This window comes from Chelonia mydas, chromosome 21, assembly GCF_015237465.2.
Source record: "Chelonia mydas isolate rCheMyd1 chromosome 21, rCheMyd1.pri.v2, whole genome shotgun sequence".
In the NCBI taxonomy this organism is placed as follows: domain Eukaryota; kingdom Metazoa; phylum Chordata; order Testudines; family Cheloniidae; genus Chelonia; species Chelonia mydas.
In genome coordinates this window covers 17,283,658-17,400,500 of record NC_051261.2, presented here as the reverse complement: position 1 = coordinate 17,400,500, position 116,843 = coordinate 17,283,658, and the positions used below count along the sequence as shown (strand labels likewise).

At 50.6% G+C, this 116,843-nt stretch overlaps 2 protein-coding genes across 3 annotated transcripts; both read right to left on the bottom strand.

The window, feature by feature from the left end:
• Nucleotides 1-3,080: 3,080 nt before the first annotated feature.
• GNAI3 (G protein subunit alpha i3) lies at nucleotides 3,081-49,723 on the bottom strand. Its single transcript, XM_037884869.2, has 9 exons — nucleotides 49,359-49,723; nucleotides 19,731-19,773; nucleotides 19,472-19,613; nucleotides 17,158-17,315; nucleotides 9,614-9,742; nucleotides 6,182-6,311; nucleotides 5,433-5,586; nucleotides 4,356-4,554; nucleotides 3,081-4,250 (listed from the first exon to the last, which is right to left on the bottom strand). The coding sequence occupies exons 1-8, from the start codon at nucleotides 49,474-49,476 to the stop codon at nucleotides 4,364-4,366; spliced, it is 1,065 nt and encodes a 354-aa protein (XP_037740797.1). The 5' UTR covers nucleotides 49,477-49,723; the 3' UTR covers nucleotides 3,081-4,250; nucleotides 4,356-4,363.
• Nucleotides 49,724-58,344: 8,621 nt separating this feature from the next.
• Nucleotides 58,345-69,155, bottom strand: GPR61 (G protein-coupled receptor 61). Of its 2 annotated transcripts, none has more exons than XM_043533723.1 (3): nucleotides 68,561-69,155; nucleotides 60,672-62,709; nucleotides 58,345-59,262 (listed from the first exon to the last, which is right to left on the bottom strand). In XM_043533723.1, exon 2 carries the CDS (start codon nucleotides 62,295-62,297, stop codon nucleotides 60,951-60,953), a length of 1,347 nt encoding a protein of 448 aa, XP_043389658.1. In that variant the 5' UTR covers nucleotides 62,298-62,709; nucleotides 68,561-69,155; the 3' UTR covers nucleotides 58,345-59,262; nucleotides 60,672-60,950. The 2 variants fall into 2 exon arrangements, with proteins under 2 accessions (XP_043389658.1, XP_007067604.1); XM_007067542.3 differs by lacking the exon at nucleotides 68,561-69,155 and adding an exon at nucleotides 68,139-68,482 and having other exon boundaries at nucleotides 58,376-59,262.
• Nucleotides 69,156-116,843: the final 47,688 nt, after the last annotated feature.

The following is a 116,843-nucleotide window of genomic DNA, read 5'->3' as shown; positions in this document are numbered from 1 at the left end:
TTTTTAGCTGAATCTAGTATGCCAAAGTGGGCTAGAGGGTCCAGGAGATGAGTTATGCACAGTGTTCTGCTTTAGACAGCCTTTTAGCTAGCCACCATGCTGCTTTTAAACAAACACTAATGTTATTTTCAGTTTATGATGTACGTTTGTACCAACTGCCCAGAAAATCTCTGAAGCATTCTCTGTCCACCCCCTGCCTCCAAAACAACATCCACCCAGCATCCTCCAACAGTTTCCTGGGGAGCAAAATGAGCAATCTTGGAGCTTTCACTCTCCATGCACATGAACAGGAAAGCAGGGAAATTAAAGGCAGCCAGCCAGCTTCTCTGCAGGCACAAAGTAGCTTGCAGAAGGGCAGAGGGACAAAAACCACTTTGATTTCACCTCCGCATTGTTCGCTGCAAAACAAAACAACTTTCCAATCAGAGCACACAGCAGTCGGTGAATACAGGCACACCCACTTTAAGCATAAAGGAAGATATTGTGTGATGACAGTAGCTTGGAAGGTTTATCGCTGTATTGGGGTTACAAACACCAATGAATACAGCTCTTATAGCAGTGGTTGATTAGATAGAGAATAATTGTTGTAAACTTTACTACCACCATTGTATTTTCACACTTTGTTTGCTACTGTCTGAGCCAGATTCTCATTTAGATCAAGGCACGTTTATACAGCTCTGGTGTTCACGTAAAACAGAATCTGGCCCTCAATATTGATATTCTGCAGACATTTATGCATTGCATTTTGATTCTCTTAAAATGGCCTCCTAATTTTAAAGTTGTAAAAGTATTTAACTTTCTTTTCTCTCCCCTGCCACCTCCCTCAAGAAAAGAAAATGACTTCTACTTAGCATCACTGTTCTGAGGAGCAGAGCCAGAGGACTAAGCAAAAATTACTAAGAGTCCACACTCTAAGACCTGCCCAGCACATGGCTGCACGCCTCCAAGAACAAGCCAACTTACTGCAGCCCAGTAATTTCCAGGGTAATTTCCTCATTTTTAATAAAATAGTTTCTCTGCAGTCTGTGTGCACTTTAAAACTGCTGCTTAAAAGAGATCCAATGTGATCTGAACCCAAAGAGCAAGTAGTCTTCAGGACACCAAATGGATAACTGATACTGATGTTTCACATCTCTGCACAGCTGCATGTAAAAAATGTATTATGAACCAAAATGGAAGAGGTGAAAGCAATGCTTTGTGGAATCCTAGAGAAAACCACCCCTCAACTATATTTTGTGGAAATCATCAAAAAAATCCGTAAGTGGTGTGGACTGAAAGGTATTGCTGAAAGCAGACAATGGAATGGATTTAATTAACTCAAACGTAACGAATCCCTCTTTCCTCATGTTTTAGAAACTAACCAATTTACCAGTTGTAAATAAGCCCCCAAGAATTATGTGAAATTTTCAAACCTTCCATTGGACAAATTAACATGTGCAGTTCCCTGCAACTGGTGCAATTTGTCCCTACAGCCTTAAGCAGCTGATTGACTATTTCTAGTATCCAACTTTCTCTCTGTATTAGATAGCCTGGAAGGCTGATGAGTCTAGACCTGTTCTCTCTATCCATACAGTGTAGGAGTACTGATCCCAGCTCACAGGGTACCTGCGGCTGCTGAGACTTTTGCACATGCTGTCTCATTGATGCCTACTGTAGAAGATCACAGGACAGTAAGAGACAGCATTGTATTTATTAGAGTTTGGCAAACATTTCACATCTAGAAGGGGGGAGGGGAGAACAGGTCAGATATGAAGAGGAAATGGTTACTTGAAAAGATTCTCATTCTGCTATTTAGAGCTGTATCTGCTCTCATTTGTAAATAAGTCTATGCTATTACTGTGTAGACAAGAAGGTTTCTTGTATCTTAATGTTTACTGCAGAGAATCACTTACATGGCTTCAACTAAAGTGTAGTAAAACCAAAATAAAGAAATGTGCATGGAATGGCTGGCTGTCATTTATTCTGGGCTAGCTGGTTTTAAAATGATGATTTCTCAGAGCATAAGTTCTTGATTCTGAAAACATGAACCACAGTAGAGCTCAGAGGCCGCAGCTGATTTACGTTCTCCATACTGGCCCTTGTCTTGTAGCAGCTGCACACACACACCCCTCCCACTGCAACCAACAAGAGCGCCATGTGCACAGTGGCCACAGAGTCAAGCCAAGTGACAGTCTGGCCACGCTGTGGAACTTCCAGTCACTGCTGCCTTGGCTGGTTGTGTGGGTGCCATTTACAGTCAAGTTCCCCCCTGACCCCACTTTACCTTTAATAGTCTGAGGCTGCAAAGTGCTGAGCACCCTTGGTCTCACTGAAAGAAACAAAGAAATAAGCATTTATAGGCACAGCCCCTTGCAGGATCAGGCCCTAACTCAACAGTTCCTTCAGGTGGCACAATGTTGGCGTACGATGTCACTGGAGGGGTCAGCATGAATGTATGTTTTAAGAATGGAGTGAGCTACTCCTGGCATCACTGTGAAGCTGTAGTGAATCCTACAAGGTCTGGTTAAAAGGAAAGTATGAGATATACACTGACAGTTGAAGGGGATTTCCCCATCAAAACAAGTCATTTACAACAACTACTGAATGCTGCCACTTATTAGGGATGTTATGCAAGGCACAGAGTATGGGGTAATGATAACTTGGACCAGCTGAGGTTCTTCCCCAAGGAGTTTCAAGTGCTAGCAGGGTAGTGGTGCCATACTTCCAGGCAAACATTCAAGCTGGCATGTATCCACCAATTGTTGACTGGCGTTGGGCATTATTTTTTCCATTGCATTCAAGTGAGGAATTAGGACTCTAGCTAGAGACTTGCCATCAACCCGTACATGTGATGAGTGACATGGGATGTCTGCTGATCTCAATCCAGGCCCAAGCTGCTGGCAGCGGAAGACAGCACTGTGCAAGACACCAGTCGGTCTAGAGTTCCTGCAGTCAAGAGTTAGTAGATCTCCGCTTAGTCCCACCCTATTCGCTGCTAGCTGCGCATCTCATTCTTGCAAACAGACAGATGTGGACAGAGCACATAATACGGGAGCACATTTCCAGAAATAGCTGGAATAAACTAGAGAAAAAGGCTAAACTGTTTACTCACCATTTTAATACTGCCAACTACAACAGGTTGAAACCGTACACATGACAAATTGAGAAAAGTCTCATAATGCAATGGTCTCAGCAAAGGAATGTACTGACTTGTTAAGAACATTACTACAGTAAAAACAAATGGCAAACAGGAATTTGGCACCACATTTACAAAGTAAAGGCATGCTGTCAATACAGTTTAGAAATCTCTGAACATAAAAGGCCATGGTAAAATGCAAAACAAGGGGCATCTTTTACAAGGTTCACCACTGCTTTAGACCAAGAAAAAAAACAAACATACAAGGATCTAAGTGGTTGATTTAGTAGCTTTGTAGCAGCATGTATGCTCCATCTAGTTTGGAATTTAGCAATTTGTCCCTTCAGATGGAAGCATTCCTAGGTAGATTTTCACCCAAGAAGCCGTCTTTAAAGCTTACTACCCCAGTACAAATCTCAGTAATCTGGTGACCAGCATAGCCCAGGTAAACCCCAACCACAAGTTAAGATGTGTTATCCTGCTGCAGAAACCTCCACTCCCTCTTTTAAAAGCCTTATGGTATTTGTAGCAGGATGGTAACAAATTACACATCAGAAGCAGCTGAAGCTAAAGTCATAAGAGATCTTTTAAATAGCTGCAGAAATATTAAACTGACCATACCAAGCATTAAAAACAAAGAGTTCCTACTAAGAGGAATACTTTCTGCATGATCTGGTCACATCATGTGCATAGTTAAAGTGATTTTTTGTTTTGTTTTTTTAAAACAAGATTCATTGGCAAATAAAGAAATAAAATTTAGTAAAGTTATATATAGTTTTCTTGATGGAAAAACCTTAAAAACAGACTAGTGGTGGCTTGTTAATCAAAGAAAGAGAAAAGCTACATACTGAAGTTCTGGAATCCAGCACCTCAATTTCACAACAGCTGTACACGTTTGAGATTATGCAATCTGAATGCTGCCTAGATGATCAAATCACACTTAACAGTTGTTCCATTTTGAGATCTTTAACTTCAACATCCCATATCAATTAAAAAGGTCCCTAATACAGAAGATTGTGCTAAGGAATGCAAGAATTTTGCATGCTGTTTTCATTCCCCTGGTCCTGTTCATGCTTGCAGCTGTCCATGAGGCAGCAAAGAAAGTTTGCTTCTCAAAACGCCACGTCTTTAAAAACTGAAAGAAGAACAAGTGTTAGCAAAAGCACATTGCAACCCCACATTGAGTTGTCAGTGTAAATATATTACTAGAACTCAGAGCAGTTAGATAGCTCATTGTTACCTTCCTTCTTAATAGAGTCCACATTCCTTCAGGTTGTTTTTAATGATAACATCTGTAACAGCATCAAACACAAACTGCACGTTCTTTGTGTCAGTGGCACAGGTGAAGTGGGTGTAGATCTCCTTGGTGTCTTTTCTTCGGTTCAGATCTTCAAACTGACACTGAATATATGCAGCTGCCTCCTCGTATGTATTAGAGCCTGCAAAATAGGACACCTGACTTTACCCAGCAGCTTGCAGAAGAGAGCTTGATTCAAATCTTTCAAGCAGAAGTTAAGCTTCTTGCAACCATATGCTTTAGCAAGCTACAGTCTTACCATTAGCCCCTTCGGTACAATGGTCACTAGTACTTAATACCTGTACAGCTTCACCCACTAGATTAAACTACTAAATTGAAGTAGGGGATGAAACAAATGACAGGCATGAATGGAGGCCCCATCATTTGGGCTATGACTAGACATAACCCCAAGAGGATCACACTAGAGGGCAGATGTGGGTCTGACCTTTAAAAGACTAGGCATAGAGGGATAGATTCAGGAGAATGACCTGCCTGCACACCATTTTAAACAGGGAGGTGGCTGCAAAGGGTACTCTAGTGGAGGAAATGGGGACTTTCGTTGCTAGGGCAAATGAGTGCTTTAGCATTCACCCAGATTCCTTTTATAGTGTCTCCAGAATTTCCATTGAGCTGAAACACAGTTATCCTTACACCACCAGTGAGATGCATCGGGACCTAGCTTTGAGAAGCACATGAACAGGCCAGACATCTGTTCTATCCATACTCCAAGTCATATGAAAATGTGGACAAGGGTTCCACATGGAGCCAAAGCTTCTGAGAAGAGAGAACCAGTGCTGATCATGCCCAGGTGGGCTAGCCCTTCTGACCACCTTTAAATCATTAGACATGTACTGTCCCAGCACAAGACAGAGCCCTCCCCTTGCCCGTGTACGAAGTCCAGACGACGGGAATGACAAGGAAAGACAGGCTCAAGTGAGCTTGGATTTCCTGAGAGTTTTAACTGCCTGGCTCTGGGAGGCACCTTCACTCTAATTCTTCATTTCTGTTAGCCCAGCTCACCTGTGTACTCTGGGTAGCAGATTGTTAATGGGCTCCTCTTAATCTTTTCCTCAAACAGGTCTTTCTTGTTCAGGAAGAGAATGATTGAGGTGTCTGTAAACCATTTGTTGTTACAAATGCTGTCAAACAGTTTCATACTCTCATGCATTCGGTTCTGAAAAGTAATTAAAAGAACAATGCATCATTCCAGGGGTAAATTGGGAGGAGGGTTTTTTCTTTGATGAGCTTTAGAACAAAGCTACTAGTGTTCAAAATGTGAAGCGTCACTGCTGTGCAACCACACAAATGTTAGTGGTGCTGCGTCAGACAGAGGTCAGGTAATTCTGCACTGTGCTTGACCCTGATCAGAGGTCTGTCCAGGAAAGATTGAAACTCCCCATGTCTTAATTTTCCTCAGCATTTCCCCACCCCATAATTTCTCTGAGATTGTCAGGGAGGCACGGGTTCTGAAGAAAGCGTGCATTTGTAGTGGTTGTCACTTCCTGCAGTGTTTGTTATTATGTGCTCTTGTAGAGGAATAGGCTAGAGGCTGCTCTTGAGAAGCCCATTCCCTGCACAGTGCTATTGCCAGATGACTTAGGGGAGAGATTGCTTTCTATCACTATCTCAAACACAGTTAATACTAACACAGAACAAGTTATGGTTAGAGTCCCATAAAACCTGGATACGAAGTATGTAGGGCAGCTTGAAGCTAACTTCCACCTCAATCCCCTGGCTGCAGCCAGGTGTTAGTAACAACAGTGACATACCATTTCTTCATCTTCTGCAAGGACAAGGTCATAATCACTGAGGGCTACGCAAAATATGATTGCTGTCACGCCTTCAAAGCAGTGGATCCATTTCTTTCGTTCTGATCGCTGGCCACCAACATCGAACATCCTGGAAGAGTGAAGGGAAAGTGGCTCAGATGTCGTGCAGCACTCACCTTCCTACTCACAGGAAATGGAGAAGAACTTTTCAAAGCACTTTCAGCAAGCAGATTGCAAGGGAAATGCAGAGATACACAAAGCCTTTCCATCAATAAGACCAGAAACTCAAATCCTCCAATTTAGGGGATTTTAATTATTTTTTCTAATTAAAACTCAAGTTTTAATTTAAAATATGAAGATTCTATGCCTCCCAGTTGGAAATAACCCTCAAGGGCTTGTTTGCAACAGTATCTCGAATGGAAATAATAGGGCCTGCTGCTTCACCTTGGCACTCTTCCTTGTTTGTTATCTCACATTCCCAGCAGCAGTAACCCATTGGCTTCACTGGATGCAAAGCACTCGCTCTGCATAAGTCAGTTCTTCCAATTACCTGTGCTTGGTTCTCTGAGGTAACATGATCTGTACCTACTGGGATGCTGATGGAACTTTTAAGAAGTTGGGTGTTGCAGCAGTTTAATATATAATTAATGAGCTACAGGGATTTGAAGGTTTGGGGCAAAAAATTCCTAAATTTTGCTGGAAGATTTCTGGCTATAAAACAAAGATATGGAAGTTTATTGGAAAGTTACAATGCACTCTGAAGAGAGGCAGTATTCCCTGCTGGTTTCTGACTGACCGCAATCATTAATTAAATCGGGTCAGATACAAATCAATATCCAAGAGGTACAAAACCAAAATCCAAGTTGACAATCATCAGAGCAAACAGGCAGTCAGACACCCAAAGAGAGGAACTATTCAGTGTGTGCCAAAAGGAACACAATTTAATGATTCTGATCAAAAGGGCCAGAATTGTGGCTCCATGCTTTTATTCAAAACACGCTGTCCCAATGGACCACACTAGGAAAGGGGGAATTTTGTATAAAGATACAGGTTAGTTTGTAAAGCTCTCCATTACTTTTGCTGTTATTGCAAAGATATCTGAAAAAAGAACAGTGCCTCTCAACCCCACTTCTCCAAGCTGATCCTGAATTCACAGTCATGCCTTTAGAACATCTCAGCCCAGTAGGGAAGTGCAGTCCCAGATTCAACATTGTGACTTCATTGCAGTATGAAAGGAAGATACATTAGGTTGCAAGAGAGAAAACTGCTGCTTTGTCTTTAAAAATCTATTTAAGCATTTCCCTAAGCAGGCCCATCCCTTTGAAACGAGATGCCTTGTGTCTCACTTTCTATGGATGCCCAGTTAGCCTAAGCAGGCTTTATTAGCCCTGTATAAGCCAGTCTCCTAAAGGGAGGTATGAATGCTCAGCCTTAATGATCTAATTAAAAAAACCTATTTAGCAATATAACACTTATCTCTACCCAAACCCACATGATCTGAAATTGCCTCTTAGCCAAATCTTGGCTGGGCCCTTCTACCCTCATCATGTATCTACTCTCACTTCTATATCCCATTCATATGGATACACAGAGGGATATAGCCGTGCTTGTAGGCCCCAACAGGAGTCTGGGTAAGGGTTGCAGTGCCTTAGACATCTGTTTCTGTTGCACAGCAGATAGCTGGAAACTTTTCCTATCTTCCCTATTCACAGAAATGTTTATTTTAACTCTGTCTTCTACGTTGAGCTCAGTGTCCCAGGAGTCAGAGCACTGCACAGCACAGCAATGTTAATCCCAGTACACAGTGAGGAAGACAAGTTTCCCCCGAGCTCACCAATAGCCATAAAAATAGCTCTGATGCAAACTACGCAAGCATTTTCTGTTCACAAGTCTCAGGTTAGACAGCTCAGAAGCCAAGCTGCCACTGTATCCTCAAGAAGTGTGCAATGAGTAGGACTTCATACACAAATGTTTAGATTTTTCCTATGTCCCTTTCAAACCTGGTTACACAAAAGGATCAAAATCATAGCTGGCAAATTAATGCTTATTTAAAGACCTTATGTAACTGAAACTTGACGACAGCATTCCTGACAGGGAAGAGAACCTGGCCCATAATACAAATGCAGCAGCTTCCTATGACAATGTTACACAGCACTAACGTCCACCACATAGGATTCTAGCTCATGTGTCAGTGAACACGCTCAGAGTCCAAAGCAAGGGTTAACTAGAAGAGTAAGCAGGAAGCTGGGGAAGCCTGTGCTAACCCCACCTATCCCCCGTACAACAGCTTGTATAGAGGATAAAGAGGGAACTCTGATTTATCATACTTAAAGGGACACTGTCAAGGTTAGGCTCAGTATCTGTACCCCTTCAAAGGGTTTTACTTGTATTACAATAGAGGGCAAGTCCCAGCCCCTGGACTCTTGCACAATAAAGGCAGCCATTTTTGCCACACTTATGCATGCTAGGATATGATTTATGAGGAGAGGCTGAGGGAACTGGGATTATTTAGTCTCCAGAAGGAAAGAATGAGGTGGGATTTGATAGCTGCTTTCAACTACCTGAAAGGGGGTTCCAAAGACAAAGGGGGTTCCAAAGATCTAGACTGTTCTCACTGGTAGCAGATGACAGAACAAGGAGCAATGGTCTCAAGTTGCAGCAGGGGAGATTTAGGTTGGATGTTAGGAAATACTTCTTCACTAGGAGGGTGGAGAAGCACTGGAATGGGTTACCTAGGGAGGTGGTGGAATCTCCTTGCTTAGAGGTTTTTAAGGTCAGGCTTGACAAAGCCCTGGCTGGGATGATTTAGTTGGGGTTGGTCCTGCTTTGAGCAGGGGGTTGGATTAGATGACCTCCTGAAGCCCCTTCCAACCCTGATATTCTATTCTATGCCCCCTGCTGCTTTGCAGCAGGGTTAGTCAGCACTATAATATTTCGAGTTTTGCTAACAATGCCATGCAGGCCAGTCAGAGCCAAATTAATTTCAGCTCCCTTAGGAACACAGGAAAACAATGCACTGCAAATGACAAGAGACCAAGGCTATAGGGAAGGGCACTTATCTTATCAAATGAAGGGATTAAATGCAAACTAAAACCAGTAGCCAGTGTCCTTTTAGTAGTTTTTGATCCTGTAAACAAGCATTCAGTACCTGTGTTTGCGATTCCAACAGAAAAGCAGCTGAAAAGAACAAAAGAATGTAAATAAAAAAGTCAGAGGTACCCCAAGTGAGCAATTTCAGGAAGAACAGAGTAATTAATGACAAGGGAGTATAGTCACAATTTACTTGAAAGTGCTGAATAAGAACAAGGCTCCACAATATGTGCATGAGGGAAAACTGGATACCAATCACCAAGCACCGCAGCACTCAGTAGAAGAAAGCAGTGCAATCTGCAGGGAGGAATGACATCCTGCAGCAGCCTGCACCATACTCACTTGAAGTACAGGTCCTTGAAGGTGAAGTGAGTTTCCACAATGCCTGTAGTCTTCACTCTGGTCCGCAGAACATCTTGCTGAGTTGGAATGTAGGTCTGCTGGGATATTCTATCCAAGTCATTTAGGTAACTAAACCAAAGACAATCCAAGACATGCTTTTTTTAGTCTGCGTCCTTGCTATGAATCTTTTATAAACCGCAGAAGAAAATCATGGTGAAGTGCATTAGTTCTGTTAGCACAGCCCAGACCTCCAACATATACCTGTATTCTAGAGTTTCCTATAGCCATGTACTATCCAGGCTAACACAGCAGTCAGTCAGTAACAGATGGTGCTCAGCTAGTCAAACGCAAGCTGGGCTATAGAATAAGAGTGTGGAAGACAGAGCAGAAAAATGATCATCGAATTCCCTCTGTAATTAATACCTTTTGCTAAAGAAATTCACCTGGAGGTCTCCAAAGACAAACACTAACGTACCAGAAGAGAAGTGAATAAAGCCCAGGTTTCTGCTCATTGTAAAGGGTAAAAGGCAGAAAGTGGCAGAACAGTAAACCACGTTCATAGCCCTGTCCAAAGCATGACAAATCCAGCCATCCACTCAGGCAAAAGCAAGCAGGAATCTTTCCCTGACAACTTGGGAACCCCTACCCACCAATGTCTGGAGAACAAACTCTCAATCTCTAGCTTTTATGGGGCAAAAATACTTGTCATCTGACCTGATACACTGCTGCCTTCCTGGGCCTCCAGGCCCTCTGAGACCAGAATTCTGAACTGCCCAAGGCCCAACTCTTCGCTCCAGCACCCCGCCCATATAGCTGGGCTATGCACCTCAGAGGCTGCTGGGAGGAATCCTTTCCCCTCTGCAGCATCACAGCCACTCTGCAGCAGCGTATCCACTGAGACCACCTTCAACTCCCAGCTTCATACAAACATCCCCTTTAGAGCTCCAAGGCATGTAATGGGTTCATCTCTTCTAGTCTGGACCCACAAATCATGCTCCTGCCTTTCATCCATTTCAGAGCAGGTGTTAACCACAAGCTCCTCTACTCTCAGGATGCCAAAGATAATCTATAACAACTGTAGGTTTTGAACTGGCAGGCTTTAGCCTTTGCCCCCACTTCTAGCCCTGCCAGTTCTCTGACTCTTGGTAGACACATTGTATGGCTATACCCTTCCAATGGATAATTTGTCATGGGTTGGTTCTACACAGTCCTTCTTTCCACTCACTAGCATAACAGACAAGTTGCCAACTAATTCAAAGAGTAAACTTCTCAACCGTCTACAAGATACCCTATTCTGTGCCCTGGCATATTTTTAATGAGCTTTTAGAAAAACTATATAACTGCACTTGGTGTAGGTAGTGTTACCTGTACTAGTCTTATGATAAAAGTATATTTCTGTTAGGAAATAAAGATCCTTGGAATTTCTAGTCCTGATTAGCCTAACACCACAGGAAAATGCAACTGCTCTAGTCAGACACACCAGAACACAGCTAATTTAGCAACAAAGCACTAATGGAAAAGCAGCTACACAAACCAGACAGCAAAGCCAAATGAATTAAGTAACAGCACTGGCAATAAGTATTAAACTCTAAACAAGCTGTGTCCTGTTGGTAGAAGAATGCAAGTGCTACCTCAAGAGCTGGCACTGTAACAGCTTGGCTTTGATAACAAGCATGTGACTAACTAGTGAATTATTTAAACAGATGCTCTGCTTCCTCCATTCGCACACTTGTAATCTACTCACTACATTGTCAGGATTCAGCACAAGACCTACGAAAGCAAAACTGGTTCAGTTCTCTCATCAGCTCTTTCCACAGCAGATGGAGGAGATAAATAACTTCAGTCAATATCTACAACCAAATGAACTGAGAAATCCCACACACATGCTTACAACACAAAGCTACTTTAGTCCGGTAAGCACCTTGTTTCCATTAGTGTTTGGAGTGTGACTCTTACAACAAACCTGGCCCAACCGATTGGAGAGAGAATCTAGAAAATAATATATAAAGAGTCCATGAAAGACCTTAACCAAGTCATTCCAAAAGGTGGAAATGAACAACGCTACAGGCCAATAATCATCTGACCCTCCCTGGTCAGAAGAAATGCCTTTTAAAATGATCAGAACACTGGCAGCATCAAAAGGAACCTCCTGACACCAGGAAGTAAGCCTTCGCTCTTCAGTTTTCCCCATACGCACGTAGGCCTTGTAGATCTGCGACAAAAGCTCCCTCATCACACTTCCTTATCCGTCATGACTTGACAGATGTGGTTTGCTCTGTGGGAAGTGGCTGCAGCCACACCCGTACAGCACTGTCCTGCAAAGAAGTGCTTTCTACACGGGGAAGCTGCAGAATCCTAGTCAGTTACAAGCTGCTACTAGATCTGTGCGCGCACAGCTTCTGTATAACACGACCCGTAAAAGACGTCAGCCTGAAAAAAAGCAGAAAGGCAAGAAGAGAAAGTGGGGGACAAGAGAATGATGCAGAGACCACACTAGGAGACTTAATATTAATAATCCAGTTTTCCCACTACTATGTGGATAGACGTTAAGACAAACTAAGACAAGACAAATTTATCTACCATTCAAAGAACAGATGTGTTTATCCTAATATGAGAGTCTTCCTATATCCTACCTGGTTTTACAATGTTCCCTTCCCGGCTGAGCGCCGCCCAGGGCTTTCCCTCACCTTCTTAGATAATTTTTTCACTATTTTTGACACAAACATTTGCTCCCTACACCACATCCTCTCTAGTGGAGGAAGCTTGTTTTCATGCTTCAACTATCGCCTGTAAAAGTGGAAATCCTAAAATTAAGATTTCAGCTACAGAGGGGGTGACATTTTCATAATTAAGCCCAGGACTTGGCTGACCATTGAGGTTTCCCAGGAGAACCCATAGTAGTTTTGGGGCAGCTCCCCAATGCTCGCATGTCCAGAGATTTATACCTCCAACTTGAAATCAAATAAAATCTGGCAGCTTCAGGTTACTCTGAATCCAAAACTCAGGAGGAACCTCGCAGTACAAAGCAGAACATTGATTTCCCACAGCTGCTCAGGAGACAGGCAGATTTTGGCAGATGTCGTCAATGAGTTGGACAGGATTCAGCTGGTGGCTACAATAGGCTCTCCCTCCTCCACATGTTCACATGAGCACCAGGGTGGTATTTTCCTAACAATGCAATCATGTTTCCTTTAACTACTGGGAAGAACGGTTACTAGACCAAACAGCTAAAAGCTCTAAAAGATTCATACAAAGCATTTATTATGGAAGAGGCTGTAGGATACTGAGTAGTCACAACTTGAGCTAAGGGAGGAGTTGTCACTAACATCTCTAGGGAAAAGCAGAGAACACAGACGACTGCCTTGTGACTCCATACTGAGGAGAGGGTATAAGAGGGCATGAAATCCCCATGACAGTATTCAGATAGTTCTGTATTTAGGACCACTGAACTACAAGCTTTCTGGAAAGGCTGTACCAAAAGGCCAACACCCATAAGATACGAGAACCAGGGAGGTACAGTATCTTCTAGGGCCTGACTAGAAGTTCTTCACAGGAGTCCTAGCTATTGCTCTAGTTATAGCTCCTCTGACTCTCAACCAAAGAATATCCATTCATCCCTTCCTATGCGGTTCTCGGGAGCCAGTCCTTCCTGAACTGAAGATGTCAGGGAAAACAGCCCCATGACAAAGTTCTGATGACCCAGGCATTGAGATAGGAGATTGAATTCCCGGGATGCAGAAATAGGCTGTGCCTTCCCTGCTGTGGTTAGCTGAAGTTAGGGAGGTGTTGTGGCTAGGTAAAGGTAGAAATAGATGCACCAAACTGAACACAACCTCCAGCATCCCCAACGAAGGGAAGGGCAGATTTTAATTAGTTTTGTCAAACTGAATATGTCCCTTCAACTATCAGGCCCAGCTGGGAAGGGAGAGGAGCTGCAGGAGGGAGGAAGGGTTCCTGAAGTAGGCTATGCAGCAGGGGGAAGGAAGGGAAGGCGTGTTTTTTCAGCACCAGGGGGAAAGCCCCTGGGAGCTGGGTGGAGGATCTGCTTTTGTTTCACCTACATTTTATGTATGAAGAATAAAACTGCTTGAAAAAAAGATTTGGATGTGGCAGCGAGTCCTTCCTAGGAAGGTCAGGTGCACGAGTGAGGGGAAGCCGAGGCAGTGAATAGCCTGGCACCCGACCAGGTAAGGTGCTGTTGCTTCAATGGGCCTTTACACAATACAAAGTCCATTGTACATGAAGCACAACAGCACAAATGGCAAGACAGGAACGTGGAATTACCAACCACCTCTGAAAAGTCTGGGTTAAGTGATTTGTTGAGCACCACATAGGAACTCTGGCACGGAGGGGATACAATCCAGTTCCCCAGGGCAGCATTCGACTGCTTTACGCAGGAGCCCATCCTTTCTCTTTCTGCAATCCCCTGCCTCATTCACTACACATCTTCCAACTTCTGCAACCACTGAAGCAGAGAGCATTACAGACAACACCCACCTTTTGCTGGACAGATTCATCCTGTGAACTGAATGAGGCTGAAGTGTAGAAAATAATGGCATGTGATCACATAATTAGATTGCACCATAATGCATATGCACAATGAGACTGGATTAAGTTTGCACAGGTAATCTTAATTCCAGCATTTCCCAATTTTGGGGTGATTAACTTTGCAACATTAGCATTCATTTCTTGTAATTTTTCTGTGTAACTTCCTAGGGTTTTTTGTTGTTTTTTTTTTTTTAATGAAAACAAAAATTCCATCATCATGTGGGATCATACGGACACCCATAGAGGTCATCAGCGAGGTTGGAACCATTAGATCCACTTCTGACACTTGAGAGCTGGACTAAATTGCCATCCACTAAGATGACGAGCACTAGAAAAGGATGGAAAGCTGCCATTTAGAGGGCTTCCAGATATTTACTGATAGCAGATGAATGGTGAGACTCAGGAACCTTAGGTTCCAATCCAGGCTCTGGAGGGGAGTGTGCTCCAGTGGGCACAGACTCTTCAGCTAGTTTCCTCTCCTCGCACCCCATCCTGGCCCTGTCCTCTAGTTCTGTCTCTTCCCCTCTCCAGCCAATCCCACTACTCCCCACACCTCAGCTCCACAGCCAATATGTCTCCCCCTTCTGCCCCCCCGCCCATCTCCCTACCCAGACTTCTTGTCTACTCCCAAAGTAGTCATCACCCTCCCAGCTCCTTGTCCCTCTCTTTGCCCAGACAATCCCAGTTGACCCCTAGCAACCTGGCTCCTCATCAGATCAGTGTCATCCCCTTTCCCCCAACACCCACACACACTTCTTCCCCTGACCTCTCAGTTCCAGTCACTTCTAATCACCCCCCCTCTTGGCGACTCAATCTCAGTGTCTCCCCCGTCCCGACCCCAACATACCGACTTAGTCCCCTTGCCTTTATCATCTGTCTTTCCCTTCACTCTAATTCCAAGTCCACATCCACCCCATCTTTGTCCCAAACTACTTCCCTGCCATCCCACCCCCAACAAATCTAGCTCTAGCCTTTAAATCAGGCAGCTTCCTCCATGGTACGCTGACCCTGAAGAGGAGGTCAATGAGAGCACAGGAGAGAGAGAGGCGCTCCCTGCTCACAGGACCAAAACATGATCCCCAGCAGCCCAAAACTGCAACTGCAGGGAAACTTCTACTCAGCATGGACAGAATCTTCAGGGAATTTGGCTGCTAAAAAGGAGTCTAGTGAGCATGTGCAAACTGCAATTTTTCGAAGGTTTATAATTTGGTGGATTTTTGACGGATTTTCACAGGGCTGGCAAAAGCCACATCCCTGACACAAAGGCCAGAGCCCTGCCAAATTTCAAGTCCCTGCAAAAAGCAGGGGGGCAGTAGAGCTGTCATAACCATACAGCTAAGGGTAGCCTAGAATTCCTCCTTACCTTTAAGGGGTTAAGAAGCTCAAATAACCTGGTTGGCACCTGACCAAAAGGACCAATGGGGAAAGAAGATACTTTCAAATCTTGGGCGGGGGAAGGTTGTGTGTGTGTGTGTTCTCTTGGGAAGCAGAGAAGCATCAGGTCAGAAAACTCCTTCTCCTATAAACCATCCTAAAAGTCTCTCATATTTCAAAAATTGAGAGTAAAAGCCAGGCAAAGCGTGTTAGATTATCTTTTTTCTGCTTGTGAATTTTTCCTTTGCTGGAGGGAGGTTTATTCCTGTTTTTTGTAACTTTGAAACTAAGCCTAGAGGAAGTTCTGCTGTGTTTTTGAATCGTTTTTTACCCTGTAAAGTTATTTTCCATCTTGATTTTACAGAGGTGATTTTTAAATAAAATCCTTTTAAGAACCCAACTGATTTCTCTAATGTCCTAACACCCAGGGGTTTGGGTCTGTGATCACGTTGTAACCAATTGGTTAGGATATTATTCTCAAGCCTCCCCAGGAAAGGAGGTCTAAGGGCTTGGGGGGATATTTTGGGGGAATAAGAACTCCAAGTGGCCCTTTCCCTGATTCTTTGTTAAATCACTTGGTGGTGGCAGCATACCCTCCAAGGGCAAAGAATTTGTGCCTTGGGGAAGTTTAACCTAAACTGGTAGAAATAAGCTTAGGGGGTCTTTCATGCGGGTCCCCACATCTGTACCCTAGAGTTCAGAGTGGGGAGGGAACCCTGACAAGAGCTTTCCAAAGAAAAGGTCACCAAAAATTCCAGACACCCGGCATGGAAAACAAACCCAAACAACTAAAGTTTGGCAAAGTTGTAAGCAACCGAAAACAGGTTCTCATAATGGGAAGCATCAAGTCTGCCAGCCCGGGCTAAAATACATAACCACCGCTTTTGCCTGAAATTGTTTCCCATCTGGTGCACCACCAGAAGAAACCTGGTGAAAATTAGTAAAATGAAGAACGGCAAGAAAACGGATTTTCCTATACTGGTTTTAGGACCTCACAGTTAAACGTTGTTCATTACATATTTGGTAGCTTAATTATGAGTCTAGTTTCCAGGAAATATTAATCCTTACATTAATACTGAGGAGACCTCAAGTCACCTTCCAGAGAAGCTACAACTTGTCTCACTACACTGACATTTACAAACAGACAGTTACTTTTACACTGGGAAGGCAGATCAACAAGTTAATTTATTAATGACATTAGAAACACAAATAAGTTTTTCATGTGATAAGGGGAAGACCGCAATAAATTCTATAATGGAGGCAGTTGATCCCTTTCCTTTTCATTACAAGATCTACTTTGATCAGCTAAAGCATGGAGTCACAGAATCATCGACACGTAGGACTGAAGAGCCCTCAATAGAGCAGGTGACTGGACTAGATGACCTGAGGCAGGACTAAGTATTTAGAGCCAATCCCCTCCTGTCTTAGGATATCCCATTTTGCCAATCTACCCAGCTTAGGTAAACACTTCCTGAAGCGTGACTTGTACTCCCATTAAACGCTTTCTGACTGTCCTTTAAAGGAGCACCTAGGCACTTGACATACCCATTGCTCTGACCACAACACAGTCGTAAGTGGCGTGCTCGCTACACAAAACACTGGGGGCAGTAACGGTCTCTTACTAGGATGCAGAGTCATTAAGTTGATACTCTCTTGATCTGCTGAAGCAGGCCTGGACCCCGGCATCTCGCCATAATCGTTTAATCACTCCAGCTAGCTCAGGAGTCATCACTCCTTCCTCAGCACTTCCAGCCAACACAAACAACTGACGGGCATCGTCCTGCAGGAAGAGGGTGAAAGGAAGATTCAGTCATACTCCATAGTTAACACCACTACAAGCTAAAATGAGCCTTAACCACCACTTAAACCACAAATGCCTGCAGTGGCACCAGTGATAGGTTCCTGACTGGCATAGCTAGATTCCTCTCCCCAGTCTATCTACCCACTATGTTAAATCAATATTCCTCCTTCATCCAGAAACACACGGACCGAGCAAGAAGCAAACTGCTCAAGAGCATCTGGTTTCAGGCAAGCAGGTTGCATTAATCAGAGGGAGGTGGTGGTCACCTGTGGCATCAGCACACCCATAGTACCACAAACCCTCTCTTTGTAGAGGGGGATCATAGTTCCAACTTAACAGGCAATGTTTAGCTGTTCTAATGAGGTACATGGGGCAATATGAACCTTCAGCATTATATCTTGTGCATGGCGCATCTCCTCAGAAGTGCTGCTGGCTTTCAAAAGAATACCTGTTCTGTACAACAAGCTACTAAAGGAATTAAAGCTTTTCCTGTCTAAAACTACAATTTACAGTTTATTTACAGTTTATTTGGTGCAGGGAAAAATCCACACCAAAAGGAGATACTGGGTGATTAAAGGTTTTAGAGCTTTGAAGAACTGCCATCTCCCATAAGGACTGTCAAAAGAAAGGGGAATTCCAATTTCTTAATGGGAACATTTCACAGGGAGGAAGGATCAGGACCACTCAGGATTCCAGTGTTTGTTTGCATTAGATTACATGAAACACTTGTCAGAAAATTTAATATAGGCTCTCGCTTTTCAATAGGGAAATTATCAGCCAGATTTGCAACTGAGAAATAGGCTGATCTACTCTGAGGTTTCTGTGATGATGCAACTTGTGTCAGCTCTATTTAAGGGGTAATGTTGCAAGGCCCTTTTACTCTCCCAGCAAGTCCACCAACTTGAAGAGCCTGTCTGCTCCTGATACTTACTTTCTCCTGAAATCAGTCCTCAGAATGCTGCTGCAGGGCATGGAAATAATGAACAACCAAGGTAGCCTGTAGGGTAATGCCCAGGTGCCACCTCTAAGGGTATGTCACTGCAGAGTTAGCCCAACTGATCAGTATCTGGCCTGAGTTTATGCAACCACACTGCAAAACCCTACCTGAGTTACTGAGCCTTCACTGGTGCTGCACTCCTCTGCCTCTCGCTAGGACAGCTGGGGGCACATCCCAGGGCTCTATGGCTGCAGTACACTGAGCTGCTCTAGCATTCGCTCTCAGTAAGTTGTGGGAGGAACTGCCTGTCCTTCTGGGCACACAGTCCTCTACTGCCTTTGCACAATTCTCCTATCAGCACGTGAGTGGCTTTAGCCTGGATCACCCCTGCAAAATGGGCAGCTATAGTGAAAATACCAGCTATAGTGAAAGCAGAACCAGGGCTCTAACCTCACTACCAGCCATGCCAGCTAGCCCAGGTTGAAAGCACAACTGGACTCAGGAGAGAGGCTTGTGTTTGTGGACAGGGACATCCTGGGGGGCTTAATCCCACAATTACACTATTTACTTCCTGCTCTTTTGTATTTGTGCCACCTTTTCAAGTGTCTCCTGGGAATTTCCCTCCTTTGGTCTTATTGCTTTCCCCACCCACAAAAATCAAGAAAGAATGAAGAAATGCCAGGAAGTTTGCTAGATGGGGGGGGACTCCGAGAGGGGAAATGTTAATGATATCACAGAGGAGGAAACCATATGATTTGGAAAGGAGAAAGTCAAAGAGTTATCCTTGTGATGCTCTTAATCATTTTTAAATTGTGAAAAAACTCACTAGCATCTGATTTAGATTAAAAATGTAAAGGGGCGTAACTTTCTGAAGTATGACTGAACACTGACGCAGGAGACCAAGTATTTTAAATTAATCCGTAACAGTCTTGTTAAAAATGTAGCAACTTGATCTGCATCCAAGTATTTTGTATTAGAAAGAAGTTCAAAAGCTGTCAAGGGCTCCTTTCTGTATCTACAATAAGATACTCCAGGCAGAGTGTTACTAATACTTTACAGATTTTCAGATGTACTCCACTACTGCTATCTTGTGGCTTAAAAATATTTCCACCACATGTTCCACGGACTGAACTTCAGATCTTCATTAACATAATCTACATTACAGAAGCAAGCTAAAGGAAACGAGTGAAATACTCACTGCTCTGGCAACTTCCCCAAAGTCTATCTTTAGCCTCCCCATGGCTCTTATTATTGCAATGATGGACTGAATAGTATTGCTGTAGACAACCACTTTATACTGTTTGCATTCTTCCTCTGAATAGCCATCTTCATGGATGATCCTGGAACAAAAACAAGCCAAAATCACAAGCTAAACCAGGAGGACAATGCCGATTTCTTATTCAGTCTAATACAGAAATGCAATTTATACCAATTTAAATATCTGGGCTTCTACTTACTTCATCTGCTTCACAATGGTGCTTTTACCAGACTCTCCTGCACCTGAAAAGTACAAATAAACTCATGTTAGTTTTAATTTGAAGTTAAAACTAAGAGCCAAAGTGAGATGTAGCCCCACATCTAGATGTTGACTGGGATTGAAGTAAAGAACTTAATTGTGCAAACTCATCAGTTAAAGATCTCCACATCAGCTATTCCCCACAGTGACCCACCTCTGACAGTGGCTCCCTAGAGAGACCAGGCACCAGTACACAATGCTCAGTTTGTATTCTCAGTTTATGAATGCTGACAACCAAGTGATCATTTAATCACAGAACAAGGAAGATTATACTTCTGAATTTCCAAAGTTCTGACTACTCATTGATTCTATCTTCCAAGCAGATAGGACTGTAAAATGGGGGGAAGGGGCCGAAGGTACTTCAGTTTGTACACCGGCCGATCCATCACCTCTTCCTGCAATAGTACACTAATGATCTCCCAAGGCAACGTTCCCATTACGCACATGAATCTGAAGGATACAGAGTAGTGTAAGTAACAGGCATTAACACTTTTAACTGCTAAGATACCATTCAGCCAATGATCTCAAAACACTTTTGTGACGAAGCAGGACTGCTCTTAATGTTTCCTCTGAATATTGTGGGGGTGCCGCAGTTTCCCCTAGGCAGTTCTTAAGTATCTAGGTGGTGGGATAAGGGTGTTTGATCACTGCAGAGCCCTAGAGGGCAGGTGTGTGCAGGGGTCTGGACACAGAGAATGGCCAACACCCTGTTTCCTGGCAACTGATGGCCTGGGCCCCTCCCCCCTGCAAGGCGAGAGCTAAAGGATTGGAGAACAAAGGGATCAGGTGACCTCCTGGCCCCGGAAAGGGGAAAGCCCAGAGGAGTGGGGGCTGGAGAGTTTCAGTTTGGGGCTGGCTGAGGACGAGGAGTGAAGTGCAGACGTGGTTGTCTGGCTCACTGTCTCCCAGAATGGACCCAGCTGAGGGGCCCTGTTCTCTGCACCTACAAGCTCTGTGTTAGACCATGTGCCTGTCGTCTAATAAACCTCTGTTTTACTGGCTGGCTGAGAGTCCCGTCTGACTGTGAAGTTGGGGTGCAGGACCCTCTGGCTTCCCCAGGACCCTGCCTGGGTGGACTCACTGTGGGAAACCGCACAGAGGGGCAGAAGATGCTGAATGCTCCGAGGTCAGACCCAGGAAGGTGGAAGCTGTGTGAGCTGTGTGTCCTGCAGACAGTCTGCTCACAGAAAAGAGACTTCCCCAGAGTCCTGACTGGCTTCATAGGGAGCAGTTCCAGAGCAGCGCCCAGGGACTCCATGACAACTTTATAAATAGTAAGCCGCACAACCACCTAGCGAGGTAGATCGCTATCTTACTATTTTAAATGACGAGAAAGCCTAGGACAGAGGTTAAGTGATGACCTAGGTGTCTCACCGAATTGGCAGCAGAGAATTTACTCCTAGGCTCCTGCTCTAGCCATCTAACTATTAGTCAATACTGTTTCCCATGTGCAAATGGCACCCCAAGGAAGTTCAAGATTTGCAGTATGGCAAATATATCTGCACCTTCCCATTATATACAGAACATGAGACAGCAAAGTTTGAAATGTTTGTATTCTCTTTCATTTCGCACGCCAGTCTGGGCCATATGTTTCCAGCAGCGTGATCTTCTGTGGTTCAGAAGCCAATATAAACAAGACGACTGTACTCTGACTTCAGTACACTTGGTCTTGAGGATAATTCCTAGCAGTGCAGGTGGGAGAGAACAGAAAAAGACCACTGCACCAAGGGAAAGAAGATGGCAAACAGCCACAGTAATAGTCCAACATGCTAACCTGCATTTACATTTTGTCTAATCTTAAAACCAACACCTAGGTTCCCTTTGTTTGCGAGTTCTGAATCGTCAAAATGATGGATTATAAACAAGATGTGATAGAAACCCAGCCTAGTGACAAGTTCCAGCATCCCCATCTTCTGCCCCAGCGGCCTGTCTTCCTGGAAGTGGAAGAGTCTACTGGAGCCCTCATCCAGATTCTATTCTGCAGCAGTTTATGGAAACCTAACCTAAAATAGCAGTAACACTATGTTTGTTGTAATTATAGGATAGGACTGAACTAAAGAATTCCTTACATGTCAGATCATAATCTTGTTTTGCCTAAAGCAGTCTCAAGCAAGGAAGGCTTTTCCCCATTTTAGGGCAGCAGTCTGGGAAACTTTTAGGACAGAAGGTTCCAAAGATGAGAAGTGAAAGTTTGCATCAAGACGATCTTCTTGGCTAGATACCAGACCTCCCAGCTGTACCATTTTGCGCACACCCCTCCTCAAGAATTTGTCTTCACATGGAATCATTTTGCTGATTACAGTGGGGTGAAGCCCCACCTTGCCAGAAGTTCACAGACCCAGACCAGAGTCATCTTAACTATTTGCCTCTAGAATGCAGCACTTTTAGCCCTAGTCTACACTACGGGGTTAGGTCGAATTTAGCCGCATTAGGTTGATTTTAAAATGACTACATCTACACAACCAACCCTGTTCCGCCGACCTAAAGGGCTCTTAAAATTGACTTCTGTACTCCACCCTGGCAAGGGGAGTAGCGCTAAAATCGACCTTCCTGGGTCGAATTTGGGGTAGTGCAGACGCAATTTGATGGTGGCTCCTGGAGGCCAATATCCCAGAGTGCTCCAATGAGACCGCTCTGGACAGCGCTTTGAACTCCGAAGCACTAGCCAGGTACACTGGAAAAGCCCCGGGAAATTTTGAATCTCATTTCCTGTTGGTCAGTGTGGCACGCTCAGCGGCACAGGTGACCATGCAGTCCCCCCAGAATCGCAAACAAGCTCTAGCATGGACCAAAAGGGAGACAGTGGAGCTGATCACTGTATGGGGGAGAAGAACTGTGCGGGCCGAACTCCAATCAAAAAGAAGAAATGCTAATATATATGCCAAAATCGTACAGGGCATGGTGGAGACAGGCTATAACAGGGACACACAGCACTGCCACATGAAAGTTAAGGAGCTCAGGCAAGCCTATCAAAAGACAAAGGAGGCAAACGGTCGCTCTGTGTATGAGCCCCATACAAGCTGCTTCTATGATCAGCTGCATGGCATTCTGGGGCGGGGGGGGACCCTACCACTACCCCACCACTGTCCGTGGACACTTGCAAAGGAGGGAGTCTTACGCAACAGGGAGGAGGAAGAGGAGGAGGAGAATCCGCAGCAGGCAAGCGGTGAATCCGTTCTCCCCAGCAGCCAGGACCTTTTCATCATCTGGTCTCCCATGTTTAAGAAGGATGAATTCAAACTGGAACAGGTACAGAGAAGGGCTACTAGGATGATCTGAGGAATGGAAAACTTGTCTTATGAAGGGAGACTCAAGGAGCTTGACTTGTTTAGCCTAACTAAAAGAAGGTTGAGGGGAGATAGGATTGCTCTCTATAAATATATCAGAGGGATAAATACCGGAGAGGGAGAGGAATTATTTAAGCTCAGTACCAATGTGGACATAAGAACAAATGGATATAAACTGGCCATCGGGACGTTTAGACTTGAAATTAGATGAAGGTTTCTAACCATCAGAGGAGTGAAGTTTTAGAATAGCCTTCCAAGGGAAGCAGTGGGGGCAAAAGATCTATCTGGCTTTAAGATTAAACTTGATAAGTTTATGGAGGAGATGGTATGATGGGATAACATGATTTTGGTAATTGATTGATCTTTAAATATTCATGGTAAATAGGCCTAATGGCCTGTGATGGGATGCTAGATGGGGTGGGATCTGAGTTACTACAGAAAATTCTTTCCTGGGAATCTGGCTGGTGAATCTTGCCCATATGCTCAGGGTTCAGCCGATCGTCATATTTGGGGTCGGGAAGGAATTTTCCTCCAGGGCAGATTGGAAGAGGCCCTGGAGGTTTTTCACCTTCCTCTGTAGCATGGGGCACGGGTCACTTGCTGGAGGATTCTCTGCTCCTTGAAGTCTTTAAACCACAATTTGAGGACTTCAATAGCTCAGACATAGGTGAGAGATTTTTCACAGGAGTGGGTGGGTGAGATTCTGTGGCCTGCATCGTGCAGGAGGTCGGACTAGATGATCATAATGGTCCCTTCTGACCTTAGTATCTATGAATCACCCTGGAGCCAATACCCTCCCGAGGTGGGATCCCTGACCCTGAAGCCGGAGAAGGCACCTCTGGTGAATGCACATTTGTGACTACAGTACAGGGTTTAAAAGCAATAGCGTTTAATGTTTCATTTGCCCGGAAGAATTGGGATGCATTCGCGGACAGTACAGCTACTGGAAAAGTCTGTTAACATGTCTGGGGATGGAGCGCGAATCCTCCAGGGACATCTCCATGAAGCTCTCCTGGAGGTAGTCTGAAAGCCTTTGCAGAAGGTTTCTGGGGAGGGCTGCTTTATTTCGTCCTCTACGGTAGGACACTTTACCACGCCAAGCCAGTAGCAAGTAGTCTGGAATCACTGCAGCACAAAGTATGGCAGCAAATAGGCCTGGGTTTTGGTTGCATTCAAGCAACATTCTGTCTTTATCTTTCTGTTTTAGCCTAAGGAGAGTGACATCATTCATGGTCACCTGGTTGAAATAGGGGAATTTTTGTAAGGGAACAGTAAAAGGACCCCATTCATGCTGGGTTGTTTGTGCTTGGCTAAAAGGGATCATCCCGGAGAATAGCCACGCGGTGGGGTGGGGGAGGGGTGTGCTGCACATCCACTCAAAAACCGCAGCCCCTCCTTTTAAATGTGAAACCCAACCGGCATTGCTTGCTATGGGAAAGGATGGTGCTGCAGTTCGAAACCATTCCCACATGATATGAAGGCGTAAGAAGCCAACCCTGCATACCAAAAAGCTTACCATGGCTGCCTGGAAACCGAATTCTGTTGCCCAGCCGTTTTTCTACGTGTCACCATACAGGCAGACGCTCAATATAAAAGGCAAAATGCGACCTTGTACCTAAAGCACATGTGCTGTCTGCTGTGAATTACTTGATTCAATGTGAAAGTCTCCCTTTTGTTCTCAGAAAGGTATCATCTTAAATTTTACACTCCCTTTTTATCTCCCCCCAGGTGCAAATCTATCTATGCTCCCCCTATCATCTCCATCCCTGAGGTTATCGCAGATTAGAAGGCGAAAAAAACCGCACTTGCGATGACATGTTTTCCGAGCTCATGCAGTCCTCCTGCACTGAGAGGGCACACCTGAATGCATGGAGGCATTCAGTGGCAGAGACCAGGAAAGCATTAAGCGAGCGCGAAGAGCGGAGACAGGAGGCGATGCTGAGGCTAATGGGGGAGCAAACTGACATGATGAAGCGTCTGTTGGAGTTGCAGGAAAGCCAACAAGCGCACAGACCCCCAGCTGCATCCATTGTATAACCACTTGCCCTCTTCCCCAAGTTCCATATCCTCCTCACACAGACGCCCAAGAACACACGGGGGAGGCTCCGGGCACCCAGCCACTCCAGAGGATGGCCCAAGCAACAGAAGGCTGTCATTCAAACAGTTTTGATTTGTAGTGTGGCTACAATAAGCAATGTGGCCTTGTCTTTCCTTCCTCCTGCAACCCACCCCACCCAGGCTACCTTGTCAGTTCTCGCTTTTTTTTTTTTTTTAAATTAAGAAAGAAAGAATGAATGCATGGTTTCAAAACAATAGTTACTTTATTTCCTTTGCCAGCTGTGATCGAAGGGGGAAGGGTGGTTGGCTTACAGGGAACTAAAATCAACAAAGCGGGTGGGTTTGCAGCAAGGAGAAACACACGACTGTCACACTGTAGCCTGGCCAGTCATGAAACTGGTTTTCAAAGTCTCTCTGATGCGCAGCACACATAGCTGTGCTCTTCTAATCGCCCTGGTGTCTGGCTGCTTAAAATCGGCTGTCAGGCGATTTGCCTCAACCTCCCACCCCGCCATAAATGTCTCCCCCTTACTCTCACAGATATTATGGAGCACATAGGAAGCTGCAACAACAATGGGAATGTTGGTTGAGCTGAAGTCTAACCTAGTCAGCAAACAGCGCCAGTGAGCTTTTAAAACTCCAAAGGAAAATTCTACCACCATTCTGCACTTGCTCAGCCTATAGTTGAACTGCTCCTTACTACTGTCCAGGCTGCTTGTGTATGGCTTCATGAGCCATGGGAGCAAGGGGTAGGCTGGGTCCTCAAGGATAACTATTGGCATTTCAACATCCTCAACAGTAATTTTCTGGTCTGGGAAGTAAGTCCTTTCTTGCAACTGCTCGAAGAGCCCTGAGTTCCTAAAGATGCGAGTGTCATGCACCTTTCCCGGCCATCCCACATTGATGTCAGTGAAATGTCCCTTGTGATCCACCAGTGCTTGCAGCACCACTGAGAAGTACCCCTTGCGGTTTACGTACTGGTTGGCAAGGTGGTCCGGTGCCAAGATAGGGATATGCGTTCCGTCTATCACCCCACCACAATTAGGAAATCCCACTGCAGCAAAGCCATCCAGTATGACCTGCACATTTCCCAGAGTCACTACCCTTGATAGCAGATCATCAGTGATTACATTGGCTATTTGGATCACAGCAGTCCCCACAGTAGACTTCCCCACTCCAAACTGATTCCCGACTGACCGGTAGCAGTCGGACGTTGCAAGCTTTCACAGGGCTATCAACTGTCAGGACAGCTCTCATCTTGGTATTCCTGCACTTCAGGGCGGGAGAAGGCAACTCACAAAGTTCAAGGAAAGTGGCCTTACGCATGCGAAAGTTTCGCAGCCACTGTGAATCATCCCATACCTGCAACACTATCCGGTCCCACCAGTCTGGGCTTGTTTGCCGGTCCCAGAATCGGTGTTCCACTGTATCAACCAGCCCCACTGCCGCCATGATGTCCTAATTGCCACAGCCTGTGCTTTCAGGAACGTCTGTGTCCATGTCCTCATCCTGGCGTCTTTAAGCCCGGTTCTGCACATACTCCAGGATAATGCGCGAGATGTTTACGATGCTCACAACAGCAGTGGTGAGCAGAGCGGGCTCCATGCTTGCCATGGTATGGTGCCTGCATGGGTAACCCAGGAAAAAAGGCTTTCACAGAGGGAGGGGTGACTGACGACATGTAGCCAAAACCACCCGTGACAATGTTTTTGCCCCATCAGGCATTGGAAGCTTAACCCAGAATTCCAATGGACTGCGGAAACTGTGAGATAGCTACCCACAGTGCACTGCTCTGTAAGTCGATCCTAGCCATGGTATTGAGGACGAACTCCAGTGACTTAATGCGCTTAGTGGGGTCATACACAATCGACTGTATAAAATCGATTTCTAAAAATCGACTTCTATAAAAACAACCTAATTTCATAGTGTAGACATACCCTTAGATACTTTGCTTTTCATTCTGGAGCATCCCACAGTGTTTTACAAGTAGGGTGACCAGATGTCCCAGTTTTATAGGTACAGTCCTTATATTTGGGGGGTTGTTTTATATAGGTGCCTATTACCCCCGAGCACCGACCAGATTTTTCACACTTGCTGTCTGGTCACCCTATTTACAAGTGACATATGCACCCTGCTGAAAGGCAGCCCCCTGGAAAGTGGAGGTGGTAACCAACTCTCAGAGCAAAGGGCACAGAAGTGGAGTGGCAGGTATGTTTTAGACAAACATTCTGGAGCAAACGCTACTCTTCAGTAAAGAGTGCCAAGGGTTCTAATATTCACTAAGAGCAAAGAGGACATCAGTTTAAGGTCTCATCTAAAAGAAGCTCTCACTAAACTGTAGAATTTGATTATGCACAGAAGGCTGAAGAGAAGCATTCCTAGGTTTGGACTTGTGGCTCATGGGATTCTAAGTATTTTAAGACTGATTATTATATGACCCGACCTCCTGTTCACTTCTAGCATGAGTATGCCAGAGCATCTGGTCTCTAGAATCTTGGTAATTATGTCAAGTGAAATCTGGGCTTTGGTATATGTTCTTGTCACTATCGATATAGCAGAAGCTTCTAATGCCTCCTCTGGGAGGCATGTCCTCCAGAATAAAGTTCCAAAAATCTTTTGCTAGATTCAAATAGAGATAAGGAGGACAGCCATTGATAGAGAAACTGCTGTATTCAAGTTTAGTTATTACATCCTTAAGATGTCAGGAAACCTGAACTCCCAGAGAGAACCATGAACAAGGTTTGAAAGTCACTCTGTACATTCCGTCTGTTCATGGTCCTTGATGTCACATGCTGCCAGAGAAACCAGGATATGTGCAGCTTGGACTTCTGAAGATTAGAGAGTTGACTTTGTTATAACAACTTCTGTATAATAGATAAAAATTACTTTGTATTAATATTACAGGTGTGTTTCAACTTTGCTGAACTTTTTCCAGTTCCTTTATCATTCCGAACAGTTGTTTAAACCAGGATAAAACGTTGGGCTAGCATGGAAGAGAACTAAGAGTACTTCATGAGAACGTTAAGTCTCAAGGTACAAATGGTGATTAGTTAGAGAGAAATGGAAAGAGCAAACATACAACTATCTGATTTTCTAAACTTACGCAATAGCCAAATACAAGCAGCTATTCATTAGTTATGGAAATATTGTGCAAACTTGAACAGGGAAAACAGCTGTCACCCTGGAAGCAGGATAACAAGACAATAACTATGCCAGAAATTGAATGGGACGATACCTGCAGTCTTTCTAGATGATAAATAGATATATTTTTTTCTGCCATGTGTGCCCTTGGCAACAGGACAAACTGAAATTTATCCCTGGATTCAACCGCTTTATTAAAGTCTACCATAGGCAATACAATAGCAATTCACTACAAAATTATGTTTCTCATTATCTGCCAGGGTAACTTTATACTCAAGTTTATATTCCCCAATTGTAGTTTAGATTGTTTTGGACTGAACAAGTTGTCCTAGTATTGCTGGAAAACCCTGGGTGGCTGAACACAGTAGGTACAGACCAGCGTCTCCATGCCTCAGTGTATTTGACAGTAGGTTGATTCAGTGCCTAAGGCTTCAATTAATGGTGTATAAAATTATCAAGAGAAAGAATGGCTCGAGGTTAAGGCACTGAGCTTCCAGAGATCTAGTTCAATCTGCAGCTCTGCTACACAGCTCGTGTGTCCATGGGCAAGTTGCTTCATCTCTGTGCCTCAGCTGCCCACCTGAAAAATGGGCATACCACTTCCTTTTCCCACTCTTCGGGTGACTAGTTTATCTAGATTATAAACTCCTGGGGCCCATCTATTGCTTTGCACTTACAGAGTGCCTTGCACAACAGAGCCTCTAGGCACCTCTAATACAAAACCACAGCCTTAATCCATAATTAATTCCAAGGCAGCATGGGTAGTGCACTCAGAATCAATTAGTCATTAGTCGAGGGGAGCGGGGGGGGAATGCTGACTTAGCCCTGGTCTACAACACAGGGTTAGGTCGAATTTAGCCGTGTTAGGCTGATTTAAAATGAATACATCTACACAACCAATGCTGTTCTGACAAGGTAAAAGGCTCTTAAAATAGACTTTTTGTACTCCTCCCCGGCGAGGGGAGTGACGCTAAAAATCAATCTTGCTGGGTCGAATTTAGGATAGTGCAGATGCAAATAGAAAGTACTGGCCTCTGGGAGCTATCCCAGAGTGCTCCAATGAGACCGCTCTGGACAGCGCTTTGAACTTTAATGCACTAGCCAGGTACACCGGAAAAGCCCTGGGAAATTTTGAATCTCATTTCCTGTTGGTCAGTGTGGCGAGCTCAGCAACACAGGTGACCATGTAGTCCCCCCAGAATCGCAAACGAGCTCCAGCATGGACCAAAAGGGAGACAATGGATCTGATCGCTGTATGGGGAGAACTGTGCAGGCCGAACTCCAATCAAAAAGAAGAAATGCTAATATATATGCCAAAATCACACAGGGCATGGTGGAGACAGGCTATAACAGGGACACACAGCAGTGCTGCATGAAAGTTAAGGAGCTCAGGCAAGCCTATCAAAAGACAAAGGAGGCAAACGGTCGCTCCGGGTATGAGCCCCATACAAGCTGCTTCTATGATCAGCTGCATAGCATTCTAGGAGGCGACCCTACCACTACCCCACCACTGTCCGTGGACACTTGCAAGGGGTGAGTCTCACACAACAGGGAGGAGGATTTTGTGGATGAGGAAGAGGAGGAGACGACTGTGCAGCAGGCAAGCGGTGAATCCATTCTCCCCAGCAGCCAGGACCTTTTCACCACCCTGGAGCCAATACCCATGTTGATGTCGGTGAAACGACCATTGAGAGGTACCCCTTGCAGTTTACATACTGATTGGCAAGGTGGTCCGGTGCCAAGATAGGGATATGCGTTCCGTCTACCACCCCACCACAGTTAGGGAACCCCATTGCAGCAAAGCCATCCAGTATGGCCTGCACATTTCCCAGAGTCATTACCCTTGATAGCAGATCATCAGTGATTGCATTGGCTATTTGGATCACAGCAGTCCCCACAGTAGACTTCCCCACTCCAAATTGATTCCCGACTGACTGGTAGCAGTCAAGCGTCGCAAGCTTCCACAGGGCTATCCCCACTCGCTTCTCAACTGTCAGGGCAGCTCTCATCTTGGTATTCCTGCACTTCAGGGCGGGAGAAAGCAACTCACAAAGTTCAAGGAAAGTGGCCTTACGCATGCGAAAGTTTCGCAGCCACTGTGAATCATCCCATACCTGCAACACTATGCAGTCCCACAGGTCTGGGCTTGTTTGCCAGGCCCAGAATCGGTGTTCCACTGTATCAACCAGCCCCACTGCCACCATGATGTCCTAATTGCCACAGCCTGTGCTTTCAGGAATGTCTGTGTCCATGTCCTCATCACAATCGTCCTTGTGCTGGCGTCTCTTAGCCCGGTTCTGCACATACTCCAGGATAATGCGCGAGGTGTTTACAATGCTCACAACAGCAGTGGTGAGCAGAGCGGGCTCCATGCTTGCCGTGGTATGGTGTCTGCATGGGTAACCCAGAAAAAAGGCACAAAACGATTGTCTGCCATTGCTTTCACGGAGGGAGGGAGAGGCGACTGATGACATGTACCCAAAAGCACCCGCGACAATATTTTTGCCCCATCAGGCATTGGGAGCTTAACCCAGAAATCCAATAGGCAGTGGAGACTGCGGGAACAGTGCACCGCTCTGTAAGTCAATGCTAGCCAAGGTATTGAGGACTTAATGCGCTTAATGGGGACACACACAACCGACTGTATAAAATCAATTTCTAAAAATCGACTTCTATAAAATAGACCTAATTTCATCATGTAGACATACCCTTAGATGTATTTCATCAAGAGCAGCTCTGTGCTGTTGAGGCAAAGTGCCAGCAATGAGTTTTCAGCTGTTCTGTCTTTGACCCAACCCAAGGCTAGAAGTAATGAAACGCAGTTCAATATTTTAAACAGTATTTCATGTAACTCAGCCTCATTCACCACTTACACATCAAATACGGAGGTACTTCCGGTTCAGTCTCAGACAGTATAGGATATCTATCTGGATCCTGCTGCTAAGGCAAACAATAGAAACAGAAAGAGGACTTTACACCAGGTCTCAAAGCTAGTTTCTGTTCTCCAAGACTATGAGCAGATATCTGCCACAAAAGAAGATACTGCAAGACAGAAAAGCAATGAGGCTAATGAAACACTCAAAAACTTCAGCTTTCCCAGATGACTTTAGTAATGCTATTTTAAGAATCAATGTGATTTTTCCTTACAAAAATATCTTCCATTTAGTAAGCTAGCTCTCTTGTTCTCTTCCCTCTGTATTTCACTTGCCAAAATGGCTGCCCATCATTTCTGAGCTGTGTGCATTTCAACAGAGATGACATCAGGAATGTCTATCACTCTGAGAACTTTGCTGTGCTCTTCTTCCACTGCTTCTCATGCTTTCAATAAAGAAAAATATTTAAGGTTAGGCCTAAGAATTTATGGTTCCAATATTCTGTATATTCCCTTTCTGAATTTCCACACTGGGCGCAGGGGGACACACAAATTCATTTTATTTTGACAGTGATCCTCTAAATTCCCCTTACAAACAGAGGGGATATTTGAAGAATAGCTTTAATGTATTTTGAGCAGCATTGTATACAGTTTTGTAAACAAACAGACTATCCCCACCACAAAAAGCTCTGGCGGCAGGAATTCTCATGCAGACTACTTTCAGGTGCATTCTCAAATGACATTTCCCATTGCTGTGTTTGCTATTGAAGTTTCCTCAAATTATCTTAAAGCTAATCTATTTCTGCAGCACAGTCAATGCTGAATGTGTGATAGCATAATTTTATGACACTGTCAGTGAAATAACAGGTATCAATAACTTCACTATAGGGCCAAGATAGGCTATAAGGATATTCTAATTTTAAAAAAATGTATATTTCCTTTTGTTTAAATCTTCCCCTCTCATCGCAAGTCAGCCCGCACTGTATCTCAAAGGGGGCGGGGGGGGAGAGAAGTGGTCCTCAAACTATCAGATGAGAGAGCATCTCATTATCTGATTCCTTCTAAAAAGGTAGAAATTTAAATAGAAAAAGTAGTTAGAGAAAACATTTTAGGCCACCTGGTCCTCTCCTCCTTCTCACATTTCAATTTTCCTTCTTTTTCCAGATCACTTACAAGCGGACCCAATTCTGTACCAAGACTGTCCCAACCAACTCAATAATTTGATGTTTAATCACTATCCTTTATTTACTGCTTTCAGCCAGCTTCAGTTATTATGATGTATATTCTGTTTAAACATGATTTGAAAACTTAACCCTAAAGTTCAAGACAACCACCTCTAGATTACTAAGTAGGAATTTAAATACAACAGAAAAAACTTTTCCACTGTGATTTCTCTTGCCAAATATCAGTTTTCCGAGTAGGCTAGTATGATTTGATAACATTACATCTGATGTTCTTGTGGGTCCTGCATGTATCCTCTTACTTAGGGATCAGAGACAGATCCCGAACAGAGGTAAAAATTATAAAGCTTTTAAAAGCTTATAGCTCAGGAAATGAGTCTGTATTTTACTGGGCTCAAAAATAATTGGAATTCAGAAGCATTATTTAGACATTTTCACGAGCAAAAATGTAAGTGAGGCTGTTCCTTTTGCTTTGATTAGAACAGCTACCCACAAGATCACATTTCAGCATGAGAAATCTAAGCTGACTCTGGTTAACCAATTTCAGAGCAGGGACATTATAATTACGTGGAGAACAGAAGTCTCAATTCCCTTCTTCAAAATTAGCAGTATGAGGACAATGAACCACAGGGCTCTGTTTGCATACATGCAAAAGTGCAAAGAAGAGATGACTGAAAATGAGACAGAACTCAAATTACCAAGCAATGTGAAAAAAGCCACCATAGCAATAGGTTCACACCAAAGGGTAGCTTGTTTAGAACCAGTGTCCTCACTGCTAGGTTATCAGGTAATCGGGAAGCCCGTGAGAATTGCTTTAGCTCCCTGTGGAAACCAGGCCAAAATCCCAGGTGCTCCCACAGGCAGAAATCCACTCCACCCCTATCCACAAAAAACCCAAGAGCCTGCACCAAGGTCTTTAAAGGGATATTTCATACATGGTCAACTATTAGAATTTGTATTGTAGGGTTTCTTTCACCATTATTCTGTAATTTATTTAAGATCCCACAGGGTATGTCTATACTGCAATTAAAAACCCATGGCTGTCCCATGCCAGCTGACTCAGGCAGGCTCATGGAGCTCAGGCTAAGAGACCGTTTAATTGCGGTGTAGATGTCCAGGTTCTTGGACCCTGTGAAGTAGGAGGGTCCCAGACCACTGGCTTCAGCCCAAGCCTGAACAGCTACACTGCAATTAAACAGGCCCACAGCTTGAGCCAGCAGGCACGGACCAGGTGCAGGTATCTAATAGCAGGGTAGATATACCTATAGAGGCTAAACAAAAGCCCAGGCACAGAACTCCCATTGGCTTCAGTGGGGAGCACTGTACACTGCAGCTTTGTGATGAGCTCCACATTAGTAATGTCAGTGAGTGCATTTATGCAAAGGGGACATTATCAACCATTCACTTCCTTAAAGGAAGCCAGATGCCTTCCTGAAACAAAGAAAAATCCAAACCTCACAAGAAGTCAAATTGATCAGTTAACTGGGAAGCGACAGCCAATCAGTAAACTGCCAAGAAACAGCTTTGGATAGCAATTAGATCATTGGGTGTTTCAATATTCTGGGTACAGAAAATTAAAGGAATGCAATAGTAAAAAAAAAATTTGAAGCCACCCCATTGTCCTGGACCAGAAATTAAATATGCCTTTTAGATACTGGCACTTTTTACCCAGTAAACATCATTATTGTTTTGGAAGCAGTGACCAATCATTAGTCTAAAGTCCTTGTTTGGGAACCAACTCAAGACTGCATTAACCTGGGCTGCGAAAGGGAGTGGGAAAAGCTGTACAGGGTTGGAAAATTTCTACAGAGAAATCTGGTCCTTGTTGAGACCACTTCCTCCTAGAAACTGCAAAGACACCTGGAATACCGGGGGGGGGGAAGGCGGGCACCATGACGGCCAAGCAAGGGATCTTAGGAGGTCTCTAAATTCTATAGGAGTCCGAGCACAGTTTCTACCGCAGCAACAGTCCATATTGGGTTTATAATCTCTGCAGGACTCCTGTGGCCAAACTTTGCAAAGTGCGCCAGACCATTCCAGAAAGGGACAGACGCTGCAACCTTTGGAAAATTTGGTGAAGTTCACTGAAAGTTGACAAAATGTTCATAGGTTCCTATTTCCACCATGAATAAACTTTTGCATGAATAATCCTATGCATTCCATTTCATCAAGGGCTCCTAAATAAATCTGAAATGTCAAGGCCTAGTTGTATTGGAGTTAAGAGGTCAAGTGCTAGACTTTTTAAAAAGTTCATGGCACCATTTTTCCTCTAAGGTCCATAGGTGAGAAACAGCTTATTTTATTTGCCTCAAATTTTGTCAAATTCCCCTGCTTTGATCACAGGCCACACGCATGATCTGAAATGCACAATCTTTCTTCTGGTATGCTAAGGGAGACCAAAGTCAGCCTTATATTTCTGTAACAAGATTTCCAATAACTCTGAAGAGTAATGTGTCTTTCTACAGTATCTGAAGAAAAGTTATGACTGTGGAGTGGGAGTGATAAGTCAAGTCATCAGACCCAAAGGGATGTTATCTCCCTTTCTCATCCCTTATTCGATGTTTCTCCCTAGCAAGTGAACTTGAATACTTCCCTTCACACACAAAGGCTTACTCTTTCTAGTACATTACTTTCCTGTTTAAGCCCCCAAAATACTTGAAGGTTTAGAAGCAGCATTCTTTTCTCTAAATCAATGACAGCGTTTAGAATCAGTGTGACTTGCTATAAACTCTTCCATGACAGAACTAGAAACCATGTGCTACTTAAGGACTGCTGCTAAAGCAGACAAGGTCAAGGGAAGAGGAAGTGAGGCCATCAGGAGGAGAGCAAAGCAGGTCAGATAGCCAGACCTACTGTCAATTAGCCCTGGTCTACAATAGGAGTGGAGGTCGAATTTAGCAGCATTAAATCGATTTAACCCTGCACCCATCCACACAACGAAGCCCTTTTTTCCCCGACTTAAAGGGCTCTTAAAATAGATTTCCTTACTCCACCCCTGAAAAGGGGATTAGCGCTGAAATCGGCCTTGCCGGGTCGAATTTGGGGTACTATGGATGCAATTAGATGGTATTGGCCTCCAGGAGCTATCCCAGAGTGCTCCATTGTGACCACTCTGGACAGCACTCTCAACTCAGATGCACTGGCCAGGTAGACAGGAAAAGGCCTGCGAACTTTTGAATTTCATTTCCTGTTTGGCCAGCGTGGCAAGCTGCAGGGGAGTGCAGAGCTCATCAGTAGAGGTGACCACCATGACGGAGTCCCAGAATCGCAAAAGAGCTCCAGCATGGAGCTAACGGGAGTTACGGGATCTGATCGCTGTATGGGGAGAGGAATCCATGCTATCAGAACTCCGTTCCAGTTTTCGAAATGCCAAAACATTTGTCAAAATCTCCCAGTGCATGAAGGACAGAGGCCATAACAGGGACCCGAAGCAGTGCCGCGTGAAACTTAAGGAGCGGAGGCAAGCCTACCAGAAAACCAGAGAGGCAAACGGTCGCTCCAGGTCAGAGCCCCAAACATGCCACTTCTATGATGAGCTGCATGCCATTCTAGGGGGTTCAGCCACCACTACCCCAGCTATGTTGTCTGACTCCTTCAATGGAGATGGAGGCAACACAGAAGCAGGTTTTGGGGACAAGGAAGATGATGATGACGAGGTTGTAGATAGCTCACAGCAAGCAAGTGGAGAAACTGATTTTCCTGACAGCCAGGAACTGTTTCTCACCCTGGACCTGGAGCCAGTACCCCCCGAACCCATCCAAGGCTGCCTCCTGGACCCGCCAGGCAGAGAAGGGACCTCTGGTGAGTGTACCCTTTTAAAATAATATACATGGTTTAAAAGCAAGCATATTTAATGATTAATTTGCCCTGGCATTCGCGGCTCTCCTGGATGTACTCCCAAAGTCTTTGCAAAAGGTTTCTGGGGAGGGCAGCCTTATTCCGTCCACCATGGTAGGATACTTTACCACACCAGGCCAGTAGCACGTACTCGGGAATCATTGTAGAACAAAGCATTGCAGTGTATGTTTGCTGGCATTCAAACAACATCCGTTCTTTATCTGTCTGTTATCCTCAGGAGAGTGATATTCATGCTCACCTGGTTGAAATAGGATGCTTTTCTTAAGGGGACATTCAGAGGTGCCAGTTCCTGCTGGGCTGTTTGCCTGTGGCTGAAAAGAAATGTTCCCCGCTGTTAGCCATGGGGAGGGGAGAGGAGCTAGCCACGCGGTGGGGGGAGGTAAAATGCGACCTTGGAATGAAAGCACACGTGCTATGTATGTTAACAGCAAGGTTTACCGTGAAAGAGTGTACCCATTGTTCTATAAAATGTGTCTTAAAATACCACTGTCCCTTTTTTTCCCCCTCCACCAATTGCATGTGTTTCAAGGACCACAGGATCCTCTCCTTCCCAGAGGCTAGTGAAGATTAGAAGGCGAAAAAAAACGCACTCGCGATGAAATGTTCTCTGAGCTCATGCAGTCCTCCCCCACTGACAGAGCACAGACGAATGCGTGGAGGCAGACAATGTCAGAGTGCAGGAAAGCACAAAATGACTGGGAGGAGAGGTGGCGGGCTGAAGAGAGTAAGTAGTGGGCTGAAGAGAGGGCTGAAGCTGAAAGGTGGCAGCAGCATGATGAGAGGAGGCAGGATTCAGTGCTGAGGCTTCTGGAGGATCAATATGCTCCAGCATATGGTTGCGTTGCAGGAAAGGCAGCAGGAGCACGGACTGCCGCTACGGCCCCTGTGTAACCAACCACCCTCCTCCCCAAGTTCCATAGCCTCCTCACCCAGACGCCCAAGAACGCAGTGGGGGGGGGCCCCCTCCGGCCACCCAGCCACTCCACCCCAGAGGATTGCCCAAGCAACAGAAGGCTGGCATTCAATAAGTTTTAAACTTTTGAAGTGCTGTGTGGCCTTGTCCTTCCCTCCTCCACCACCCCTCCTAGTGCTTCTCTCCTCCACCACCCCTCCCAGGCTACCTTGGCAGTTATCCCCCTATTTGTGTGATGAATTAATAAAGAATGCATGAATGTGAAGCAACGATGACTTTATTGCCTCTGCAAGCGGTAATCGAAGGGAGGAGGGGAGGATGGTTAGCTTACAGGGAAGAAGAGTGAACCAAGGGGCGGGGGGGTTTCATCAAGGAGAAAAACAGAACTTTCACACTGTAGCCTGGCCAGTCATGAAACTGGTTTTCAAAGCTTCTCTGATGCACCCCGCGCCCTCCTGTGCTCTTCTAACCACCCTGGCGTCTGGCTGCGCGTAACCAGCGGCCAGGCGATTTGCCTCAACCTCCCACCCCACCATAAACGTCTCCCCCTTACACTCACAGATATTGTGGAGCGCACAGCAAGCAGTAATAACAATGGGAATATTCGCAAAAAGAAAAGGAGTACTTGTGGCACCTTAGAGACTAACCAATTTATTTGAGCATGAGCTTTCGTGAGCTACAGCTCACTTCATCGGATGGGAATATTGGTTTCGCTGAGGTCTAACTGAGTCAGTAAACTGCGCCAGCGCACTTTTAAATGTCCAAATGCACATTCTACCACCATTCTGCACTTGCTCAGCCTGTAGTTGAACTGCTCCTGACTACTTTCCAGGCTGCCAGTGTACGGCTTCATGAGCCATGGAATTAAGGTGTAGGCTGGGTCCCCAAGGAGAACTATAGGCATTTCAACATCCCCAACGGTTATTTTCTGGTCTGGGAAGTAAGTTCCTTCTTGCAACTGCTCGAAGAGCCCCGAGTTCCTAAAGATGCGAGCGTCATGTACCTTTCCTGGTCACCCCACGTTGATGTTGGTGAAACGTCCCTTGTGATCCACCAGTGCTTGCAGCACTATCGAAAAGTACCCCTTGCGATTTATGTACTCGCCAATTTGGTGCTCCGGTGCCAAGATAGGGATATGGGTTCCGTCTATGCCCCACCACAGTTAGGGAATCCCATTGCAGCAAAGCCATCCACTATGAGCTGCACATTTCCCTGAGTCACCACTCTTGAAATCAGCAGATCTTTGATTGCATTGGCTACTTGCATCACAGCAGCCACCACAGTAGATTTGCCCACTCCAAATTGATTCCTGACTGACCGGTAGCTGTCTGGCGTTGCAAGCTTCCACAGGGCTATCCCCACTCGCTTCTCAACTGTGAAGGCTGCTCTCATCTTGGTATTCTTGCACCTCAGGGCAGGAGAAAACAAGTCACAAAGATCCATGAAAGTGCCCTTACACATGTGAAAGTTTCGCAGCCACCAGGAATTGTCCCAAACCTGCAACACTATGCGGTCCCACCAGTCTGTGCTTGTTTCCCGGGCACAGAATCAGCGTTCCACCGCATGAACCTGCCCCATTAGCACCATGATGCCCACACTGCCTGGGCCCGTGCTTTGAGAGAAGTCTGTGTCCATGTCCTCATCACTCTCGTCACCACGCTGACGTCACCTACTCGCCCAGTTTCGCTTTGCCAGGTTCTGGTACAGCATATACTGCTGGATAATGCGCATGGTGTTTAATGTGCTCCTAATTGCCAAAGGGAGCACGCTCAGATCAATCGTTGCCGTGGTATGGCATCTGCACAGAAAAAAGGCGCGGAACAATTTTCTGCCGTTGCTCTGACGGAGGGAGGGGCAACTGACGACATGGCTTACAGGGAATTAAAATAAACAAAGGCGGTGGCTTTACATCAAGGAGAAACAAAAACTGTCACACAGAATGGCCCCCTCAAGGATTGAACTCAAAACCCTGGGTTTAGCAGGCCAATGCTCAACCCACTAAGCTATCCCTCCCTCTGGTATTTCAGGCAGGACTGAATCTCCATTAAAGTTTTCAAGGTGCCCCGACAGACCTCACCAAAACGATTGTCAGCCGTTGATTTCATGGAGGGAGGGAGGTGGGAGCAAATGAATACAAAACAAATCTGGTCTATTTCTTATTTTGATCCACTCCGTCTATCTTTTAGATCTTTGGCTGGCAGCAGACGGTGCAGTAGGACTGCTAGCCATCCTCATCTCCTGCTTGCCCGGCAGAAGATGGTGCAATAGGACTAAAGAGAATGACCTGGTCGAATCACTCCTAATTTAGTCCCTGCGCCCATGTCTGCCCAGGCACTCCTGACTGACCTTACCAAGGCGGCCAGGAGCACCTCAGACACGATGACGATGGTTTTCAGGCCTATTGCACCGTCTGCTGCCACAAGGCAATGGGTTGCTGCTGCTATGTAGCAATGCAATACCGCGTCTGCCAGCACCCAGGAGACATACGGTGATAGTGAGCTGAGCGGGCTCCATGGTTGCTGTGGTATGGCATCTGCACAGATAAGTCAGGAAAAAAAGGTGCGAAACGATTGTCTGCCGTTGCTTTCACTGAGTGATGGAGGGCCTGACGACATGTACCCAGAACCACCCACAACAAAGTTTTTTGCCCCATCAGGCATTGGGATCTCAACCCAGAATTCCAATGGGCAGCGGAGACTGCAGGAACTGTGGGACAGCTACCCACAGTGCAACACTCCGGAAGTCGACGCTAGCCTCAGTACTGTGGAAGCACTCCGCCGAGTTAATGCACTTAACGCACTCAGAGGATTGTGTGGGGGGACACAATAGACTATATAAAAACGATATCTAAAAACCGACTTCTATAAATTCGACCTAATTTCGTAGTGTAGACACACCCTTAGAAAAAGGGCTAATCAGATAGTTTGACACAGTGGCCAACACCCATGCTGCTCCATTAAAAGCTGAGGTTGTTATGAAGGAAGGAAGTTAATCACAATATAACAGGATGCATTCATCACACCAACATATCTCTAAGTCAGATAGCATCTTAAGTCAGAAGCCAAAGGCAAAAATATTACATCCACCTCATGTGGCATAACAAGACACCAACTCCTCTTCTGTAAAAGTGTTAGGTTAAAAGATGGCCCAATGCAAACAGTTTGTGCATCTCCCCTATTACTAACTATTAAAGCAGATAATCATGTGCATTTATTTCTGCAGGAAACAGATTTTTCAAAGATAGGAAATTAAATACAATAATTTAAGTTCATATAACACTGATTGAAAATTCACAGCAGCAAAGTAATTAGAGTGAATATTAGGCACAGAAGTTAGATATAGCAATATAGTATTAGGTCATCCAATCCATCTTAATTTTAATTGCACAAACCAGGTTATGGAACCATTACACTGTACATGTATCGAAGACATTAAAGTTAACATTCAAAATACTGTTACTTTGGGGCATTTAAAATGTTCATGGCACTGTTGTATTAACCTACTTTTTACTTAAGGGACTGAATGTGTAACAACTGCCTCAAGGCTTTTGAAATTATACTTGAGAGGGTGCCCTGTAGGAAAACTGGGAAGTACTTGGCATAGTTATTGTGTATTATATTTGAGCGCAATGGTCATGCCTGCCAATCAAAAAAACCCAAATAAACTAAATAGAACAAGAGCAAATCTGTCCAGGCCAGCATAAAAACAGGCTAGAAACTTATTTAAGAGTTCCATATAATACTATTTCACAAATGAGGTCATTTTAAGGCAGGATGGTCAATGAGAAGAAGAAAAATGCTGAATTCAACGATATAGATAAAGTTTACACTTTATACGTGGTGAAAAATATTACAACTTGTGACCTTTCATAATGTTTAAGTAAAATCCACAGAAGCCTTTCAAAAAAGGCGACAGACATATCAGGACATTACAGATTAGGAAACTTGATTTAGCAATTAGAAAATACAAGGGTGGACTAGAGAACCTACTCTCTAACTAAAGGTCAGGCAAAGAAATATTGGTATATGGAATTAACATTATAAATAGATTTTTAGATAAACTGCAGAAGAGGAAACTAATTATTTTGGGGTGGGGGGGTGTCTAAACAAGATGTATTATCCCTAATTCAAATCTAACAGTCTTCTGTGGAACTGCTTTAACCAGTTCTCGGAACTGGATCAGAACTGTCCATCTCCAGATTCAGCTATAAAAGCACTAAAAGTTGTAGCCTAGAGGTTTCAACATGGTTACGGGAATAAGTAAGGTCTTAGCTCCATTACAACTTGTTGGCCATGTTGTAATGGGGTTAAGGAACAACTGTGTTGTAACCAGTTCAGCTTTACAGTTAGACAGGATCTCCGATGCAGACAGTCTTCCATGATTCTCAGAGGATCTTATTATACTCTGAAGTTCTGCAACATAGTAAAGTTGCTTATTCCCTTTATAGCCTATGAGCATATCAGCAAAAACAGGATATTTGATTATGCTGGAAGGCTCTCTGCATTCAAAAACTATGTGCAATAATATTCAAATTGCAGCATTCATCACTGAAGCAGTATGAACTTGTTACTAACCATCACTAGCAACACACCATAATGATTAGGTATGGGCAGCAAGAAGATTGAATCCAACAGATAGTAGTAGAAAATAGATAAAACTTGATTTATAGCAGAATTGTTAGTTTCCACATGAATATTGACAATGGAGCACATCTTCAGCACACAAAATTAATCCCAAATGTAAAGAATGGCCTTCACAAACCTGACAGATTGCTCAAAGCCTTATTACTCAAGTGCGTGGGATTTCAGGGCCTGATCCACAGAGTTTGCTCTAATTCCAGCCATCAGTGGCCAACTGGCACAAGCTCCACCAGTTCAAATACTAGCTGTACCCATCTATACTAGGGGCTTGCACGAGCACAGTTACGTCCCTGGTCGATAACAGAGCAAATCCATAAGCTCGCAAAATCTCAGCAGGGTCTCATTTCCTCTCCAGAGAAAGATTTTTTTAATACAACTAAAGCATTAGAGACCACTTCTACGTATCTTGAACTATGCATAGTACCACCATCATCCTTGCCTTTTTGTTTTGTAGTTGTTTTTGCAGCACTTCACACTGCAGCCTTGGGAGCATTTAAAGCTAATTAAACCCATGTTACCAACATGGAGCACAAGACACCTATTGATAATAGTCATGAAAAGCACTAAACATATTGTTTGACAAAAGAGCAAACAAACATCTCCCAGGTAAACTGCTTTAGCTGCCTCTTTCTCACCTACACAGGTTTACATCAAGCCCTGCTGTCATACTTAAAAGTGCAGGAGAATGAAAGGGACTAAAATGTTGTAGCATTCCCTAGTCATTCTTTTAGTTGGAAGTACTTCAAACATCTACCCAATCATATGACTAAAGTCTTCCTCTTAATGTCCTTTTACAAAGGCTTTTTTCTATTGAATGACATAAGAACTAAGTTAAAAATATTCATTCTTGAAGTAACCTAAACATGCCATACGTAGTAGTCACATACACTCATACTCTGACAGCCAGATCAAATGAAGCAAAAAGAAAGGCTGTTACTCTGAAACCTATCAAATAAAGCAGTTATTCTCAATCTTTCAGGTTGGCAACCCCTCATTTGAAGTAAAAAAAATTCACAAGCCCCTTACTTTTTTACTCTATTTTTATAATAAATAGTATCAAAATCATCAATGCATTGCTAAGCCTATATAATTTGTGTCTGTTATAAGAGCAGACAGAAGACCGGATCTTAAAAAGGTACCAGGGCATGGTGTGAAAAGGAGGGAGATTTTCTTTGCTTTAGGCCATGTCTACGCTAGTGCTCATGTTGGCAAAATTTTTGTCACTCAGGGGTGTGAAAAAACCATATCCCTGAGCGACATATGTTTTTGCTGGCATAAGTGCTCGTGTGCACAGCGCTATGTTGGCAGGAAAAGCTCTCCTGTGGACATAAAACCAGCTCAATGAGCAGTGGCAGCTATTATATCAACAGGAGAGCACTCTCCCATCGGCATAACATGGCTACATGAGCACTCTTACAGCAGCCCAGTGTAATGGCCACAGACTAATGAAGCGTTCCGTGCTTGTGACCTTCCCCACCCGGATTGCCTTTCATGAGCCAATCTGGGGGTTGTGACCAGTTTAACCACTGAAATAAGATTAGAAATCAGATGCAAACAACTGCTAATTTCAATACTGGAAACAGCAGAAAGTTATGACATTAAAAATTGAGGAAGTTGGATGTAACAGGAATGTCCCCATTGTACTACTTATGAAATGGGACATAGCAAAGTCACTATAGAACAGAATGCATACCAACTACCTGTAAATATTTAAATTGTAGACACTTTTAAAATCATTATGAGATTGCTTTTGAATCTTACATACACAAGGAATATAAAATGCTTTCTGTCAGGGGATTAACTTGGTAGCAATTTGTTTAACTTACAGAGAAGAGGACTTGTCTTTGGGGCACCCCTTTCTAGTTGAACAAAACCTGTTTGATGCTATGCCTCGAAGATTAATGGAGCAAGCATGCTCAGAAAGCTTCTGAGGGGCAGGAAATATTGATCTACCAATGGTTAAGCAGTACTTTACAAATTGTTTGTCCTCAGCTATTAATATGATGATGACCCCAGAAACGTCCATCTTAGCTCTTCCACACAAATGGTTTACAGATGACCCAAGAAGCAAGAGAGAAGACTGCAAAGCACCATGGCACAAGTCTCATTCCAAAGCTCACAGACCACCACTTTTTTATTCTTATGCCATAAAGTCTCTGACAGCAGATTTACTCTGACTGGCAGATAGCCCGATGGATCAGGGCTTTCTCCTCAACCTCAAGAGAATTAAAGGCTTTCACACTGTGATGACTGAGTAAATGTTTTGTAGGTAAATACTTCAGCTCTTTTGGCGGGGGAGGGTGGAAGAGAGAATATGGAGGGGACATGACAATTCCCTGTGTCACTCAACAAAGTTCTGGAGGTGTAAGGAGAACTTTCATGAATCAGAATGCCTTAGACAAGCCTCCTCACAATCTGGGTTGAAATTTAGGTATTGTATAGAAACCCAACTTGTATTAGATGACCTTGTTACATTAGTGCACTGTAATTTCCACTGTCTGCCCTCCAGTTTTAGGCGGAGTTTGAGAATTTTGCCCTATGAAACCCTAGACACCCTGTTTTTGAGGTACTGTCCAGAGCTGATCAGCTGTGGCACTAAAGCACTTGACTTCCTAGTTTACATGGAAGTAGTGGCAAGGCATTTTCAATGAATGGCCCTCACCCTTGGAATTCATCCTCCAGCCCTTTGGTCAGAAATAGCCAAAACTTGTTGAACTTCATGGCACAACACAAAGCCTGTTATCTTGAGCTCAGGGAAGGGCTAAGAAATAACTGGTGGCTCAGGTCCCTAGAGAAGGTGGGGGGTGTTTTGTAGGATGTCTCTTTGGTTAACTGGTTACGTAGGTCAGGGTTGTTTTAGGATGGGCTTCTGTTTCAATTATTTTGTATGTGTTTTTAAATTATGTTCAAGTACCACGGAATTAGGGGGAAAAAAAGACAGGTAAAATGCATGTTATGCATGAACAGTTCAAACAGGGGATGCGTCGGCAAAGATGCCATCTAGCAAATGTTCCATTCAGAGAAGTGGTACTGACTGGATTCAACAATGGAACTGCCTTCTACAGCCAATAACGTATTTGTCATTTGATATTGCATGAACGCTTTTCTTTTTAAAAAAAGCAGCAATACAGTAAATTTAAAGTGTTGAAATGTACAGTATGGCATAACTTACAGCTAAGCCCCTTCATTTTCAGTATAAACCCATTTTTACTGAAAATTTCACAGGTTTTACAAAAAGTATTATTCAGTTTTTTCCAATTTTCACCATACTCTTGTGTCATTCAAATATATAAAAAATAAACTTGTTTTATTAGGAACATATAATACATTGCATGAGATATCTGTATTACGATAATACATTAGTCTGTGTGTATATGCAAAGCTGCCTGTTGAAGGAAGGCTATGTATTAGTTTAGAAGATACACACAACAAACAGGCTCACACGCAAGCTCTGAAGTGCGTGCACATCTGAAAGTACTGATGAATCTAATGTTCACCACATCCACATTTCAAGCTGTTAGCAGGTAACGATTTAAAGATCTGACACACTAAAATGGAAAGAAAACACAAATCTGTACTGGAATAAGTTTCAGAACGCAAGGAATTATTCAAAAGTTTTAAAAACACAAAATGAGAAAAGGATGAAGTTGAGTGTATGTGCTGCAAATGGTGTGACCCAATTATTAAATGTAAATATTTATAGGCTAATACTTCTAAGTCTACAATAATAAACTATTTATTCAAATAAAAAGTTTTATTTGTGGATTAGAGATACATTGTTTTCTTAAACTCAGAGGTTTTGTTCTGTTTTAGTTCTGCAGCAAACCACACTGATGAACGGAATTCAAAGCATTAATCTACTGAATACCTTTCCATACACCAAAATAAACCTTGATATTTACCCCCCCCAAAATAAATAGTTTTTCACACACATTTTCACCTGTTTTTGTTGTGGTGGTAATAGACACTGATAAATTCCCAGGAAAAATTAAATAAAACAAAAACTGAAAATGAAGGGCCCCACTTACAGCACATGGTAGGAGTTAAACTGAGTAGGTAAAAACCATACAATTTCCATACCCTCCCACACTTTGCTGCTCATCATCACAGGAAAATCCTATAGAATTATACAGCAGCTAAACTGTATGTCTGTTCCTGCACAGTAGTATTTTCTTGAAGGAACTGGTTACAAACTAATAGAAAGGAGGCAGTGTTGTCTAGAGCAGAGGTCTGAGCAAGGACTCCTTGGTTCTATTCCCTGCTCTCCCACAGGTTCTCCACAGTCTTCCATATGCTAGGAGATTGACCAGCTGTTGACAATAGATGTCAACAATGTTTTCCATAATGTTGCAGAAGACTGGTGTCCACCACCAGTTAAAGCCATTTTCAGCACTGGTTCAAAAAGACCCATTAACAGTAAGTCAGCAAGAGGACAATTACCTAGTGCAGACAAGGTCTTGTGTGATCTTGGGCAAGTCACTACTCTCTCCTTACATTTCCTTATGTCTAAAATTGGTGTAACACGTTGCTACCTAACAGGCAGGGTTGTGAAACAAGCATTATTTGTAAAGTAATTGGACACCCTTGTATGAAAGGTGCTACAGAAATGCAAATATGGTGATATAATTCAGCTGTGAAAGGGCTTAGTGAGCAAGACCAGACAACCTAGAACCCTATTTTTCTTCCAGTTCTGGGCTGCTCTCAAGAAGGGCAAAACCAAAGCAACTGCAAAAAAGAAAAGAAAAGTAGAAACCCAGAGGAACAAAAAGGGCCTGTAGTAACAGGATGTGTAGCTGAAAAAGGGCTAGTCCAAAAATTCTAGAATCGCTCTTTTTAAAAGGGGCGGGGAAGAAGTCAAATGCAGTTAGAATCCTGAGATATGGTGTAACCCACATTTTGAACAATGTAGTAATTTAGAAGTGTCATAATATTGAAGATTCTGTTAAAAGGCTGAGGGAGGGGAAAATGACTAGACCTTGCCTATGTGAGCTTTCCCAACCTACATAATTCTGCAGAGAAGAGCAAAACTAGGCCACTTATTTGAAGAGATGCTGGGAAGATGTATATGGAGTGTTCTCACCTTCATTCAAAGTATTTCTGAATTTTAAAAAGATGATTACAGAGTGGGTTTGGACTTTACATAAAGCAACACATTTCTTCTCAACTACTCTGCATCGGCACTGAGTGCCTTGCTCCAGTTATTAAACACTCCAAAGGTCTCTTACAATTTAATGAAATGAGCTACGTTGCTTCAACCTAGACATTTTTATATTAATTTTTTAAAGAAAAATGCTATCTCAAACTGTTTAAAATTCACATGTGATTCATCTAGCTTTCTGAAATTTTAATGAAATGACTAAAGCATGCATTTTATCCTAGCAATTGATTGATCTGTTTTAGCTGTATGTTACCAAATACATAGAGAGCAAACATCTTTGTAGAATCCTTTAATTCAGAGACCTTACGAAGCTCGGATTTTTTTAAAATACGAGTTATACAGAGACATTTTCAAAAGCACAAATGGCTGTTAGGCCAATTAACAGCCACTGAAAGACAACAGAAATTAGGTGCATAACCACCATTCATGCTTTTCAAAAGTCTCTCCCACTCTGTGTGAACACTGCTATGTGTTTTGATTATTTGGACAGCTTTTCTGTATATTACTTAGGGCTCTTGTGTACAGGCATAACTTCTGACACCATTGCAAATTCCTTGCCATTTCAGTGTTAGCTATATTCCAGCATCATGGCACATAAAAAACCCCACGTATACAGTATCAAAAAGGTTACTAATCCCACTGAAAGTCCCTTCTCTACAGATTTTGAAACTCCTACTTACTAACAAAGGAACAAACCCTCAAGGAGGAAGACTTATCACCACATACAGCCAATCAAAAAAAATGTTCTATGCACACAAAGAACCACGAACCTCAGTGCCTCACACAGTTCATACAGGCGAAAAACAAGTTAAGCAATACACATGTTGCTCTTAGGATTCCCATGGCTGCCTCCCATTAGGAAACCAGAAATCTTAGTAAAAACAACGAGGAGTACTTGTGGCACCTTAGAGATTAACACGTTTATTTGGGCATAAGCCTTCGTGGCTTATGCCCACATAAATTTGTTAGTCTCTTAAGGTGTCACAAGTACTCCTCGTTGTTTTTGCTGATACAGTCTAACACGGCTAGCACACTGAAAGAAATCTTAGTGTAACATTTTCCACACAAATGAGAGAAGCTCACTAGTACACGTACTTCTAAGTAGATCAATACAAAAACCAGAGCTATATCTCTATATGTCTCTAACTGAAACTGCAAACTTCACAAAGCAACTGATTATGAAATATAGAAATCAGCTAATCCACCTTCCACCACAATAAATGCAAGGTTGTTCCTCACACTTGACTCTTTAGCTCATTTTAAATGACTCAAGAAATGGGACTGCCGCTGTTTCACTTTGAAAAGGAGTACTTGTTGCACCTTAGAGATTAACAAATTTATTTGAGCATAAGCTTTTGTGAGCTACAGCTCACTATTCAGCAATTTTCCCCTAATAGGCAATCTTTAATTTTCATTTGCTTCCTTTTACCCCTATGCACAAGCCTCCAATAGGGTTAATAAAAACCAGACAGAACATGGCACTTTATTTGTAGACCCAAAATATTTATCTATCCAAAGAACTATATTGAAAAAACACAAATCAGCGATCTCCAATAAGTAAATACTGAATGGAAGCACCTTAAAATGTTACCATCAGAAAAGTGACCATATTTAAAAATAGCATCTCCTTACTCAGAGGATATGCTTCCTGCACATGTCCAGAGCTCTGACTTTGGTGACAAGAAAACATTATACTTCACTCCTGCAAGCACTGTGGAGACCAGCTGGCGAAGCCTCCTCTACGGACTTTACTGCGACACAGATGTGCCACAGCAAGATCTCTCATGTAGCCGCTCTCTGCCGGCGGGGGAGAGCTCTCCTGCCGGCATAATTAAACCATCCCCCACGAGCAGCATTAGCTGTGCTGGCAGAAGACGCTCTCCCGGCGACACGGCTGCTTTCGTTGGTGACAGTTATGCTGGCCAGGGAGAGGGTTTTTCACACCCCGACTGACCAAGGTTTCGCGGACAGAAGCACTAGCGCAGACACAGCCTTAGTCACGACAGGAGCCGGCCTCTATTTCGGCTGATGCACCAAGCGCCAGCCACAGGGCTGGTGACCCGAGTGGGCCCACCAGCTGCCGGGCACGAGCACCGCTGCCGGTGAAAAGGAGCCGCTCGGACCCGGAGCGGGGCGCTGGCAGAGCCACTTCCCGGAGCAGAGCCTGTTTCCCAAGCCCTCACGCTCCACCAGCGAGCCGAGCTGCCGAGTCCGCCGCCCGCCCAGAAAGCTCGCCCCGGCCAGCCGCCCCGCGCCGCCGCCCGCCCCTGCCCTGGAGCCGGGCCCCGCGGCCGGCAGGACAGCCAGCCCCGGCAGCGCGCCCCGGCGGCTCGCTCGGCCGCAGGCCCAGCGCCGTGCGCGGCCCGGGAGCTGGGCTGCGGCGCCCCCCTCCCCGGGACCGCGCCCCTCCCCCTCCGCGGCGGCAGCGCCCGGCCCGAGCCCCCCGCCGGCCCCTCCTCACCGAGCAGCAGCAGCTTCACCTCCTTGGACGCCTTCTCGCCGTCCTCCCGCAGGTTGCGGTCGATCATCTTGCTCCGCTCCACCGCCGCCTTGTCCTCGGCGCTCAGCGTGCAGCCCATGGCGGGGCCGGGCCGGGCCGCTCCGCACCGCTCGGGGGGCTCCGGGCTGCGCCTCTCGCTCTCCTCAGCCCGGCGGCCCGAGAGCGGCGCTGTCTGAGGCGGCGCCGGATATCCGCTCCGGGGCCGCCTGCCGCGAGGCGCGGCTGGGGGCGCGGCGCACTCTGGGAAATGGAGTTCTGCACGCACACCGTCAGCCACGGCCCACGGGTTTAGAGCGTTGCATGCTGGGATCCATCCGGAGACGCCCCCGCCGCGTTGCATATTGGGACTTGTAGTTTATGTGCTGAATGGAAGCATCGTTTGGCAGGGCCCGTGGTCTGCACTGGGGGGCTGTATGCACGGCAAAGGATTGAAGCAGGGGGCTGCAATCCCCTGTGGGCTGGTGTCTCTCGTGGGACTAGGTTTCCACTGTACCCTCCGGGCACCGAGAGCTCACCAGTGGCTCTGTGCTGCATGCCACTCCCACTTGGAACCAGGCAGTGACAGTGGGGTAGAACCCAGCTCCAAAAGCCCAAATCCCTGCTGCTCGCGCTAATAGCAAATTGCCCGTGGCGGCCGGCAGCATGGAGCTTATGGCAAATAGCGTGTCCGTTCTGATTCCATCCCACAGACGGCAATATTAAATGTAGCTCACTCCAGGACATGCACCCACCTCAGTTCATTACAATGGTTACACCACCGCTAGGGGATAGGTGTAAAACTGCACAAATAATGGGCTCTTCAGTATAGCAGAGAAAAGTCTAACCGCAGGGGGCCTCAAACTGGGAGTCGGGACCCCTCAGGGGGTCGCGAGGTTATTACATGGGGGGTCATGAGCTGTCAGCCTCCACCCTAAACCCCACTTTGCCTCCAGCATTTATAATGGTGTTAAATATATAAAAAAGTTTCAGAGTAACAGCAGTGTTAGTCTGTATTCGCAAAAAGAAAAGGAGTACTTGTGGCACCTTAGAGACTAACCAATTTATTTGAGCATAAGCTTTCGTGAGCTACAGCTCACATTGGTTAGTCTCTAATATAAAAAAGTGTTTTTAATTTATAAGGGGGGTTGCACTCAGAGGCTTGCTGTGTGAAAGGGATCGCCAGTACAAAAGTTTGAGAACTACTGTCTAACACTACCTGATGGCTGGAAGTTGAAACTAGACAACTCAGACTGGAAATAAGGTACACATTTTAACAGTGAGAGTAATTAACCAGTCGAACAATTTACCAAGGGTCATGGTCGATTCTCCATCCCTGCCCATTTTTAAATTGAGATGGGCTATTTTTTTTAAAAGCTCTGCTCTAGGAATTATTTGGGGGCAGTTCTCTGACCTGTGTTATACAGGAGGTCAGATAAGACAATCACAGTGGTCTCTTCTGGCCTTGGAATCTATGAAGTCTCCAGCTACTCAGCTGGCAAGGGATGTGCATTAGTCCTTTTACCTCAGGCACCTGCATACCAAGCACTGCGGCCAACATGGGCCAGGGACTCAACACAAAGTAGGGCTCTGAGCTACAAAACATCATCTGCTGCTTGCTCTTTGTCTGCCCAGCTCATTGTTTCCCTTTGGAGTGTGTGACAAGGGTATACAAACCCCACACTGGTAAGGAAGGGGTTAAGCAGGTGCTCTGGGCCCAGACAGCCCAGGATTAGTGCAAGCCAATTTACCGAGTGGGGGGTCAGTGCTAACAAGGCCAATCAGGTGGATGTGGCCCATTCCCAACTCACACCTTCTTGTCAACTGTTGAGAATAGGCCACATTCACCCTGACTGAGTTGGCCTCGTTAGCACTGACCCCCCCCCCCTTGGTAAGGTAACTCCCATCTTTTCATGTGCTGTGTATTTATACCTCCCTACTGTATTTTTCACTCCATGAATCTGATGAAGTGGGTTTTAGCCCACGAAAGCTTATGCTCAAATAAATTTGTTAGTCTTTAAGGTGCCACAAGGACTCCTCCTTGTTTTTGCTGATACAGACTAACACGGTTAACACTCTGAAACCAGTTATTTGATGGTTATTGTTTTATCATTGGGAAACGGGACTGGTGAGGAAGCGACCCAGGGAGGTAGCAGAGTAGCACTTTGGGCACAGGATTTAGCTGCCTCCCTGGATTGGAACCTGGTGAAGAGGGCTGGTATAGCCTGGGTTCCCCTACCAACCCCAAGGTGGGGGGAGTGAAGCAGACATAAACCCTCCCCATGAACAGGGAAGAATCTGGGCAAGGGAAGACCCAGAAGGCCCATCTCCTAACTTACAGTGCTACTCCATTGCAGGATTCTATATGCCCTGAGAAGGATGGACAGAAAGGAGTGACCAAGCTGGATCAGGGGGCATGAGATGGACAGACTACTGCAGGGCCAGAGCAGCTGTCACCGGGGCTGCCAATAGGCCGCTTTTTCGCTTTTGTGCTGGGCCCAGCCTCCCTACAGCACCAGGGGCTGACGGCACATTGGCTGCTATGCAGGGCCCCATTTGTGGCAATCTAGCTAAGCTCCTATAGGGTACCCCTCACAGCCATATCCTTACCAACAGTGAAGAGGGAGCAGGCTGCAAATGCATCTGGAGGACTGGGGGTGGCGGTGGGGACCATGTGCCCAGAGAAGGTACAATTGTCTTCTCCCACTTTTAAACTTGTGGAGCATTCAGGTAACATGCTGCAGATGTTACATCTTGGATGGACTCTTATATTTTTGGTATGAATTTGGTGCCCAGCCTGAAAGCCCTTGGCAATGGGATCCTCAATGCCCCGGCAGTTCCAGGACATGCTACTCTCCCACAGTGCCCCGTGCTCACATGTCTCAGCCCTAACCCAAGGGATGCCCTCCAAAGGAGTATTCAGTCTCTATTAAGTCCTTGGTGGCTGTGCTGAGGTTGCCACCCATTAGTGCCAAGCCTAGTGCCAACTTTTCTGATGAAGACGCCTGTCTGTGGGGAGCCAGCCTGAGACCCACCAAACTCCCCTCTCCTGGGGAAAAGAACCACCCTGCGATAGAGCACTCTGCGTCACTGCGAATGGACGCATCCAGGCAGTGACCTTGAGGCGAACGGCTCTTCATTACCCACCCCTGAGCCACGTGCTCCCCCAAGCAAGGAGTACAATGCCCCTTGCCAACAGCTAGCACTGATGGTGTATGCCTGCCAACCTAGGATGGCAAGAACATCTAACTCTTCCCCAGTCCCGACGTATAAACCCGCCCGGCTCCGCATTAGGGGACGGAACGCAGCCCCTGTCTCTTCCCCAGACAGGGGGACACTTGCAGCTGCTCCCAGAACAGCCGCCAAACACAGGAAATATTGTGACTGCCACTGGCCTTCCTCAATCTGTTCACCAAATAAAGAGCAGTCACCATAAAGGGCATTCTGCCGCCCTCTTGTGCCTGTTACTCTCCATAACACCCAGTGCCCTAGGAAGAAAACCCCAAGCTGGTCTCTGGATTCCATCAGAGGCAAGAGAGGGGGGTGCCGTTTAGGGGCGCACCAACAATGGGCCTGGTGCACCCCTGGTGTAACTAGATGGGAGCTGGGAATGTGCAGCCCCTCTGATAACCAGGCATTTGTGTAGAGGCTTAACCAAAGGCTCGCCGGTTTAGCCGTGGCCAGTAAAGTTCCAGCCCAGGAGGGGTCTATTGGCTGGGGATGCGTGTGCCAGGTGGCGCGCTGCGGGAGACCTTCGGCTAAGGTAGCCAGGGAGAGAGCAGAAGGAGAGAGCCGGAGGCTGCAGGAGAGTTGGGGAGGGTGGGAGAGGGAAGGAACTTAACCTGTGTTTTCACCTTGTCAGCACAGGAAGGGTTAAGCAGTACATTCAGCAACAACCATGTGTGAAGGACTGATGGCCCACCCTGTGCTTCAGCAAAGTGGAGGTAAGTGGCCCAGGGGGCAGCCCTGACATCCCTTTTGCCCCTGCTGGCTCAGTAATGAAGTGGTTAACTCCCATTTCCTCCCTGGTTCAGAAAGCTGCCAGCAGCCCTGGTACTGGGAGGTAGGTTTCAAATGCATTTTACACCCGAGGGGGCAATGCCAGCCCTAGTTTATACCCTCTCCAGCCTCACGGAACTCAATCGGACACAGCCGGTGCGTGCTGCAGGGCTTGGGGACTGGCCATGGGCTTGTAGGCTCCAGTCCGTGGGCTAGTGAAATGCATTGGGGGGCTCAGGGACACTCCCTGTGGCACTCGGCAATCTCCATTCAGAGGGGCCCAGACCTGGCCGGACTCCCCCTCACTCCATGGCAGAGAGGTGCTGGGGGCCAGGAGGGGTGGGGATCTTGCTCCTGCTGCTCCTGCTCTAGAAATGAGCAAAACTCCAGTCCCCAAGGCAGGAACATCACATGGCGAGATGGGGACGGAGAGCGAGCGGTGGCCACGCAGGGCTCAGGCAGGCTGGCAGAGCAGCTAGGAAAGCCAGGGGAGGAGGAAAGGGGAGACGGCCCAAACTCCACAGCCATCCTAAGAGAAGCTGCTCCATCCAGATTCGAGCTGCTCCCTTGCACCTGCAGAGCCTGGTGCCGGCGTGGCTCCCGTGTCCTTTGCCGTGTTTCTCCATTACCCACAGAGCAGCTTATTGCACCAATGGCGAGACACAAGCGCTTTCTTCTAGGGCTGCTGCTCCGCCCTGCCCAAGTGTGGGAAGCGCTCTTCAGAGCAGAGCTATTGCTGGGGGCTCCAGGCTCCACGGGACGAGCGCGTGAGCCAGCGCGCACAGGGAGGCTCCGAAGAGCGTGAAAGGTCAGACCTGCTGGATCCTGCAGGAGAGCGAGGGGGGGGCGGGGAGGATGGACTGTGCAGGAGGTGCTGGGAGCGTGTGCAGGAGATCACACGTGTATGTGAACAGTGCCTGGGCTGGTGCATCCAGAGCCACGCTCCATTCAGGAAGGACTCACTCGTATGTGGGGTGGCTTGGCCTGCAGGCCCTAGGGAGACTCCCCAGGAGGGATCCCAAGAGCAGAGCTGCCAGAACAAGGCGGTTGGGGTTCAGCTTTCTGGCTGCAAACACAGTGCTTGCTGAGTGCATTCCTGGCCAGGGGGCCTGATCCCCAAGGGGCAGAACTGAGCCGGGGCCTCAGAGCCTGACTGTTGCGCCACGGCGCCTTGTGGCTCAGAACCTGACCCCCAGCAGGGCCAGAGGCACCTTCTACCGGAGAGACCCAGCAAGGCTAGCCTGGGGAGGAGAACAAAAGGCTCCGGGGTGTATGTGGAACATGTGGGATTCAGGCCCCACAGATGGAGCCAGTCCCCTCCCACCCGCCTGTGGGAGTAAAGGATGCAGAGACTCAGACAGTAGCTGGCTTGGGGGAAAAAGCTCCTTTCCCATAGGCTGTCGGGGAACTTTGCTGCCTCTTGGTATTTCCTGGCCAGGCGCCCTGCTCCATTTGGGCAGAAAGAGAAAGCGCTCAGGGGAGCAGGAGGCCTTGGTGCCTGCTGCCCCCACCCCCATGTGAGGCCCCTGAGCAAAAATGGGCAAAGATTGGTTTTTGAAAAGGCCACTTGCCCAGGCTGCAGCCAACAACAGGAGATGAAAGCTGAGTCCCTCAGACATCTTCCTCCCCTGGGATCCCCAGCTGGGCATGGAGGGCTTCTGCTGGCAGGCAGCACAGTCACAACTCAAGCCCTGCAGCTCCCTGGAGTTATTATTCGTCATACAGTGAGACCAGGAGGCCCTGAACGAGGCCACAGCCCCATCATGCTGGGTGCAGCGCATACAGCCCCTGCCTCAAACAGCGTGGCCGGCGGGGGGGAAGGGAGCGGAAGAGTGAGCCAGTAGCAGAGAACACAGCTAGAACACAGCTGCCCTGCATCCCCAGGCCTGAGCCGCCTCTGCCGGCGTCTCTGTCTGTCTGCACTATCCGCTGTCACAATCATTCACACCGAGGCCTGTTTCCTGGGCGTCTCACAGCACTTCACAATCATTAGCACCCATGTCACTCCTGTGCTAGACCAACTGGCTGAATTGCTCCCCACTCTGGGGAGGTGTGTAAATGAGTCATAGAGCTCTTAGGTCATGGCAGTCCAGGCCAGAGGGGACCCCCAGACCACTGTCCAAGCGCCTGTATCCCAGCCCACCAGCACCACCCAATGCCCGAAATGAGACCCAGCTATAACAGCCTAGGCCCCTGGAGGGGCACTGCCCATTGTTACAAAGACACAGAGGGCCAGGACTCACCCAGAGAGACTAGGGCAGCGTTTCCCCTGCTCTAACCACTAGAGACCATTGCCTTCCCTCATGATTATCCCTTGTGTGTGGCTACTAGACACTGGCTACCAAGTGTGCAGATGTCAGTTGCAAAACTCCCCTTCCGAAGGCAGGACCTAGCTCCTAGGTGTCCTGTGCAGTCACAGTCCCCAGGCTCCCTGAACAACGAATGCTTGGGGAGAGAGCCTCAGAAACCAGCACGCTGAGTGGGGAGCTGCCTAAGCCAGCCGAGGTGACATGCAGAGGGGAGGGGCAGGGCTTAAGCCCAGATTCACACTTCCCATTCATCTGGGCCTTGGGTGCTTGACTGAGGAGCCCCTCTCTGCTCTGGATCCCCAGCTGGGAGCCCCCTGCGGGAGTTAAACATGCCAGCAAGTCAGGCCTTTCTTAGGAACAAGCAGAGACCCCACCCCGTTCCAGCCCGGGCACTCACCTGGCATGAGGTGAGTCTCGTCTCTGCTTGATTGGGAGCTGGGACTTGAGCCCAACTTAGGTCTGCCAGTTGGCAGGTGAGTGCCCCAATCCTCAGGGTACACTGGATGGGGGCTGTCTGCTGTTCCACTGCCTATAAATAATTCGGTGTTCACTGGGCCAGAGACTGACTGTATAGCCCAGGGGTATGGGCCCTTGGCTAGGCTGGAGAAGGGTCCGGGTCAAATGCCTGCAGGTGAGCTAGATGGGGAACGCCTAGTCTGAGAATCCTGCCAGGGATCTGAGCAGCTCGTTCACTGTGGGAGTGCTGGGATTCAGGCAGCTCTGTGCAGGCCTACAGAGGCACCTAAGTCCCTTTGGGAATCTGCGTGAAGGGCTGCAGCTCTTGGCTCCATGTCTAGTTGGCAGCCGTATCAAGTGGAGTGCCCCAAGGGTCGGTCCTGGGGCCGGTTTTGTTCAATATCTTAATTAACAATCTGGAGGATGGCGTGAATTGCACCTTCAGCAAGTTTGCAGGTGATACTAAACTGGGAGGGGTGGTAGATACACTGGAGGGTAGGGATAGGATACAGAGGGCCCTAGGCAAATTAGAGGATTGGGCCAAAAGAAATCTGATGAGGTTCAACAAGGACAAGTGCAGAGTCCTGCACTTAGGACGGAAGAATACCATGTACTGCTACAAACTAGGGATTGAGTGGCTAGGCAACAGTTCTGCAGAAAAGGACCTAGGGGTTACAATGGACGAGAAGCTGGATGGGAGTCAACAGTGTGCCCTTGTTGCCAAGAAGGATAACAGCATTTTGGGCTGTATAAGTAGGGGCATTGCCAGCAGATCGAGGGACGTGATCATTCCCCTCTATTCAACATTGGTGAGGCCTCATCTGGAGTACTGTGTCCAGTTTTGGGCCCCACACTACAAGAAGGCTGTGGAAAATTGGAAAGCGTCCAGCGGAGGGCAACAAAAATGATTAGGGGGCTGGAACACATGACTTATGAGGAGAGGCTGAGGGAACTGGGGTTATTTAGTCTGCGGAAGAGAAGAATGAGGGGGGATTTGATAGCTGCTTTCAACTACCTGAAAGGGGGTTCCAAAGAGGATGGAGCTCGGCTGTTCTCAGTGGTAGCAGATGACAGAACAAGGAGTAACGGTCTCAAGTTGCAGTGGGGGAGGTTTAGGTTGGATATTAGGAAAAACTTTTTCACTAGGAGGGTGGTGAAGCACTGGAATGCGTTACCTAGGGAGGTGGTGGATTCTCCTTCCTTAGATATCTTTAAGGTCAGGCTTGACAAAGCCCTGGCTGGGATGATGTAGTTGGGGATTGCTCCTGCTGTGAGCAGGGGGTTGGACTAGATGACCTCCTGAGGTCCCTTCCAACCCTGATATTCTATGATTCTTCCTCCGCCCTGGGGCTACAGCCCCGGCACATTTCAGTGGGGTGGTCTCAGGGGAGTAGCCTGCCAGGAAACATCACTGAGTCCCACTGCTCCAGGAGGAGCAAGGGCCAGCGCTCACAGCCAACAGCAGCTCTCTGCCCCCCAGGTCCTGTGCACAGGCGGCTAGGTGAATGGACGAGGAGGCAGGACTCCTGAGTCCCATTCCCAGCTCTGCTATGAGCTCGCTGTCACGCCACCAATTCTCTGTCTTCGCTGCCCCGGTACTAGCACTTACCCACCTCTGTGACGGGCTTTGAGATCTCTGGAGAAAGGGCCCCGGCTGCCTGCTCCTCCCAAGGATTGCATCTGAGTTCAGACTCTGAGCCTGTGGTGAGGCAGGTCAGTATCCTCATCCCTGGTACACAAAGGAGGAAACTGAGGCACGGAGCAGTCTTGAGCCTAATTTTCTGAGGTGCTGAGCACCCAAAGCTCAAACGGGGGTCAAGGGGAGGCTGGGGGCTCAGCACCATGGGACAATCAGGCTACTTCCTTGAGTGCCTCAAAGTGGATTTGGGAGCCTAGGCTCATGCCCATTTGGGGGGCTCTTGGCCTAGTTACGGGCCCAAGGTCACATGGGGCACAGACTGCAGTTCACCTGACTCTGGATTTGTGGCCAGAGCCCTGTGCTGAAATCACTGGACCCTGTCCCGTCCTGAGCTCAGCTACAGCTGATAAGGCCAGGAGAGAGAGAAACTAGTTTTCATTAGAGCAAGACCCACCTGGCCACAGCTAAAAGCCCCATCGGAGCAGGCTGGCGTCCTATTCTGGACCCTTTGTTCTGAGCGCCAGGGCTCGGAGCCCACCAGGTCCCATGCAGGCAGGGAGCCACGTTTCGTAATAAAGAGTTTTATTTGGTGCTCCAGGTTGAAACCTTCCTAAATGAACGTCCTCGAGTCCTAGCCCTCAGAAGCAGTGACGACGGAGCTCAGATGGTGCTGCTCGGCTGGATGTGCTGGCTCGCCAGCTCAGCACGCAAGACCCGCCTGGAGAGGGCGCTCTCAGTCAGAGCAAGCCCCTGCAGGCTCTGGGGTCAGGACACCCCCCAGTTGAGGTTAGTGCATAATCCCATGGCAAAGGTGGCCAGGCCTCTTCTCCTGGCTACTTCCTATTCTCCAGCCCAGCTGGGAAAGGCTCGCTGATTAGAAGGGGCCCATCTGTCCCAGTTCTGTCCATGCCCTGGGCAGTTTTGCCAGAGATCCCGGCAGGCTGAGGCTGGTTGGCTGAGCAGATCTTTGTTCACGGGCTGAGATGTGAATGCCATTCTCCTCTCCAGCCCTCGAGAGCAGAGATGAGACAAAATCAGAACCCCTCTCCCCACCCCATCGCCCTGCACTGAGGGGGCGGGGGGGGCGTCAAATAAATAGGACCTGGATCGGAACCACTCCTTTGTTCGGCAAGCCCAAGGCCTGACCACTGAGGTCTTGCCAGACCTAAACCCTCCCCACGTTTTGGTTGACAGAGTTGGGCAGGGCCAGACCCAAGCAGACAAGGTGGTTGGATAAATGCAGCTTGGATCCCACTTGCCCCTAGCTTGGGCCATGTGATGGGTGAAGGCTCAGATTCAGTCTGGCTCTGATCAGACACGACCCCATGACCAGCTGTTCCTAAGTCTCCGCCAGTGATCAAAGATGCCATGAGGGGGCCAACCAGTGGGGATGGCTTAGCCCTGCGGCTGCCCCACTCACGCGTCACATGGGCTCCTTGCGTTAGAGTCCCCTTTGCCACGGGCAGACAAACCAGAGGGGGCGGTTCTGGAAGGGAAAAGATGATTCATGTCAATACAAACAAATCACTATCACTGTTCCCTTCCCCCTACCCAGCACCCCGGGACAGCCTGCCCTGGAGCACTGCTTCCCATGTAGCAGTGGCTCTGTTCTCTGGGGCGAAGGCTGTATCTGATGTCTGAGCTGGGCCATGCATGAGCGGGGGCTCCCCTGGGGCTCCAGGGCAGGGGATCCAAGCCCAGGCCATGAAGCAGCATTGGGGGACAAGGCGGGAGAAGAGTGTGGGTTGCGGGGAGCGTAGGGCCCAGCACTTGAGGTGCTGGGGAAGGGGGAAGAGACCCACAGTGGCTCCCAGGGCCCACCTCCTGCTGGGCAGGTGTCACCAGTCCAGCAGCACTTCGGAGGAGTTTGAGACAGAGCAAGGGGCCTGGGCCAAGCTGAGGAGGGATTGCTGGAAGACCAAGGGATAGGGAGGCAGATTGCGCTGGAGCCTGTGCTAGGTCCAGGGCGTGCCTGGTGGGAGGCTGCGTTGGAGTCTGGGGGCTGGGTAGGAGGAAATGGGGCTGGATCCTAGGAAACCCCTGTCTCACGGCCTGATCAAAGGTCACTTGTTCAGCTACACTCCCTTGAACTGGTTCGCCTGAGTCTCCACCTGCTCCTTCCGCAGACACATGGCTCCGCCGTGCCTTGTCCAAGGCTTAGCCAGGAGTGTCCTGGCTCAAGCTTGTGCTCTCCCTCCTCCTTGAAGGGATCTCAGTGGGGGAAAATCAGGGAAGCGGCATGGTGGTGGGGATCCCAGCTGTCCCCCTTTTCCTATTTGGATTAGGGTGGCTAGGTGCTCAGTTTTCGACCAGAAAGTCCAGTCGAAAAGGGGACCTGACAGTGTCCTGTCAGATCTACGGACTGGACACCCAAAGTCTGGTTACTGTGGGTGGGGAAACTGCGCCAGCCCCTACTCAGCTGGGGCCGCCTCCTACCTGTGTAGGGCGGCTGAAGCTCCCATTCCGGGCTCTGCAGGTGAGTCCCTCCTGACTCTTGGGGGCCAGGGGGAAGGTGGGAGGGGAAAACAGCGAGTGATGGGAGGGAGGGAGAAAGAGAAGTGAATGGGGGCAGAGGAGGGCAGGGGCAGGGTTTGGGGGGAATAGGCAGAGCAGGGGTGGGGCCTCGGGGAAGAGGGAAGGGCAGGGGAGGTTCCGGCATTCCTGCTGGAGGGTCCATTTTTTAAATATAACCCTAACTGGGATGGAGATAGGTTCACACAGTTGGGGGGTAGGGATCAGATCAGAAAGGATTAAGAGGATATTGAATTAGAGACCCCCCCCCCAAAAAAATCAACGCTCTTTTCATAGACCCATAGAAACATAGAGCTAGAAGGGACCTCAAGAGATCAGCTAGTCCATCCCCCCGCACTGAGTGAGGGCCTTTTGGAAACTTACAAGAGACAAACTGGAAATTCCAGGGAATTTTTAATCCAAGAGGCTGTTTCTGCTCCAAGTGGAAAAGGGAAAAATCATAGAAACGCTACGATATTGATCTTAGCCAGCCAAAATGACTCAGCCACCAGAACCAGCTGCTTGTCAGCGTGGGCACTCAGGTGGAGAGAGGACACGTCAGTTGCCACGGTTGTGTTTATTAGGAAATCGTGCCCTGTTGACAGCTGGGTTTTGCATTATTCCACACATCAGAAAGACTAGGTTGTCAAGGGCAAAGGTCTGCTACGGCTCGGGCTTGGGTGTGGGCGCGGCCCGGATGTAGCTGTCAGAGACCGTGATGTGCTGGTCGAGGAACTCCGAGGTCTCCTCCACAATCTGCCCAGGTATTCGGAAATCGACGCCGGGCGGCTCGCTTTTGGGAGAGGCAACGTTCCTGCTCTCTGTGTTGCAGCCTGTCCCCTGCAGGAACTGCAAGAAGTTCTCCTCGATGGAGCCTTCGCGGCTGGGCAGCCGGAGGTCCTCCTCTGCTTGCTGCTTGAAGAAGCAGGTGAGGTGCCTGCTGAGCTCCCCACGGATCTGCCGGTTGAGGCACCCGTAGAAGAAAGGGTTGGACGTGAAGCAAAAGTAGCCAATCCAGGTGACCACACTCTCCACTTGCCGGCCCGGGAAAGCCTGAGAGCTCAGCGCCAAATAGAGATGGAAGGAGAAATAGGGCAGCCAGCAGAAAAGGAACTGCCCTCCGACTGCTAGGAGAATGATAGCAGCCTTCCCACCCCCAAACGTCCTCTGAGGGGTAATCCGAGGGGCACCCGAGCTGGTCACCATGGTGGACCTGCTGCTGAGGGATTCCGATCGCTGCCGCGGCGTATCCATCCAGGTGGGGAGTGGGCCATGGTGCATGGCAGCCACCCTGGCCACCTTGAACATGCTACAGTAGACCACTAGGATGATCAGGACGGGCAGGAGGAAGTAGAAGATGGCAAAGAAAACCACAAAGAACTTGCAGTAGGAGCTCTGGCTCCACTGCAGCGAGCAGCTCCGGCCACTGTAGGCTGGGGAGGCACTGAAACGATCCGGAGAGAGCCAGCCCAGGACAGGGATCATGGACATGACCACCGCCTTGATCCACACCCCCACCAGGACGCAGACCACCAGGCCAACGGTCATCTTGACCTCGTAGCGCATCGGATGCACCACATAGTAGTAGCGCTCCACGTTGATGGCCGAGATGGAAAGGATGCACATGCTGATGAAGCAGACGCTCAGGAAGAGGTAGACACGGCACAGGGCCTCGCCGAAGATGGTGCTGTTGAAGAAGGCGGAGCTGGACAGCATGGCCAGAGGCATGAGGGTCAGGGCTGCCAAGAGGTCCACCAGACAGAGGTGGAAAACAAAGACAAATTTCCTCAGTGCTGGTGTCTTAATGATGACAGTCATCACGGCCACATTGCCCACGATGGCCGTCAGGTCAATCAAGAGCATGAAGAAGAGCCCGATGGATTCTGAGGCCACGTCCCTGGTCTTGGTGTCCAGGGTGGAATTGGGGTGCATGGTGCTCTGGGATGTATGGAGAAGCCTTCCCGGCCTGGAGGAATTCCATACCCACTGGGTAGGGAGTGAAGGCTCCATGGAGACTGGTGTCGACGCCCACGGCACCTCCCCTCACAGGTCCATCATCCATCCTATTTTGGGTCCCCTAGAGTAATCAGAGAGAATTAGCCAGCAGAGAGGGAGCAATCCCAGCCCACAGACTCACATTCTGGCCGGCTCCTTCACCAGCTGCCGAGCCCCAGAGGACAAGTCCATGCTCCAAGGGCATTTACACTTCCCGATGCTGCTGGATTACACTGGCCATCCTGCTGCTCAGCTGCACCGAATTTGGCACCCTTGTCTGTGTCCTGCTGGATTGTGCTTGGGTGGGTGATGCCCGCGGGTCCAGAAAAGCCATGGGATTGCAGATGGAGCTAAGGGTCTCCTGCCTGTCTTCAGCCCTCCTGGTATCTCATCTTGCTGCTCGCTTTTCCCTGGCAAAGCTTAGCACCTACAACGAAATGTAATTCCGCGTTAATCACTGCATTGGCTAAGCCGAGAGCCAGGGCCAAACCCTGGGCTCGTGCTGATAATGGGAATTTTGCTGAAAGGGCGGACATACCAGAGCACATGCGTACACTCAAGCACGTTCGTAAGTGCTTTGCTGAATCAGGGACACAGATCTGAGTAGACACCGAGGACGGTGCTCAGGTTCTGCCCCCCAAGGTCCTAGCTGATGCTGCTAATCCATTAAACCACTTTGATTTTGGGAGGATTCCAGCCCCTCTGCTGCTCCAAGGGCTCCTCCCAGCTTTGGACCTTGGTTTCCAACTCCAGGGGCATCCCCTAAGCTCCCAAAATGGACAGGGTAGAGAGACCCATCTATCATTATTAGGGATTGGGCGAGATCTTCCTGGGGGAGGGAGCAGGGGCAGGGGCAGAGGCAGATTGCCCCATGTCTGCCTATTACTGTGGGTTTCCTGCACCTTCCTCTGAAGCAGCTGATGCTGATCACTGTCCCAGACAGGATCCTGGACTAGATGGTCCCTAGGTCTGATCCAGTCTGGTGGTCCCCAGATCCCTATGTTCCTTTCATCTCACCAGCGGGGCCTGCTGACTCTGCAACAAATGTCTTGGGAGTTCTGGGTTCTCTCAGGATTCTCCACTGTCCTGTCACATTGGGAGCCCCAGGGCTGCCTTGGACTAGTGAGTGGCTGCTTCATACCCCAGATCTCAGGAAAGGCAAAGGAAGGATGAGTATGCTCACCCAGAGAAAGAAACCATCCACAGAGGGCCAGGGACATATCTGGCTCATGGTGGCTGATGCCCATCAACCTCCTCCGGCCATCCCCATCTCCCTGCTCTCAGCGAGCCCAGAAATTGGCCAAGATCCTGGGCTGGTGTAATCAGCACCTCTCCACTGAAGGGCCATAGCTCCACACTGATCATTGAGCAAAGTGGATTTACACCAGGTCCTAGCCCTGGGCCCCCAGCTCTCACTGGCCTCTGTGCTGGCTGGGTCAGCGCCTGTGCTCACCAGATCTCATCCAAGGGGCCTGTAGGTTTCCGAGTGTTCGGGATTCCCCAGTGTATGAGCATCCAGCATATTGCCGGGTATGTTCAGTGTATTTTGTATTCCAGGGGATCTCCTGTTTCTCGGGCATCCGTTATATTTGAGAGGTAGCCTCATTATTGGGGGTCTGGGGTGTTCCGTATGCCCTGCCTCCCATCCTCAGGGAAGCAGTGAATCTTGGGAGTCCCCCGTTATCAGAGGTCTAGCATATTTCATGGGCTCGTGTATGTCAGCGGGTTCCCATTCCTGGCCATCCCAGCATTCGGGAGTTTCCTGTCACTCAGACACTCGCTGGCGTTGTCCTCACACAGGGAGTGGAAGTGTCCCTTGTGGAGTCTCTGCCCAGTTTACAAAGTATACCAGAAAAATAACCTCCCTGAAAGGACAGGAGCTGGGACTGTCCCCCTGTCAGATGGTAAACTAGTACCTTGCAATAACACAGCACCTCCCATTCCAAGGGAATTCCAAAGCACTTCATAGGCTTTAGCTAAGCAGGAGTCACTTTGCTCACAACTGAAATGCAAACACTTCTCGAGTGGAGCACAGCCGCTGTTTAACAGCACACCACAACACTGCCGAATAGCTGAGAACAGAGAGTGAAGAACATGTCCACTTGAAACTACAAGGGGAATTTAGGCCATCCGAATGTAATTACCTAACCTGGAATATGACAAGGACATCAGGGTTCACATCCTAACTTTTGGGAGAAAGCACACTAAGGTCTTTCATGCTAACAACAGAGATCAGAGCCCCACTTTCTGAGAGGTATAAAACCCCACAGGACTCAGGGGATCTGATTCTCCAGTGCCCCATACTTGATACAGTTATTTCTACCAGTGCATCTTGCTGCCAGAGCTCCATAAACGGGCCTCAGTATCACTGAGAATCACAGTGCTGGTAGGGTGACCAGATGTCCTGATTTTATAGGGACAGTCCCAATTTTTGGATCATTTTCTTATATAAACTCCTATTACCCCTGACCCCCATCCCAATTTTTCACCACAGTCATGAGAGGGGCTCGCCAGCCACAGTAGGAATCCACCTCCCTGAGAGGCGAGAGCAGATGAATTCTTCTGTTGCCCTAGTGCTGTCTACACGGGGGGTCAGGTCAGCTGACTACATCACTCAGGGGGGTGGATTTTTCACACCGCTGGGTGATGTAGCTGGGTCCACTTAACTTTTTAGTGTAGACCAGGCCTTGAAGAACCATCTCACCCTGTGACACCAGCATCAGGGTATGTCTACACTATGGAGGCCAGACCACCATAATCCCATAGCATAGCTGCAGTCTACGCCGCCGGAAGGGGATTTCTGTCACTTAGGAATGCCACCTCCCCGAACGAAGTTAGCTATGTCAACGGAGGTCCTCTTCCACTGACGGAGCTGCGTCTGCGCTGGGGGTTTAGTTGGCATAGCTACCATGCTCGGGGGAGGAGTTTTCACATCCCTGACCAACGTAGTGATGCAATACAACCTGTCAGCGTGCACCCAGCCTAAGATAGCGCACCAGACACATGCCGCTTGATGAAATTAGCCAAAATGGAAAAAAAAAACCCCAAACATCAATGCCTGGTCTAAACTTAACACCGATTGACATATTTCAGAGTAGCAGCTGTGTTAGTCTGTATTTGCAAAAGGAAAAGGAGGACTTGTGGCACCTTAGAGACTAACAAATTTATTTGAGCATAAGCTTTCCTGAGCTACAGCTCACTTCATCGGATGCATTTGTTAGTCTCTAAGGTGCCACAAGTCCTCCTTTTCTTTCTACTGATTGACATAGCGACTTCACTCAGGGGTGTAGAAAATCCACACACCGAATGCTCTAGCTGAGCAGACCCAGCCCTCCAGTCTAGATGCAGCTAGGTCGGCAGGAGAATGCTTCCATCCAGGTAGCTACCACCGCTTGGAAAGGTGAATTCTTTACAGTGATGGGAAAACCCCTTCTGTTGCCATAGGAACCATCTACATCACGGTGCTGCAGCGCCATAGCTACGTCACTGTAGCGCCCGTAGTGTAGACATGGCCTAAACCTCAAGCACGGTATAAAGGCGGGAACTTACTGCCACCAGCTGTGGAAACGCATGTGACTCCAAAGGGTCTGGGGAGAGCCAGTCGAAGGAACTTTGATGGAACCATATTCCCTGGGAAAATGCAGTTCCACTGAAATCGAAACACTCTGTGAAACTGGTCGATTTTGTTCCAGTTTTATTGGGGAGAGGAGGGAAGTTGCAGCAATGTTGCAATGTCCCATTTTGACATTTCAGAACAAAACATTTCAATATTTTGTTTTTAAACAACTTTTCATTTCCGCTGGTTTTGGTTGGTACGATATTCTAACATCACACAAAGTTAAAAAAAAAATCAAAGCACAAGGGACTGGACATAAATTTCTTTTCAGAATTTTCCTGAGTGGAGAATTTCAAAATGTTCAGTTTTCCCTCTGATTTGGAATGAAGCCAGATTTTGAAATCTCAAAAACCTTTGCAGCACAGAACTCCCATTCTCCTCACAGATCTAGTTCTGGGTGCTGAGATGCCAGCTCCAGCAGAACTATGTATCCTGAATCTAATGGCGTGGGACAGCTCAGACATATCAGATCCTCAGCTGGTGATCATTGACTTTGCTCCATGGACTCCAATGGAACTAAGGCTGAAGATCTGGCCCTAAATTATGATTCCTAAACACGGAATTGCTCTGATGGAAAACTCCCCCACAGATGAAACAGTGGTTAATGTATCTGCTGAAAGCAGCACCTGGGGAGGAGGGCACCTACAGGGAAAGAACAGACAGGGCAACATTTCAACAAACAGTAACAACATTTGCAGCCGTCTGAATAGTTAGATATTGACCACTGATGGAATTCAGTACTCCAGCTCAGGAATCTGCTGAACAGTCAAGCATCCCTAAATGGGGAAACAGCAACGCACGGCCTGGCTTGCACCATAGCACTGACCTGGAAAAAAGGATGGTTGGATATTGTACAATTAATGTTACTGCCGGTTAAAAATGCCAGGCCTAGCTCTCAGCAAGATAAGGCTTCTCTGTACTAATCTGGTAGTGGGAAGGGACCTGAAACTGGGAGTAATTTACGCCAACTGCAATATAAAGGGGCTAGAGCATAAATGAGAAGTGGGGCACAGCACCCGCTAACAGTAGGCTGGAGAATTAGGGTAAGCCCTGACTCAGAGGGAAGAGCGCCCCCTACTGACTCACCCACAGCAGCACGCAACACCTAGCACCATACTGTGGCATTGGGGTCAGCACTGGCTCCACACATAATGCTCCTTACCGCCCAGTGCCCCCAAGGGCCATGCTGGAGCAGTGGAGTCAGCCCCCTATCGAATGACTCACCTGGCCCAGCCGTGTTTAGTGCACAACAGTAAATGGGATCTCAGCACAAATGGGCCATTGCCGTTTCCTACTGGCGCTGCGGGCACCCAGTGCTGGCGTTTGCAGGCTGTAGCTGGCACAAAGCGGGGAGCGAGGGGAAGTGCATGCAGTCCAGATCACAAAGACTGTGAGGCAGCTCTACCTTTGTGTGATCCACACCGGCAACTTCTCCCCCCGTCCATGTAGCCACCCACGACAACGGAGGACGTCCACCAGCCCCCAGGAGCCCGTCCCCCCCAGAGGAGCAGCGTGGTAGCAAATGGGCAACTCTGACTTCAAGCACCTTTCCTAGCAGACGAAACCTGTTCAAATTCAGCACATCCTTCCCCTGCCCGCCCCCCTGACACTGGGGGATGTTCCTGAGGCGAAGCGCTGTGGGACAGGAAAGGCAAAGGCATTGGGATAGGAACACTGGGGAATGCTCACTGGAGTCACACCCACTGGCCCTATGGCTGCAGTGGTACTGATTGGGATCGGGGTCTACCAGTTCTTATGCTTCAGGGCGCCGGCTGATCGCCAGCTGGGGGTCAGGAAGAACCCCCTTTTGGGGGAATGGTATTAAACAGTTAGGTATACTACACGGGGTGCACTATCCTTCATTTGTAGCCTCTGGTGTTGGGCACCATGAGATGCAGGGCACAGGGCGAGATGGCTGGCTGGTGTGTTCTGTGTTCTCTTTCCCCTGCCCATCCCCAGCTCCCTCCGCTCTCCCCAGCAACGCGCCCTCCCCACTTCTCCGATCTTGGTCCTGATCAGCCCCTCAACACAGGATGCTTTGCTCTCTCAGGCCCCTAGGCAGGCTGCCCTCTACCCTGTGGACGCCCACCATGGTGTTGTGCCCAGCTCACATGAGCCAACCTGATGAATCTGAGGGTGACCCTCCTCCCCTGTTCCTGCCCAGGCTGCCCCCACAGCCTCCCATTGGGCCCTTCACTTCTATCCACTCGCCCTTCCCTTTGCAGGGGCAGGATTCTTACCCTGTGCTTTCCACCTGCGCAGCGAGCCCCAGCATCCTGCCAGCAGGCCCCAGCCAGGGTGGAAGGGAAGAGAGCCAGGCTAGGAGAGCAGAGCGGCATCCAGCCTGGCCCTGCTCATTCCTTCGCCCTGGTGCTGCTGAACTGGCTTCCAGTGGGACCCTCTGAAGGGCTGCCTCCACCCAGCTCAGGTCCTCGCCCCTCCATTAAAACGGATCCTGGAGTCCCTGGTGGCCAGAGCTCGGGTGCCCAGCTCCGGTTCCACCCCAGCTCCTTGAGGTTTCAGTCAGGAGACTGGACTTGGCTCTGTGCATTTCTCCCATTGACCGAGACACTCCAGATACCTGGGGATGCAGAAAGAAATGCTGCAGCCTAGCCAGCCCCAGCCCTCTCCTCCTGTCCCCAATCCAGGCATCTGCTCCTACCTTTCCCTGTGCAGCCTGCCAGAGTACTGGGGACCTCTCAGCTGATGCTCCTCCACGGGAGATGATGCACAGAGTCACTGCAGTGAAGGGTGAGAGGCAGCCAGCAGCTTGGAGATCATCAAGGTTTCTGGGTCCTAAAGGCCTCCTGGTTTGCAGTTTGGTATAACTGGTCCTGCCCCGTCCACGGCTCACACAGGGATAAGGAGTGCAGGTCAAGGCCTTGCCTGCAAAGCATCCAACCTCCTTCCAATGCCAGGCCAGCCCCACAGCGTTCCCATGAGAGTCAGAACCATTGCCTTTCGCAGCTTCCTCCAGGCTGCGTCCGGCTTCTGCCAGCAGGGCCTGCACCGGGAACAGCATGTCCTAGCACGGGGCTAGTGGCCCAGGGTGCCCAGCGCTCTCTAATGCCATTGCAGAGATGGGACTTGCTCAGCTGATGGAGCCCCTGCTACCACATTGGGCAACGGAACGTGCCCAGACCATGAAGGTCAGAAACTCCGGCAGCACAGCACCCCCTATCCCTGGGATTGGAAGGTGGAGGAGGGTCAGCATATGAAGGCCCCACCTCCACTACCTTCCAACGAGCCTGCAGCCTGGCTTCCCGGCCTACCCCCATAATTCTAAGTAGAGCTACCCTGGGCCAAAGCGTGCAGAGAGGGGTGAGTCTCCCCTAAAGGAGAACAGCTGGGGGTTTGCACCCAGGCATAGTCCATGATAGGTCACCATGAACTCAGCCGCCCTCTTCCCATCGTGTCACCAGGTCACTCTGGATGGACGAGAGGATTTGGTTGTGGCCCATCCCCTGTGTTTAGCGAACTCCTCTGAACCCAAACCACACACAAATGATTTAAAAATGGCAATAGCATGATCCAGCAGGGAGGGCATAGGCCTGGGAGTCAGGACTACTGGGTTCTGTCCTGGCTGGGCCACATATACCCTGCAAATTGCATCCCCCACTCACTCTCTCTCTGTGCCTCAGTTTTTCCCGTGTAATAAAGGAGCAATGATACTTACTCTCCTTCATAAAGTTGACTGCTAGAGAAGACAGGTGTGTTGTTACCTCTCCTGTGTAAGGGACGGGACCACAGGTGAGGTGCCAGGGGGATTACACAGCCCTGGCGGCCCAGCCCAGGGGCAGACACAATGTAGCTGGGGTAGGTGAAGCTTTAGTGGGCGAGAGAGGCACTTCCCTCAGGAAGCTGTAGTCGTGTAGGGACAGCCTGGAAGAAGACATAAAGCCCGGGGGGGGAAGGACACAAGGGAATCAGAAAAGAAGGGTTGGGGCTGAAACAATGGGCAGGGGCAGGGGCAGGAGCAACCTCTTCAAGGAGAGGGGGAAGATGGGTAGTGACCCCCCAAGGAGTGGGGGATGGGGGCAGCAGAAAGGGCCGCGTCTGGAGCAGAGTGGAGGAGGCAGAGAGGGGAGTGGGGAAGGCCAGTGAGGCAGAGCAGGGTTGAGTTGAGAATGGGAGCGGTCTGATATCTCAGCAGCAGCATTGGGGAGTGAGGGAGGGACAAGGAGGAGCCTGGGGCTGGGGGCTAGATGGTGACAGGGAAAGGGGGACAGTGTTTGGGGGCAAGGCACCGTGTAGGAGTCTATCCCTTGAGGGCCAGGGGCCCTAGTTTCCAGCCAGGGAACACCCAGCTTGGGCAACAGCTGGGGGCTAGTGGACTAAGCACAGGGCTGGGGGCCAGGACTCCTGGGTTATTGTTGGTAGTAGTGTCACAGCCATGCCATGCCTAGGGGCTCCCGCATGCCAGGCGCTGCCCAGACACATGGAGTAGGAGATAGTCCTACTCTGAAGAGCTCACAAGCTGAGAGAAAGGAATCAGCCCCATGTTAAAGAGGGGGAATTCAACGTGGGGAGCAGAAGGCCTAGGTTCCCAAAGGGATTTCAGGTAGCACAGGACCTAACTCCTAGATGCCCTGCTGCTCAGGGGAACCTACCCACAGCCCCACGTCCAGCACATGGGGAGAGCCAAGTGCCTCGGAAAGGCATGCAGGAGCCAGCCAGGGTGAAATGCTGACGGCGTGGGGCTTAAAGCCTCCATTCGCACAGGGGCTTATTGCCTAACTCCCTTTGGTCTGGGCCTTAGGTACCCTAGGGACAGGGTGGTGCCTGCCTCCGCTCAGGCTTCCCAGGCCTGACCCCTCTCCTGGTCCTGACCCAAAGTCTCCTGGGGAACCTGTGGTGGAGGCAGGAATTGAACCGAGCTCTCCTGAGTCCCAAGCTGCTGGGTTAATGATGGAACCATCCAACCTCTGCTTCGAGCTCAGCTATTGCCTCTCTGGGCACCCTGGGTAGGTCATGTCCCCACTTTGCCTCAGTTTCCCCTCGGATTGCCAACCCTCCAGGACTGTCCTGGAGTCTCCAGGAATTAAAGATGAATCTGCAGTTAAAGATTATGTCATGCGCTGAAACCTCCAAGCGTACGTCCAACCAAAACCGGCACCCTTCTCTGTAGCACGGAGCCAACAATGCACAGGATTAGCAGCAGCTCTGGGAATGGCACATGGAAGTGGAGAAACGATGCAGATTAAACCATTCAGAGAATAAACTCTCTGGTTCCTCCAACCTCTCCCAGGGCACCCTGGCAGCTGGGCAGGGCCACCCAGCGCAGGTGTGTTTCCTTCTGCCCGGAGCTGCAGCCAGGGGCTGGTCCTGGGGGGCACAGCGTTGGGTCCTGGTTAGCTTCCTACATGGCACTAGCATGGCTTTTTTTAGCATCTGCTTCTCCCCTGGGAAACTGTAGGCTGCATTGTGGCATCTCCCCCAACACAGCCAGCCGCATGGCCCCAGCCAGGAGGCTGGTCGTCATTTCAGCCTGGCCTTTTATTCATTTAGTCGGTTTGGGGGCTTATGCTGCTGCTTTTCATCTGTTCCCTCTTTGCCACTGCACAGGGCTAGCACCAGTGCGACTATAGCTGTGAGCTCCCTCATAGCAGGGCCCTGGCAAGGCCAGCCAGGACCCCAGGGCTGTGATCTTCCTCCCAGCAGTGTCCTCAGCTCTGCCAGTGCTCAACCTTGCAGCAGTGGCCCTGACTAGCCACTAGCAGCCACTGTCAGAACAAGAGAGAAGGCCGAGCTTGGCAAACCCTTTGTAGTTGTCTGCGTTGGCTGCACGGGCTCCTCTGCTGCTGAGTAGCAGCTTGGAGAAGGTAATGCATATTCAGGCTGCAGCCACCGTTGGTCACGTGCACCTATTGCTAGGTTACAAGAACCCAAAAATAAATCCTTCCAAACTAGATTAGAAACAGAGGGACCTCAAATGACCTGTGTTCCCAGCACTGTAGTAGGGGAGCAGGGATATTAGTGAGTGGCAGAGGGGGAGACACGGGGAAGTTCCCTGGTAGGAAAGGAGGGCCGTCCTTCCCAGCCCTCCCTGGACAAAACAAGGGGGCTGCTCCCCCCTAGGCAGCTGCTGACCTTCAGCCCCAAGTCTTCATGCACAGCTGAGGATGCTGGGCTGCTTTCCTCAGGGCTGGCCAGCTGGGGCACAAAGGACCAGCACTAACTGGGCTCACAACTGGGAAACCATCTTCGGCTGCGAATCAGTCAAGGACCCTTCTACAGAGCATCTGCCTGCCCCACTCCAGACTGAGAGACTCAGGCAGCCCCATACATAGCCCACCCAGCACAGCATGGCCCTGCCGGCGACCTGAATGCACTTGATGTGTTAGTGGACCAGATCCCCAGCTGGTGTAAATCGGCATAACTCCATTGGCATCAGTGGGCCAAATCCCCCACTGATGTAAATAGCTGCATTGGAGTCAGTGGGCCAGACTCCCCGCTGGTGCCAAGCCCCGTGTCTGCACTGGGTCAGTGCTGCTACTCTGATGTGCATGGCTGAGGGTCTGACAGGCAAATGACACAAGGTCATGGACGCAGGCCACTTCACTGCCAGGTTAAGGCGTGAGGACATGGTAATTGTGCTGTTCTGTCCTGGGTCATTGGCCAGACGCATCACCAGTAAATCCGGGAAGTCAGTCTGCGGGATGCTTTAACCAAGTTAGCCGAACTTTTTAAACATGGGTTCAGGCTATGACTGAATTAATAGGGGGCTTGAATCCCCCCTCACTCACCTCGGTGTAAATCCAGAGTGACCCCACTGGGCCTAATTTCCCCCCCTCACTCACGCCAGTGTCAGTCAGGAGTCACCCCACTGGACCCGATTCTCCTCTCACTCCGGTTTGAATCAGGAGTCAGTAAGTGAAGTCAGAAGCAGGTCAATACAGAACTGTATAAGCTGCACCAGAAATACCTAGGGTATTTGGGATACTGTATAAATGAGCAATGCAGGACCCTGAATTTGGGAGTACAAGCCGTGGAACAAAGAACATCTCCTGAACCCATTCCAGAACGGAGATGAACCTAGGCAGCAATCCATCCATCCAGCTGGCTCAAGTCACTGCACCTTCTCAGAGTGATCTTCTGCAGAGCGGGCATGCCTCGACCTGGAGAGCCCCAGCAGACCAGGTACTGCGAAGAGTGAGACGGCACCACGAGTGAGACAGCGTCTCTGTGATGCAGGGACACCGACTATTGTAGGCTGGGATACCAGTAACACTCATTGTGGAGCATCTTTGTAAGGGCCTGATAGTCTGATAAAGCCCCAGGACACTGTGTGATATTGAGGCTTGCTATGTTTGCGTCAAGCAAGACGCTCTTGCTTCCATTTGGGCGTGGAGATCATTAGTAACTGAGTCATATGTAGGGACAAGAGGTTCCTTTAACCACAAGCCACTGGTGCCCCCAGATAAGCAGCCAGGGACTGCGGGGCAGTGAGATGTCAGACTCCATCTGCACACGACAAGAGACAATGCGGAGGTCATTGTGCTCAGCAAGGCCTGGCTCATGTAACCCATCTCGGCACTCGGGGGATGTCATGGCTGTGTTTTTTGGGGGGAGGGATAGCTCAGTGGTTTGAGCATTGGCCTGCTAAACCCAGGGTTGTGAGTTCAATCCTTGAGGGGGCCATTTAGGGAACTGGGGCAAACATTGGGGATTGGTCCTGCTTTGAGCAGGGGGTTGGACTAGATGACCTCCTGAGGTCCAACCCTGATATTCTATGATTCTATGATGCAGGAATGCTGCAGATAGTTGAGGAAACCAAAGCAGCCAAAGGAATCAGGCCAGGCTTTGGAGCGGCCCTTCCCAGAGGGGCTCAGCCTGGGAGGCTGTGTGGCATTAGCTAGCAAAAGCAGAGTGGAGTCCACTGTGGGTATCAGAGCATGGCAACGAGCAGGGATGTCCATCTGATGGCCCAGGATTGGGAAAGGCTTCCAGGGCCAGAACCTCCGCTGGTGGGTCGGGCCCACAAATGTTATGGATGCCCTAGCAATCCCCAAGCTACTGGAAGGGCAGAGAGGACAATGCAAACCCAGAGAGACGCTGCAACGCAGGTGTCAGGGTTCCTTCCCCACTCTGAACTCTGGGGTACAGATGTGAGGACCCACATGAAAGATCCCCTAAGCTTATTCTTACCAGCTTAGGTTAAAACTTCCCCAAGGCACAGATTTCTTTCTTGTCTTGGGATCGCTGCCACCACCAAGTGATTTAACAAACAATCAGGGAAAGGACCACTTGGAGTCCTATTCCCCCAAAATATTCCGCCAAGCCTGGGGAAGGCTTGAGCATATATCCTCACCAATTGGTTACAAAGGGACAACAGATCCAAACCCCTGGGTCTTAGAACAATGGAAAAATCAGTCAGGTTCTTAAAAAGAAGGATTTTATTTAAAGAGAAAAGGTAAAAGAATCACCTCTGTAAACTTAGACTGGTAGTTAACCTTACAGAGTAACAGAAAATTCAAAGAGCACAGAGGAACCCCCTCTAGCCTTAGTTTCAAAGTTACAACAAAACAGGGATAAACCTCCCTCTAGCAAAGGGAAAATTCACAAGTTGAGAAAACAAAGATAAACTCATACGCCTTGCCTGGCTGTTACTTACAAGTTGAAATAAGTGAGACTTGTTCAGAAAGATTTGGAAAACGTGGACTGATGTCCGGTCCCTCTTAGTCCCAAGAGCGAACGGCCACAGAAAACAAAGAACCCAAAACAAAACCTCTCCCCACACCCAGATTTGAAAGTATCTTTTGTCCCCATTGGTTCCTTTGGTCAGGTGCCAACCAGGTTACTTGAGTTTCTTAAACCCCTTACAGGTAAGGAGGAATTTAGGCTACCCCTATGGTTATGACAGCAGGCATCCTTTCCTAGCTCGACTCACCCACAGAGCAACATAAATAAATAGAACAAGAGCCACCCAGCACAGCTGAGGAGACAGCTGCTCTCAAGGATGAGCTGTGTCCTTCAATGGCCACGTCTCACACAAGTGCCGCAGGCTGACACAGGAGGAGCTGGGCGGCATCTCACCCGAAGGGAGCCGCACGGGCTCGGATGAGAACGCACCTGGCTGACGATGAAGGGGGAAGCAGACCGAGGCAGGGTGCAACTCTTCAGGAGAGCCAGGGGCTCCTCAACTGGTGTAAATCAGCTTAACTCTATTGATGCGATGGGGCCATCTTCATTTACATCAGCTGTGATTCTGGCCCATACTGCCCCTTCCTGGCCAAGCCTGGCACTGCCAACATTCCTTGCCTCAGCTCCCTTCCCCAAGATGGGTCTTCTTGGGTCTCCCTACACTGGTCAGGGTTGGGCATGTGGCTTAGCTGTCCAGCTAAGGCACCAACAAACTCCACCCCTTCTGGGGTCACCCACATCCATACTAAGAGTCCCAACAAATGAAAAGGTTCTTCTGCCCTTTGGGGGCAACCCTTCAGCCCGCCCTCTGGGCCCTGTTCTCACCCCCTTTCTGGGCTCTCTTTGAGAGGCTTTTTCTGCTCTATATCGAGCACCAGGCTGGTTCCCCTGGAGTGCCTGGCCTCCTGCAGACCTTGGCTGAGAGTCTTCCACAGGAGCGAGCCAGCCATCCAGCCATTCCACACCCCACACTGATGTCTCCCCTCCCTTTTATACTGCCCAGGTGACCATGCAGCTAGTCCCTGACCCCCTTAGTCCCACCCCATCAGGCTGGGAAGCAAAAGTGTCATTTCAGAACAATTCAGGGAGGCAGGAAGTTGTGTCAGTGCATAGAATATGCTATGGGATTAGCACAATCAATTTCAAACATCTAGAGAATAAGAAGATAAGAAGGTGATAGATAACAGCATGGATTTATCAAGAACAAACCACATCAAACCAACCTGATAGCTTTCTTTGACAGTGTAACAAGCCTTGTGGATGGGGATAAGTGGTAGACGTGGTATATCTTGACTTTAGTTAGGCTTTTGGTACGATCTCGCATGACCTTCTCATAAACAAATTAAGGAAATACAACCTAGACGGAGCTAATATAAGATGGGTGCATAGTTGGCTGGAAAACCATTCCCAGAGAGTAGTTATCAGTGGTTCACAGTCAAGCTGGAAAGGCATATTGATTGGGGTCCCGCAGGGATCAGGTCTGGGTCCGGTTCTGTTCAATATCTTCATCAATTATTTAGATAATGGCATAGAGCGTACAGTTATAAAGTTTGTGGACGATACCAAGCTGGAAGGGGTTGTAAGTGCTTTGGAAGATAAGATTAAAATTCAAAATGATCTGGACAAACTGGAGAAATGGTCTGAAGTAAATAGGATGAAATTCAATAAGGACAAATGCAAAGTACTCCACTTAGCAAGGAACAATGAGTTGCTCACAAACTAAATATGAATCCGTAACACTGTTGCAAAAAAAGCAAACCTCATTCTGGGCTGTATTAGCAGGAGTGTTGTAAGCAAGACACGAGAAGTAATTCTTCCGCTCTGCTCAACACTAATTAGGCCTCAACTGGAGTATTGTGTCCAGTTCTGGGTGCCACATTTCAGGAAAGATGTGGACAAATTGGAGGAAGTCCAGAGAAGAGCAACAAAAATGATGAAAGGTTTAGAAAACATCACCTATGAGGGAAGATTGAAAAAATTGGGTTTGTTTAGTCTGGAGAAGAGAAGACTGAGAGGGGACATGATAACAGTTTTCAAATACATAAAAGGTTGTTACAAGGAGGAAGGAGAAAAATTGTTTTTCTTAACCTCTGAGGACAGGACAAGAAGCAATGGGCTTAAATTGCAGCAAGGGAGGTTTAGGCTGGATGTTAGGAAAAACTTCCTAACTGTCAGGATGCTGAAGCACTGTAATAAATTGCCCAGGGAGGTTGTGGAATCTCCATCATTGGGGATTTTTAAGAGCAAAGTTGGACAAACACCTGTCAGGGATGGTCTAGATAATACTTAGTCCTGCCATGAGTGCAGGGGGCTGGACTAGATGACTTTGTGAAACTCTGCACCCCATATTCCCCAGAGTCATATGATTATGATATGGCGATAATATAATTATGATGCAGTTTGTACATGTAAGCAGAGTCAGAATGAGCTGTACCCTGACATCTGGTGGTGAGCTGTGGAAAAGGACTTCAGGGGCTGATCTCGTTTGCATGGGCACAGCCACCCTGCCTAACATGATGGACTGTCTGCCCAAATGGTCACTTTGGCTGCTGTGGGATCCCCAGTCTCTTTGTTATTGGGGCAGGAGTGATAAAGCGTTGTTATCCTGGTTATGTGAAGAACTGTACTTGGCATTTTATGATGGAGGGACTTGCCCTCAACTAAGCAGCACTTGCTAGGAAAGGGACATGGGTTCCAAAAACCAGTGAATTGAGAGAGGCTGGGGATAGGTATGTGTGCCTAGCAGTGTGGTCCTCTGGTTCCCCCCTATCTTGACACCCTGTTCCTGTGTAATAACAGAGCTAGTTTTGGCTCCATTAGGAGTCTTGTTACATACTGCAGAGCTGAAATCACTGACACCAAGGTCCAAGCATTAGGTCTTCTTTCGGCTAGTGGTGCACCAGCACTAAGGCTCCCCCTACTACCAACGAAAATCACTAAGTGCTGAAGTCACTGAAAAGCTGACATCACTGAGTGCTGTGTTAAGTAGGGGTGGGGGGCAGGGCCTGAAGACAAGTTGGTGGTGGACAGCAGGATGGCTAGTGGAAAGCGGAGCGGATAGGAGCGGCCAGCAGGATGGCTGGTGGAGAGGCACAGCTGGTGGTGAAGACTGCAGGAGAACCCCATGGAGAGGCCTGGCACTCAGCTATCAACCTGAGCAGCGGAGCATGTAAGATGCCCCCCAGTACCTCCCTCCACTTCCACCCAGGCTGGGAGGTAAACTCTGCAGATGAACTTCTGAACTCTGGGGGCCTGCACTGACCAAGGACAAAAACTGTGGGGGGTGGTGACTATTGGGTTGCTGGACTCAAGAACCACTCTGGGGCTGCAAGGGGGGGAGGGGGGGAAGGACACTGCCAGACTCGCTTGGGGATGGGTCTTTTGCTCATGGTTAGTGTTATGAATCCTGTTTGTGGTGTTTCCCCAACATAATGCCCCATTGTTTCCCTCCTTTATTAAAAGGCTTTTGCTACACTCAGACTCTGTGCTTGCGAGAGGGGAAGTATTGCCTCTTAGAGGCGCCCAGGGGGGTGGTATGTAATTGTCCTAGGTCACTGGGTGGGGGCTCGAGCCGGTTTTGCCTTGTGTTATTGAAACGGAATCCCTAGATACTGAACCCGGCCCTTGTTGCTGCCAACTGTGATGGGCAGAAGGGTTACATACGAACTATGTCATGTGAGGTGTCAGTGGAAAAGTTATGGTTTGCTGAATATGATTATCATGTGTATATGCATTTGTGAAGGCCAAGACTATAACAGGGTTCAAAAAAGAACTGGATAAATTCATGGAGGATCGGTCCATTAATGGCTATTAGCCAGGATGGGTAGGGATGGAGTCCCTAGCCTCTGTTTGCCAGAAGCTGGGAATGGGCAACAGGGGATGGATCACTTGATGATTCCCTGTTCTGTTCATTCCCTCTGGGGCACCTGGCACTGGCCACTGTCGGCAGACAGGACACTGGGCTAGATGGACCCTTGGTCTGACCCAGTCTGGCCGGTCCTATGTTCTTATCATTTTTGTATCTGGAGTTATGAATATTGACTATGCATCTATATTTCAAATGTGTTTGCTCCTTGGTAACACCCACAAAGTAGTTTACATCCAGTCTAGCCAGCACATTGTGAAGGGGCTACCCAAGGTAATGGACCATCAGTGAAAACAATGGACCATGAGAAAAGCAGAGACTCACCTGATTAGCTTTCCTGTGGATGCTTCAACCAAAATATGCGTAATGGCTGCCATGACTCATCAAAGCATGCAAAGGCATGTGACGAAGTCATGTGATAGTCGACTCCATTTTGGTGCCTGTCCTTTTCCACAAACTGTGCTGGGGGCTTTGTTTGGGACAATGAAGTTCCTTCCACATGGAAGAAGCTATAAAAAGGGGAAGTGACATCATCACTGGACCTCAGTCCCCCATACGACAACACCTGAAAACACCTGAGGAACAAAGGCTGAACTGGGGAAGGGGGGCCCAGCCAGGACAGAAGAATTCCTGTCTTTGTATGCAAAAGCTGCAACCTGCTTGTAGCTAACAGGGTGAGACACTGCTTGATTCAAATCCTATCTAGTTTATAAAGCTTGGATTGCGTGTTTGTTTATTTCGTAGGTAATCTGCTTACATATGTACGATCACTACTTATAACACTTAAATCTTTCTGTACTTAATAAATCTGTTTTACATTTTTACCTAAAACAGTGTGTTTTGCTTGAAGTGCTTGAGGGAATCTGATCAGGAACAAAATCTGCTGCATTGTCCTCTCCATGTAGGGGGAGGGGCGGACTGGGTAACAAACTTGGTTGTCAGGCTTTTGACCAGGACAAGATGGTACAGCTCTGGGACCCCTTCATGTAACTGCAGCTGGGTGCGTCCCTGCCTGTGGGAATGTCTGAGGGAGAGCAGGACCGAGAGCAGTCTGCAGCTTGCCACAGCAGCACAGTGAGAGAGGGAGCCCAGTTCGGTATGCCAGAGGGCTCAGTGGTACCTCAGTTCCAGGTTGCACCCCGGGGAAACCCGTCACAGACCTCTCGAGCTCCCTTCACGTCCTACGGTTCTGTGATTATATCTTGCAAGTCTAGGGGGTGGGGGGAGAGTGGAAGACATAATGGAGTGTACAGACCTATGAAACATTGGCAGGGAGCAAACCAAGGTCTCCCCCTTGCCCCATAGCAAATGAGGCCCTGTTTGGAAGCATCTATTTAATTATGGCACAGACAGGGCTGGCCCATTTCCCTTTAAAGGGGCTGGTCACCCTTCAACAGTCCTCCTACCCTGCAGCCATCCTATCCCCAAGGCAGGTGCTACATCATCTCCGTGTAATTTCCTCTGCCGAGCCCAGCCAAGCTGCTTTCCTCTCGGCCAGCCCTCTGGCCCCTCCCTCAGCTGGGCACTTTCTGAGCCCAGCCAGCCTCTTGCCGGGCACACCTTCTCTGGGCTGGAGAGCTGGAGCTGGAACCCCTCCACCGCCTCTTTCAGTGTCATTACTTGGAGCTCTAGATGTTTCTTCCCCCCTGCCCCCTGTTCTCCTCTTTGCCCGGGAGAGCGTACAGCCTGGCTTCCCCCACAGCAGCTAGCTTCACCTCACAACCTCACTGCGCTGTCTGGGACCATCAGCTCCAGCCTGTGCAGGGCCCTCTTTTACGCAGTGTGGGTCTCCTCTAGGTCTCTTTGTGGCTGCTGTTTGTTTCCAAATGCCTCCTGCAACTCCCTTTTGTACCTGTCCCTCACAGCAACTAGACTCGTCATGGCCACGGTCTCCAATACCACGGAGGCTTGGCCACTGCACTGGGACCCAGTACTGCCAAGGCTGCAGAGCCTGTCATTCCTACTTGCCCCGTGTTCTCCCCTTGCCCAGCACAGCCCAGGGAACGCCTTCCGCAGGCCTGCGACCTTGGCTCTTTTCCCCTGGCTCGCTGATCTGTAAAGCTGTTTCTCTCAACCTCTGCCTGCCTCCGCTGGGTTTCCAGATGCAGGTGCGGTCCACATGCCAGACCTATGTCAGCATAGCTCGGTGTGTGGAAAATTCCCACCCCTGAGTGAAGCAGTTACACCAACCGATCTCCTGGTGTAAACAGCGCTATGTGGACAGGAGGGCTTCTCCTATCAACACAGCTACTGCTTCTCGGGGAGGTGGAGTACCCATGCTGAGTGGAGAAGCTCTCCCATCGGCATTGGTAGCATCTTCACTGAGAGCTGCAAACAAGCCCTCAGCCTCTGAAGCTAGAACTCTGCCAGCTTCCTGCCCCTAGGCTAACATCCTTCCCCCGCAAGTCAAGTTCTTAGTGGGACAGAGCCTTCTGATATGCCCAGTCTTCCCACATCTGCAGCAACCGCCCCCAGGGACTTGCCCTCTCTCCTTTTCAAGGGACAGAATCTCCTTATGTGCCCCACTTTACTGCACCTGAATCACCCACAGCTATTGCCAGAAGATGTTGTGAAGGCCAACACTATAATGGGGTTCAAAAAAGAACTAGATATGTTCATGGAGCATAGAATATCAGGGTTAGAAGGGACCTCAGGAGGTCATCTAGTCCAACCCCCTGCTCAAAACAGGATCAATCCCCACTTTTTGCCCCAGATCCCTAAATGGCCCCCTCAAGGATTGAGCTCAAAACCCTGGGTTCAGCAGGCCAATGCTCAAACCACTGAGCTATTAGTCAGGATGGGCAAGGATGGTGTCCCTAGCCTCTGTTTGCCAGAATCCGGGAATGGGCAACAGGGGATGGATCACTTGGTGATTCCCTGTTCTGTTCATTCCCTCTGGGGCACCTGTCATTGGCCACTTTCGGAAGACAGGACACATCCACAGCTTGGATGGGTCCTTCAGTCCTTTGTTTAGAGCTTCAGTTCGTAGAAACTTGCTCCAGAGGTAAGAAGCAGTGTCAAGGTTTCTTCCCCACTCTGAACTCTAGGGTACAGATGTGGGGACCTGCATGAAAAACCCCTAAGCTTATTTTTACCAGCTTAGGTTAAAACTTCCCCAACGTACAAACTATTTTACCTTTTGCCCTTGGACTTCATTGCTGCCACCACCAAGCGTCTAATAAATATATAACAGGGAAAGAGCCCGCTTGGAAAAGTCTTTCCCCCCAAAATCCCCACAAGCCCTACACCCCCTTTCCTGGGGAAGGCTTGATAAAAATCCTCACCAATTTGCATAGGTGAACACAGACCCAAACCCTTGGATCTTAAGAACAATGAAAAAAAGCAATCAGGTTCTTAAAAGAAGAATTTTAATTGAAGAAAAAGTAAAAGGATTACCTCTGTAAAATCAGGATGGTAAATACCTTACAGGGTAATCAGATTCAAAACATAGAGAATCCCTCTAGGCAAAACCTTAAGTTACAAAAAGACACAAAAACAGGAATATCCATTCCATTCAGCACAACTTATTTTCTCAGCCATTTAAACAAAACGGAATCTAACGCATATCTAGCTAGATTACTTACAAGACTCCATTCCTGTTCTGTTCCCGGCAAAAGCCTCACACAGACAGAGAAAGTCTTTGTTTCTCCCCCCCCTCCAGCTTTGAAAGTATCTTGTCTCCTTATTGGTAATTTTGGTCAGGTGCCAGCGAGGTTATCCTAGCTTCTTAACCCTTTACAGGTGAAAGGGGTTTTCCTCTGGCCAGGAGGGATTTTAAAGGTGTTTACCCTTCCCTTTATATTTATGACAAGCAGGAATGAAAACAAAATGTAGAAGATGCAGCTGCCTTTTATATTCTTTTGCTTCCTGTGTCCCTATACAAGCTTCACAGCACATGGTTCTCTGTCCACAGACATGGCCCCTACATGGCTTGCTGACTCATCAGGTGTGGTCCCTGGTCTTTTAATGCGTTTATTGTACAGCCGATGTCCCTTAATGGGCCATTAAGCAGGCTAGGTGATGCTGATGTCAGTCTGGGTGTGTCACCTAGAAAAGAAATCTGATGAGGTTCAACAAGGACAAGTACAGAGTCTTGCATTTAGGACGGAAGAATCCCATGCACCGCTACAGACTGGACTGAATAGCTAGGCAGCAGTTCTGCAGAAAAGGACCTAGGGGTTACAGTGGACGAGAAGCTGGATATGAGTCAAAAGTGTGCCGTTGTTGCCAAGAAGGCTAATGGCATTTTGGGCTGTATAAGTAGGAGCATTGCCAGCAGACCGAGGGACGTGCTCATTCCCCTCTATTGGGCATTGGTGAGGCCTCATCTGGAGTACTGTGTCCAGTTTTGGGCCCAACACTACAAGAAGGATGTGGAAAAATTGGAAAGAGTCCAGCAGAGGGCAACAAAAATGATTGGGGACTGGAACACATGACTTATGAGGAGAGGCTGAGGGAACTGGGATTGTTTAGTCTGCAGAAGAGAAGAGTGAGGGGGGATTTGATAGCTGCTTTCAACTACCTGAAAGGGGGTTCCAAAGAGGATGGCTCTAGACTGTTCTCAGTGGTAGCAGATGACAGAACAAAGAGTAATGGTCTCAAGTTGCAGTGAGGGAGGTTTAGGTTGGATATTAGGAAAAACTTTTTCACTAGGAGGGTGGTGAAGCACTGGAATGCGTTACCTAGGGAGGTGGTGGAATCTCCTTCCTTAGAGGTTTTTAAGGCTCGGCTTGACAAAGCCCTGGCTGGGATGATTTAGCTGGTGTTGGTCCTGCTTTGAGCAGGGGGTTGGGCTAGATGACCTCCTGAGGTGCCTTCCCACCCTGATAGTCTATGATTCTATGATCCTTTTGAAAACCTCCGGTGAAAGAGCTTACACAGCCTCCCTAGGCGTCTGTCACATTGGCCTGCTATTCTGACATTCTGGAATGTTTCCTCAGATTTCATCTACATCCACTGTGCTGTGGTTTGACCCCATTGCCTCTTGTCCTGCCCTCTGTGGCAAGAGAGAACAACTTTTCTCCATCTTTTTTATGGCAGCCTTTCAAGTATCCAAAGACTGTTATCAAATCCCCCCTTAATCTCATAGGACTGTCATTCCATCCATGGGTGGTGCATGAATCATTGGCTCAGTCCTGCCCCTTTCACCCATGTGGCGTCTTCCTCCCCGCCGGAGCCCAGAGGCCCCCCCACCCCAGAGTGATGGGAGAGCGGGCAGTGCAGCCCCAGCCCTGGAGCACCGGGAGGGCAGGCGGCACGGCCCTAGTCCCTGGAGAGCCAGGAGAGCGGGCGGTACGGCCCCAGCGTGGGAACACTGGGAGAGTGGGTTTAGGTTGGATATTAGGAACCACGGCGAGCGGGAAGGGGGTGGAGGGACCTGGGGGCGGAGCATGGGCGGGGCCACGCCTGGCTGTTTGGGGAGGCACCGCCTCCCCCAACCTATGATACTCGCTGCCCATGACTCCATACCTTTGATCATTTTTTTCGCTCGCCTCTGGATCCTTTCCAGTTTCTCTCCATCCTTTCTACACAGCGGTGACCAAACTGGACACAGTTCTCCAGCGGAGGCCTAACCAGAACGGTACTATCGTTGGCTGTGACTTGCCAGACATCTCATCCTGGGAGGCGAGCAGGGCTATTCTCCCCATTGTGCCGAGGGGGAATCAGCCCCACGTGCTCAATGGGAGTTAGGCACCTGAGGATCTGAGCTTAAGGGTACCTCTGCCCTGAGTGGAACAAACGCAGCTGGCCCGTGTCAGGTGACTAGGCCTTTGCCTGTGGGGCTATAGCACTGCCATGGAGACACTTGGGCTCAGACTGGAGTCTGGTCTCTGAGCCCCCTCCCCAACCTATGGGGTCCCAGAGCCTGGGCTCCAACCCAAGCATGCACACTGCAGTCTGATAGCGCTGTAGCCCAAGCCCCACGGCCTGAGACAGCCAACCTGGGCCAGCTTCCAGTGTTTTGTTGTGGTGTAAACATACCCTAAGTGACGTGCCCAAGGTCAGGCATGGAGCGTGCAGCAGGGCAGGGAACTGAATGCAGGTTTCCAGAGCCCTGTAACCACTGGGTCACGCTTCCTCCAGGCTGTCAGGGACCTGAAAGGGAAATCCCAGTGCAAATGCCGGTGGTTAAAGCAGCCTTTCTATAACAGAACCAAATCCACTCCCCTGCCATGCTTTGCGTAATAGCACGATACCATTATAAAATGATACCCAGCTTAAAGCGATTTAACTGGCTTCAGCTGAGGTTTGCCCACCTGCGCCAAAGAATCCATTCCTGCCAGTGCAAACAACAGTGAAGGAGTTGGCTCAGTGACACTGAAGCCGGGGTGATATTGTGCCAGGGTGGGGATCTTGGGGGAACACGAGAACAGACAGACAACTGGTTTTCCTAACAGGGGCAAGTCTTCTGCTGGGTATTCCATCGTGCATGTGCAGCACCGTGCCACACGGGGGCAGCATTACCGCAGCTTCAGCACCCCCGGCATGCTGTATTGCAGTGGGCACCAGGCTGCAGGCCAGGTCTGGGGCACAGGGTGCAAGGGGGTTCTGGGGCGGGGGACAGATTTCCCCCCAACATACTGCGGGAGAGTCTGTTGAAGGCACAGGAAGCCGCCTCAGTCAGTTTCATGCTACTGACCTGTGCCCCCAGTGCTGGTCCCTGTGCTGGGAGAGTTGTCCCTGCGGGGTGAGAAGGGTCCATGGTCTCTCGACCGAAGCCTGCACTGGCCAGCAGGGGTCACTGCAGAGGGCTGCAGGGTGCTGGCTGTAGAGGTTTCCTAGATGCCAGGGCCATAGGGAACAATGGGATCATCTCGTCCAGCCTCCCGCGTATCACAGGCCAGGGAACGGCCCCCAGTCATTCCCAGAGCCGAGCTTTGAGACAAACCGCCCCTCTGGTCGGTGAGGGAGAACCCACCGTGACCCTTGGGCAGCTCCCAGGATTGATCGCTCTCACTGTTAGAAATGTACGCCTGATACGGCTGGCTCCGTCACCTCGCTAGGGGGCACTGTGGGGCTGGCAGGGCTGATGTGGGGAATGGGGAGCTGGGTTCTGGCTCACTCCAGGTATTGGCGTCGGGCCTTTGCTGCGACCGGCACGGTTAACAGCAGTGCCTGACTCCTCACGTGGCCCTGGGGCTGGCTCCCGGCGCCTCCCGTGCTGGGGGAGAGCAGGAAGGAGACGCAGCGCACACACACCGACTGCTCTGGGGCTGGAGCACCCACGGGGGAAACCAGAGCGTGCTCAGCACCCACCATCCACCCGCCCATCAGCTGTCTGGTGGCGGGCGGAAGGCGCTGAGAGGAGGGGGCGGAGCGGGGGCAGGGAGAGGTGTGGTGAGGGTGGGGCCTTGGGGGAAAGGGACAGAGTGCGGGGTGGGGCCTTGGGGTGGGGCCTTGGGGTGGAGCAGCCACAGTCGGTGCCTGTGCTGTGGTGTGAGCCAGGAGCTGCAGCCCGGGGAGGGACACGGGGGGAGCTAGGACCCTGTGGTCTGTTTCCCAAGCAGCCAATGAGCCAGCAAGTAAATTCCCCTCCCCTGGGCTGCAGCTCCTGGCTCACACCACAGCACGGGGCTCAGCCCCTGTGACTGATTCTCCCGTAGGGCTGCACCCAAGTCCCTTTGGAGTCAATGGAGAGATTCCCACTCACGCCCGTGGCCTTTGTAACGGCAGCTCTACCGCAGTCTTGGCACGAAGGCCGGCAAGGAAATCCTGGCCTGTGCGAGCCCTGCGAGCAGCCGAGGCAGCACCACGGGCTCACAGGTAGGCAGCGGGCAGGGTCACTTACCTGCCCAGTGATACACACTGCAAGAGCTAAATCATCCTCTTAGCTGCAAAGTCCAGATCCAAACGCCCGTATGGGCTGGGGCTGTTCAGGACTGGGGCTGGCTTTGGCCGTTGGATTGGTGTGAACTTTCCCCAAGCTTGGGCCAGGTGCTGGGTCAGACTCCTCGAGAAGTGCTCTAGAAATGACCTGGCTTGCAGTGACTGCGGTAGCCATGCTAGAGCCACAAGAGCATTTGAGCCCCAGGGAGGTCAGCGCAGAGAAACAGCCAAATCTTTGCTTATATTAACCCTGTGAGGGGGTTCCCATCACGGGGGGAGGGCACAGAGCTGCGCTACAACCCCGGGCTGCACTATGTTGCTGGCATAATCTGCAGGGCTGGTGGGGACACAAGGTATTTCCCTTTGGCCTGCGTCCCCCTCCCCCAGTGACAGCTCCCGGGACCCACAGGTGGCCAAGGAGCAGCACAGTTTGGAGAGCCAGTCCCCCCAGCCTCCTGCACGGGTGGGGGTTTGGTGCCATCTGCAGGCAAAGCTGGAGACAGTTCAGTGAGCGTCTCGCAGTGCCTGATTGCTAACCACAGGAGGTACGCCCCACCAGCACCGCTTAGCTGACAGCCCCTGGCTCCCGCGGCTGGAAAGCAGGAGCTGCTCACTGACACGTGCCAGCAAGAGCCAAAGAAAGGCCCAGCTCCTCTGTTCAAGCCTCCAGCCCCGGGACTGCGGGGGAGAGAGGAGACAGCTACAGACTGAGGGTGATCAGCGTTAGATCCGGCCACCAGGCAGAGGGTGCACAGGCATAGCACCTGCGGAAATCCCTTAGCAGACACGCTCTGCTGCGACTGCCTCTCCCAGGGCCAGAGGGTGGGGACCAGATCCTTCCCTCGGGGACACAATGCTAGCAAACACCCCAGCAGCCCTGCTTTAGTGGGACATCCCCCAGTCCTTGCACTTACGGGGCTACGCCTCTTTGGCTGAGTTGCTCTGCTCTGCGGAGCTGCAGGGGGCGCTCCTGCGACAGCGCCCGGCTCACAGCAGCTGGCACAGGGTCGGCAGTGACATGTCCCCTGCATGAGCCAGCCGCCAAGTGTTTCCTGAGCAATTGGCAGCCAGAGGGGTCCCCATTTGTGCAGGGCACGGCCCCTCATGCGTGACAAGTCCCCAGCCACGTGCTGGCGAGGGCGCAGCAGGAGCCGGGCCCACCAGGGGGCGCAGCTGTGCTGACATCCTGGCTGCAGGGAGCAGATTGCACTGGGGTCAGAGCAGATGGTTGCACGCTGGCCGGGCTGGTAGATCAGGGGAAGGGGCAGGTGTGTTGGGGTGGGGGGGACGGACTGACCAGCAGCCCCAGAGAATAATTATCCCCAGAAGAGGTACGACCGCACTCCATTCTGCCCAGGATGCCCTTGGCAGCTACCCGCTGTGCCGCACCGCCTGGCTCCTTTCCCAACACACCAAGTACATGTCTTTTACCCATGGGCACTCTGAGAGTCCACTCACTGCAGAACACAGCGCAGCCCTCCCCCCAACTTTATCTGCTCTGCCCAGCTCACCTCTGGGCTCTCCCCTATGCGTCCTCTTCCTGCCCAGTATATATCCTCCCCGAAGGGCGCTAATGACCTCATTAGCCCAATCATTCTCCCTAAGTATCACCAATCTCCTCGATTTCAGCTTAATTCATTCCAGTTAATCCTGTCATCTTCTCTGCGACAGAACTGCCTAAGTGACCAGGGTGCTCCGGCCAGCACTCTGCCTCAGACCCCGCAAGGGAGACGAGAGCGCGGTCTCCATGGCCCTCTGGCTGCCAACGAGGGGCTCTGACAGCCAGGAACTGGACTGAGGCCCACCCCACCAAACAGTCATCAGATGAAACCAGCACCCTAGCAGGGAAAGGCTCCAACCCCCCTGAGCCAGCCACCCTGCATGGGCATGCCTTGTTCCTCTCTGAGTCCCAGGCTCCCAATCAGCCTGCTGCACTACTGGGGGTCTGCTGCATGCATGTGTACTACGGTGCTGTGCTGGGGTGTGCAGCAGTGCCCCTGGGGGCAGCGTGGATGCGGGAGGGCACCACCCCCTATGTATCTGCTGGTGGGGAGCAGGGGAGGCAGAGGATATGTGGGTGGAGCATGTCCTTTGCTCCAGCCAAGTAGCATGGGCTGCTTTGCCATCTGCAGCTCTGGGAACTTTCCCACCCCAGCCAGCTAGACAGCTTCCCAGCCCGCATGCTGGCTTTCCAATCCAGGGACACACTCTGCCCCTCTATGCTTCCCCTGTGCTTGGATCACAGTGGGTCTCGCCGCTGCTCCTGGCCCCTCCAGTTCTTTCTCACATCCCCTTTGCTCTTTCTGGTCTGTTCTGTATGGGTCTAGCACTGAGCTCATCACCATAGTATCTGAGCACCTTCCAGCCATGCATGAAACATGACTGACCTCTGCCACCTGTCTGTCCTCTGCTCCTCATCCCATGTGGAGTGCTTGTGGGGGGGGAGGTGTTTTTAGAATATGGATGCACACAGACACACATGCACACGGACACGCACACACACAGACACGGACACATGCACACATGCACACACACTCATGCACACATGCACACACAAACGGACACACACTCACGCACATGGACACACACGCACCCGGACACACATACCCCTGCACACACACAAACACAGACACGGACACATGCACACTCACGCATGCACACACACACACTCATGCACACATGCACACACATGGACACGCACAGAGACACACACACAGACACAGACACACACAAAGACAGACACACACAGACATGCACACGGACACACACATGGACACACACACACTCACGCACACATGCATTGCTCTGTTTGTGTGGTAGAGAAGGCAGGTCAAAGAAAGGCGCTGTGCACTGGGAGTGGGAGCTGGCCTGGCTCCCGGAGGGGCTCAATCCACAGTTTGGGGCAGCCCTCGAAAGCCCTGGCGCCCGCCCAGCCAAGTTTTGCTCTGATTGTGGCAAGTTTGCTGGCCAGCGGAGCAGAGCTGGTGGCCAAGGTTTGCACCCTGGAGCTGTGGGCTCGTACATTCCCCGGTGTCATGGAGTTTGGGGGAGTCCAGGCCCTGCACCCCTCTTCCTGGGATTCACTGAGACTCTCAGCCAGCCAGTAAAACAGAAGGTTTATTGGAGAACAGGAACACAGTCCAAAACAGAGCTTGTGGGTACAACCAGGACCCCTCTGTCAAGTCCTTTTGGGGGAGCAGAGAGCTTAGATCCCAGCCCTGGGGTTCCCTGCGTTCCTCCACCCAGCCCCAAACTGAAACTAACCCACCCCCCCACCCCCAGCAGGCTCTCTCCTGCAGCCTCTGTTCACATTCCCGGGCAGAGGTGTTACCTCCCCCTCCCGGCTCAGGTTACAGGCTCTCAGGTCTCCCATCCCCAGGGCACATTCCCAGGTCAACACTCCCCCCTCCCTGCTGCGTCACATCGTCACACCCGGGCCCAGGATCAACCTTGAAGGACTGAGCCCTTGACCTTGTCTGCTGTTCTCTGGGATGCCAGCAGAGCGAGCAGAGGCCAGGTTGGAGGTGCGCGTGGTGGCCTGTGGTGCTGAGGAGACTGTGCGGCATTTTGTATCAGCGTCCCCGCAGGCCGGGCTAATCTGCAGCAGGCCTGGCGGACCAGCCCCTGCTCTCAGCCGCCCCTGCTAGGGCTGAAATTTGCAGCGAGCAGCTGGTGGTTGATTAACACTCAGCCAGGGAGGCTGGCAATGCCGGCGTGAGCGTGCACCTCCCCCGCCAGATGTTCCCTGCCTTGTACAGCCGCTCTCCAGGCAGCATCTGCGGTGCCTCGTGCCAGCCTAGCTGGGTGGTACCGAGCAACCCTGCCACTTTCCCGAGCCCAGACACACACCACCCCCGGCACCCCTCAATGGCCTAGCCCTGGGAGTCAGTGCAGCACTTGGGAATGGGGGGGGTCAGAGACTGGGATGGGAGCCTGAGCCACACACTTTCTGTCTGTCCATCCCCATTCACACCCCTCCAGCCTCCTTCCTTCCTTCCCCATTCACACCCCATCCAGACATCCAATTCACACCCTCCAACCATCCTTCCTTCCCCATTCACACCCCTCCATACAGCCTTCCTTCCCCTTACACACCCTGCTATCCATCCCATCCAGCATCTCAGCTCTAACCTGGACCTGTCTGCCCACTCCCCGATGTGAAGATCATTGAACCTTTGTCGAGAATTCTAGCTGCTACACACATGGCAGGATCCCATTATCTCCATTGGACAGAGGGGGAAATGGAGGCACAGAGATGGGAAAGGACTTGTCCAAGGTCACAGAGTGAATCAGTGGCAGAGAATCCAGGACTCCTGCTTCCCAGCCCTCTCACCCCCACTGTAACCCACAAGACCCCACTCTCCTCCCAGAGCTTGGGATAGAACCCAGGAGTCCTACCCACTCTAGCTTTCCCCTCCCACCATCCCTTGGCCTATTTCCTGCTCTGAGAACATATATTAGCAATGTCTGGGTTTCAGTGGGGTTTTCCCCTAGGAGCTGGAAGTACTGCTACTCTGACAAAGCCAGGACTGGGGCTTTAATCCTCCCAGTGCCCGTCCAGGCCAGCCCAGCCCAGCCCAAGGTAGGCGGATGCACAGATCTCAGGAGGACAAGAGCAGCAGCCGCCAAAGGTTCCTACGCTGAATAATAAGCGCCAGGCTATGTGGTGTGTGTTAAAGGGCCCCCGGCATAGCTTGCCCGCTGCTCTGGCAGGGACTCCAGGGTGCCAGTGGGGGTCAAGGAAAGCAGCTGCTGCTGGGCCAGCCCCTCCCAACACCAGCCTCCTGGGCAGCTTGTGTAGACTCAGGAACTGAGGGGGAGCCCCCAGCCCTGGCAGATTGAGCCCTGCTCCTCTCTGCCACACCTGTTGTCTCCACTCCTTTGTGCATTGTCTCTCCATCTCTTTCTCGTGCCTTCTCTCTGTCACTCCTTCACTTCACTCTCCTTGGCATCTCGCTCTGTCACTCCTTCCTCTTTGTCCACCATCCCGTCTTCCTTTCTTTCTCTCTCTCTCCTGCCAGCGGTCTCCCTCCTCTCTCCCTGTCACTCCTTTATCTGTCTCCTCCTGTTCTCTTCCTCCATCCTTCCCTTCGCTCTTTCTCCCCTCCCACCAGTCAGTCACTCTCTCTCTCTGGGCCAAACTCATCACAGGCAGAATGGGAGGTTCTGTGCAGATGATCGCACACCCCCTTGCTCATGGTTGCAGGGAATCCGTAGCCAAGGTGCACAGTTACCCGCAGTCGGTGTTTACAGAAAGCTCCCATTCCCTCGGGCTGGGACCTGCATGTGCTGCCAGCTTTCCGCAAACACAGCTGCTCTGTTCCTGATGTTGGAGCTGGGCTGTGTTTCCGCTGGGAAAAAGCTGAGCTAGATTTTCCAAAGAGCTCTGGACCAGATTTTTCAAGTGCTCAGCGTCCATAACTGAGGCTGGATTTTCCACAGAGCTCGTCTCCCCACTAGGCCACTGAATAATGGCCAGCTTTTCCAAAGCTCGCAGGGCCCAGCATGCACCCAGCATGCTGAGCTCTCCTGGCCACTCATTCGGTGATGGGGAAAGCAGGTATCCTGGAAGAGAACAGGGAGAACGCCAGCTAAATAGGAGCTGCAAAGTTCTTTCGCAAAGCTGAGCCTCTGGGCCTAGCATGGCATGTGTTAGCGTTGCCAACCTTCTAATCCCACAAAACTGAACACCCTAGCCCTGCCCCTTCCCCCAAGGCCCTGCCACTGCCCCACCCTTTCTCTGAGGCCCACTCACTCCATCCGCCCTCCCTCCATCGCTCGCTCTCCTCCACCCTCACATACATTCACCAGGCTCAGGCAGGAGGTTGCGGTGCAGAAGGGGGTGAGAGCTCCAGCAGGGGATGCGAGCTCCAGGATGGGGCCAGAAATGAGGGGTTCAGGATGTGGGAGGGGACTCAGGGCTGGGACAGAGGGTTGGGGTGCGGGGGGGGGGTGAAGGCTCCGGCTGGGGGTGCAGGCTCTGGGGTGGAGCTGGGGATGAGGGGGTTGGGCTGCACGGGGGGGCTCCGGGCTGGGGCCGAGGAGTTCAGAATGCAGGAGGAGGCTCAGGGCTGGGGCAGGGGGTTGGGGTGCAGCTCTGGATGGGGGTGTGTGGGCATTGGGGTAGGGCCAGGGATGAGGGGTTTGGGGTGCAGAAAGGGGCTCAGGGCTGGGGGTTGGGGTATGGGAGGGGGGTGCAGGCTCCAGGAGGGAGTTTGGGTGCGGGAGGAGGCTTCGGGCTGGGGCAGGGGGTTGTGGTGCAGGAGGGGGGTGCGGCCCCGGGAAGGAGTTTGGGTGCGGGAGGGGGTTCCAACCTGGGACGGGGCATGAGACGGGGTTCGGGGTTCAGGCTCCAGGTGGCACTTACCTAAGGCGGCTCTGGGAAGTGGCTGGCATGACCAGCTCCTAGGTGGAGGGGCCAGGGTGCTCTGTGCTTTGTCCCTGCCTGCAGGCACCGCCCCTGCAGATCCCATCGGCAGCTGTTCCCGGCCCATAGGAGCTGTGGAGCCAGTGCTCGGGGTGGAGGGCAAAGCATGGAAACCCCATGGCCGCCCCTGCGCCTAGGAGCCACCGGGACATGCCAGCAGCTTCCCAGGAGCTACGGCCCGGTCAATGGTGCTGACCAGAGACGCCAGGGTCCCTTTTCAACCAGGCGTTCTGGTTGAAAACCGGACACCTGGCAACCCTACATATGCTGCTTAAACCCTGGTTCCCCGACAATCCCAGCCCCAGGGCCTGTCTCTCTCCTGCCCATGTGCAGCTCCACTTTCCCTTCCCTTCACCTCTTTGTGGGAGTCTTACTAATGATTTCGAATAGGGGCTTGGCTGCTGCTAGCCGCGGGAGCCTTGCAGGTACCCGGAAAGCCTCACAGGCTAAGTGGGTTCCCCTCTGGGGCTCACTGTGGCAGCTCAGCTAGCTACGGGTCCCCGCTCTCCAGTGCAACCCACAGTGGGAGGAGGGCCTGTAAGAACTGACTCAAGTGCTCCTTGAGCTCCCAAATCTGTGGAGCTTCCCTGGCCAGTGCTGGGCCGGGGGCGCTGTCAGCAGATACTGGACCATGGAGCTGGGGAGCCAGAACCCTGGGAAGGTTCTTTGCCACCCCTGCAGACACCCGCCTCATTACTATTCCTGTTACGGCGCCTGATCCCGCTCCCGTCTCCCCCCCCGCCCTTGGGAGAGGCATCGCAGTGAGGAAGCATGTTAGCAAACAGGGGCTTGGGCAGCTGGGAGGCACAGTGCTCATGTATACTCCATTCTCACATCCTGCTGGAGGGACACGCGACGTGGAACCAGACGGGCTTCACAGGGCATGAGGAAAAGCCCAGGTTTATAGAGGTAGTGCTAGCTAGTGGTTAGAGCATCAGGGCTGGGAGCGAGGACTCCTGGGTTCTATTCCCAGCTGTGGGAGGGGAGAGGGGGCTGGTGACTATAGGAGAGGAAGGAGCTGGGAGTCAGGACACCGTGTGATCTTGGGCAGCTCACAGCCCCACCCTTGGCCTCGGTTTCCTCATTTGGCTATAGGGGGCGATACTGACGTGACAAGAGGGTTAACAAACTAATGGCCAGGATTCCCAGCCGGAAGGTGCGAGAGAGGACACAGTGTTGGTGTTTATGGGGAGGGTACGTCATCATCGACTGTGCACGTGGCTCTGAACCCTGTGCCAGCTGAGAGCACCCCACTCTGCAGCCCATCCCCAGAGCAAGCGCTGCACCCCACTGTGATGAAGTGGGACTGTTCTTAATGATTCCTCTGAATAGTGTGGGGATGCCTCCGTTTCCCCTAGGCAGTTCTTAAGTATCTAGGTGGTGGGGTAACGGTGTATGATCATTGCAGAGCCCTAGAGGGCAGGTGTGTGCAGGGGACTGGACACAGAGAATGGCCCACACCCTGTTTCCTGGCAACTGATGGCCTGGGCCCTTCCCCCCTGCAAGGTGAGAGCTACAGGGTTGGTGATCAAAGGAATCAGGTGACCTCCTGGCCTGGGAAAGGAACAAAGCCCAGAGGAGGAGGGGCTGGAGGGAGTTTCAGTTTGGGGCTGGCTGGGACATGGAGTGAAGGGCAGACGTGGTTGTCTGACTCACTGCCCCCCAAAATGGACCCAGCTGAGGGGTCCTGTTCTCTGCACCTGCAAACTCTGTTTTAGACTATGTTCCTGTTGTCTAATAAACCTCTGTTTTACTGGCTGGCTGAGAGTCACGTCTGACTGTGGAGTTGGGGTGCAGGACCCTCTGGCTTCCCCAGGACCCCGCCTGGGCGGACTCATTGCGAGAAGCGCATGGAGAGGCAGAGGATGCTGAATGCTCCGAGGTCAGACCCAGGAAGGTGGAAGCTGTGTGAGCTGTTTGTCCTGAAGACAGTCTGCTCCCAGAGAGGAGACTTCCCCAGAGTCCTGACTGGCTTCATGGGGAGCAGTTCCAGAGCAGCGCCCAGGATCTCCATGACAACTGGTGTCAGCGGTGGGATGTACTGCACCCCGCGGATGGCACTTCCTGCAGTAAGTGACTGGGGAGCAGTAAAACAAAGGGGGATTGACGAGGACCAGGCGTGCTGAAGGCTCAGAGAGGAGCAGTTTTGGGGGGTGGTTAACCCCTGGGAGTGTGTGACCAGCGAGAAGGACTGTGCAGTAATGGGGTCCCCCTGGGGACTGTGGTGAGCAGTCTCAGGGGCGGAGGAGCCTGCGGCTTGGCCCTGGGAGAGAGAAGGACTTTTGCAGTAACAGGGTTCCCCTGGGGATTGCAGCGAGCGGTCCCAGGGGTGGAGGAGTCTGCAGCTCGACCCTGGCAAAGAGGTGGTGACTTCGAGAAGGGCTGGCACACTAGGGGTTCTCCCTGGAAACCGTGGGGAGCTGAGAGCACACAGGCCTGTGAGTCCACAACAACTTGGGAAGAGCGGAGTGATGTCTCCGTTTCCTTAAGAAGGACATTGTAACCCTGTGCAGAAAGAGAGGGTTGAGCGTTGGAAAGTTCACCAAAGCACAGTTAATCGTGCAGCTGGAGGAGGATGATCACTCTAAAGAGCAGATTCCTGACCCAAATGGGGCTATAGCAGGATCTGGGAGCAGCTGGAGTGGGAGCCAGGCATCACCAAGACTCCTGTCCCCGACCAGATGAGGGTCTTCACGATTGGGTTCCCCATCCGGGGATCGGAGCTGGACGGGATTGGAGCTGAGTCCAAGAGAGCAAGAGGACTGTGAGAGACAGCAAGAGCCCGAGAAAGAGCTGCAGAAACAGCAGCAGCATGAACTGGCAATGGTGGAGTGGAGAGGCATTGGGGACCAGTTCCGCAGGGAACCTCGAGACTAAATTGCTGCCCCTGGTTAAGGGCGGGGGGGGGGGGATGTGGATGCCCACCTCACTGCCTTTGAGCAGGCTGGCAATTTGAACCAGGGGGACCCTGCGGAAAAGCCCCGGTGTCTAGCTCCCTTGCTGGGTCCTGAGGCCATAGACTTCGTCAGCCAGATGGGTGGGGCGGTGGACAGGCTCCCACTCTTGACCCCAACCTATATGTCTGTGTGGAGTTTCCTTGGGCCAGGCACCTCGGACCTCCAGTGGGAGCGGAAGGTGATGGTCAATGGGGAGATATTCCTGGGGTGGCGAGATTCTGGGACAGAGAGAACGGTTGTCAGGCCCCGGGTGGTGCAGCCTCAGATGCTGAGGGGCTGTGTGAGCTGGGTGAGGGTCCCAGGGATGAAGCCCCTCACCCTGCCTATGGCCCAGGTCCCTGTGCAGACCCAGGAGGGGTGGGGCTGGCTGGTTGTTGGGGTTCTCCAGGATCATAGAATCATAGAATCATAGAATATCAGGGTTGGAAGGGACCTCAGGAGGTCATCTAGTCCAACCCCCTGCTCAAAGCAGGACCAATCCCCAACTAAATCTTCCCACCCAGGGCTTTGTCAAGCCTGACCTTAAAAATATCTAAGGAAGGAGATTCCACCACCTCCCTAGGTAACCCATTCCAGTGCTTCACCACCCTCATAGTGAAAAAAATTTTCCTAATATCCAACCTAAACCTCCCCCACTGCAACTTGAGACCATTACTCCTCGTTCTGTCATCAGCTACCACTGAGAACAGTCTAGAGCCATCCTCTTTGTGTCATCTGCAAACTTGCTGAGGGTGCAATCCACACCATCCTCCAGATCATTTATGAAGATATTGAACAAAACCGGCCCGAGGATCTACCCTTGGGGCACTCCACTTAATACCGGCTGCCAACTAGACATGGAGCCATTGATCACGACCCGTTGAGCCCGACAATCTAGCCAACTTTCTAACCACCTTATAGTCCATTCATCCAGCCCATACTTCTTTAACTTGCTGGCAAGAATACTGTGGGAGACCGTGTCAAAAGCTTTGCTAAAGTCAAGGAACAACACGTCCACCGCTTTCCCCTCATCCACAGAGCCAGTTATCTCGTCATAGAAGGCAATTTGATTAGTCAGGCATGACTTGCCCTTGGTGAATCCATGCTGACTGTTCCTGATCACTTTCCTCTCCTTTAAGTGCTTCAGAATTGATTCCTTGAAGACCTGCTCCATGATTTTTCCAGGCATTTTTCCAGCTGTTGTGACCTGCACTGGATGTGCCATGTTTGTCTTTCTTCCAGAGGACAGAAGTGACTTTGTCTGTACAAAGTGCAAGCTGGTCTCCATATTGGAAGAAAAGGTTCAAGGTCTGGGGCAACAGGTATCGACCCCGCATTGCATAAGAGAAACTGAAGATTTCCTGGACAGACGTCAGGATATGCTTCTATGGGCACAATGTTCTGAAGATTCAGAGCAGGCTGCACAGCGGGGACAGGAGGACGGGGAAGAAATTTGGCAGCATGTGACCTCCAGAAGAAGAAAGGGGAGCGTCCATGTACCAGCAACGCAGATACAGGTAAGTAACCGTTTTCATGTTCTCTCCACAGGTACTAATGCGGAGAGTGGACCAGATGATACGTCTGAGGGAAGGGAACAGAAGGAGACCCTGTCTATTGGAAGGCATGAGATGCACTGTCCTAGGGATGGGGGTTCCACGACCACCGCTCCCAAGAGAAGGAGGCAGGTGGTGGTGGTCAGGGACTCTCTCCTCAGGGGGACTGAGTCATCTACCTGCCGCCCCGACCGGGAAAACAGAGAAGTCTGCTGCTTGCGAGGAGCTAGGATTCACGATGTGACGGAGAGACTGCCGAGACTCATCAAGCCCTCGGATCGCTACCCCTTCCTGTTTCTCCATGTGGGCACCAATGATACTGCCAAGAATGACCTTGAGCGGATCACTGTGGACTACGTGGCTCTGGGAAGAAGGATAAAGGAGTTTGAGGCGCAAGTGGTCTTCTCTTCCATCCTCCCCGTGGAAGGAAAAGGTCTGGGTAGAGACCGTCAAATCGGGGAAATCAACGAATGGCTACGCAGGTGGTGTCGGAGAGAAAGCTTTGGATTCTTTGACCATGGGATGGTATTCCAAGAAGGAGGAGTGCTAGGCAGTGTGGAAGTATAACATGGTATAAGTATAACGTTGTATAAGGGGACATGCTGGATACATTGTATATGAGAGGGCATGCCAAAACATGTTACAAAGTATCTGAGGGAGCACACGTAGGGACAGTTAGCTATTGAATGGAGAAGCAATTAAGATAGAGCCAGCACATCTAAGAAGCAGGCATCAGAATGGAAGGTGTGAAGGGCAATTAGTTAAGTTAACTGGAAGCTGTTAAAGGAGATTGTTAAGGGTGGCAGGTAATTGAAGATACGTGACTGGTCTCAGGGATCTTGAAGGGTGGTGACTAAAATCTTTTTCTTCTTTTGTCTGTAACTTCTCTGTAACTTGTTCTCCAAAAAACTGTATAAATTAAGAGACACAAGCCCCGCTCGGGGGGCTCACTTCTAAATGTATTAGCAGAGCAGCTTTTCTAATAAAACAGAGTGGTCTGATAAATTGTGAGTCTGAGTCAAACTTTGACAATTTAGGCAGAGACGGGCTCCAACTAACGAAGAGAGGGAAGAGCATATTCGCAAGAAGGCTGGCTAACCTAGTGAGGAGGGCTTTAAACTAGGTTCACCGGGGGAAGGAGACCAAAGCCCTGAGGGAAGTGGGGAAGTGGGATACCGGGAGGAAGCACGAGCAGGAAAGCGCGAGAGGGGAGGGCTCCTGCCTCATCCTGAGAAAGAGGGGCGATCAGCGGGTTATCTCAAGTGCCTATACACAAATGCTCGAAGCCTGGGAAACAAGCAGGGAGAACTGGAATTCCTGGCACAGTCAAGGAATTACGATGTGATTGGAATAACAGAGACTTGGTGGGAATAACAGAGACTTGGTGGGATAACTCACATGACTGGAGTACTGTCATGGACGGATATAAGCTGTTCAGGAAGGACAGGCAGGGCAGAAGAGGTGGGGGAGTTGCATTGTATGTAAGCGAGCAGTATGACTGCTCAGAGCTCAAGTATGAAACTGCAGAAAAACCTGAGTGTCTCTGGATTAAATTTAGAAGTGTGAGCAACAAGGGTGATGTCGTGGTGGGAGTCTGCTATAGACCACCGGACCAGGGGGATGAGGTGGACGAGGCTTTCTTCCGGCAACTCACGGAAGTTACTAGATCGCACGCCCTGGTTCTCATGGGAGACTTCAATCACCCTGATATCTGCTGGGAGAGCAATACAGCGGTGCACAGACAATCCAGGAAGTTTTTGGAAAGGGTAGGGGACAATTTCCTGGTGCAAGTGCTGGAGGAACCAACTAGGGGCGGAGCTCTTCTTGACCTGCTGCTCACAAACCGGGAAGAATTAGGAGGGGAAGCTAAAGTGGATGGGAACCTGGGAGGCAGTGACCATGAGATGGTCAACTTCAGGATCCTGACACAGGGAAGAAAGGAGAGCAGCAGAATACGGACCCTGGACTTCAGAAAAGCAGACTTTGACTCCCTCCGGGAACTGATGGGCAGGATCCCCTGGGAGAATAACATGAGGGGGAAAGGAGTCCAGGAGAGCTAGCTGTATTTTAAAGAATCCTTATTGAGATTACAGGGACAAACCATCCCGATGTGTAGAAAGAATAGTAAATATGGCAGGTGACCAGCTTGGCTTAACAGTGAAATCCTTGCTGATCTTGAACACAAAAAAAGAAGCTTACAAGAAGTGGAAGATTGGACAAATGACCAGGGAGGAGTATAAAAATATTGCTCTGGCACGCAGGAGTGAAATCAGGAAGGCCAAATCACACCTGGAGTTGCAGCTAGCAAGAGATGTTAAAAGTAACAAGAAGGGTTTCTTCAGATATGTTAGCAACAAGAAGAAAGTCAAGGAAAGTGTGGGCCCCTTACTGAATGAGGGAGGCAACCTAGCGACAGAGGATGTGGAAAAAGCTAATGTACTCAATGCTTTTTTTGCCTCTGTCTTCACGAACAAGGTCAGCTCCCAGACTGCTGCACTGGGCAGCACAGCATGGGGAGGAGATGACCAGCCCTCTGTGAAGAAAGAAGTGGTTCGGGACTATTTAGAAAAACTGGATGAGCACAAGTCCATGGGGCTGGATGCGCTGCATCCGAGAGTGCTCAAGGAGTTGGCGGATGTGATTGCAGAGTCATTGGCCATTATCTTTGAAAACTCGTGGCGATCGGGGGAGGTCCCGGACAACTGGAAAAAGGCTAATGTAGTGCCCATCTTTAAAAAAGGGAAGAAGGATGATCCTGGGAACTACAGGCCAGTCAGCCTCACCTCAGTCCCTGGAAAAATCATGGATACCAGCTGCGAGACCCTGTTGGGGAGTGACTGTGTCTCTTTGGGACAGATCCAGGCCTTGTTCCTGTAATGGCCAAGGGTTTGAATTTGAATCCAGGGAACCAATTGGTGGAGAGGGAAATGGTCAATGAAAATGCAGATGACCTGGCTGGCAGCAGGGAAGAGCTGCTAGGCTCAGGCTATCTGCCTGCCTGTAACCAGACCCCTGGGGCTCCCCGCCCCCCTTGCACACAGGGAGAGGGGGCTCATGGTGTCTCTGATGCAGTGAGGAAAGCAGCGAGCTCGCTGCCTACCCCCACTGAGACAGCAAGGGCAGTGCTGAGCACAGTGGGAGCTGAGACCCCAGCTGAATGGGGGGAGACACAGGCAGGGCAGTTTATCTGTGGGGAGTGGCAAGGTGCTTGGTAAGGAAAGTCTGGATGAGCCTAGGCAGCCTTGTGAGCTGATGGCTGTGTCTAGTCAGCAGGGTGGGAAGGCGAGGAGAGTGGAAGAGGAGTGTCCCTGGACCTTACCTGTTAGCTGGGTGGAGAAGTGTGACAGTGAAGGAAACGTGTCTGTGTCTGTCAGGGGTATTGACTTGCCTGTGGAGGGAGCTACCCCGGTCTCCAAGCAGTTGTCTGTAAACAGACCTGTGTGCTGGGACAAGGGGAAAGAGATCCCAAGCTGTGTGTCTGGTAAAGGAGAAAGTGTGTCCGGCTCTTCTTTGTGGAGCAGACAGAAGGGGCCTTTCAGCCTGTGACGGTTGAGGGTCGTGCAGTTGTCTCAGAGTTGGTTCTGGATTCAGCTAAAGCCCAGGAAGGGAATGGTCCTAAGTTTGTGTCTGCTCGGGAGAATGGCCCTGTAACTAGGTCGCATCCAGTTAGTGTCTATGTAAAATCCCAGAGACCAGACAATTCTGGTGCTTGTATTTTGCCTGTTGCTAGTGTGTTGTTGGGAAAGGGTGTCGCAACTCTGTCTAATCAGGGTGAGATCCTAGCCAGGGCACAAGGAGAGCATGAAGGTGATTTGATTGTGTTACCTACTGACGGTGTGGAAACCTGTTGCAAGAAGGAAAAGATTCCTGAACTTGTGTGTGTCAAAGGGAAGGAGAATGCTTCTGACCTTTTATCTAGGAAGTCTGTGAGTTTGCCTGAAAGGGGATTGTGTAGGAATCCGCCAGATGGGCCAGAGGTAATTCTGGATGTAAGGGAGACCCAGAAAGAGTCTGTTGTTGCTCAGGAAAGTGTTCCTCTAGAGCAAGCCCTCAGTGAAAAGTGTAAGAGCAGAATTTCTGTGAGGGATGAATTGTTGCATAGAAAAGCCCTAGGGAAAGGAATCCTCATGGAGTCTTTGCAAGCAGTTTACTGCAACTGAAGGGTGTGAAAATGATTTAATCAAGAAAGTTTCAGTTCCTAACAGCCAGAAATTTTCTGTTGTGAATGGATCCACTGACTTTCCTGTTGAAAGATCCAGTGTGGATAGCTTTGAGAAGGTCTCAGATGAAGTGAAAGCTGTTAAGAAAGTTAAACAGTCCTATAAGCAAGTGGCTGTGTTTGGCCAGCTTGTTGGGGAGAAGACCCAATCCCAGTTTGACCCCCTGGGGTTTTGGGGTGGCTAAAGGGCACGGGCCGCATAAACCTTCCCACATGCGGCCTGAGAGTGCTATCGACCACCCCGACCTAAGGGAGGGCGTGAAACTGGATGGGCCTGGTGTAACTCCTACCAAGGAATGGGAGAGATGCTGGGGCATCCATGGGAACATTGGTGGCTTCGAACTTCCCCAGGTCACCGGCTAAAGTGACCCCGCTCAGTTCGATCTCGAAGGGGGGAGAGATGTGACGAAGTGGGACTATTCTTAATGTTTCCTCTGAATAGTGTGGGGGTGCCTCAGTTTCCCCTAGGCAGTTCTTAAGTATCTAGGTGGTGGGGTAAGGGTGTATGATCATTGCAGAGCCCTAGAGGGCAGGTGTGTGCAGGAGTTTGGACACAGAGAATGGCCGACACCCTGTTTCCTGGCAACTGATGGCCTGGGCCCTTCCCCCTGCAAGGTGAGAGCTAAAGGGTTGGAGAACAAAGGAATCCGGTGACCTCCTGGCCTGGGAAAGCCCAGAGGAGGAGGGGCTGGAGGGAGTTTCAGTTTGGGGCTGGCTGGGACATGGAGTGAAGTGCAGACGTGTTGTCTGGCTCACTGCCCCCCAAAATGGACCCAGCTGAGGGGTCCTGTTCTCTGCACCTGCAAACTCTGTTTTAGACCATGTTCCTGTCGTCTAATAAACCTTCCGTTTTACTGGCTGGCTGAGAGTCACGTCTGACTGCGGAGTTGGGGTGCAGGACCCTCTGGCTTCCCCAGGACCCCGCCTGGGCGGACTCACTGGGGGAAGCGCATGGAGGGGCAGAGGATGCTCAATGCTCCGAGGTCAGACACAGGAAGGTGGAAGCTGTGTGAGCTGTGTGTCCTGAAGACAGTCTGCTCACAGAGAGGAGACTTCCCCAGAGTCCTGACTGGCTTCATGGGGAGCAGTTCCAGAGCATCGCCCGGGGACTCCATGACACCCACCCTGCTCAGAGAAGCCAGCCAGGGAGAGAGACAGAAGCAAGGCCCCTCAGGGTTCGGAGAGAGGGGACCGGCCCCTGCAATTTATCCAGAAACAAAACCTCTCCACTCAGTGTTCTGTGCAACCACCCACCGGGGCTGGGGGTGGGGGTGGAGGGTTTGAAACTGGGTCCTGCAGGGTCCCATTCCCCTGAGCCTGCCCCACACTCCAACCACCTCTCAGAGCTTGATTCTCTGCCCACTTCATCTACTCCCCTACCTGTAGCCCCCACCCCATTCCTCTGCATGATTCCCCCCTACGTCACACCTGTCCCTCCATCCCACCTCTGCCACGTCACCGGTCTCTGGGCCCAATTCACTGTGCACCCCCCTCGCTGCTCCCCTGGGCCTAGCCCTCCCCCTGGTTTCCATAGCTTCCATCCTTGTGCTCCCCCTGGAGCATGCTGGCACCAGCACTACAACTGATCATTAAATAACAAGCTGTGTGGCTGTTCTCAGGCATGGCTTTAAAGGGAGCTCAGGAGCAGCTCTTGCAGTAATCAGATCCTGCCAGGTCTGGCTCTCTGAAGTGCCGAGCACCTGGCGCTCCAGCTGGCCCGTAAGCCCCCTTGGCACCTCTCCCACCCCACCGCCGCCGTTCCCCAGCCGTTAGCCGTAGACAGGCCTGTGTGCAAAAGGGCAAGCGCCGCAGCAAAGGAAGGGCCCGATCCTTAGCTGGTGTAAATGGGAATAGCTCCATCGCCATCAGCAGAGTGGCACCCATTTACACCTGCTGAACATCTGGCCCAAAGTCACTTCCTGCTGGGGGACCTGGGGTGAGTCACTTCACCGCTCTGTGCCTCAGTTTCCCTATCTGTATAGGGAGTCTGACCTCCTTTGTAAAGGGCCTATAGACTGACCAAAAATGCTATATAAAAGCTAGGCATTGTTAGTGTTTGCTCACTGATTGTGAAGTCACCCAAACTATGTTCATTAGGGAAGGAGACAGTGTGATCTGCTCTGAAGCAGGACCTCAGAGTTTTGTTCCACACTCTAGAAGGAGTGTGGTCTAGTAGCTAGAGTGGGGCCCTGGGAGTTCTAGTCCCAGCTTTGCCTCTGAGTGACTTCACTTCCCCTTTCTGTGCTTCAGTTTCCCCAGGATAGTTGGGTTCTAGTCCTTGCTCTGCCCAGTGGCCCGCTGGGTGACCTTTGGCAAGGCTCTGGGCCTCAGTTTCCCCATCTGTGAAATGGGGATAGTGATACTGGCCTTCTTCATAAAAGGCTCTGGATAAAAAAGCTAGAAAGGAGTTGGGGGGGGGTGGGCCAGAGAAGCAGAACTACTGTGAGCTTTGATTTGCACCCAGGGTGGCTGAGCCTAGTTCCAAAGAGCAGGGAAAGGAAAGTGAATCCCTGTTCAGTGTGGTTTGGCCTGTCTACATTAGGTGACTGTAGTTACACCGTTGGCTGGCTCCTGAAAACGCAGACTTGAGCACACCCACTCTTGGACACACCATCTGCCGGTGGACTGGCTGGGCTTGGTCATCTCACAAGCATCAGGATGGGACTAGGGGCAATTGCCCCATGCCACTTCCTGGCTGAACCACCCCAGGACAGTTAATTAATGATGGCCAGATACTGCTCGCTAACAATGGGCCAAGTGTTCGTGTCAAACTCCCATTCAGACGATTTCCCAAAAGAATCCTTTGTTCCTAGAGCATTTTTGATCCAAGGACATTAAGAAACGTTCTCTACATTGGAGACTGTGGACCCACACTTCTGCTGCCCCGTCAGTATCCCTGTTTTACAAATGGGGAAACTGAGGCACATGACAATGAAGTGGCTTTCCCCAGGTTCTGTTCTGTACCTGTTCTTATACCACACCCGTCCCTGCAGTGTCTGCGCAGTACACAACACGACTACCGAGCTGTCACCCACTTGTTCTCTCTCCTCTCCCCAGCGGGAGAAGTGGAGATTGAAGTGTCTCCACTGGGTAGGGTGCTGGGGTGGGGCGTTTGTTTGTGGCCAGGTTCATCTCCTGAGGAGAGAAATGCTTTTTTAGATACACTTGTTGCTCTGTGTTGATGCGAGAAGAGGAAGGTCAGAGAAACATGCCCCACACTTGGAGCGGAGGTGGGCAGGTTTGGGATGGCCCTTTGTTCCGGGCGTTTCATTCCACAGCCTGGGACTGGCCCCCGAGGAAGAGCTCTGTCTCCTGCACAGACGAGCTTTACCCCCATTGTGGAGAGTTCAGTTGGGCCAGACGAACAGAGTTGTCAACTGTGGTCTGTGTCCTGGAGCTGTAGGCTCTATCTGATACCCTGGACCCAGGCCATGGAGCGCCTTGAACAGAGACCACGAACTTGATTTATGTTCAATGGCTCGCCAGCACAGGGAGCAGAAACAGGTATGATGTACTCACGGCAGCCGCAGGCTGCGTAGGAGACGCCTTGCAGAGTCTGTTCCCATTGGAGTTCCCCAAGCACTGAAGGCTTCATGCCCAGCTCTGTCACACTGCTGTACTCCAGCCAAGAAGTGACAACAACATGAATCATGGGGCTAGGTCGTCATCCACCACAGGGGAGTGGGACAGTCTCCTAGCAGCTGGAGGTGACAGAAAGCAGATGCTGCTACAGGAGAGCTCAGCGTCAGCAAAGAACCCAAGGGTCCCCCTACCTGGGGACCAAACTGACAATGGTGGCTGGACCCACTGAGTCAGCGACAAGAGCTGAGAACAGCTTCCTAAGGCTCAGTCCTGGCCTTTAACCACTAGACCACGCTCTCCCCACCCCCCGAAGAAGATTTTACAAATCTGAGTGAATTCGTACCAGCGATCATGGACTGGAACACGTGTGAATCCAGCTTCTCCTGCACCATCACAGTTACATGTCAGAGCTTTGAGAAACAGACGTTGGGGTTTTGTTGGTTCCTGCCACTACCCCATCAATAGTTCGATATGGTCTCAGATCGGGCTCCAGAGCACAACCCAAGATCTGCTATTAATTCCTAATGTCCCCCAGAGATACGCTGTAGTCAGGGCTGCCCTTCTCTTTGCTTGTTTCCTTTGAGAAGGTCTGAGGGAGGGGGGAGGCAGGGAAGGAAATATCCTCAGAGACTCAGATACAGGCCTTAGCCATAAGGAACCTCTTACAGCACAATGCCCCCTAGCTGCGAGTTGGGGCATGGACTTGATACCAACACAGAGCAAAGAGCAGAGGGTCATCAGCCCTAATTCCTACAGCACCACGCCCCTTTGCTCCGTGTTGGGGCATGGAACTCACTGGTCACCAACACAGCTGTAATACAGTTCCTCAGGGGAAGTCTGTGCATGTTTGTGGATCTCTGTAACTCACACTCGGGGCTCAGTAATACTGACTGAGGAAAGGTTACTAAATAGTTTCCATTCTAAGCCCCTGGTTTGGAATTTTCCAATGCTTCCGGGCTGAAATTTCCCAAAAAAGATCATGACAGCTATGATGATTTGCCCTGCAGTAGGTCCTACAGGCCCCAATCAGGGTTCTTGGCCCTATTGTGCAAGGTGCAGTACATACATATAACAAAGAGATGGACTCAGCCTCAAAGAGCCTTTTATCCTTGTGACATATTGAAGCCCTTGGTAGAAGCAGCATGGAGACATCACTTGTTATGGAAATTGTAAAGAATGAGAATCCCAGCAAGAAAGGAAGGATGGCCCAGTGGCTAGGGGGCTAGCCTAGGACACGGAGATGTAGGTTCAAGTCCCTGCTCTACCACAGTCTGTGCGATGCAGGTAAGTCACTTTGTCCCAGGATCTCCACTGGCATTCACAGCAGAGGTTACACTTGGCTTCTCTATCCTGTTAGCAAGGCTAGGGAGAGGGGAGGTACAGCAGCCTAGACCACCCTGGAGCAGTTCTCCTGGCTCAGCTGGAGGGGTAAGCACCGAGTCCACGTGATCCAGGGAAGAGACACACACTTGTGGATCTGGGGCACAAAGCCTGCCACTGGAGCTCCCCAAACTTCTATTATGGGAGCTCAATGAGGCCTCTCCTAAGGGATGCCAGAAGTAGATCCATTATCCTTTCTGTGGACCCCGCCACTAGAGGGCAACATCTCTCTCTCTCTGGCACACCAACAACATGAGTACAGTATATCTCCCCCACTGTCAGCCCTCTCTCCCTGCCATCCGCAGATAGAAGGTACCTGCTCTACTCCTGCTCTCTCCCAGCATGGATCCACCTTTAGGAAATGGGCCCATGAATTATTCTGGGTGAGCAGAAGACATTTGCAGGCCTTGTAACCCTCCTACAGACAATTCTCTTTCTTAGATGCCTGGCTGGTGGGTCTGGCTCACATGTTCAGAGCATAACTGATGACCAGGTTTGGGGTCAGGAAGGAATTTTCCCCAAGGTCCCTGCCAATGTGACCTGGGGACCTTTCACCTTCCTGGGGCATGGATCATCTGCTGGGACCATCCAGGCATCTCCCATCAATTCCCTGCCATTGCAGTGCCTTGGTGGCAGCTCAGTCTCTCCTGCTCTCTGCCTGTGGCCAGGTTCATCTCCTGAGGAGAGAAATGCTTTGGACTAACCCAAGTTACTGGGCTCCATAGAGGGGCACCTGGGCGCGATTCAATGGCTGGTGCTACACAGGAGCTCAGACTGGTCCCTTTAGGCCTAGCACTATGAAATCCCAACTGCCCTTCTCACCGCTGCGGTGGGGAGGGAGGCGGTAATCTCAAAGGCAGTAGTACCTACTGGTGAGATCATAAGATCTGGGAGCCCACTGAGTTTCCCCCTTCCCAGAGCATAGCCCCAGTGCTGGAAAACCTAACCCTCGCCTCGTGAGAGCCGTCATCTTCATTCAAGCCAGCTACCTGCTTGGAGGAGCGGTGCTGTCTCAGCTTCCCCCGTGTCCGTTGCCAACACGCAGTAATCTGCAACGCAGAGAAGAACCTACCAGCTGTCTCCTTCCGCCCACCTGCACCGCACTGCAGTCTCAGCCACCCATTCTCTCCAGGGAGATCGCAGCCCGCCATCTGCTGCAGCCAGCAGGGTTTCAAAAAACCACCTACTCCCAGGAGTAGAATCCGGAGTGCACTGGGGTCCTCTGACCAAACTCTGTGAGGCATCAACTCTCCAAGAGGACTCACCCAGGACTTTCCCTGGCTTCTTTGGGCACCCCCCGAGCCATGGCCAGCAGGATGGTTCTACCCCGCACCCGGAGAACTCCCGGAGAGTTGAACTTCCATGTAGTGTGGGGCAGGGGGTACTACTAAACATTTATTCCAAGGAATGAACCATCTCCTTCAAACAGTCCACACTGACCCTCATGTGTGCAGGGAGAGCTCCAAGGAAACAGGCTACATCTCACTGACACAGGAAGTTGACAAGCCGCCTTCGAGGGGCCAGATCCAAATCTCACAAGCGCAACATGTCACCCGCCCAAGGTTCACATGCCAGGAACGCAGGTGTCATCGCCTGCCACCCAGCCTCAGCCCTCACAGTGCAAGCAGCTCTGCAAACTAACTGCGTGGGATGGGAGCTGCCTTCTGTCAAGGCTGGAGCTCTCCAAGCCAGGCCCTTGGGAACTGAACCCCAGCTCTTGAAAATGGAAGGGTTGGTCACTTCAACATCCTGATTAATCTTCTGGCCAGTGTCTGCCTGGGTCTGTCTGAGCTCACTTGTCTCCAGGAAGTCAAGACACTTAGTCACCAAACCTGGGGGGCCTTGTGCTGGTTTGTGCTCTCACCTGGGGCTCCTCAGGACACCACAGGGAGGCGCTGGTGTCCTCTGTAAACTAGCTGCACGCACTGGGGTCTTTAGCGTGACAACTAGGAGGCCCAGCTGGCTAAGGGCAGATCCACAGTGGCTGGATGCTGATATAGCACCACTGAAGTCAGTTTACACCAGCCCAGGATCTGGCCCTTAGTGGTGTACTAAAAGCTGATGCAGGCTGGTCACTGTTGGACAGCCTCGGCATGGCACGTTGGGGGTCTCTGTCCAGTACCCCACGGCTGGCATTAACTGATCCCAGCAGTGAAGCCAAGCACTGTATGGGCTGTGACGAGTAGCTCCGCGCTCCCCATTAGATGAGTCCCACCAGCCAAGGCCGAGGCGTGGGGGGGTGCAGCCTGTGGGGAGAGCTCCCCCTGCTGGAGGTCCTCTGTGTAGCTACAGAACAGCTCCAGCAGGGGGCGCTCTCCCCACAGCTCCAGCAAGGGGAGTTGGACCAGCTGCCTTTACCTATCCCTCTGCAGCCCCAGTACCTTTCTGGGCTTTTACCAGGCTGGAGCTCCCTTTGCCCTTCCCCAGCACTGCTCCACTCCAGTACCGTGCTCCCAGGCAGGCAGGCCTTCCCACTCCCAGGCTAGAGTGAGGCCCCTCAGCTCCCGGCTCACAGCCCCTTTGTAGAGCCAGCTGTGGCCTGATTAAGCCAGCACCATCAGTGAGAGGGGACAGGTCACTCCTGACTTACACCAGGGGGAGGGAGAGGGGAATCGGGCCCAGTGGGGTCACTCCTGATTTACACCCACATCAGTGGCATTGAACTCATTGACTTCAGCAGCAGCACAAGTTGAACGGCGCCTGCCGCTCTTGGCTCCGAGTCCCTGCAGCCACGGCTCTGGCTCCCCGCACGCTGGCTGAAGCCCCGTCCTCCTCTATCCGTGCAGCAGGTTCGGGTCCTTGCACACTGGCCAGGCCCTCACCAGCTCTGGGTGATACACAGGGGCTGTACCGAGAACGGCTGGGACATTGGTTCTCTTGGACACACCCTTCCCTGCAGTGCCTGTCCTGCTGCTGGACACGCACCCTTTGGAGGGCCTGCAGCTGGCCGGGGTTTCAGAGTCAGGCGCTGCTGGCTGGTGGGGAAGAACCATTAGGAGTAAAACATGGTGAAGGCTGCGACAGAAGGAGCACAGTCTAGTGCTTAGTGCGGGGGAGCGGAGTATTTATGGGCCTACTCACGCTCAGAGCCTTGCTTGGCCACTGGGAGTCCGAAAACCTCATTTCTGCACTTGAGTCTGACCCTGACCTACTAGATGAAGATGGGCAGGTCACAGCCCCACTCCATGCCTCAGTTTCCCCATCTGCCAAATTGGGTCAATGGGCATGGCCGCCCTCTGTAAAGTGCTTTGCCACCTATCGGCAACAATATCAGCATTACTGGTATTAAAATGGCTGAACACTCCCCACGCTGAGAGCTGGGTGATGAATACAGAGAGCCCCGAAGGGGAAGGGAGATAGTGCTTGGTCCATCTGAACCACTCATACGAGCGGTGCTGACCGGGGCCCACCGTTCATAGCATATTACCTCCAAACGCGACATTCAAAGAAGGCTAAGGGTGCAAAGCCAGGCATTCAAAGGTTAGGGAATGCCAGAATTCAGGTTACCTGAGATTTTCCAAAGACTTATACCTTGGCCAGATTTGGGCAGATTTTCCCCAGGGTGGCAAAAGGCGCATCCCTGACACAAAGGCCGACCCCTTCCCCTGCCAAATCTCAAGTCTCTGCTCCAAAGCAGGGGGGCACTACAGCTTTCCAAAGAAAAGATTATTAGACGGTTTTAAACATGGGCCAAGCAACAGATTGTCCCCTGGCCCGGTTCTGGGAAATGACTGAACCAGTTAAAAAAAAAAGGAAAAGTTTCATTCCGAGGCCAACAGCCAGCATGGAAAATTGCAGCCCAAATCAGTTCAAGTTTGGCCAACCCCTCATAGGCCACCCGCCTGTGGCATGACCAGTGCCCCTGCGTCTTTCCCCTGGGTCCAGCCAGGAGAGGAACAGAGTCTGTCTTGCTGCCCAAGCCCAAAGCCTGGCTCTAGGTGTAGTTTACTCCTGTACATGAACAGTTCACAGAAACCTCAGGCTAAATCCATTCCCCCCAAACTGTAGCAGGCTCAGGGCAGTTTTCCATACCCCCTCCTGGGACATCATTTCTGGCTCCCCCACCTGAGATCCCTGCCTCTAACTCAGCAGTTGCTCCAGCCCTGGTGGTAGAGCCCTGCAAATCCGCGGTATCCACTTATATCCACGGACCATTTCTGCAGAAAGCAGAGCGGATGCGGATACAAATGTTGTATCTGCGCAGGGCTCTGATGGTAAGAGCCAGGTGGGCAGCTGTGAGGAACCGCAGCACGGACCCTCCACCTGCCCTGGGTGGAGGTCTGGGGGGTAGGGACAGGGGACGGGGCTGCTCGGGCCCAGGGCCGGCTCTAGGTTTTTTGCCACCCCAAGCAAAAAAAAAAAAAAAACAACCTCTGAGAGTGCAACTGCCGAAGCAAAAAAAAAAAAAACAAAAAAAACCCCACCCAGAACGCTGCCCCTGGAAGTCTGCCGCCCCAAGCACGTGCTTGGTTTGCTGGTGCCTAGAGCCGGTCATGCTCAGGCCCCCCACCTAGGGCAGGTGGAGGGACCCAGGCTCCCCACAGCTGCCCGTGCGGCTCTCCCCGACCGGGCTCCAGCCAGGGAGGGGGCTGGCTCGGAGCTGCAGCCTGGCCGTGGTAAGGGCTGGGCAGCAGTGCTGGGTTTACAGTGGTGCTAGTGGCTCCATGGAGCCGGGCCCCCCATGCTCAGAAGGGCCCCCCATGCTCGGTCTGCTCTGCTTCCCTGCACTCCGAGACCCCGCTGGCTCCCCCCACCCACCACTTGCTCCTCTCAGCCTGCCCGCTGAGGGCTTCTCTTCACCCCCTGACCCCACCCGCCAGCTTCTCTCAGCCCCCTGGCCGGACCCCAGGGCACCTCCGGCTCCGGGCAGTCTCTGCTTCCCACCACCTGTGGGGCCCCACCTGACTCCTGGAGCTGAGCCACCTGGGACTGGTGCAGAAGCCTGGCCAGTCTCGGCCAGGTGTGTGGGGGGGAGAGTACGGGGGGCTTGGCTGGACCCCTCTAGGCAATTGCGTCTTGAGGGAGCCCGGCCGGGGCAGGCCCTGGCCTGGCTGCTCGCACCACAGTCACCTCCCAGCAGGGCCGGTGAGTGCAGCCAGGAGGCAGGGCGTGGGGGAGTGGGTCTCTTGAGGCTCTGGGGGGGTGCTGGGCTGTGAAGGGGCAGGGAAGATCTGTGTGTGTTGGGGCACTAGGGAGTGGGGGATTCTGTGGGGGGTGCTGGGCAGTTATGGTGGGGCTGTGAGCAGTCGTAGTGTTGTGCAGGGCGCTGTGCATTTGCAGGGAGTCGGGGGGGGGGGACTCTGGCCATAGGGAGTTGGGGGGATGTTGGGCAGGGGGGGCTGTGTGGTGTGGCATGGGCCTGCTCCCGAGGAAAGGGGCATGATGGCAGCACAGGGCTGGGCAGGCCACTGTGTGTCTGGCAACTGCCAGTTTGTAAATAGTGATCTCACGCTGGGCTGGGTGGAGCACGGCTTCCCCTGCCATGCCACGCCCCGTTGCCTCTGGCTGGTCCCTCGCCCCGGGGACTGACCTCCCCGCGCCAGGCCCCGTTGCCTCTGGCTGGTCTCTCACCCCGGGGACTGACCTCCCCGCGCCAGGCCCCGTTGCCTCTGGCTGGTCCCTCGCCCCGGGGACTGACCTCCCCGCGCCAGGCCCCGTTGCCTCTGGCTGGTCCCTCGCTCCGGGGACTGACCTCCCCGCGCCAGGCCCCGTTGCCTCTGGCTGGTCCCTCGCCCCGGGGACTGACCTCCCCGCGCCAGGCCCCGTTGCCTCTGGCTGGTCCCTCGCCCCGGGGACTGACCTCCCCGCGCCAGGCCCCGTTGCCTCTGGCTGGTCCCTGGCCCCGGGGACTGACCTCCCCGCGCCAGGCCCCGTTGCCTCTGGCTGGTCCCTCGCTCCGGGGACTGACCTCCCCGCGCCAGGCCCCGTTGCCTCTGGCTGGTCCCTCGCCCCGGGGACTGACCTCCCCGCGCCAGGCCCCGTTGCCTCTGGCTGGTCCCTCGCCCCGGGGACTGACCTCCCCGCCCAGGCCCCGTTGCCTCTGGCTGGTCCCTTGCTCCGGGGACTGACCTCCCCGCGCCAGGCCCCGTTGCCTCTGGCTGGTCCCTCTCCCCAGGGACTGACCTGCCCGCCCAGGCCCCTTTGCCTCTGGCTGGTCCCTCGCCCCGGGGACTGACCTCCCCGCGCCAGGCCCCATTGCCTCTGGCTGGTCCCTCGCCCCGGGGACTGACCTCCCCGCCCAGGCCCCGTTGCCTCTGGCTGGTCCCTCGCTCCGGGGACTGACCTCCCCGCGCCAGGCCCCGTTGCCTCTGGCTGGTCCCTGGCCCCGGGGACTGACCTCCCCGCGCCAGGCCCCGTTGCCTCTGGCTGGTCCCTCGCTCCGGGGACTGACCTCCCCGCCCAGGCCCCGTTGCCTCTGGCTGGTCCCTCGCTCCGGGGACTGACCTCCCCGCCCAGGCCCCGTTGCCTCTGGCTGGTCCCTCGCCCCGGGGACTGACCTCCCCGCCCAGGCCCCGTTGCCTCTGGCTGGTTCCTCGCTCCGGGGACTGACCTCCCCGCGCCAGGCCCCATTGCCTCTGGCTGGTCCCTGGCCCCGGGGACTGACCTCCCCGCGCCAGGCCCCGTTGCCTCTGGCTGGTCCCTCGCCCCGGGGACTGACCTCCCCGCGCCAGGCCCCGTTGCCTCTGGCTGGTCCCTCGCTCCGGGGACTGACCTCCCCGCCCAGGCCCCGTTGCCTCTGGCTGGTCCCTCGCCCCGGGGACTGACCTCCCCGCGCCAGGCCCCGTTGCCTCTGGCTGGTCCCTCGCCCCGGGGACTGACCTCCCCGCGCCAGGCCCCGTTGCCTCTGGCTGGTCCCTCGCTCCGGGGACTGACCTCCCCGCGCCAGGCCCCGTTGCCTCTGGCTGGTCCCTCGCTCCGGGGACTGACCTCCCCGCGCCAGGCCCCGTTGCCTCTGGCTGGTCCCTCGCCCCGGGGACTGACCTCCCCGCGCCAGGCCCCGTTGCCTCTGGCTGGTCCCTCGCTCCGGGGACTGACCTCCCCGCCCAGGCCCCGTTGCCTCTGGCTGGTCCCTCGCTCCGGGGACTGACCTGCCCGCCCAGGCCCCGTTGCCTCTGGCTGGTCCCTCGCTCCGGGGACTGACCTCCCCGCCCAGGCCCCGTTGCGTCTGGCTGGTCCCTCGCTCCGGGGACTGACCTCCCCGCACCAGGCCCCATTGCCTCTGGCTGGTCCCTCGCTCCGGGGACTGACCTCCCCACGCCAGGCCCCACTGCCTCCATGGGGGCCCACAAATAGGTTTGGCGCTGGGCCCACAAAAGGTTAATCTGGCCCTGCTGGGCAGGCAGCTGTGGGGAACCTGGGCGGACCCTCAACCTGCCCTGGGTGGGGGGCCCAAACAGCCCCCGGGCAGCTCCACAGATTACCCCCATCCCCCCTGGCCAGGCCAGCATGGAGCCCAGCCAGGGAGCCGAGGGGAGCTGTGACAGACCCTCCACCTGCCTGCGATGCATGGGGTGGGGAGCTGAGAGCAGCCCCCGCCGTGTCCCCACTCCACAGGCTCCCCACCAGACCGAGGTCAGGTGGATGGTCCACAACTCCAGGTGGGCTCCCCACAGCTGCCCACGAGGCTGTCCCCGACAGGCTCCAGCGGGGGGTGCGGTACCTCAGAGCCTCAGCCCGGCCCCCAGTGTAGAGCCCTGCAAATCCACGGATTGGATACGGATACACGTTTTTGTATCCACACCGGGCTCTACTTGGTGGGTCCTCCCCAGTAATGTTCTTCTCCTCTTGCTCTTCCCAATGGCTCTCGGTGGCAGCCCTCCCCTGCCCTTCTCTGCACCTTTCACAGCTGCCCCTTTCCTGATTTCCCCCCATTCACACGCCCAGGGGCCTTCTCTTCAACTCCAGCTGCGACTGCTGATGAACCACAGGTACACTGGACTGCCCCCCCGTTCCACCCCCATTAAAGGGCCGGTCACCCTGGAGCAAAGTGAAAACAGGCTCTTACAATCAGACAACCTTAATAAAAAGCAGGGCTGGTACTCCCGTGCCTCCCTCCCGCCCCCTCCTTGCTGGATTCACTCACAGCTGCCTTAGCCCCACTGTGCAATGGGAGCCCCTGAATCTGGGCCTCAGCTGACAAAAGGCTCTTCCTTGAAAAGAGTCTTTGTCCACTGACTGTCAGCCGAGAGCTCCAGCGTCCCTCCCCGTGCAGATCTCTCCCCACTCCCCTGGTGCTGGCTTTGAGGAGTCTCTCACTTCGACACATGGCCTCGCTCACTTCCGTATCACAGCGTCAAGCCTCTGGGGTGTGGTTGTGAAGTTGCAGGGCTCCATCCGTCAGCGTCAGCCTTGTTGTCAGTTCACCCAGGACAAGCAACCTTCCCCTGGACGCCGAGCGAGCCCCAGTGACACACCCTGGGGTTCTTGCCTCCTAAACGTACTGTGGTTTGCACAGACAACAGCTTTGAGTTTCTCTGCTGGGCTACTCAGTGCCGCAAACACTGCTGGGGCCAAGGAGCCATCTACACTCAGCTCCCAACGGTGGTAACCCCAGGGGAGCATCACTGCCATTAGCAATGGGGAGGTTTTGCTAGCTTTAATGCCCCAGTTTTATCCCCACCAGGCTGGTGACCATCGAACCCTATTGCTGGGATAGTTTGGGTCCAGATCTGGTTTACCCAACCCCTTGGCTAAATGGTCCAGGAATCAATCATAGAATCATAGAATATCAGGGTTGGAAGGGACCCCAGAAGGTCATCTAGTCCAACTCCCTGCTCAAAGCAGGACCAAGTCCCAGTTAAATCATCCCAGCCAGGGCTTTGTCAAGCCTGACCTTAAAAACCTCTAAGGAAGGAGATTCTACCACCTCCCTAGGTAACGCATTCCAGTGTTTCACCACCCTCTTAGTGAAAAAGTTTTTCCTAATATCCAATCTAAACCTCCCCCATTGCAACTTGAGACCATTACTCCTCGTTCTGTCATCTGCTACCATTGAGAACAGTCTAGAGCCATCCTCTTTGGAACCCCCTTTCAGGTAGTTGAAAGCAGCTATCAAATCCCCCCTCATTCTTCTCTTCTGCAGACTAAACAATCCCAGCTCCCTCAGCCTCTCCTCATAAGTCATGTGCTCTAGACCCCTAATCATTTTTGTTGCCCTTCGCTGGACTCTTTCCAATTTATCCACATCCTTCTTGTAGTGTGGGGCCCAAAACTGGACACAGTACTCCAGATGAGGCCTCACCAGTGTCGAATAGAGGGGAACGATCACGTCCCTCGATCTGCTCGCTATGCCCCTACTTATACATCCCAAAATGCCATTGGCCTTCTTGGCAACAAGGGCACACTGCTGACTCATATCCAGCTTCTCGTCCACTGTCACCCCTAGGTCCTTTTCCGCAGAACTGCTGCCTAGCCATTCGGTCCCTAGTCTGTAGCGGTGCATTGGGTTCTTCCGTCCTAAGTGCAGGACCCTGCACTTATCCTTATTGAACCTCATCAGATTTCTTTTGGCCCAATCCTCCAATTTGTCTAGGTCCTTCTGTATCCTATCCCTCCCCTCCAGCGTATCTACCACTCCTCCCAGTTTAGTATCATCCGCAAATTTGCTGAGAGTGCAATCCACACCATCCTCCAGATCATTTATGAAGATATTGAACAAAACCGGCCCCAGGACCGACCCCTGGGGCACTCCACTTGACACCGGCTGCCAACTAGACATGGAGCCATTGATCACTACCCGTTGAGCCCGACAATCTAGCCAGCTTTCTACCCACCTTATAGTGCATTCATCCAGCCCATACTTCCTTAACTTGCTGACAAGAATGCTGTGGGAGACCGTGTCAAAAGCTTTGCTAAAGTCAAGAAACAATACATCCACTGCTTTCCCTTCATCCACAGAACCAGTAATCTCATCATAAAAGGCGATTAGATTAGTCAGGCATGACCTTCCCTTGGTGAATCCATGCTGACTGTTCCTGATCACTTTCCTCTCCTCTAAGTGCTTCAGGATTGATTCTTTGAGGACCTGCTCCATGATTTTTCCAGGGACTGAGGTGAGGCTGACTGGCCTGTAGTTCCCAGGATCCTCCTTCTTCCCTTTTTTAAAGATGGGCACTACATTAGCCTTTTTCCAGTCATCCGGGACTTCCCCCGTTCGCCACGAGTTTTCAAAGATAATGGCCAAGGGCTCTGCAATCACAGAGTCACCACCTGATGGCCATTCAGAGGCCGATGTGAAGTGAGTTTGCTGGGTCTCCATCCAGTCCTTTGTGGACAGGTGTCCCAGTCACAAAGGGCGCTCCCTCCCTCCCTCCGAGGTGTGACCCGTGCCCAGGCTGCCAGGCAACCTCTCTCAGAGGTGTATCAGCTCAGGGAGTGGAAGGTTATGTGCTGAGAACCAGAGGTCCCAAGTTCAGTTCCTACTTCTGTCAATGTACCCTGGGATGTGGCATGGCTGAGGCAGGCTGAGTGCTGTTGTCTCTGTTTGCTGCTGCCGGTGCCAGCCACACTGTGA

Bases quoted from the DNA above. Each gene is read 5' to 3' on its own strand.
- GNAI3 (XM_037884869.2), bottom strand. From the start codon at position 49,476: ATGGGCTGCACGCTGAGCGCCGAGGACAAGGCGGCGGTGGAGCGGAGC. The intron at 19,774-49,358 runs GTGAGGAGGGGC...TGTACTTTTCAG, and splicing joins GGTGAAGCTGCTGCTGCTCG to GTGCAGGAGAGTCTGGTAAA. The intron at 17,316-19,471 runs GTGAGTATTTCA...CTCTTCCTGCAG, and splicing joins TTGGGGAAGTTGCCAGAGCA to GACGATGCCCGTCAGTTGTT.
- GPR61 (XM_043533723.1), bottom strand. From the start codon at position 62,297: ATGGAGCCTTCACTCCCTACCCAGTGGGTATGGAATTCCTCCAGGCCG.